The sequence below is a fragment of the Protomyctophum parallelum genome (genome assembly GCF_964188405.1).
Source record: "Protomyctophum parallelum genome assembly, chromosome: 8".
In the NCBI taxonomy this organism is placed as follows: domain Eukaryota; kingdom Metazoa; phylum Chordata; class Actinopteri; order Myctophiformes; family Myctophidae; genus Protomyctophum; species Protomyctophum parallelum.
The window spans coordinates 3,692,944-3,837,122 of NC_139703.1; the positions used below are offsets into that span (position 1 = coordinate 3,692,944).

Below are 144,179 nucleotides of genomic sequence, written 5' to 3' on the forward strand. Positions count from 1 at the left end.
CGCCACTCGGTGGCGCGCTATGAGCTTGTAGATCTGCTATTTTTCAATAGCTAACACCAAAAGGGGTTCCCGCCCAAAATGGCTTAAGTATCTAGCCTACCAATACTACAATGTAGAAATACTAAATAAAAGTCTGGTATTCAAAAGTATGTACTTGAGTACATACTTTTGAATACCAGACGTATTCATGTTAAAAAGTACTGAAAGCAAAAGTACTCATTTTGCAGAATGTCCCATTCCAAATGTATAAAAAGCCCAGCTTTACAAGCTCACGAATCAACTTGTGAGCTTGTACAAAGTGTATAATAGGTCTGAAGTGGTCAATGTATGTTTGTATTAATATTTGATATAAGTACTGCGACCGGCTGGGTATGTACTGTATGTATGTCGGTGTACTCCACCGGCCAATAAGGGATCGGCTGGGTAGGTATGTATGTCGGTGTACTGCCAATAGGGGGCCACCATTCTTGGTGACATAACTAATGTATGTTTCAAGGTTGTATATACTGTAAATGGTGTAAAAATACGCCATGTGGCCTACTTGTGCACAAGAACGCTCAAGTACGTGTGTGTGCGTGTGCGTGCGTCCGTCCTCCAACAGCCAATAAGAGACCACCATTCTTGCTGACGTTTCAAGGTTGGTATAAGGTCAATAATGGCTCTAAAGGATTTAGAATAGCAGAGAGAGAGCTCTAGGACTCGGAGCAGCAGTCGTACCCAGACAGACAGCAGAGAGCTTTAGGACTCGGAGCAGCAGTCGTACCCAGACAGACGGCAGAGAGCTCTAGGACTCGGAGCAGCAGTCGTACCCAGACTGACAGCAGAGAGCTTTAGGACTCAGAGCAGCAGTCGTACCCAGACAGACGGCAGAGAGCTCTAGGACTCGGAGCAGCAGTCGTACCCAGACTGACAGCAGAGAGCTTTAGGACTCAGAGCAGCAGTCGTACCCAGACAGACGGCAGAGAGCTCTAGGACTCGGAGCAGCAGTCGTACCCAGACTGACAGCAGAGAGCTTTAGGACTCAGAGCAGCAGTCGTACCCAGACTGACAGCAGAGAGCTTTAGGACTCAGAGCAGCAGTCGTACCCAGACAGACAGCAGAGAGCTTTAGGACTCAGAGCAGCAGTCGTACCCAGACAGACAGCAGAGAGCTTTAGGACTCAGAGCAGCAGTCGTACCCAGACAGACAGCAGAGAGCTTTAGGACTCAGAGCAGCAGTCGTACCCAGACAGACAGTAGAGAGCTTTAGGACTCAGAGCAGCAGTCGTACCCAGACAGACAGCAGAGAGCTTTAGGACTCAGAGCAGCAGTCGTACCCAGACAGACAGCAGAGAGCTTTAGGACTCAGAGCAGCAGTCGTACCCAGACAGACAGCAGAGAGCTTTAGGACTCAGAGCAGCAGTCGTACCCAGACAGAGAGGTCTATAGGGACTCAGAGAAGCAGTCGTACCCAGACAGCAGCAGAGAGCTTTACAGTCGTACCAGCAGTGGTGAGCACACCTTTTTAGTTTTTGAGTGGTGCAACCACTCCCTTACGGAGCTATGTGTGTGTCTGGGTGGCTGGCTGGGTGTCTGGGTATGAGCACGAAACGCCATTCACGCTCACTTCACACGTGTGTGATTTTTAAGTGGTGCAACCACTTCTACATCCAGCAATGTCCGTGTACCTGTGTACCTGTTTGTGATGTGTGTACCTGTGTGAGCACGAGTGGTGTGCGCATGCGTGAAATTGGAACGAGAGAAGTATGTGACATGGCTGCCACCTGCTGGACGCAAACGATACAGAGAAGAAATTGGAACGATACAGAGAAGAAATTGGAACGATACAGAGAAGAAATTGGAACGATACAAATTGGAACGATACAGAGAACCAATAGACGGGAGTTGCACCACTTGGTTCACACTGGTGTGATTCAAATGACAATATTAATATTTAAAATCTACAAATTAACTAGTAACTAAAGTTTTCAAGTAATTGTAGTGGAGTAAATGTAGTACAATATTTTTGAGTAGAAAGTATACAATTGGAGATATTCCAGTACAGTAGAAGTACCTCAAAATTCTACTACTTCTACTCTAACCAACCCTAAACAGAGGGACGGCTAAATCGATTTCACCCGACCACCCGGTCGGTCGGTACCCTTACTGCCTAAACACATTCACAACTGTGAGTTGTCAATTGTATAGGGTACAGGTTAGTGGCACCTCAAAGATACAGTATCGAATCAATTATAAGTCCATTGGAAACAACCTTTTGATTAGACGCCCACTCCTAAAATGTTCAAGCTATACCGTTGCTAAAAGAGAGCTGAAAGAGATATAAACATTTGCACAGGCAATAATTAATGACATGTATCTTGCAGTCTAAACACGTAATGTACAAGTGAACAGACTACAGATAATTGTTTTCCACCACTAGATTCCTTTTGATGAATGTCTCATTATAATCTGAAGATGATGGATGTGAATTGAATAAAGGCACATGGCCTGTGTATTTGTGTCTGTCTTTGAGAGAATGAAAGTAGTGTGGTCCTCTCAATCCTCTTTGCACAGCGAGGTGTGCCGCTTTGGAGTGAAAGGTTTTAATGGGCTCTAGTTGGTATTATTTTCTCTGTTATGACAGCTTGATTGGGCTCACAGTCTGCGTTCATTGCCGTGCCGTTTGAGTGCATCTCTTTTTGCGTCTTTTCCAGACACAGTGCTTGTGTTGTTATGGTAATTCCTATGCTGTTGATTGCATCTAGCTGGCTGCTCCATTTGGGCCATGTCTGTGAAAGGTGCGAAACATAATAATCATAATGAACACATCAGAGATCAATAAATGAGATAGCATGAGATGAGATGAGATAAGATAAACCTTTGATCCAGAGGACAATTCACGTGTCATTAACCGCAGTAAGAATGAAACACAGTAATGGTCGGTAAGAGTACAAGTCAAGAACCAAACCAGAGATCGATGAACTAGAAAAGTTCTAGAAAAATCTCATTGCAATTTTAATTTATATTTTATGAATCTTAGCGCATCAAAGCTCATCTTCCTGAAGCCTAATTCATGCTTCATACGGACTGCTCAGTGACACTCTAACCACGGCATGACATTTGTGGAGACATGAGTGCGGCCCACAACGCCAAGACGGCACAGACCGCAAGAAGCATGAATAACCAGGCTTAAGGTTTTCCATTCCTCAACTCAACTTTATTTATATAGCACATTTTACATGACCAGGTCAACCAAAGTGCCGTACAGGTTCAGAAACAAAAACGATACAATATAAACCGGCATTTAAAACATGAAAGCAAAGATTTAACAGTTATGATGGACTGGGCAGCTCTGATGTGAAAAGGCAAAGTGTTCCAGAGCCTTGGATCTTTTGTTGGTCACTATCACATCTAGTTTGAGCTGGTCGGCCCGACCTCAAAGCCCTTAAGTGGGTTGTAATTTGAAATAACTGATTACAGTATGTCGTTGTGACCTCGACCTTGACCGCTGACCATTGCTGATCATTCCTCCAGGTTTCAAGAAACTCCGGCCATCTGTTCATTCATCCGGTTATTTTACAAACGTACAACCAGACAGACAAACAAATGGTGCAAAAAACGTTACGCCAGTCCAACACCATTGACATGCGTACCGTGACGGTATTTTTCTTTCAATCAGTAGGTAGCGCAAAAGGTAATTCAGTAGAATGAAGATAACCAACCTTTTAACCCATTCTGAACGGGCACCCATTTTGGTGTCGGCATCATATTATGCTTTAGCTATTGAAAAATAGCAGATCTACAAGCTCATAGCGCGCCACCGAGTGGCGCGCTACGAGCTTGTAGGTCTGCTATTTTTGAAAAATCGAAGAGCGACTGACATTTCTAGAATCTGATCTCAGGTCAGAATGGGTTAATCAGACCAGTGTGTGTCCAGTGGAAACCTCGTGTGAATCTGATCTCAGGTCAGAATGGGTTAAACTCTGACTGACCCTTCTATGTATATTTCTGTACATCATGACCACAGCTGGAGCTCTGGGCTCAACCATGTGATCCAGGTCACTGCACCATTTCCATGCTCTGTCATCCATGTACAAGTATTAACATGGTTAACCACTTGAACCCCAGCGTGCCTATTCTGGGGAGAATCTTGTGAGCTTGAAGAGTGGATATTTTAGGCAAAGACAGACGGAAAAGCGGCCAAAGTAGGGTACAGTTCAAGTCCATGCAGTTCAAGAGGGTTTAAGTGGTTAATAGTGTGGTGCTGCTATCACTTTGTGTAAACTCACACCTTACGACATACAACAGGCTGCTTCACTAAATTAATAGGGATCTTTTTCGTAAAGAGTAATTTGCCGCCTTTGTGGTCAGAACTTGCTGACAACAAGACAAATAGAGCTACAGAAATGCAGAACATTTGACAATTTACGCTGACAAGTTGAGTGTTTGCCGGTTTAACCCAGGACAAGGGCGAGTGCTCAATGTGATTTTATTGCCAGTGGGCAATGAAAATCTAGCCTGGGTAAACCCACTCCCCCTGCTAATGAAAATCACTGCAAGGTCCAAGTTGCTTCCTCTTTGGATTGCTTGCCTTAGTGTAAGAAACACAAGTCATGCAACATGCTTGCCAGCTGACTTTTCCATTCTTTTGAATTTGAAGCAGATCGAGCAGCCTGCAGTTCAGGGATTGTTTAACCCATTCTGACCTGAGATCAGATTCATACGAGGTTTTTCAAAAATAGCAGACCTACAAGCTCGTATCGCGCCACTCGGTGGCGCGATATGAGCTTGTAGATCTGCTATTTTTCAATAGCTAAAGCATGACATGATGCCAACACCAAAATGGGTGCCCGTTCAGAATGGGTTAAATCCCTATTTATACTTCAAATCAATATACCTATCGACACGCTCACAATGTCGTGAGCTAATTAATAGATATTTTTTGAAACGTTTTGATTTATTTTCTTTTTCCTTTTTAAATGTCAACAATTATGACGGCATGCACCAAATGGGGAAGCCTGGTTGACACAAGTTAATTGAAAAAATGTAGCTGTTGTAAGTGGACCTCTTATTGCTACCCACCTTGTTCAAATTAATTTGTCCTCAAACAGCAATAGTCTAATAGTGGGCACCCTTGCCACCATATTCTGTAAAGGTAAACCGTCTTTGTGGGTGCTTTTATGAATGAAGCCCCTTGCCCTTGTGTGATTGTGCAGCGCATACCAATCTATCATCTGTGTGACGCTGCCTGCTGTACAGTACCTGCATGCACGTATACTGTATATCTCTCAGAATCCCATGGCTATATGCATTTCTGTGTGTAATTGGGGCTCATGACCACATCACCTCAGGTACCGACGGGGAGTATAGTTACCATCTGGTCAACACAGGGGGACTGTTGGCCACCCAGAGCAACTCGGACCCAACAGGTCGTCCGTCTGACATCTCCAACTCACCAAACGGTGGATAATGAGGCGCAGACAGCTGGCCTGTGGACCCCGTGTGGTCACATGCTCCCCCCGGGAAAACTGTCAAAAACCAAGCTTTTAACGCATTCTGACCTGAGATCAGATTCATACGAGGTTTCCACTGGACACACACTGGTCTGATTAACCCATTCTGACCTGAGATCAGATTAAAAAAATGTCAGTCGTTCTTCGATTTTTCAAAAATAGCAGACCTACAAGCTCGTATCGCGCCACTCGGTGGCGCGATATGAGCTTGTAGATCTGCTATTTTTCAATAGCTAAAGCATAACATGATGCCGACACCAAAATGGGTGCCCGGCCAGAATGGGTTAACCCAGCGCAAGCAGTTCTAGGGTAGTATATAAACTTTGACTGGCCCATGTCCAAATATGCATTTTAAAGCGTTATTTTAAAAGCTTACTTAGCAGTCTTTTTTTTTCTTATAATTTTTATCCCACGATTTTGCATTTGCAACCCATTTTTTCACCCAGTGTCAATTATCTAATGTAATCCTGGGCACTACACTTCCTCTGCCAACCTGGGGGGTTGGCAGCGGACTGGGGAGAGTTTCCCCCGGCCAGACGTAGCGTGTGGAAGGAACACGTTATTCCGACCAGTTCCTTTCCCCTCCTGGCCAGGGGGGAGGTAGTTTAGAGACCAGGATTACTGCATGTTTTTTTTTAGGGTACCTACCCTAGCAGTCTTGTGGCATTTATTTTACGCATCTACCGGCCTATTGGAGTTCATTTGTCTAATACAGTGGTTTTCAACCCATTTCAAATCAAGGCCCATTATTTAATTGGCATTTGAGCCACGCCACGGACCACCGTTTGATGAGATTTAGCCTCTCAGACCAAAGACTAAGCATATTTGTTGTCGTTGAATGAGATTTTGTCCACAACTCCATGCTGTATTGATGTTGGTACTAGTACCATAGGAGAGAACAGGCAGGCGTTGATGAAAATAACAATTATTCTACATTCTCTAATTTTGTAGACTTCTTGTCAATTAAGTACCTAATGCAGATGTTTAACAATTTAACTATTGAGAGTGTACTTGGGTCCATTTGGTTTCATTTTACACTCAAGAGATAAAGATCTATAAGCGTCCATTTGGTTACCAACTCTCCATTTTACTGGGGACCACTGGTTGAAAACCACTGGTCTAATACGATACTATGCACCAATAATGATGCTTCTAAAAAGCTATTGTAGGGTTACTTTGCCATCTCTCATCAATTTGGTTAATAAAAATAAATAAATAATAATAATAACAAAATATATAAACAAATAAACAAACAAAAAGGAAATAATAATAAATGAATGATACAAATAAATACATAAACAAATACATTTTAATTGAGAGATTAGCTCTCATCTGCACTGCAAAGATATTCAAAAAGGATCTGTGCCATTGCAATGAGTTACCTACAGATGTCAGTGTTTCTGTTTCTAAGGGGAATCGTAGACATTCTGGTCATGATTCTGCTGTGCAGTGTACGTGCGTGCATGCCTGCATGGCATGATGGCTACATGGGTAGGCTACTCTGCAAAACTCTCTGGTGCATATAAGTATTCCTGAAATGTGTGTTTCAGTGTTTGCTGGAAGCCAACAATCAAGTACTGTGTGTGACCTGATTGATTCTGGCCATATAATTGGGCAGCGAGCACTATGGCTTTAGACAAAATGACAATGCTAGTTTAAATTGTGTCTATAATTCTATTCAAAAAGACCTATTACTTGAAACATGGTAACACAAAACAAGTATGCGTGTAAACAGTGTTGCTTTCTGACTTCGATCCACGTATAGGCTATTCATCTGTCCAACAAATAGCCTAAATCAAATGGATCTCAATGCGCTCGTGCCAAAGGATGACGCGAAGAGGCTGGGTCTATAACCGCACACTGTACGTGAGATGCAAGTGAACTGCTGAGTGACTTCATGTATGTACCACCGGCACTCGCCGAGTAGCCTACAGTCGTAGACGGGAGACTGTGTGGGAGGCTAGGAGCCTGTTGGCAATGCATTGGTGATGATAGAAAAATGATCGACCCTCAGCCAGCTGCAGAGTCACTTAATTAGGGAAGTCCGAATTTGAGCCAAAAGAAGAGACTGTCTACTGGACCACTGCCCCGTGCATACATGTGCGTAAAGCTGCGACTCATCTGCTTCTATCCTGGCATCTCACTCACACACGCCGCTCAGCTGATCGCACCCTTTTATCTGGAGTCAGACGCGGGACACATCATTTCCAAGGGAGACAACAGGATCTGCGCTTGCCCAGCTGCAGCTGCAGCATCCCTTGAACTCACTCGCGAATGAGTCTGCTCTTATTTCAAGGTGAGTTAGTCTATTTTTAACGTTGGAAATGAAGACCACGGTCCCACCTTGCCTGCTTGCCAATGCAAAACGGCAAAAGTTGTATAAGGACTTTGCGCGCTACGGGCATACAGAGGGCAACGTGTGCGACGTGCATCTGTGCATGTATATTAGTAGCTACCTACTACCACTACCAGTGGAGCACTTCTTCCTCTATTGCAGTTACAGTCAGAGTAATGGAACATATTTGTTATTTCTCAACCAATGAATAATTAATCGGCGTTGGTTTATTGTTGTGTTGTACCGTTGTGTGGCTTTGACTAGGGGGACAGCAATCAACTGATTGTGCACTGCCGTGCAATAGAGGGCGTTTAATTAGCTTGAATGTCAGCAGGACGATCTCCTAGACTCTAGAGGTATCCCCGAGGAGGAGGCAGCCAAATGAAAGCACAGGTTTTAATATTAATCAGAATAATATACACATATAGGCTATACACCAGCAAACCTGAGATATTCTGTTGTGCGTTATGAGCCTGTTCAAAATTGTCCACTGATCCCAAATTCCCAATGGACATAACTTATAATAGGGGCCGGTGTGATAGAGAATAGCCTATACAGTATAGGCCATATCGGCTACCTGACGCTTTATCAGTGAGATCCATAAGACAGTAGGCAGAGAGAGTATAACGGAGATAGGAGGAAGAGGCTATAGTATATAGAGCATCCTTGTGCACTTTAGACTCCAACTCTTGAAACAAGATAGTGAAGATCCACTGATAAATCTCACAGAGCATTCGCAGCAATATCAACAATTCCACATTTTTGTTTTATTTGTATTTGTATTTTTTACCAAACTCCTGTTGCCAGGATATTAATCCCTCACTTACTGATTCTCTGCTCCCATGTCTCCGGCATAACCCAGGCTTATCCAGTACAGCCTATAGTAGGACCCCCGAGGCCAGGAGCCACTGGGTTGGTGATAAGACTGGGTATAAGCTGAGATGGAGTTTGAGCCTAAAACAACTAAAGCAAACACAACCATAGCTCAACGCTGTTGGCCAAGCGCATCTTTGTGTTTGGGTTGAGTTGTTTTGTGTTTGGTGGGGTGGGTGGTGGACGGTGTACTGTGTATGGAACAGTGTAGTGTGTGTGTGTGTGTGTGTGGGGGGGGGGAATTGCATTGCAGTCTCTCTGACTCTCACCCCCATCATGCAAACCAGATGAACCCTCTCCCTCTGTATGCTCCCTGCATTCCCGCTTATCTTGCTGGCCAGTTGGACTCGCTTTTATTCTCCTGGACCCTCTGGAGTGGGTAAAGCCTCCCAGAGAGAGGGAGGGAGATTGGGTTCTCTCTGTACCAGTCAGTCGGACGGATCAGCTGCCTGCTAATTTTCAAATTTAAATTAGTCTCTATATTAGTTAATTCTCCTCTCTTTTGACTGAACTTGATATGATTTAATGAATTTCACATTTCATGGGGTTCACCGTAACCTTTGAGAAATAGACTTTTATTATCCTGATATAAAAGTTCAGTGGATTAGGGGAAGGGGTGTCAGACTGATGAAGGTCATCAACAAAACATTGAAACACAATTCAAAATGAGTTAATATATTGAACGTGTGTGGTTTTTTTTAAATAATTTGTTGAAATGGTTTATGTCTTATGATAGCCTCGGTACCCAGGCTTCTATTTTCGTTGGAATATGATGACCACCAACAGTTTATAACCTAATGAGGGTCAGATCCCTGGCACGGTGGCACCTCCTGCATGGCTGCGTGTCAAAGTGTCCTTGAGCAAGACACTGAACTCCTAACTGCTCCTGTTGAGTGGGTTGGTGCCTTGCATGGTTTCGTCTGTGATCGATGTGTGTGTGTGTGTGTGTGTGTGAAGGGGGAATTAATGCGGGTTGTAAAGCGATTTAGAGAATATATTATAAATGTACCCTTTAGCTGTCAGACTTTTATCACTGGTGATGTTGTGAATGGGTTGTGAATCTGCTAGATGTACAGTAGTTATGACCCTGAAGGCACTACAAAGAAAACACAGGTGCAGTAATTTAGAACATCAGTCTCTCCGTGACATTTACACCCTGTAAGCCATGAGTCAAGCGTTACAATCTCCGTCTGCTGCTCAGACAGACAACTAAACCCTATATACCTATACAATAGAAACTATTTTAGATGAATTGTGCTGACTTTCTTTTAGGGGTGCTAGCCCCTCCTATATTCAGCTATGAGTGAAGATTTCCGTCCTACACAAACATTAAATTCCCATTGACAATGAATGGAGAAAGTTACGTCATAGTGTCTTACGCAAATCGGCCGGGCGTTAACTGTACTTGGATGCCTCTTTTTTTTCTTTTTTTTTTAAGATATTTTTTGCGGCTTACGCCTTTTATTGGTTTTTGAAGGGACAGACAGTAGGCTGACAGGAAACGGGAGAGAGATGGGGGGATGACATGCAGTAAAGGCCGTGTCGGGCTCGGGAGTCGAACCCGCGGCACACTGCGACTGGATTACCAGTCGGGTGCCCAGACGGTTACACCACCGCCTGGGCCGGATGCCTCTTTTTCGTCTGCGCCAAATCTCCCTCGCTAAAAAGCCATTGTGAGATTGTAGATCTGCTATTTCTGGCCAATGTTCCCCCAGAATATGGAGGCTGGGGCGGGGGGGGGGGGGGTTCAAGCTGGAGGAAGGAAATGAACACATCACATGGGCACACGCACACCACATTATCCACCAAACACCTCAGTTGTCGTCTGAATGACGACCAATTCATCGCGGACACTTGACGTTTTTCGCGTGATGCAGATGTCGCTGGGAGGAGTGTGACGTGGGGCCGGAGCGGTACCATGCCCGCTATCCCATTCTGAACGGGCACCCATTTTGGTGTCGGCATCATGTTATGCTTTAGCTATTGAAAAATTGCAGATCTACAAGCTCATATCGCGCCACCGAGTGGCGCGATACGAGCTTGTAGGTCTGCTATTTTTGAAAAATCGAAAGAGCGACTGACATTTCTAGAATCTGATCTCAGGTCCGAATGGGTTCATCAGACCAGTGTGTGTCCGGCGGAAACCTCGTATGAATCTGATCTCGGGTCAGAATGGGCTATAGTTGCAGAAGTAAATCGGGGCAAATTAGTGTGTGTAAGACAATTACACGGTGTGTGGGTGCACAGCAGCTCACTACTACCCCAGTACCACTGCTACAGACTCCCCCACCCCGTTGCCCACGGAGACACTGATTAAACACGACTGTTCAGATGCTACAGCCTGAGGAAGAAGGGGAGGAGGGGGGCCCCCTGTGTGTGTATTGTGTGTGTGTGTGTGTGTGTGTGTGTGTGTGTGTGTGTGTGTGTGTGTGTGTGTGTGTGTGTGTGTGTCTCTGTGTTTCATATGTGTATATCCGTGTGTGTGTGTGTGTGTGACTCTTTGTGTATCATATGTGTATATCCGTGTGTGTGTGTGTGACTCTTTGTGTATCATATGTGTATATCCGTGTGTGTGTGTGTGAAAGAGAGGGTGAGAAACTATGAAAAAAAATCCTCCAAATGAATCGCCTCCTCTGGCCCTCCCCTGCCGATCGTCCCTCACCTTCTTGTCTCACAGTGTGAGCCCAGCCTGTAGGGAGGCACTACAGAGTAGAGGAGAGAGAGGAAATCAGAGAGAGAGTCAGCTGGAAACAGGTAGAGCACGGGGGTGGGATTGAGTGAAAGACAGCAAAGCTGATTTATACTTTTATAGCAAAAATAGCCAATCTACAAGCTCACAAAGCTCGTAGATTGGCTCTTTTCGATTGCGCGACACCGGGCACACGACCACGTTTAAATTAGGCATAAGAGGTATAGGCAGCATGAGATACAGAGCTGTGCCGACCACATAATCACCACCTGAAGAATGAGTGATTGAGAGAATAGAAAGAAAGGGGTGGTGGTAGAGGAGGAGAGACGGAGGCACAGCTGCAGCCATTCAAGCTTTGATTTATACTTCATCGCAAAGGCGCACAGCTTTTCTACGACAAAGCATAAATTAGGCTTTAGTTCATTGCGCGAACAAAGATCCGCGGGTGACATTGAGTGTAAGTGTACAACGGGACTGTAGAATGGAGAGACGGGAGTGAGTGTGGGACATACTGTACATACAGGTGGAAGCGTGCAGCTCAACCGGCCAGATGGCTGCTTTGGCGATGCTCAGCGGGCAGTGATTGCTGCCTTGCAAACATGGCACGTCGCCTTCAGATTGTCAACGCTGTTGTTGATACAAACACAGCAATCATTTGCTGCTGTGTGTGTTCTGTGTGACGCAGTGTGTGTGCCGCTGACCTGTGTTGGTGGTAGGGATGGCTCGATCACAGTTTTGCTTGCTCCCGATTCCTAGACTTCCTTCCTGTAGTCTAGGAAGGAAGTGAGACCATTGTCTGACGGCGCATCATCATATATTTGAAATACTTAAAATATCCGTTCCACCCATCTGTCTGTGTCCCTTTCATGCCCATATGGAGATTTCGGTATTTGTTCTGTGAGTTGTTCTTTGAGTTCTGTGTCAGGCGTGCCCAAATATGGAGTGTTACTTGTGATGTCAGAACGGGCTAGCTTATATGGAGTTCTGTGTCAGGCGTGTCCAAATATGGAGTGTTGTGATGTCAGAACAGGCCAGCTCCATATATGGACCCTGGGCAGGGGCCCTGTCCAGAGCCCGGACAGAGGCCTTTTGTGACGGTTCTGGACAACCGTGGGTCCGACCGAATCGACACCGGGAACTGCACTCCCCGCGGGGGTGTGGAGCACGTGTGTCGAATTTGAAGTTGGTGGGGCGTATGGTTGCCGAGTTACGCGGATTACACACGTACGTACAGAGACTTGGTGCATTTAGATAGATACAGTAGATGAAACAATAACGTGGACCAACGAAATGGTAGTTAACTCTATTGGTCAAATGTGGCTCGTGGAGTTTGATGTAGCACCGCGGTGCATTTAAAGTAGATGCAACAACTTGGTACATTCAAATTAGCTGTTATAGCTGATAGCAGCTTATCAGCTTAACTGTTATCGGCTTGCCTGGGGTTGTCGGGGGTTATTGCGCTAATGACGCGTCAATCAGCGTGTTCAGGTTCCGGTGCCTATAGCATTGGCCGGGTTATTGCGTTGGTGAAATAGGCTCTCTCCCTCCCTCCCACTCCTCTCCTCCTCACACTCTCCCACTTTCTCACTTCCCTTGCTTGTCACAGGGGACCTCCATCCATATACAGTACTACTATGTATAACAACTCCCTCCCTCACTCGCTCTCACCCTCCCTGAATCACACTCTGTCACCGGGGAATAGATCTCCATTTATCACAACAGAAACCACTGCCTGTGTACACACACACACACACACACACACACGCACACACACACGCGCACGTGCACGCGCACGCGCACGCGCGCGCGTATACATTTTTTGAATCAAGACAAGGTAATGGATTTCGATTACTGCTTTGGAAACCGGATGAATGAATGTCTTGTAAAATTGGATGACATGGATTTCATCAATATGAAAGCCATGCACAGTTCAAAGGTCCACGGAAGGAAATATAACCGAGCAAGCCAGCACGGTAGCAGTTCTGCCATGAATGTGTTGAATGTGGTACCTCAGCAGCATTAGCCCGCAAGATGGTCATCATCACCTAACCAACTACATGTCCCATAAGGCCGCAGCACCTGGGCCACGAGGCTGCTGCAGTAATCAGCGGCTTGGCAGCTGCACAGCTGCTGGAGCTGGACACGCTCAGTAGACTAGATGGATTCGAGAATCAAGTCCTGGCAAGAGGAGATTATAAACAGGAGGCATGTTTGCCTCCCCTGTGTATTTGTTTATAATTTCTCATTGTTTACCCTACATGCGCTATTTTGGAGAGTGCTTTCATGTGAGGATGGAGAAAATGGGATGGTTTGCTTTGTGCCTTTTTCTATTTGAGGGAAATTCACAATCTTTTGCATGTCTTCGTGTATAGGCTAGGCCTCTCGTCCACTGGGGCTATTACCATTTCAAACTATTGTGGACATTTCTAGCCATTTGTCCCCAAATCAAACATTTCAAAATAGGCATATAATGTGGGGTCAAGCAAGGCCAGCCCAGGGCTGTTGAAAGAGATTGTAATAATCTGGGCAGATGCTTATATTTGTACAAGCTTTGGTTGAATCTCCACTGGGCCTAATTTGCACAGGGGATTAAACCTTAAATCAGGGTGCTGGAGCAAGCAGATATTTCAAGTTGTAGAATAGAGGAGGGACAATCATTGCTATATCTCTCTTCCGTTCTTCCGTCTGTCTTGTCCGACTGCCTCTCTCCATCTCTGCTAAACTACTACTCATGATTTGTCAGCGGTGGAGGTAGCAGCTGTTCCATCTGCATTGTAATTTCTTTGATCGTAATCACTCGTGCCAGCTACCTCCAATCTTGGCATCCTCTGCCCCACCATGCCATATGGGCAAAGAGAAGGGTAAAGGAACACTGAAGAAACACACAGGCTCTCTTTGGAATCACTTATGGTTGGATTTGAGTGCATTTCTCCCCTGTAAAGGCCACGTGAGATCATGTGAGACTTATTATACGTCCGGTCGTCCGTACTTCGCAGCTTCGTATTGTCGCTGTCGGGGCAGAAACCTTGTATGTGCAAAACCTTTGCTTTTCAAGAAAATGTGTTCCAATGCATCTGAAGTAGTTATTTAATCACAAGCTCTTATACTTTTAATTGGTTAAATGTTATAAAGCCCACAGACAGACTTAACCATTTAAGGGCATAGCATGTCGTTATAGGTGGAAAGGTTCTTAAGCTGTAAAGAATACCGGAAATAGTAGCTCTTACAAGCTCAGAATGCGCATGATGCAATTGTAAGCTTGTATATCAGTTATTTTCACTACTTGTATGCGACAGCGATACCCCACCGCCCCCGCTCTCCACTGGCAGTGTGTATAGAGTCTCTTATTCGCCATGTGGACTGGGCTGGAGATGTAATGCTTTTTTTAAACTGTGAAGTTCTGAATGATTGATGCAGACGAGGCATCCCAGGCCAGCTGTAACTGGATCAGGCTTGTGTGAGCCGGAGCTCCTGGATGCCGGGAGTGATTTTCGAAGAGCCCCCCTGCAGCCCCCCACTGAAGACGGGTATCAGCCAGTAACATCACACGGGCCTGAGTAGCACACTGGAGCGAGTATAAGTGAGCGCGAGTGCTCTTTATACGGTAGCCCAAAACACAACGGGGGAGATGTTCTGTCAGTGTCGGGTCTCTCTCTTGGTTCGATATGTGCCAACAACACAGTCCATGTCTCGCCGGCCCGTACTCCCTTCAGATGTACTTCAGAGGTGCTGTCGTGTCCACAGATAACATGCTATGCCAGGCCTTGCCCTCTCCTTCTTATTCTTCTCGACTCATAGTCATTTAAGCGACATAAAGGAGGGAGGAGAGAGGCAGGCGCTGATCTGCAGCTCGTGTGTGTGTGCTCCGCGGCTTTTGAGCACACACAAGCCACAGCAACCCGCTGTCGTCTTCTTCTCTCTTTCTCCTACGATGGTCCGTGAATTATAGAAGACCTGCTATTGCGCTCGGGCTGCATGGGTTTTCATCAGAGCGCTGGAGGTCACTTTGACTTTATACCCTCCATGCTCATCGTATATGCAACACAAGGGATGTGAGGAAGACTTGAGAGGTAGCCTGCTTCAGGTCGCCATTAGCTCAGGAAGACCGGCTATGAGATTTATGGAAGAGGAGACGAAGGCCGACGGGACCAGGGAGGGGAGGCCAAGCGTGGCTGAGTGAGTCTGTGTGCAGCCGTGCCCTTCATTTGGTTCCTGCATTCTTCTTAATGGCAATTTCACTGTATCTTGCATGCATTATGCATGCGCTCTGAGATAACGCCAAGCGTTTGCAGGAGAAGCCCGCTGATTGTGTTGTGTGGCAAAGTGTTTGAATTGGTCCCTCACCTCACATCTGCCCGAGTCTCTCGTATAGCATCCTGTGGCCGATGATGTAGTGCCGCTTTTAAGCTTCAGCTATACTTAACTGCGCATGGGTGTCGTGCACCGAAAATAGCTGATCCACAAGACCATAACGTGCGCTTCACAACGTGTGGAGTGCACATTGGGAGCTTGTAGATCTGTTTTTTGGTGCACAACACCCACAGGCGTCTGAAGAATAGAGCTGGTTTTTACTGTTCCCCCTGGACACCTTCTGTGACTCTACCGTCATGATTAGCGGTCGCCTTGAGAGTGCTAAAGTCTGCAATGGCTGAATTGACCAATAAATGAAACGTGTGGGGGAGGATTAGGAAGGTTGGATTTTCTTGCGGTTTACAATAAATCTTGTGTTAATGCTTGCAAGCCAGACAAAGCTGTCATCCAGCCTACAATTATTTCATTTTAGGCCTATTATATTTTCGATAGAGAATTTTTTTGTATCTCAAACATTTATTATCACAAGTTGTCTTCAGAGGCCCTCATGCTGAGAAACGAGGCCGGGCAGAAACACATACCGTTGCGTGCATTTAAAATGTGGAACATGATGAAGATCTTGCACAACTGTCGCAAACAGTGACTTTATTGTGTGGCGTCAGAGAGAAGATGTCCTGTGGGTATGTGCAATATCAACATTCGCCTCATGAATTTGCCATTTGGGGCCTGAATGTTTGTTCCTGTGAGGGAGGGCCCTGACACAACTCGGGACCCATAGCCATGGGCTGACCCCTCTGTGTTGTTCGCCGCAAATGAAGCAATGGCAGACTGATCATAAAACATTGCTTTCATAATAAAAAACCCCACGGGTCCCTTGTGATTCAACATGACATTCATTTAAAAGTCATCCTTGATAAAGACGGCATTTTCATGTCCTAATTCCCCTTACCCATCACAGGGAAGGTACCAGTGTCAGCCTCCGGGCTCTGGCTCCACCCCCCCCCCCCCCCCTCCCCACCCTCCCGTGTCTCTGACACATTTGACCTACTTCTGTCTCCACAACATTGTAAACAGATCTACTAATTGCCTTCATTTATTCATTTGGAAGTCAAGTTCTGTTGCGGCTGGCGCCCTCACAACTCATTCATGTGTAATGTGTACAATGCTCTCCCTCCCCCAATGACTCCTAAGTGTGGGTTTCCTCCAGTCCCCCAGACAAAAGTATCCCATTGCAGGCCATGCAGTTTCATCCATGGTTAGATACTGTAAATTGGAACGTCGAAGTCCTGTGGTGGAGTCTATGATTAGTACTATGAAATGCAATAGTAGAAAATATAGCCCCAAAGCAATTCTTAAATAAAGTTACATTCAACTCAGTTTCAGAACTTTTTGCTGCAGACCAGAGACAAAGATATATTTTATCATCATGTTTTCACTCCTGCGAGTGCGAACATCAAAGCCAAAGTGAGGATTTTCTTTGCCGTTCTTCCACCCCTGCAGCCCTACACTGTTATTGCTTTTGTCCAACCTCGTGAAACTAGGCCTTCAGATTAGGCCTTTGATTTACAATCAAATCTGAAATCTGACTATAGGCCTTTGATTTACAATCAAATCTGAAATCTGAAAATGACATGGCTCCTATTATTGACTCAGTGGGTGAACTGAGATTTTCTAGTATATAATTGTGACCATAGGGCGCATTTCCCTGTGACACGCCTCCATACAGTACATGGTCACGCCTTGTGACACATCACACCACCATATGGCCATCTCCATATATGAAGATCACAACACTGATCACTCATCTAACCCTGGATAACCATACATGGAGAAGACTGGATCATCACGTAGATCTGCATATGGAGCCGGCCAGCAAGGGTGAGGGATTTAAAAAAAACTGACATGGATTCACCCCGGGGGTGACACCCCCCCCAATCCCCCCCAAGCAAATACAACCCTGGTGTCACAGACTATTGACTATTCCCAATTCCAATCACTCAACCCAACACTGTGCTATTCTCCGTAGTAAACCTGTCTATGTTACAAAAGACGTTATTGTGCTGCACGACTGACATCAATTCGCTTGATTTAGTGTTTTGTTTGTAACATCATTCTGCATCAAGCCAAGCTTTTAAAATTGACTATACAAGCAGAGTGAGCACAACACGTCTCCTGGCAGTGCTTCACTGAGCTAAAGCAAATACAACACCAAGTTTCATACAAAGGCAAAGCTGGCAACATAACAAATGATGTGCAAAGACACTATCACAGATGCTGTATTCCCTGTGAACATTTTACTTCATCTGTGCTGGCAGACACAGGGTCAAAGCAACCAGAAAATAAACCCAAGCATCTCTGCTGCCCCACGGATCATGCCATATACGTAGGACACTGCGAGTAGCTGTGACAGCAAGTCACCCCAATAAAAAGATGAACCGAGTGTTCTGTGATCTGGATTCAGGTCAAAGGGTCGTGTTTGTAGAGTGTGAGAGACTGGCTTTTTTCCCCTCTCTTTTGTATACATTGTGATTGGTGCTGCTCGGGTCCCCATGCAGTGCAGAAACCCCCCCCCCTCCCCAGCCAACTGTGTGTGTGTGTGTGTGTGTGTGTGTGTGCGCGCCTCTGCTGGGGCAGGAGTGTGTCTGAGTGGCGAGTATTCAGCGGGGAGGGCACTGCGCGAGGTGAAGCGCTGTCTCCATAATCCAGGGTAAACACTGAGCAGCATGACTGCACGCCTCAGACGTGACCAAAGCCAGCAGAGCAGAAATGGATGGAACGACGAGACTTTCTGCTTAGTCTGCCCAGCCTTGCCTGTCTGGCCTGGTTTGCTCTTCTGCGAGAACTTTGTGTTTCTCCAGAGAGCTCGGCTTGAGGTTTTCAACAGCGAGTTAACCTCTGTGCAGCACAATTGTTGTCTGTGTGTAAAGTCCAGCTGGGCATGAGCTGGCATATATTATGATTATGAGCATATATTTAGATTGTTTCTATTTTCTCTGTGCCCCTAGGTTTGTTTGTTTGTTTGTTTTTTTCCCCAATGTGGATGGAAGTATTCATCTCACATCCCACTGACGAGGGAAACTGCTTGATCGGATTAAAATCCAAATTACACCGACACCAGCACAGCTGAAAGCTTGTGGGATTTAAAGCAGAACAAGCGAAACAAACAAAAACTAGACATATTGCATTGTGGTTGTATTCCTTTGCCAACCATTTGCCATTTACATCCGCATCTGTCCAGACTGTTATGAATTTGTTTTGTCGGGTCGCAGTGACCTTGACCTTTAACCGGGCGTATGGCCGTCGGACGGACAGACAGACGGACGGACTGACCACCTGAAAACAAACCTGACCTTTGACTTTACCTGACAAAATAACAAAAAACTACTAAAGGCTACAGTGCAGGCAGTTAGCAGTACACATATCAAGTACACTGTATCTCAAGTTCAAGTACACAGACTTGGATGTACATGGACAGCTCAAAACAAACAGTTTGTAGAATTACAGTACATTTCAAGCACAACTCAATACAAAAACCGTTAACTGTGAGTGGACGACAGAGAGAGACTTTAAGAGATGTTTAAGTCAAGCCACTTTGATGTTGTCATTTTAAAGCCACAGTAGTTGGCTCCATGTTCAGCAACTACAGTCTACAGACATGTAGTTGTCTACAGACATATTTGAGCAAGAATCGTGCAGCACTATAGGTCCATTTTGCATTGTACTGTCCAGCAAATCCACCGGATTTCACCTAATATAATATGTATGTATTAACACAAGGAACTGGCAACTGTAGCTTGGACCTTGGTGGTCGTTAACAGGGAGGCCGGCTTACACTAAAGCCTGCCAAACTTGACCGTGGAGGCTGAGACACTCCAGTGACTCCTTGTGCCCCTGCCGAGAGCATAGCATGAGGCACAGATGGACAGGAGATGCAAGAGAGAGAGAACCTGGACCTCACCCAGCCTGCTCAGTGTCTGTCCATCCGCCCCGCTCTCTCTCTGCTGGCTCATACCCAACTCTGCCGGACGTCCCCGTTAGTTATGTAGCCAATGGTGAGCACCCACCGCATCCCCCCCCCCCCCCCCCCCCCACCCACCCCACGTTAAGATGTGACACGGCTGTCTTCATTTAACCTTTACTTATACTCGGAAGTCTCAGGGAGAAATCCAGCCTGTTTGTGCTTGAGCCAAAAAAGAATAATAATAAACACACCCCCCAAAAAAGTGTCATTTGTCTCAGTGTACATTTTGCCTCCTAGCTTGGCACATACAGTACATTACTGTAGCTTGGTAGGGTGCAAAATATGGATTTAACTGCTTAAGCCCTATTTTATACTCGCACATATGTCATGGCATTCTTTTCTGCCTATACTGGTATGACCAAAATAGGGATTCGATGTGGTTAAAAGCCCTTCTTATTTTGCAGAGGACTGACTTTTTGACACTTCAGGGGTTTTGCCAATGATGCACATTTACACATTTGCTGTACTTGGACTGCAATGTAGGCCTACAGTAAGATGTAAATCTGTAAACTGCCAATGACCAACACAGTAATTTGTTTTGATCTAATTAGTGTAGACGCACACTATTAGCATAATACAGAGTTACTTACTTACTTACTGCCCTTTATGCCGGCTGGCATGTAGGGCAGCAACAAAGGATCTCCACTTCAGTCTGTCCTGGGCCAGCGTCTTTATGGATCCCCAGGTGTGATGCAGGGTCTTCAACTCTCCCTCCACTGTCCTACGCCATGTGTTCTTGGGTCGGCCTCTTTTTGCATTTGCCCTCTGGTGTCCAGTGAAGTGCAGTTTTGGTGATGTTGTCTTGGTCTCTCTACGTATTACATGCCCAATCCATTTCCACCGCCAAGGATGGTATCCATGTTTTCTTGTTTGCACAGATCAAGAAGGTGTTGGTTGGAGATGGTTTTGGGCCAGGATATTCGTTGGACTTTCCTTAAGCTTTTGGTGTGGAAGGTTGACAGTTTGTGGAGATCATTTCCTGTCGTTCTCCAACATTCACAACCGTATAGCAGGGTAGACAGGAGGACACAGCTCTGGTACAGTCTAAGTTTGGTGTTGGTGCTGTACTGGGCCGACTTCCAGACGTTGTTATGCCTGTAAGGTGTTTCTGGCCTTGCTGAGCCTGCTTGTGATGTCGCTACCTGCGCCTCCATCATGACTTACTACGCTGCCTAAGTATGTGAAATGTTCCGTTGTGGGTAGGTTTATTCCTTCTATGTGTACAACTGGTGTGGGGTGTGGGATGTTGAGCACCATCAGTTCTGTCTTCTTCTGGTTGATCTTCAGACCTACCGGTACTTGCTTTGCAAAAGTGTTCAGACGACTTGTTTTCTCTTGCAAACTGTCAGTGTGTGTGGGAGAACAGAGCCAAGTCATCTGCAAAGTCGAGATCTCCCAATTGTGAGTCCACCTGATGCCTCTTGGTATGTCTTTGGTGGTTCTTCTCGTAGATATATATAAAGTCTAGATGGCTCAAGGCGGAATCACTGACGTAGTTCACCCGGCGGCCATCTTACTTCGGTGCTACAGTATGTTCTATGAAGTGAAGTTGTTATAGAGGCTTTTGATGAGAAGGACAAGTTGGTTCGGTATCCCATATGAACGTAGTATTCTCCACAAGCTGTCTCTGTGAATACTATCGAAAGCCTTCTCGAAGTCCTCAAAGTTGATATAGATAGATAGTATGATAATACAGAGTTAAGACACAATATTCATTAATGATTTTCTATCTGTTTCAGCCCACCCGTTTCTAAACCATTTTCAAAGTGTTTCAAGTGTGCAGAAGTATCCCTTTTTGTATGTAGTTGTTGATACTGATTTCTTTCTCTTTTTAAAATCTGTTTATTAGGATTTTTTGTTTATAAGGCATTTCAAAAATGTTTATCATATAATGAATATAGCAAAAACAAAAACAGTACAAAAGACAAACTAACATACAACTTGCAGTAAAGTGAGGCATAAGGCTGTACAGCACTTAAAGGACAACTTTAGTTTTTTTCAACCAAGGTTCATGTTTTAGGTTGTTATTAGAGAAACTAAAAGGTGAGTGTTAATTTTCTTTCATTTGCTGCTTTCTTTTGTTTTGGGTATTTTAGCAGTTTTTGACAGGGGGGCGGGGGCATTCGAGCATGGGGCTAAGTATGTATTTTTTTACAAAATATTATGGCGATTTATTTTTTTATTATTTACTATAGTCCTAATAAACCCCAAGAAATTACATCTGACCACATTAGATAACAGGATCTATTGAATGTGACAAACTGACATATTGAGCCTATACACACAGTATAAGCCTTCCCCCAGTAGGTAGATCACATTCAGTAGATCCTGTGATCTTCTGTGGCCAGATGTAATTTCCTGGGGTATATTAGGACTATAGTAAATAATACAAAAATAAATCACCATAAAATGTTGTAAAGAAATACATATTTAGCACCATGCTCGAATGCCCCCGCCCCCCTGTCAAAAACAGCTGAAATCCCTAAAACGAAAGAAAGCAACAAATGAAAGAAAATTAACACTCATCTTTTACTTTCTCTAATAACAACCTAAAACATGAACCTTGGTTGAAAAAAACCAAAGTTGTCCTTTAATGCTTTGAAAAGTTCAAAGCAATCACTTACTTCAATATAGAAAGTGAAGAAGTAGAAAGTGGACAAAAGTACAGAGATGGCCATGGAAATAGTAACAATAAATAATACGCTTGACTTTTAAAGTAATTAGTTACAAATTGCTCTATCTACGCCTTCCCTCTCAGGGTTGAGGACACCGCGACATGCTTCTTTTAAAACCATTTCACGAGTTCACGTTGATTGAATGTCAAACCCCTCTCCCACAGCGTTAAAGGACAACTTTAGTTTTTTTCAACCAAGGTTCATGTTTTAGGTTTAGGTTGTTACTAGAGAAACTAAAAGGTGAGTGTTAATTTTCTTTCATTTGCTGCTTTCTTTCGTTTTAGGGATTTTAGCTCTTTTTGACAGGGGGGCGGGGGCATTCGAGCATGGGGCTAAATATGTATTTTTTTACCAAATTTGATGGTGATTTATTTATTTATTATTCACCATAGTCCTAATAAACCCCAGGAAATTACATCTGGCCACAGAAGATCACAGGATCTACTGAATGTGAAGGTAGCCTACTGGGGGAAGGCTTATACTGTGTGTATAGGCTCAATATGTCAGTTTGTCACATTCAGTAGATCCTGTGATCTTTTGTGGCCAGATGTAATTTCTTGGGTTTATTAGAACTATAGTAAATAATAAAATAATAAATCGCCATAATATTTTGCAAAAAAATACATATTTGGCCCCATGCTCGAATGCCCCCGCCCCCCTGTCAAAAACTGCTAAAATCCCCAAAACGAAAGAAAGCAGCAAATGAAAGAAAATTAACACTCACCTTTTAGTTTCTCTAATAACAACCTAAAACATGAACCTTGGTTGAAAAAAACTAAAGTTGTCCTTTAAATGGCTGGGTGTAGTCAGACAGGCATGCTCGAGAGCTAGAGTGTCCGGAAGGTCCCTGCGGTTTGTGTTGGAAGTTAGCCTGGTTTGGCCAAAATACTATCACTGCGTTGGGCACTTTTTTGCACTAGCAGATTTGTCTGGTTTCCAGGCTAGTTGTCCTTGAGCAAGACACTGAACCCTAAGTTCTGCTCCTGATGAGGCTGGTACAGAACCTTGCATGGTTGCGTCCTCGTGTGTGGGTGAATGTAGCGCACATAGTGTATAGCACTTTGGTTATATAGAAGTACAGACCATTTAATTTACTATCCTCTCCCCTCCCGCCTGGCAGCTTTATTACTCCAGTAATGGGCCCAGATGAAGCCACCTCATCTCTTAAAGGGGCATTCCACTCATTTTCAATATTTTACTATGTCATTAATATACCTTAGAGCTGTTGTGTGGAAATAATAACAAAAAGTCCCCCCCATTCTGTGTTTCCTAGAACTGGAGGTCTGAAAAACAATCATTAACATGGTGAATCACATCTTGATGATGACATCAAGATGTGATTCACCATGTTAATGCCACACAACACAACCACACAACAGCTCTAAGGTATATTAATGACATAGTAAAATGTTGAAAATGAGTGGTATTCCCCTTTAACACTATTTTGAGTGTGTGTCTAATTACACACTGCTACTATTTCATTTACCTGAGACCAAACGCAGATTTGGTGTCAAATTGGGCTATTTTATCTGCTCTGTATGAGAATCACACTACATATTACAGTTGTGTATGAGAATCACACTACATATTACAGTTGTGAAACTAAGAAAAAAGCTACCTGCGTTTTATTACAGTACATTCTCAAACATAATTATGCATTCTAAGCATATTGGGCATATTCTATGAATACTTCCACTTTAATGACATTAACCCATTTTGACCTGAGATCAGATTCTAAAAATGTCTGACAGTTTTCTGAAAAAGCTATGTTTCTATGTCAGTGGTTCTTTGATTTTTCAAAAATAGCAGACCTACAAGCTCGTAGCGCTATGAGCTTGTAGATCTGCTATTTTTGAGTGGTACAACCACTCCAAGGAACAGCAATGTCTGTGTCCGCCTATGTGTTGTAGGGTTGGGTGACGATACGAATTCATCGTCAATCGCGAATATACGAATCCAATCGCCGAATATTTTTATTAGGCGATTTTTCGGGACGATTTTTAACCTGTAAAGTGTGCGCAACATGTGAATCAATTTGGGCCAGCAAAGTAGTAACAGCGGCCGGGTGGAAATCCCCTCCTCCCGTTATAATGGTATGGTCCCGACTCCCTGCAGTCCCCGCAGCCGTGATGCTCAGTTGCTCACTGTGAGCCGAGCCGAGGAAGGCTACTGTTACTGTCTGTACTGTAGGCTACATGTTGTTTACGCTCCGGAGTCCAGACCCATGCAGTTTAATAATATACAGTCACAACAGAATGCACACTGCTGTCTCGTGTCTCATCACAATCCCAATGCGCCACCCGTGAAGTCGGGGGGAAAACATTTAAAACAGGCTGGTAGTGTTAGTATAGATGAAGTTCAGTGTGTTGAATCAGTAGCTACACGCTAAGCCAACGCTAAGCTAAGCTAACGATCCCCGAGCCTATACTTTATAGGCTCGGGGATCGTTAGCTTAGTGTTAGCTTAGCGTGTAGCTACGGATTCAACCCACTGATATCATATCATATCATATCAGCCTGTAATCCAAGTTATTTTTTTATTGACAACGTGAACGAACTCCGACACCAGCGCTGCAAAATAGACAGATCTACAAGCTCTCAACGCGTAGCGAACAGTGCTGCAGAAACAGGCAGGACGCAGCGCCTTCAGAGCCTGTGAATCAGCAGCAGCATGTGGGCGCCCCTCTGAGCCTCCGACGCCGGTGCGGGGAGGCAAGACTTCTCCAGGAGAAGTTACTAGGGCAGGCAGGCTACATGTTTAACACTGTCACCAGCCAGTGGTTGTGATGTTAGCTTAGCTTGCAGCTTTTTTGCGACCTGCAGTGAGCTGTTCTCACTTTACTTTAATAACACAAATACATCGTCAATCGCCGATTTTTAGACAGACGATTGAAAGAAATTGGCATATCGCCCAACCTTAATGTGTTGTTCACCTATGTATGTGTTGGTTAATGAGCACCAGTATGAGTACCAGTAGGGGCGCTGTTGTGCCAGAAACAGAGAGAGAGAGAGGGGGGGGGGGGGGGAGAGAGAGAGGGGAGTTGCACCACTCGGTTCACACGGGTGTGATTTTTCAATAGCTAAAGCATAACATAATGCCAAACACCAAAAGGGGTTCCCGCCCAAAATGGGTTCAAACTGTATGCATTGTAATACAAGATGAATTTAGAATGATTGAATGAATGATGCATTATTGTCCAGTTGCCACACAAGAACACAACAGACATTCAATTATATGTTGTGTATAATAAACGTTACATGCTTATTCTGAATTTTCTGATGGCCAATGTTTCTTTTGAGAACACTGAAGTCAGCAACAACGTGACACCTTAATTGGAACCTTGTCCTCTGTACTTATATATGACTACAAATGTCAGCCCAATCCGACCCCCAATTGACTTAAATTATATTAATATGAAATTTACATTCTTCAGAAAAGGATGTGAAGCGATAGGTCCAGAGTCTCCAGACTATCACCAAAAAGGACCACAGGCTCATCTGTACGACATTTACAGTATAATTACAAAGTACATCTTCATGCGAAGCTTGTATTAAATTCAAATCTGTGTTGAGTGCGTTGGGACTCACTCGTGGACCTGAACAGAATATATATTATTATATATATAATACAACATGTCAGCCACCGTTGGCCTCTCTCGAATCCAACCATCCATCCATCCATCCATACGTTGTCCCTTTCCGTTCAGTCGCCAGGGGACATTGTTTGTCCCTGGCTCGAAACATCTACATAAAATATGCTAATGAAATTAAATGTGGAAGTGTGAGGGGTTGATGCTGCCTCATTCTGAGTCTCTAATGACTCCCTGCCATCCCTTGAAGAAAAAAATCCTGATTAATTTTGAAATGTCGGCCACTGTGGAGAGTGATTAATTCCTTGTGGATCCAACCATTTAGCAGAACATGAGGGAGGGGGAAAAGGAAAACAGAGAGAGGCCCCGAAAATATGGAGGCATAATTAATACATTTGGATCAAATTTAATTAGCCGCCTAAACAAGAGGTTAGGCACAGGAACCGTTTGTCATCGCTTTGTTCGAGTAATGGGTCTCTCTCACACAGAAATGGATATAATGAGCACCCATGTAGACAGGGGGAACATCCAAACAACTCTCAAGGCAACTAAAGATGTGAAGACTGCTCTTATGAACACTTTCTTATTTCTCTGATGTCTAAATACGGAAAAACAAGCGCATTTACTTATTGAACGCTGAATCTTTTAATGCAGCTGCTACACACAAAAACAGTTTGTCACTGTCATTTTTAGAGAACAGGTTGGTCTGACATTGAAACTATTTCTGTTTTTCTTTTCTCTCTTTCAGAATGATGTGGAGGTCACCAGAGAGGGAATAAAACTACACTTCTGCCCACCTTTCCTTCCTCACACAATCTTGTATTATTACTCATTCACAATCCCAGGCATTCGTTGCCTGACCTCAGTGTTTCCTTATACCCCATGGGGATGGGATCGGGCCTGGATAAAGGATGGACTTACTGTGGCCTCACCAAAGGTTGCGTCCCCCTAAAGGCCATGCTGTTGCCTCTGGCTTTGTGCTTATTGACTATAATCCACGTGGGTCAAAATGCGGCCAGCGGCCATCCCGTCCTCGGCGTCTTCCAGCCTGAGAGGAGGGAGTGGTCCCTAAACCACCTGACCGTCCACCAGTCCACAGGGGCCGTGTACATTGGGGCCGTCAACCGCATCTATAAGCTGTCGGCCAACCTCACCCTCCTCGTGTCCCATGACACGGGGCCAGAGTACGACAATAAGGCCTGCTACCCTCCCCTGATAGTCCAGCCCTGCTCGGAGCCGCTGGCCTCCACCGACAACGTCAATAAACTCCTCCTCGTCGACTATTCCCACAACAGGCTGCTCGCTTGTGGCAGCCTCTACCAGGGAGTGTGCAAGCTGATGAGACTGGACGACCTGTTCATACTGGTGGAACCCACGCATAAGAAAGAGCACTACCTGTCCAGTGACAGCCAGACGGGGACCATGTTCGGGGTGGTCGTGCCCTCGCACGGCCAGGACGCCACGCTTTTCATCGGCACGGCCGTGGGAGGCAAGCAGGACTACTTCCCCACGATCTCCAGCCGCAAACTGCCCCGTGACCCGGAGTCCTCATCCATGCTGGACTATGAGCTCCACACGGACTTTGTCTCCTCCCTCATCAAGATCCCCTCGGACACGCTGGCCCTGGTCCCACAATTCGACATCTACTACGTGTACGGCTTTGCCAGTGGGGACTTCGTCTACTTCATGACCGTTCAGCCGGAGACGCCGGAGAACGGCATGCCCGCCGGCAGCTCCCCCGGCGACCTTTTCTACACCTCTCGCATCATCCGCCTCTGCAAGGGCGACAAGAAGTTCCACTCCTACGTGTCGCTGCCAGTGGGGTGCGTTCACAGGGGGGAGGAGTACCGTCTCCTCCAGGCGGCCCATTTATCCAAGGCCGGCGGGGTGCTGGCCGGCTCCCTCAACATCAGTGCCCAGGAGGACGTGCTCTTTGCCGTGTTCTCCAAGGGACAGAAGCAGTTCAGCGACCCGCCGGACAACTCCGCCCTGTGCGTCTTCACCATCCAAGACATCAACGCCCGCATCAAGGAGCGCCTGCAGTCCTGCTACCAGGGAGAAGGAAACCTGGAACTGCACTGGCTGCTGGGGAAGGATGTGCAGTGCACCAAGGCGGTATGGTTCACTTGTACTTGATATGTTTGTATGAAAAATAGCAGATCTACGAGCTCATAGCGTGTCGCATTGTGTGACGCATTGTGAACTCGCAGATCGGCTATTTTCAAAGTATAAATAAGGCTGCCTGTAGGTGTATCGATGAAAGAGAGGGAGAAAGACAAGCTGACATGCAGGTGGACAGAGAGAAGCATGGTCCAGCATAACAGAGCAGTAGGTAGAGTGATAGAGACTGACACCCATGAAACCCACACAGCAAAATCCTGAGTGGTCATTTTGACTGAGTGTAAACTCAGGACTGGACTGGATTTTGCTGTGCATGATGAAAATGATTAAACCCACCACGGGCTGGGATGGGGAATTCACACTTGACTCTTTGATTGACCTGCATTCGCATTAGCACAAGCCTCGCTCGAGAGACCATTCAGGTTTCTTTTTGTAGGATCCCGCGAGAGAAGTCGAGCGGGAGGAGATTAATTCTACAATGCTAATCAGAGTGGGTTTGTGTGCAGCTTTGATTTCAGTCAGGGAAAAGCTTTTGCCATGAGGTCTCCCTCCCTCCCTCGTTCTGTCCATCACACCCAACTCTCTTTTCTTTTTTTTCACGTCTTTCCTTCGTCACCCACTCCTTACCCACACCTTTTCTTTACCATCTTTGTCTTTCTCTTTCTCTCTCCATTTGTTTCTTTCTCACGCTGTTTCTCTCTCCCCCCTTCTATTGTTCTACACCCCCCCCCTTTCTGTTTCCCCTTCTCCTTTTCTCTCTCCATCACTTTCTACATCTCTCTCTCTCTCCCTCTCTCTCTTATTGTGGCTGTCAGCAGTATTTGATCCCTATGAGACTCATTCTTAATGTTGAGAGCAGGGTGTTCTCGCTGTGCCCCTGTGACAGACATCATTCAGCATAATGAGGGGGACTGTCATGTCATGAAAACAAGATTAATTATATTCGTTTATATTGTGGGACTTACTAACATCCTCATACCTCATACCATACATTGAATGATGTGAATAAAACTGAATGTCATTAATAATAGTAATAATAATATTATGGGCCCAGGCCGTAGCGTAACGGTCTGGGCACCGGACTGGTAATCCAGTCGCAGTGTGCCGCGGGTTCGACTCCCGGACCCGACACGGCCTTTACTGCATGTCACCCCCCCATCTCTCTCCCGTTTCCTGTCAGCCTACTGCCTGTCCCTTCAAAAATCAATAAAAGGCGTAAGCCGCAAAAAAAAAAAAAAAAAAATATATATTATGAATAATATTATTAATAATAATATAAACTTGACATTTAATAAACACAATATACTCCCCTTGACCCCTTGTCATGAGGTTATGGAATTGGGTTTAGTTTGGCAATATTAGTGTTTCCATTGACCGAATGTCATGTAAGCTTTCTTACGGTTTTATTATTTGATTGTACATTTGACTGATGCACAATTAGTACGACAGTAAAATACGCTTAATATTGCTACTTTACATTTCACACAGTATGAACAACAAGCCCCATGCTCAATCACATTGTATTCTTATTCCTCTTATAGCATAATAAATGATATGAATATATATAATAATGAATTGGGGAAAAAAGCTACAGGCTACCATTCATTTTCAATACTCTGTACTCCAGGGACGTGCAGAGAGCGTTGGAGAGGCAGGGGGCTGAAATTAAATCCTATAAGAGGGCACTTTTGGACAAGAATAGCGAAAATAGCAGATCTACATGCTTATCTACAAGCTCTCAGCGCGTCACGCCGCGACACGTTGAGAGCTTGTAGATAAGCTATTTTCGGGGCGCCAGCCGAGCACTCTTTATCTAGTGGATATGCCACGTACGACATGGATTTCTAAAGACATTTGTTCGACGCCAAATACTGTGTTCAAGTTCAGGAGACTTCGGGGAAAAAAAGCAATTCTCCTGAATGCTGCCTTCCAGTATGTCATGGAAAGGAAATGTCTTATATCTACAAGCTCAGTTGATCAGCTATTTTTGGTTAATGTTGCCCCCAGAATATGGGTTGTGGGGTACAAATTGGGGCTATAAACATGATACAGTATTGCAGGGCATGCTATATGTTATCTGTTTGATATGGCGTCGGCCAGACAGGGACAGGGGTATTTCTGACACTGAAGCATTATGTAAAAGCCAAGGTACAGTTATTTAAAATTAAACTGAATTTGAGAGAAACGGATTAATGACTGTAAAAATAATATATGTTTGCACTCGGTGTGACAAGCAATTTGCAGAGGCTTGAGGTGGGTAATTGTAGATGTGGTGTACAGGCACATGCTGCTTTGATGCTTATGATCAAAACCTGACATCTTTTGGGCTGTGTGTTTGTATGATGTCAGATCAAGCTTTCTAACCCATTCTGACCGGGCACCCATTTTGGTGTTGGCATCATGTTATGCTTTAGCTATTGAAAAATAGCAGATCTACAAGCTCGTATCGCGCCACCGAGTGGCGCGATACGAGCTTGTAGGTCTGCTATTTTTTGAAAAATGGAAGAACGACTGACATTTTTAGAATCTGATCTCAAGTCAGAATGGGTTAATCAGACCAGTGTGTGTCCAGTGGAAAACTCGTATGAATCTGATCTCGGGTCAGAATAGGTTAAAGAATCACAGGAACTGGCATGAAAACGCACGACGCGCTCTTGTTTGCCACGACGAGCGGCACAAACACGAGCCCCGGCGAGCCGTTTTTGATAAACAGAATGGCTGCGAAGTCCTTTGAAGATGCCGTCGTCTCTAACCTAAAGATATGGTGTGCGACGTGCGTAAAGGCTGTACAGTAGTCAGTAGTTTGTGTTTTCTCCCTTATCTCCCGCTAGTCTCTGTGTCCACAGTGATCTCATTCATTTTTATCTTCCCTGCCGACCCCCTTTCCAACTCCTCCTCTCTCCTCCCATCTATCTACCCCCCACTGTATCCTTCATGCTACATCTTTACCCCCCCCCCCCCCCGCGCCCCCAGCCCCTCCTCTTCTTACCCTTTGCTGCCCACTCTTAAAACCTCACTCCCTTCTCGTCCTCCATCCATCCATCCATCCATCCATCCATCCATCCATCCATCCTCCTTTCCCATGATCCTCTCTTGGTCACTCTGGACATACTGTACAGAACTGTACATAAATGTATCCCCCCTCATTGTCTTCTCCAGTTCGAAGGCGTGGCCGAGACTACACAGTATGTTTTGCCAAATGTCTGTCAGTCCGTGTGTCCTTCGGTTCGTCTGTGAACAGCTAACCTCCTGCCCGATCGCCGAGATCTGTCCAATTTGTCATATTCCATCGCGATTGGCTAACATTGGCTTCCCAAGTTGTGTCCGTTTTGAACAAAATGGCTCGAATCATGAACACAGCGTGGAATTTTGCACACACATTCCCACTTGGCCGTGGAAGAAATGCCACCCATTAATTATTTTACTCGGTGTCATGGTGGCGCTATAACAGGCCGATTCACATTTTTACCTATAAGGCCAAGGAAAAACCTCTGCCCTTTTTCACATCGTCCTTTTATAGCGCCACCAGGTGGCATTTTCTTTATATTACTCTTTCAGATATAAATTCTCAAAATGTTGTCCAAACGTCACGCAAATCAGTGCACATTAACCTCTATGATGAAGACGGATCTGTCCGATGTTTTCATATTCCATCGTGATTGGCAAATTCCGAACATTGCTGGCCCCACAATAACCTCACCTCCTTTTCATGCTCACTCTCACCCACCCTCCTTTGCATCTCCCCCTATCTTGCAGCCTGTCCCCATCGATGACCACTTCTGTGGCTTGGACATAAACCAACCCCTGGGGGGCTCCCAGCTTGTGTCAGGCCAGACCGTGTACACGGAGACCAGGGACAGACTGACCTCCGTCACCTCGTACGTCTACAACGGACACAGCGTGGTCTTCCTGGGCACACGCAGCGGCCAGCTGAAGAAGGTGAGGGCATTCTGACCTGAGATCAGATTCATACGAGGTTTCCGCCGGACACATACTGGTCTGATGATTACCCATTCTGACCTGAGATCAGATTCTAAAAATGTCAGTCGCTCTTCGATTTTTCAAAAATAGCAGACCTACAAGCTCGTATCGCGCCACTCGGTGGCGCGATATAAGCTTGTAGATCTGCTATTTTTCAATAGCTAAAGCATAACATGATGCCAACACCAAAATGGGTGCCCGGTCAGAATGGGTTAAATAGGCCCCTCTCGCAAACTTTGCAAGACGATCATTTCCAGTCAGAATTGTGTATGAAAAATCTGAATCCATGTTTATCGCATGACTCCAGCGATAGTGTGTACGGATTTTGAGTGACAAAATCTGTGGGAGTAGTAGCAAAAACTGTGTTTTGAAGAATATTACTATTACTATTATTTAGATTAGGGAGTTACATATGCTTTTTTAATGCATTGAATTTAATGCATTGCATTTTATTTATGTTTTTGTTTTTGTTTTGTACAATCACTTGACTCATCTGTCAAGTGATAACCAAATGCACATTTCATTGTGGTAGTAAACATGTCAGCTTGGTTAAAAATAGCAAATGGATGCATTGTGGTTTTGCACAATCAATCATTCTTCAATAGCTTATTTGGATGAGAATCTGTGTGTTATTTATCTATCTTCTAATCACATTTCCGTAGCCTTCCGTGTCCATAGGGGACTGATATTGCTTTCTAACATTCCAGACATACAATGACCTCCTTTTACGAGGTTCATGAAGCTGAATTATACACATGTCTAGCATGTTCTATTTCAATGTTTGTCCTATGATATAATCATGCGTTTTCTATAAGGCCCTTTGATGTAGCTGGATTGACTGGGCACCACCGCAGGCCTGATTACTGCACAGTCTAACAGTATGAATGTATGACAGGACTGTTGTGACACTAGCCTGGGGGAAACGGTTTTATGAGCAGACACACATACGCACAGAGAGGGAGAGAGAGTGAGATATAGAGAGAGAGAGAGAGAGAGAGAGAGAGAGAACGTTGTAGTCAGTACATTTTCACTAGAGAAAGTGGGAGAGACAGGAAGACAAATTGACAAAGAAACAACTCCTAAAGCCCAAATCACAAAGACCCAAGAAAACAGAGAGAGAGAGAGAGAGAGAGAGAAAACCGAATCACATGCTTTGTGTCAGTATGTGTGAGTTTAAATGAGTGCAGTATAAAATCCTCCATCATTCCTGGTGGTAAGTGGCGTCCAAGCAAAGGGCAGCTTGTCATTACCTCACTAGAATGTGCAGCCATGATTCAGACCACGGGGTGCCCCCAGAGGGGCCCCTGGGTCACGTCAGCAATGCTTTTCCATCTTCCCAAATGGACGGGCTGAGTGGAAATGGGGCATGACAATAAATGGCATCAGCAGATCACCGGGCCAGGGAGGTGACCGCGTAGGTCAAGCCTGCGACGGGATGGTTACAGCTGAGGGCGGAAGGTCAGATGGATTACCAACAACAAGTCTCACGGAGCGAGGCTGCGTGAGGATCGGCCTCGCATACGGACAGCAACATAATGGACGCGTCCTTCGACGTCTTTCTATTAGGTCACTATCGTTCCCCACAATACGACGGGACACTTCCATCGTCATCTGTCACAGTTTGGTTGTCAAAGGTGGTTGATTTTAATTGAGTAATGTGACCCCCGGGGTTTCCCTCCGGACTACCTCATATCCCATTTCAGGATCTGCGGCTCAGTGTTGTAAGAAAATGTCCACAGTGAATGCGTGACCATATTTTAATAAGACTAGACCATCTAAGCCAGGCATCAGGGAGTCAGCTTGCCTTCCACCTCTCTTATCTCTCCAATATCTATCTGTCTGTCTGTCTGTCTGTCTGTCTGTCTGTCTGTCTGTCTGTCTGTCTGTCTGTCTGTCTGTCTGTCTGTCTGTCTGTCTGTCTGTCTGTCCTCCCTCATATCACATCTCTCTCTCTTCTCTTTTTCCCTCCTCTTCCTCTGTTTCTCTTCCTCTGTTTCTCTTACTGTCTCTTACGCACGCACGCACGCACGCATGCATGCATGCACGCACACACACAAGAAAACACAATGACCAGCATGAGAGCATTTGCGGTCAGCAAAATGAAGACCATATGAGTGCCATCTACTGTTCTACTGTCCCACTCCCACTGTACTGCCATGGGAAACCCACCAGAACAATGGGAGTGGATGTAGGGGAAGTGGGATGGGGGGTGGAGGAGGAGGAGGGCAGCGTAGAGGGGGACAAGGGACCGCAGACCACAGGAAACCGGCTGATGGAGGAGAAGGTAACAGTTGAACACAAAGAGACGCGGTGTTGTGGAAACGATGAAGGTCTGGCAGCACGCCACACAGCCTAGCCAGCGCTACACAGTGCAGTCCTCAGTGTTCATTTAACTCTGAGTGTCGGTGTACATGATAGAACCAAATGGACCCGCTCCATCTGTACCTTTCTCAGCGTTAAATTATCCCTGAAGATTTGACGGTGTACGATACGTTCAGCTTTGCTCTGTTGCTAGTTATTGAAGAGATGAGGCAGTGGTTTTAACATTGATGTTTTTTTTAGGAGCTATCCCGGTCCACGCACTCGCACGCACGCACGCACGCACGCACGCACGCACGCATGCATACACGCACGCACACATTAGCTCTTTCAGCCTAGCATGTAATCACGTTATCATGTTTAGTTAATGGCAGTCGCTACCCTACAGCTTGACCAGCGGTCGTGGTCGATACGGCTCTCTTTGTGACTGTATCTAATGTGATGGCTGAATGATTAGTCACGTCATGCTGACCGGCATGCATGCAGCCCTCTGAGCTCGCCCTCCTGAAACACTGTTTCCTTTTCATTAGGCAGATCGGTCTCCCCGCCAGCCGTCTGTTGTATATGTGATCTCGGATACGATCACCGGAAACCGGGTCTAATCGCTGCTCCCTCTGACCTTCCGTGGCCATTAGCTGCTCGTTACGTTGCAGTGGTAGAAATGTAAGCTTATTCTGCGCTTGTTGCGATTGAATAAGAGCATCAGCTTGCTTTTAAACCCACCGAGCTTGTCCCTCCTCCTCGCCTCATTAGCATTCACACAGCCGTGATGGATATGTGGGCTAATCAATGTCCACTGTCCGAGGCTGTCAGCCACCATCTGACCATGTGCGTGGTCACTCAGCCCTGAAGGTGGCCAGTTGTCAGGCCCTTATGTCACCGCATTTCCCCTGTCATAATAATATTGACTCTGTTGCACCTTGGTCGGGCGTCCGTTTAGAATTCATTGACCGTGTGTGTGTGTGTGTGTGTGTGTGTGTGTGTGTGTGTGTGTGTGTGTGTGTGTGTGTCTGTGTGTGTGTGTGCGTGTGTCTGCTCGCTCATTGCGGATACACACAGAGTAACATTTGTTTTTTATTATGTTTTCTGGGAAATGTTTGTGGAAAAAGATGTTTTTTGTTTTACTGTGTTCCTTCATCTCTGCCAAATTGTTAGTTCCCTATTTTTGGTGGTTTAACCCAAAAAAAGGAAGAAAATTAGGTTATATCAGATTGTGTGTGAGTTTGTGTGCGTGTGTGTAAATGCATGTGCGTGCGTGCGTGCGTTGTGTGTGCGTGCGTGCGCCTGCATACTGGAAAGCTCTTTTGGTTCCAGTAAAAGGAGTGAACGAAGTCATCTTTAGGAAGTTATTTTGCTGAAGTGCAGTTTCAGAGTGTCACAGCCTCGCAGCCTCCCTGTGTCTGCGGGACTGGGTCAAGGGGAAACTGGGCAGACAGGTCCCCAGGGACAGGCAGACCCCCTGTCCGGCTGAGTGGCAGATTGGAAATTATTGGTTGAAGGGAGTAGCAGTAGTGCCTTGTCTCCTGGGGCACCATCCATATGTTTATGTTAGTTGAACATGATTTCAGAGGCCACAGTCAGACTGGCCAACATATGGACACACTTTCTGAATGACTAGAAGGCCATTTAAACACAAACCGCTGTCCGAGACATCCTCGTCTACCGAAAAGAGGCATATTTTATGGTAATGTAGGTTGAGATGGTTGCTCTCTCAAGACCCCTCGAAGTTTGTATAGAATATGAATGCGCAAATCTGCTCCGTATATAAATGCTCGAGGGAGGGACATTTTTGGGAGAAATAATTGCTCATGTAACGTCTGGCATCCTTACAACTGAGCTCATTCTGCCCGAGCAGACGGGGCATCTTAGAAGTTGAGTTTTTTTGTTTTGCTTGGCTCTCACAGGATGGGAGCGCAGAGAGCATATCCAGGATGCCAACAAGGGCTATGAGAGTGGTAGGTTGTTTTCATTAAGAATTCACAGGGTCACATTACATATCGCTGGCTGTTTGTGTAGCCATTTTGAACGTTGCTGTTCCTTTGCCAGGTTCTGGGGGATGTAGTCGTTGACATCAGGAAGGATGTCGCTCCCTTTATTGGTCTGAAATCTAAATACTGTCCCGGGGTTAAATAGATTATCTCATAAAACGTGAGGTCTGCTGGGAACTGGGAAGACAGACTGAGAAAGGGGGACCTGAAGTCATAAGAACATGTGGTGATTGCGCCAAATGGGTTTTATTTTACAGCACGGACCACACAGGAGACCGGGTGGAATGTCACATTTAAGTTGTTCTGTGGCTTTGTGGCAGCTAGGTTTGTGGTACCTAGAAACCCTCCTGCTCTTTTCGATCATGTTTTGATTGAAGCGAGATGCAAACAATTCCACATCCTGACCAGGTGACTGCATCCCCAATCATCCACGCCATGCAAATAAATAAATGTATATGTCTATTTATATCCACATTAAAGGCAATCGAGTTTAATCGTGCAGAAATGATTAGAACAAAAACTGTTACAAAATATTCAAGAGATCAAGGATAATTATGTTCAGGTACAGAAGCAAATAGGTCCATTGTGAATACAATTCTGTCATATTTTCAGCCGCAAAATTGGGTCAATTGCCTCAATTACTGTTACACGTAACCATGCATGTGGTCATAACATATTGGTCACGGAAATTACACCGGTAATTTGAATCAAATTGCAATAAAATTACACCATCCGCCATGTACAGTAAAGACCAAAAACACAATGACATAATAAACTCAGAAACTGATAACATGGACAAATAGAGGATCTATTTGCATATTCTCAAGTGCAGTACTATAGTGGCTTACCCTGAGAGAGTTAGAGAGAGAGAGATATGTACTGTATACTTACTGTATAAGTCGTTCCTTATGACCTTCACCTCGTCATCTTATAATAAAGATTTGTGCAAGTTCACCTAGACAGTGTGTGGGATCTTTCTCATTATGTTTTTATCTTCTGAAAAGTCCCACTTAATTATAATTACATTGTAACGTAATTTGTAATGATGTAATTATTACCACCATGACATTTTTTTCCTCTTGTGCACCCCCTAGAAACGCCCTGGGGGGGAGCGCACAACACACGTTAGGAGTCATTATCCTATTATATAGAACATGTAAGAAGATAAGATAAAACAAGATATTGTCCTGCAAGGGAAATTTGTCTCAGGCTAATCTAGACAGAGGTTCTCAACCTGTGGGTCGGGACCCCCAGGGGGTCGCCCACAAGGTTTTTTTTGGGGGACAGAAGACAGATGACAGTAAAATGAAAAGTGGGACAATTGAAGGAATTTTAAGTCCAACAAAATGGAGTGGCTCAATTCCTACAATTCCTACACATGCTTGTCAGGGTGGTGGGTCCGAAGTTCACATTATGATTATTTTGGGGGGTTGCGGCCTGAAAAGGTTGAGAACAGTGTTGTTTTTGGCAGCACATTTAGATTTTAGTTTTAGTCATAGTCTCTTGAATAGATTTCATTTAGTTTTAGTCACATTTTAGTCACCTGGAATGTTTTAGTGTTAGTCTAGTTTTAGTCGACTAAATATAATATTTTAGTCGTCTTATATTCTGGACAATACGTAATATGTACTGCTATATTAAAGGAGAATTCCATGCTAGACGGCTTTCTTACCTTTATTTGTAGTTGTTACGTCCCCACCAAAGAGGTCCAGGTGTTATTTTGTGCAAAAGTGCATTATTGGCTATTTCCCCTAATATAAATCCTCAATGGGGGTTGAGTTTTTGTGTTAATTTGTTTATTTCCGTAGTAAAGTGTGCCGCTTGGGATACTATTTACATTATGAAGAGAGGATATATACAGCGATGGAAATAAGCGAATTAGCACAACACCCCAATGCCCCATTCAATTCAATGCAATTTAATTCAATTCATTGAGGTCTTATGGTAGGGGAAATAGCCAATAATGTGATTTTGCACAAAATAACACCTGGACCTCTTTGGTGGGGACGTAACAACTACAAATATAGGTAAGAAAGCCTTCTAGCATGGAATTCTCCTTTAAAACCCTGCAAAAACTCACATACACATAATTATAACCTACACAACCTAAAGTTAACGGGACAGACCAAGAAACTATACACTACAGTATATGTGCCTGTGTGTCAGTTGGCTCATTTTAAAACCAATTAAACTTGCCTCACTTTCGGGGAAGATATAGGAGCTGTTATTCTCTCAAAGGACCGATGCCTGGCCGCCGTGGCCGGTCCCGTTTTAGATCGTGATTCTCAACCGTTTTACATTCAAGGACGCCAGTTTGATATAAAAATAATGTTTTATTAGGTCATGGACCTCTATTTGGTAAGTTCTTCTTATCTCAGAGTGCACAAATGGAACCGAATACGGAACCGTCAGAGTCCATTTGCTTCACAACTGATTTAGCAGGAGAGCCCACAATAAATCCACTGAATTCAACCACCGTAGACCGGGTCAGAGGGGGTCAGTACCTTCTCTGAGCTCATCACCGGACCCTCTGCCCCTCGGTCACCCTCATCATACCCAGCTAAATGCTGTCAGCTCCATACTTTTCTCAGCTGGTCATTTTCTTTTCATAGCCGGCTAGTGGTGGTGGTGGGAAGGGGGGTGGGAGGGTGCTAGTGGTCCCATATTTGTCTTAAAGCTCTGGTTTCTATCTATTCTATTTATGAAACAAGGGGTGTGGGAAATACAATCCACCTTATTCACATGGCAGCCATTTTGCACTTATATCATACTCGGGGAAACCCACTCCACTCGGGGGAGCTGATTCCCTCTACTGTGTGGGACTGTGGTAAAGAAGAGGGAGAGAGAGAGTCATGACACAATACACACCAGTTTGCAAGCATTTGACCATTGTCATATGTGGGATGATTAAACACGTCAAGTTTTCCAGTTTGAGGAAATAATCTCAGAGAGAGAGAGAGTGAGAGAGAGAGCACATAAGTACTTACCTACCTACTTAAAGCAGTGGTTCTCCATCGGACCTCCATCTGAAAATATTTTGTGCCAGCTAGGAACAAAATTTATACAAGATTTGTGTTTCCTTTTTTTAAGGTTGTTTTGACAATGGCCGATCTACACATAACCCACACAACCACAACAATGCGATGCGTTGTGCACTTGTAGATTGGCTATTTTCAAATAGCCCATGTTACACAGATTTTGATAAACTAAATATGGACACCCCCTGTACATTTTGGACGTGGCTGCCATGGAGCAGCCTCTGGCTGCACACTGCACAGTATGATCAAATTGTGTTCATAAAAAAGAAAAGTACCTAAATTGGACTTCTGAAGAACACAAATTAGTCCCGTACAGGTGAAATATTTAACTTGTGGCCCTATCTTGGAGAAATGCCATATAACACAGTCGATGGTGGGTAGTGAACAGCAGAAGGGAGTCGCCTACCTGCAGGCCAGTGGGAGATGGGTTGGACAGCTGAATATGTGAAGACTGACCTTGAGCAGATGTCTGCCTGGCAGGTCCATGCAGCGTTGTACGTTTTTTTTTAATCAAAACTCATAATAATTAGATAGATGTAATACGTATACAGTATATACAGTATATGGGAAGATTCATGTTATGTCTATTTCCTGTTCGATGAGTATTGAACGAAAATGAAACATAATGATAACAAGGGAATATATTTGTTAAAATATGGTTGAATATTTAACCCCGAAATGTAGTGTAGGCTACGTAAATAAAAATCACACCTGTGTGAACCGAGTGGTGCAACTCCCCCCCCCCCCCCCCCCCCCCCCCCCCTCTCTCTCTCTCTCTCTCTCTCTCTCTCTCTCTCTCTCTCTCTCTCTCTCATATATATTAGCAGGCAACAGTGAAGCACTGTCTCTCTCTTTCTGCATGGCACAACAGCGCCCCTACTGGTACTCTTACTGGTACACATACATAGGTGTACACGGACATTGCTGGTTGTAGGAGTGGTTGCACCACTCAAAAAAAGTTTTGTGTAGTTTCTGCTGTGGGGATAAAGCAGAACAATGAGGCGGCCGGGGGTTCCATTTTAGGTATCAAAAAGAGTGTTTGGTGGTGGTTTGTGAAAGAGACTCTTTTAAGGCCAATTCTAAAGCTTAATCAGAAATTGATAAACCACAGAGTAGTGAGGCCGGGAAGCTTTGAGATCTGAAGAAGAAAAGTTTGGCCAAGGAACATTTCTGGGGGTTTAGCTCTGAATCCCTGAGCTTTTGGACAAAGCGGAACCCAAACTTGACGGTTGGGTGAGGAATATTATTTTTTCCCTTTTTGAGCAATGCATTGCCTTTTTATTTGATGAGTTTATGGTTTACTTGATTTTTGGAAAATAGAATACAATACAATTTTTGCATGAAAGAAGAGGATCCAAGGCACAAAAAAAAAGCCTTTTTTATTTAAGAGTTTAAGCCTTAAGGCATGGCAAAGAACATTACAAAAAGGACCTTTTTGTAATGTTCTTTGCCATGCCTTAAACTCTTAAATAAAAAAGGGATCATATTGCTGTCGCAATTAAACCCATATATGGAGATCCCTGATCAATATTAGTATGGTTATATCATGTCAGAACCTGTCGACATTATTATGTTGATCCTTCCCCATCCGTCCTTCCTCTTCAATGTCTCCCTTTTGACTGATACCTGTCCATTCAAAGACTCTAGAGTTTAAACTCCAAAGATATTTGTGCAGCCGTGCCCGGCACCTGGCAAGAACTAGAGTTCTCAACAGGCCTGAAAATTAACGCCCTACCTGGCCCCTACCTGGGCCCTCATCAAACCCTGTCCACTCAAGACACTGCCACCGCTGCCACCCTTAGATCTCCATAATATGGAGATCTAAGGGTCAGCACCATATATTATATGGTGCTGACCTGTTCTGGCAATCCATATGTTGATCTGACCTCATCACACCCTGTACACTGAAGACTCCATATACAGTATGGCCAGTGCTTCTCGCCCTCAGGCGTCTTACTGGTAATATAGGATAATCTGTCAAAAAGACAAAAATGATCTCCTGCTCAGTAAAGTATGTCTACCAACATAACGGCAGATTGGATCAATTCTGCACTTCCACAGTCTTTCACAGCTCTCAATGTGGCACCCAGCACATTGTTTTTCCTTTATTTACCCAGGGTAGTAGCTGAGCACAAGTGCTCATTTTCAGCAACGCCCTGCACATTTTTAGAAACACACAGACACACACACACACATTAAAACCTGGGAGCTGACCAGTACAACCACAGTCTTATACTGTTGGCCACTAAGCAGCTCCACTGGAGCAGTTGGGGGTTCAGTGCCTTGCTCAAGGGCACTTCAGCGGTATTGGGGTGAGTGATGACAAATCACTTCCCGACCCAGATCTTTCCTGCACGTCTGGGGAATCGAACTGGCAAGCTTTCGGCAACAAGGGCGCTCCTCTAACCCTTAGGCCGCTGCTGCCCCCAAAATACCTGGGAGAGAATTCAAAGTCATTGCAAAGCCATCCCCTTTATACAAACGCTAACTTTTGGGAGTAATCCAAAAGTCTTAGGGCATTGCCAGAGAACATATACAAATAATGTACCCTCTGAATCGTGACATTTCAAGTAGTCTGCTGCATTTGTACGGCTTGATCGATGTAATCTACTTTGTAGATGGTGTCGACTAGAAGCTTCACTTTTAAATTGAATGAGTCTTATATTTTTTATCCCCTGACAGCTTTCTTTGATTTTGGGATATCTTCTTCCATTCCGCTCATTCTCCCGATCCACTCCTTAATGCTGCATAGTGTATACGGTAGACAAAGGTATCTTGATTATAAAATGGGATTGTATGCCTTGAGGATGCTTTGAATTCACTGGACAATGACAGGTAAAAGTCCATGGAAAGTCAGCCTGACATGTGCTGTCCCTCTGATGTACTCATTCCTGATCCTATCCACCCTCATGAGGAAAATCATGAGTAAATTATAAAGCGGAAGTGGAGCCTCCTCCCCACTTCCGTTTCCTCTTCACAGTCGCGCAAATTTATCTCATAATTTAAATAGAAAACTCTTGCTTAGCAGAAAAGGAATTAAATTTTTTTTTTGATGTAAAGATATTTTAAAATATCTATTTCGTGAATGGAAATTGCATAGCTTCCTTACACGAATTTCAGGAGGCGTAGTTCCAGACTCTATATAGCATTCGGAGATAGTGGAATAGTTGTCTGGCTACGCAAGACTACTCCCAGAGAGAACCTCAACATTTTAGTCTCTGCATAGCTGGTCTCACCACCGTCTTGTACACCTTCCCTTTCGTTGTTGCTGATACTTTCATCACACATCACACACCCGACACTTTTCTCCACCCATTCCAACCTGCTTACACTCGTTTCTTCACCTCTTTTTGAACACACATTACTTACTTACTTATTTAGTCCTCTTGCACTTTGGTCCTCTTGCACTTACTTATTTAGTCCTCTTGCAGCCATCTGGGTCTGTCGTGGGTAAGGTGTTGAGCTTGTGCCAATGTCACGCTACATGCTCTAAGGTCCTGGGCTATTACATCCAGCCAGCGGGTGCAGGGGGCGCCTCTTGGTCGTCTCAAACCGGCTTGCTGGGAATTGAAGTCCAGGATCTTTTTTTGTGGCTTTCCCTTTATTTTATTTTTTATTTTATTTTTAGTGTTCACCTATGTGACGTTAATGTGACGTTAATGAGCGCCAGTATGACTATCAGTAGGGGCACTGTTGTGCCAGAAACAGAGAGAGAGAGATAGTGCTGCACTGTTGCCTGCTAATGAGAGAGAGAGAGAGAGAGAGAGGAGAGACGGATAGAATCACAGTAGGCTAACAGGAAATGGGTAGAGAGATGGGGGGGGGGTGACATTTAGTAAAGGCCGTCAGGATCGGGAGTTGAACCCACGGCACACAGCCAGACTGGATTACCAGCCAAGGTGCCTGGACCGCTGAGCGTTAAAAGTGAAGATTTTATTTTATGGGGTTTAGCACCAACAGTCTGTGGGGGCCGTCTGTAGGGTTTCTCTCTCTCTCTCTCTCTCTCTCTCTCTCTCTCGTGCACACTGTTCTCATGAGAGCGCTCTCTCTCTCTCTCTCGTACGTATTTTCGTAGTTCTGCCCTCCTCTTCCCGTCATTCCGTCTTATCTCTTCTTTCATCCTGTCTGTCTGTCTTTCTTTGTGTCCCCCGTGTCTGGCTGGCAGTGCTCTGTGCTGACTGAGAGGCGTGCATGATTGATTGATGCACTTTTGGTGCCCAGGGGATCCAATCATGTAATCAGTTCGTATTGATCGGGCCGTCTCTATTGAGAGTGCAAGTGCCACCGCTTGCAAGAGTGAGCCTGCATGGCATCCAGACAAACTCTGCTGCAGTCGGTCGGGTCTGCGAGGTCGCTTACTGTACGTCCGTCTGCATGTCAGAATGTGTGGCAGGGAGAGAGAACCCTGTCATTATTACACGATTCCACATCTCTCCTCACTACCCAACTCCCCTCCTCTTATTCATCATGATGTTATTTAAAGCTCACGATTTAGAAATGAATTCCACTTTGCTTTAATTGCATGTATAATGAGACAATCTCCAAGAATTTTAAATAAGGTGTTCAACCAGGTCTAGCGTGACTAATGTGCATCTTTTACTCCTTGCTGTCAGGCTTAATTCTAGGGCTGCAACTATTGATTTATTTCTATTTTAGTTTTTGCAATTACCTTTCGTAGAATAATCGAGAATTGCCCTTGATTATCACATGGTGTTCTCTCAGTGTGAGTGCACATAGTGTAACAATGACATACTGTATCTGGTTTTGTAGTCCAATATGCAGAGCTCAAGGCTCCACCAGTGGGCATCCAGTCTCTATGCTTTTTTAATGAGCCACAAAAAGTTTGCTGCCTCAAAGTCATTCCAAAGTCAAATTGATCTTTTGACGCTGAGCTAAGTGAATACATTACACAGAGTGAACTGAGCCAACCCCACGGGTTGTTTGGTTTTGGGCACACACAGCTACTACTGCACTAAATCTGCCTGGCATGCATCTGTCATGGCATGTTCCTGTTGTGGAGAATCTAAATCACATCATATCAACGGGTGCATGACATGTGCAGTAACACTGCTGGACAGACACATCAGCAGCTGACACAGGAACTAAAGCACATACAGTACTGATGCCTGTCCACTGTGTCCAGTGGCACAAGGACAGCTGGATGTCACATACTGCACGACACGTTGCACAGGCCAGGGGGAAAGAAGGGATACACAGTAGTTGACAGGAGACCATGTAGACCAGTGATTCCCAAACCTTTTAGCCTGTGGCCCAAAACTCTTCCCGGGACGCAAACTAGTGAAAATAGCAGATCTACAAGCTCACGTCTTCTTTATTAAATTATATTCCATATATTTTTGTCTCCACCAGCCGAAGGCATGGGGAGAGTATGTTTTGCACTCCGTCCGTCCGTCCGTGTGTCCGTCCGTCCGTGACCAGCTAATCTCAGCCACCGTTAACCCGGTCGATGCCAAATTTTGCACACACACTCCCTGGATGCCAACCATGAACCTCTGCCCCAAACTTTCCAGAACGGCCTGTTATAGCGCCACCAGGAGGCCGCTTTGTGCAAAACAAGTTTTTTCACAGTACACCTACAGATTTTGTCCAAACATCACGCAAATTAGTACACAGTCTCTCTAGTGCCATTCAACGAAACGGGTCTTTCAGATTTCTCACACTCCATCCTGATTGGTTAAGATTGGCTTCCAAAGTTCACAGGAGTGCTCAGTTTCAAACAAAATGCTGCAAATCATGAACACATCGCGTGATTTCCCTGAAATTGTGCACGCACATTCCCACTAGGCCGAGGACGAAATGCCACATGAACAATTTCAACTCAGCCTCAAGGTGGCGCTATAACTGGCCCAAAAGTGTTTTTACCTCTAACTGCACGGATCTGTGGATAACCTGGTGGAGACCTGTGCCCAGAAGGGCACTTTTTCTAGTTTTAAATGCTTTGAAAGGATAATAATTCAAAACTAAATGTAGGCCAAAACCTAAAGCCATCCATACAAATGTGTCCACGACCCACAAATGGGTCCGACCCACTGTTTGGTAAACAGTGATATAGAATAAGTGTCCCACAACTAACTAGCCAATTACATTGCTCTGTCCTGTCCCACTGGCTTATGCGATGTACCATAACGAGCTAATCGCAGACTGTACAAGTGTGCCAGTGCAAGCCGACACATATATATACATATATTTTGTGAACAAAACATTGCTCAATTATTAATGTGTGTGTACTAAACTTAATCCAACCTGTCCTAATCCAGTTTTTAGAGTGCAGCCGTGCAGGTGACCTTCAAATAGACAGAAAGAGCATGGGCATGCTGTCTGATCTGACAGACCACCACCATGTGCCGTGCGCCACAGAAAGCATTCACCAATGTTGCAGTTTGCCTTGTTATTAATTCCTACTGAAACTGTCAAATCAAGTGTTTGATAGTTCCCCTCACACCTTACCTTTAGCATGAGCTGCGTGTTCTCTTCAGTTATGGACATGTGGTGGAGTTTGTAGTACTGTAGTAGGCTATCAGTGGTAGACCGTCTAAATGCCCAGGCGTGCAACGTAAATGCAGGGCAGCAGGCACAGACACGAAGGCACGGGAGGTCCAACCTATAGGTCCTACGAGAAATGTACTGGACTTCTTCTTGTGTTTTATAACTTTTACTACTGTTCATTCATTACTGTTAATTGAGTGTTGATGTATGTGTGTCAGACGGTCGATGTTTATGAAAATTCGCATCCCATATTGCTTCAAAATGGGACATGATAGTGTATTTAATTGGCAATTTAAGGACAATTCCGTATTTTACGTGACGGGTGGTAAGCTGTTCGGTAACGCAGAAAGTAACTTGGTTGTTATACTTATTACTGAATTGCTTTTTGGTAACGCGTTACTGCCCACCAGTGGGCCCTGGCCCACCGCTTGGGAATCGCTGACTAGATGACACATTTCTATGAGAGAGAGGGAGGAAGACAGCCGAGATAAATTAACTGGTACTCGCATGCTGTGCTATTCCTTGGCTCTATGTAGAAATTTCACTGCATACATATTGGGGAATGCCTGCTGGCCAGCCACGTTACGGAACAAAAACTAGTATTTCTGTTCATAAAATATTCATAATACACACAGCTTTTTCATTATAATATTTGTAACCTTCGGGATATGGACTGGATGGCATGGAAGCTCCTGTGGAGAAAACACAAAAATGGTAAAACTATTGTAGGACAAGAGAGAGAAAACTTGTAGGTTGGAGTGAAACTAGTAAACAAGGATGGAACTGTGGGCAAACTTTTAAAGTGAACCCGTATGCTGGCACTGGGAACTGGGGTTTATGCTAACAGCTAGCGGTAGAGATAGAGTTAAAAATGAAGTTCATTAATCATGAAAAATCTCACGATGCATTGGCGACACGTTGTGAGCTTGTAGATCAGCATGCCGAAGAGATTTGGTGTGTACACGCACTACACGGAATAAAGTTATCCGTTCCTCCGCCCCTATTGCACATGCATTATGCCCACGCAGCCCAGCGCAGTGGTATATTAGTATCGCAACGCGAGGCTAGAATAAAGTGGTCCAAGGTTTTTCTTTTTATAGAGAATAGAGGGCCTTGCATTCACCATCATGTGTGTGTGTCTGACTGTGTTCCGCTGCAGATCAGAGTGGACGGGCCTGGGGAGGGAGGGCTGCTGTATGAGACGGTGACGGTGATGAAGGACAGCGGCGGCATCCTGCGTGACATGGCCTTCTCCCTGGACCACTACACTCTCTACGTCATGTCCTTCAACCAGGTGAGACCACTACTCTCTCTACGTCATATAATGGGCAACTGGCGGCCTGGGGGACACATGCAGCCCCCCCCGGAGTTAGTGTCGAAGTGTCCTTGAGCAAGACTCTGAACCCCAAATTGCTCCTGATGTGCTGGTTTGGTGGCTTGCATGGTTTCCGCCGCCATCGGTGTATGAATGGGTGAATGTAATGCACAATCTATGTAAAGCACCTTGGATAAAGGCGCTATATAAATGCACCATTTACCATTTACTTAATGCGGCCTACAGGTTAATATCACAATACTGATATATTATTGATTTCAGCTGTTGCCAATGTAAATATGACCCGCTTTAATTTACTTCTAAATTAGTAGCTTAATGAGTCGTATTAAACTGTTATAGTCCTTTTTTATGTCCAATGTATAGCTTGTATTTAGTTCATAAAGTTAACATAACTATAATTTAAGGTTTTGAAAGGTATTTGAAATTAAATAAACATTTCAGGATTTCAATTCAAAAGTAGCAAAACATTATTCAGGATTTCAATTCAAATATAGCAAAAATTGCAGTTTTGAGCTTGTAGATCGGCTATTTGTGCTATGACAGTAATATGCAATGTGGCCCTCTGGAGTGTGTGTGGAAATATAGTGGCCCTCGCCATCGTCAAAGTTGCCCACCCCTGCTCTACGTCATGTCCGTCAACCAGGTGCGACCAATGTTGCCCCTTTTGCTCTAGTTGGGAACTTGGGATAAAACGTCATTAATTGCACTTCTTTGTCTTACTTTGTCACATTTCATCACATTGTCGTTTATTATAATTATCATCTTTATTATATTTACCCTTATTATTGTTTTAATTACAGCAAAAACACACAGAGAGAGGGAGATAACTTGGCTACCACACGGCACACGCACATGCACGCACAAATGTTTGCACACGTGTACACAGCCACACGCACACACATAAACATACATAACCCATTCTGACCGGGCACCCATTTTGGTGTCAGCATCACGTTATGCTTTAGCTATTTAAAAATAGCAGATCTACAAGCTCATATCGCGCCACCGAGTGGCGCGATACGAGCTTGTAGGTCTGCTATTTTTAGAAAAATCGAAGAACGACTGACATTTTTAGAATCTGATCTCAGGTCAGAATGGGTTGATCAGACCAATGTGTGTCCTAGTGGAAACCTTGTATGAATCTGATCTCAGGTCAGAATGGGATAAACATTCTAGCATTCTCTCTTGGGAGACAAAATGAAGAAACCTTGAACCTTGCACAAAGCCATAGGTTTGTGTACACTTCAGGAATGGCTAGACAGTATATAGACAGTGAATTCTTTCACTAAACATTTTATTGATGATTAGGTACATGGAATTTAGAAGCAGTACAGTTTCCATTGAGGATAGTGCAAGTACAGAATGTTTCCCATGTGCTACTTGAAGACGTACTGACTTAGAAATAATATAATTAAGCTATTTATTTACTTTGTTTTGATAGATGTTGGTGCGGATTTCTATAACATGAGACTCTAGCCAACATAGAGTAGAGCAGACCATGTGTGAAGCAGTGAGTGACGAGAGCTTGAAGCTATACATGTGTGGATTGTATTTAATTTTTTGGCAGAATTATAAATAATTTAATTTATTATAAAGAAAGAAAAGTTCTGTTAGTGACAAGCAATTATGCAGTACTTGACCTTATAAATCATTCATAATTGTCGGAATTCTTGATTCTGATCGTCTCGTTTCCGTGATGAAGCACATTGTAATGATCTACTCCTTGGATCAGCTTAATCAGTCACAGGTGTTATTTGTTTCTACTGTGATTCAGCACATCCGTAGCAGAATGATCGAGGTACTGTAAGGGGAGTGTTTGTTTTCAATACACATCCTGTGCTGCAAAAACAGCAGAATCAGGAAGCAAAAGAAGGCTCGCTACTCACTTTCAGAGAACTCCAAATGTAACTGCAACAAAGAACCATGCTTTGACCTTGCAGTCTTTCTCACTTCGCTCCATGCTGCTGCTGTCAATTCAATTTGACCTCTCTGTGTGAGTGAGTTGAGCCCTCTATTGCTTTATAGTGCATTGTGATTCATAGAAAGTGTTACTGCTATGGGTGTCCACAGATCTTCCTCCCAATGTATCTATGTTGTACTGATTGTTCATTTCAATCATTCAATCTTCTTACAGCTCTTCCTAAATGTTTTCTTATTACCACTGAACATTATTGAATAATTATTATACTAATTCCATTTAAATTCCTCTCCATTTGGGATTTTCTTGTGTCACTCATCCACATCATTAAGTACTTAATCTGAGCAGCAAAGAATTAGCTACTCAGATCTGGCATTTCCAGCCCTCCACAGCGTTGCAATAGCATTAAGTTGTTAATTTCACTCTCCTTGTTTTGTCATCGCATACGGATTTCCTGCGGGTTTTTCAAAGGTCAACACTATTTCAGTCACTATGCAAAAAATGCTGAATTGTGTGTGCAGTCAATATTCTAAGTCCATTTTACTCCCTTCAGAACGGATGCATTCTGTATGTGCATGCACATATCCCTGCAGGGGTCCTTGAGGGAGTTCCAGGGGGTCCATTTGGTTCCATTTGTACACTCTCAGAGTTAAATTAACATTGATTTTACAATATAAAGTGCGGTCCCAGAGATAGACATGTCAAACTGGGGGTCCTTGAAATGAAAACGGGTTGAGAATCACTGCTAGAGCCGTAAACTCTTCTCTTATGGCGGTCCCTAGCTGGCATATGTTTTTCAAATGGGCGTCCGTGGGCTAATGAGTATCACCACTGCTGTAGATGGCAGAAAACGGTCCTAGCACACATCTCTGGTCCAGTTTACTCCAGTATGTATAGAGGGTTTAAGTGGTTAATTCTCCCCAGACACAACACAATAACGCTCTAGTCTACGCAAAGTGTCCCAGGCGTCTAAAATATGCAGGGGAGTGTGCACGGGGATGGAATGTTGGTCTAATTACTTATCCATGCATGCCGGCTTACGGTACATGCATCTTCCTTTATAAACGGCACAGACAGCCATGCCATAGAAAACCATTAGCGATGCGGCTTAGCTTTGCTCTGCGGATGTGTCCCCCGTCTCTCAGTGTGCTGTTCGTCAGCTGAAATGGCATCACAGAGGTAGCGCTAGCGGCAGAGTTTGTTGCTGTTGTTTTTGGCCGTTATATCCCCTGGACCCATTGCGAGATAATCACGTTATAACTCCCATCAAGTGATTGTTCTGTCATGGCTGAGTGAAATGGGATTAGGTTTCACTGCGGTCATAAAAAGCTCTCCTATCTCTCCACTCTCTCTCTCTCTTTCTTGTGAGAGTGCTGGAATGTATTTTTAGACCCAAAATCGAACGACGGGGAGACAAGAGAACTATTCCAGCTGTGTCATTCTCTTTTATGAGAATTATGATTTTTCATTTTTTTTTTTATTCTAGTTTTGTTTTGGCTTGGGGTGCATGGAAAACGGGCTGCAGGAAGTGTTATGAGAACAAAGGGATGCCATTTGAGGACAGAGGCAGAACGGAGGTGGTATCGTATAGGGTAGAGCCTTCTAAAACATATCAAGGCCAGCTTTTCTTTTTTCCTTGAGTGTGATACGACTGAAAGCTGACAAGCCATCACTTATTGATGAGCACCGGTTGTTCAAGGACAGACACATGCTTCCTTCAAGGAGATATAGCTGCAGTAGATGCGTGCCTTCAGTGCTGCCTGCAGCGAGCCTCCACTGACATCTGAGCTAGACCATGTGGTTCTCAACCTTCTTCATGCCATGGACCCCCAAACTGATACATGTATTTTGCAACGGACGCCCATCTGAAAAGGTTCTGTGCCAGGGACCCTTGGAAGAGAACATTTGTGTAAAATAAAAAATTATAATAATTTGAATAGTTTACATATAAATGGATATTAAGTGGTTAAAATGATTGTGATACTATATAACTACTTTTGATGGGGACCCCCATCTAGCTCCCCAAGGAGCTAGAGTCTAGCTCCGTATGCAATGGACACATTGGTTCCCAACCTTTTTATACTGAAGTACCACCTCAGAAAATATTTGGTTCTCCAAGTACCAACATAATAACTGATGTTAAAGGGATTGTGTCATTAAAAAAAAGGTTTTGGAATTGTTCTTATTTTTTTTAGGTTTTGCACCCAAAAAACATGAACTTTTAACATTCAGTAGATTTTCTGTGATCTGGGGTTTTCTGGCTCAAACAGGTGCTCTGATTTGCCGGCGGTAAGTGATGTACAGTAAGACCCTGCAAATCCCATATATGTCAATGGGATTTGCCAGCAGATGTCACTGTTTTCACTGTGTTGCCTGTTTTCATTGTAGTTTAAAAGGCTTCCAAACCCCAAAGAAAACTTCAGACCACAGAAAATCCACTGAATGTTCAAAGTTCAGGTTTTTTGGGTGTAATTGAGGTCATAAAACCTAAAAGAAAAAAGAAAAAGAAAAATATATGAATGTCATAAAACCTTTAAAATACATGAGCGTATACCTGCCCTTTTTGTTCCATTCCTAAGCCAACAATGCTGCTGCTCTGACAAAACGCTAATCACTAATTGTTGAGGAATCATAAATCAGCACAACTTTTGTGATTTCTTTAATCTGTTCTCAAATCTTCTATTAACGGCTAGGTGTGATGTCATGCTCATTTCAGCACGGCTCTCTCTCTCTCTCTCTCTCTCTCTCTCTCTCTCTCTCCACCTCTTTTTCGTTGGTGCCCTGCCCTCACACCTTCCCTAATTTTCACGAGGAATTCCACTTACAGGTTTCTCCACTGCATTTCTAGTGGATTTCTATGCAATTATTATTACTATTACTATTCTTCACCTTCACCTATCCCGTAACCCCGGAGGGTCGTTGGGGCACCACAGACGATCTGTTGACCAGCTATAATAATAGTAATAATACTATTACTATTATTAATATTAATATTATCATTATTATTACTATTATTAGTATTATTATTATTATTCCAGGGAGCCAAACAATGGAGAAATGATGTGGAATGAGGAGAGGAGCACAGACAGACAGCCGACACTCACAGAATAACAATGAGCATCTCTGTCTCCTGCTGAGTGCAGCACGCAGGGCTAGCATGATGATGAAGTGTGAGCAGGAAGACAGGAAAGCAAGAGATCCCTGTGTGTGTGTGTGTGTGTGTGTGTGTGTGTGTGTGTGTGTGTGTGTGTGTGTGTGTGTGTGTGTGTGTGTGTGTGTGTGTGTGTGTGTGTGTGTGTGTGTGTGTGTGTGTGTGTGTGTGTGTGTGTGTGTGTGTGTGTGTGTGTGTGTGTGCACGCGCTTACAATGTATAGATTGGCTATGTGGAGCTGGAGACCGTTGTATGATAAAGTATAAAATCAGGCATAACCACTTAAACTCTCTTAGCCTTGGCAAAACAGAATTGAGTTGCACTGTCTGTGCAGTACTTGGTGCACAGTTTTTTCCCCATCTCCAGCAAATCTCTTCACCAAAAATAGCAGATCTACAAGTATTGCGTTAGGACACGTTGGAAAAACTTTATTTATTAAAAAATTGCAACAACAATATATGTTGCCATATACTGTACATAGCCGTCATGAAAGGTAAAAACCCCAAAAGGAGTTCCTGCAAATGGGTTAGTAGTTTATGCAGCGAGCAAGAGTTTTTCTAAAATGAAAAGGAGACATGCACTGTAGGGCTTTTCCACAACAATCTCCTAGTGCTGTAGGGTAGAATGTAAATACTACCGCCCACATCCCATGTCTTTTTCTTCCTCTCTTTCTTAATCCCCATGAGGCTGTGTCTGTGTGCACGTGCGGTCGTGCGTGTGTGCGTGCATGCATGCGTGACGTGTGTGTATCTATGTGTGAATAAATGTATGCAGTACATGTGTGTTTCTCTGACCTCAATGTAACCCCTCATACTGACAGTATGGCCTATATGCTGAGCTGCTATATGGTGCAGAGAGTACCGGTATAGGCATAATCTATGATCACCATACTTCTTGCAAAGTAAGACCTCCAAACAAATGCATATCGAGGCTCAGATAGTGGCCTAATACTTTATAAAATATATACGCCCATATTTGAGGACAGAAATCACAGTTTTTATTTATAGTATATAATTTCATTGAACTTTGTTCAAGAATGTATAAATAGCATTCTGGAATTAATCCCTGTACTGTACATACAATGTAGGGGGGGCGACTGTGGCTCAGGAGGTAGAGCAGGTCGTCCAATGATCCCTGGGTCAGCGGTTCGAATCCCGGCTCCTCCTGCTCCTCCTGGCGTCAACTGCACCTCCCAATGTATGAATGAATGAACCATTGTAAAGAGCTTTGAGCACTTGGAAAAGCGCAAAATTGTGTATACTACATTCAAAGTATGTAGTATCTAGGGCTAGGCTGACAGCTGTAGACATCAAATACGCTGTACGTGTGCTCATCTCACAGCAAGCTTTTAAGTTCCAGCAAATCCGGATGAAAGCTTTGAAGTGCCACTGGTCTGGTTGTGATCATGACACGGCCTATATATTATACGTGGCACTGTTTGGAAATGAGGTATTATTTATGACTGCATAATGCCTCGAGTGGATGTCCACCGTTTGGTCAGAAACCTTGTTCAAAACCGTTCCTTTTTCATAATGATTTCAAAACATTTTAATATAGTGACAATGGCCGATGTACGTACATGTTCACAACGTATCGCATCGCAACGCATTGTGAACTTGTAGATCGCCTTTTGTGTAGGACCAAATTAACCTACGAAATAATACGTTTCAATGTGGAGGTAGGTGGTTTCTGACAGACGGCAACGATTTGCTCCTTTCTGCTCAATTAATGATGTGGGAGAAGGCCAGTTCAATGAAAGCTTAATGGAAAAGACTAGTAAGTACTGCATCTACCTTTGAATTATGTATGGTGCGTCGAAGACGTGTAAACAGATTATGAAGGCTTATTGTCAAAATGATCTTAAGTCCTCTTGAGTCTCGAATGCATGTGACAGCTTCATAGAAAGAGGCTAGCATTTGTACTTATTTACTGCAGTATGAGTGAATACACGATAATAATTCATAGAAATTAAACTTGTACTTGTGTCTGAGATTGTAATAAAATGTAGTAGTAGGTAGTAGGTCTGGACCAATATAACTTCCATTTGGGTAAATTTTTACACTCTGAAGAGTTAAGTACATGAATCCCAGCATCATGTACTTATGGGGGAACATTCTGATGAAATAGCTGATCTTTTCTGATCTCAAGTATGGACTCCTGGGGAACCTGATGCACTAAAGTATAGCGTTTAAATGGTTAAACGAATACTGAAGATTTGACTGTAGACGGAGAGGAGAGATTCTGCTCTGCGAATAGCATTCGAGGACACGGTGTGTAGACATCAAACAAAAGGACTTGCCTTTCAGTCAGAACTTATTTGGATTCAAGGCCTCGCCTCCTGGCTCGGGTCAAATCGACTGAACAAACCTCTCACGGCTGTGGTGTGATGTGTGATCCGCACATTTGATTCTGGGAAGCATGGCAGACACACAGGATCCGCTCGGAAAGGTCACACCGCCCCAAATCGGTTGACTACCCAATTTTCCCCAGTAGGAGCACCTGCAGATCAGAAGGGTTCTCAAATTATTCTGATCATATCGGAAATTGAGTCAAATGCCCTGTATTCTACACTCCAAAATCATTTTTGCAAATGTGATGCACTGAATACGCTCTAAACCCTAGCACAGTAATAAAAAAGGAGAAAAAGGGAAAAATGAGTGAGAGAGAGAAAAAGTAATTTTGTCAGGTGCGGCAGATAATCCTTTTTGCCAACACAGACCTGAGAGAGAAGCCACTTACGCTGCATGGACTATGGAGAGCACCGGAGACACTCTAAGCCATAATCCACTCTACATTTGTTATTGCATACATCAGGAAATTGCATGCATCACATCACGTCAAGGCCAAGAATAATAACAATGTATAAAATAGCCTGGCGGAGAGTGGTTTTGGTTTTGTATGCAGGGACTGACCCTGGCCCGTGCTACTGTGATGTCTGTCACATGGATGGAGCTAATGGACAGTTTACTGTGTGTATCACGTGTGCGCGTGTGTGCGTGTGCGCACTGCATTGGTGGTACAGAGACTTCTGCAGAAAATGCACCCTTAATTGTGGTACAGTACATAATAAAAAGACTGGGTCATTCTTAGTGCTTTCTGACAGAAAAGATGAGTACATGGTTTATTTTCCTCCAACCAATTCCTCATGGGGTAAGGCGTCAGTGTTTTTGACTTCTTACACATGTCACATAATACTCTGTGTAATGCAAATGTAAACCTGTGTAAAATATGGAGATATGCTCCCTAAACTCTACCGAGTTGGTAAGTCACAGCTTGTTACTGCACAATACTTTAAAACAGTTGTCATGTTGCACACGTCTCCAGCTTGTCTCTGTTCAGGCTGCATGAACAGCGCTCGGTTCCGCCCCCTCCATATCGTAACTCTTCTATTCGATGGCTCTGCTCTGACCCTGGGACGCTGACGTCACAAGTACTGATGTCATATAGACATACAGGGGTTCCCAAAGTTCGGGTGGCGGGACACTGACTGTGGGGTCGCGAAATTATTTGTGGTCATCAAAAATATTTTACACACCTGAATTGAATACAACAGAATGAGTAATTGCAATGTAAAAAGTATTACAAATACATTTTAACCATATTTTTTTTTTTACAAAAGCCTTCATAGCCCTAGGCTTAAAACATTACATGTGTGGACAAATGCGCACCGAACGTGCACATTTATGTGCATAAAATTCCGGAGTTGGTTTTTGGGGCCACGAGTCAAAGGCAGCATTATTTTGGGGTTGGGGGACTGAAAGGTTGAGAAGCCATGATATTATAGACTGTCCTCAACTACTTTGTGCATATATCCCTGACGAACAACAGAAAACAAATCACAGACATCTTGTTATTTCCTTGATGCCGTTTTCACTTTGAGAAACTGAATAACACGTCACCCTGTTTTTGTCATTCCATGTCGTATAGGTGGCGCAGGTGTCTGTGGAGGCCTGTGAACAGTACCGTACATGTGGGGCATGTCTGAGTGCAGGAGACCCGCACTGTGGCTGGTGTGTGCTGTTCAACACGTGAGTCCATCTGTCACTGTTCCCTTTGTAATCCTAGTATATCCAGTGGTGGAAAGAAAAGTACTCAATACTGCAATATAGAAGTACTCTGTTACAAGTAAAAGTCCAGAATTCAAAATGTACTTAAAAAAGTAAAAGTCAAAAGTATTGACATCAAAATGTTCTTAAAAAAGTAAAAGTCAAAAGTATTGACATCAAAATGTTCTTAAAGGAGAATTCCATACTAAAAGGCTTTCTTACCCTTCTTTGTAGTTGTTACGTCCCTATCAAAGAGGTCCAGGTGTTATTTTGTGCAAAAGCTCCTTATTGGCTATTTCCCCTACCATAAGCCCTAAATGAATTGCATTGAATTGAATGGGATGTATGGGGTGTTGTGCTAATTCGCTTATTTCCATCGCTCAAAATTATATATTTTTTGTATATATCCTCTCTTCATAATGTAAATAATAACCCAAGCGGCACACTTTACTACTTATTTTGATGGAAATAAGCAAATTAGCACAACACCCCATACATCCCATTCAATTCAATGCAATTCATTTAGGGCTTATGGTAGGGGAAATAGCCAATAAGGAGCTTTTGCACAAAATAACACCTGGACCTGTTTGATGGGGACGTAACAACTACAAAGAAAGGTAAGAAAGCCTTTTAGTATGGAATTCTCCTTTAAAGTAGGAAGAGTAAAAGTACTCATTGTGCAGAGTGTCCTTTTTCTTCTTTTTTTTTTAATACTGTTTTTATTAGGCATTTTTTGTATATGACAACTTATATGACAATTTTTGACAATAATAATGAGTTATTCAGTTATAAAATGAAAGATAAAGACAGGTAATGTAAATTCCACATACAATACATAATAAAAAAGATATATAAATGTGATAAAAACGAAAAAACAAAAAAACAGTTAAACGACAAACGTGAACAGACAAACAAAACAAAGACCACAGGACAGACACTCTTGCTCTCAAAACTTTCCCAACACGTTGTTGTAAATTAACAGAATTACAGACATTTCTTTTTAAATGAGAATAAATAAAATAAAATAAAATCCTCGGTTCCTTTTTTTTCTTTACTTTTCTTTCCAATTTTCTAATATGTTATCTATTGTGTAGGAGGGGTTAGCGTGCACCTATTGAAATGGTCAATGAAGGGTTGCCATGTCTGGTAAAATCTATCTTCACTCCCTCTCAATTCAAACTTTATCTTTTCCAATTGCAAGTAGTGCATAACATCTTTCATAAGTGAAGTGTGAGTGGGAACCTGTGCTTGTTTCCAATTCAACAGTATCAGTCTGCGAGCCAGTAGAGTCACATATTTTACCATGTTATATTGGAAAGTAGATAGTTTGACCCCGGGCCCCCCGACCCCCAGAACTGCTGTCAGTGGATCCGGGTCAAAAGGTCTTCCAACAATGTCTGACAGTGATTTAAATATACTTTGCCAAAATGATGTTAGTTTAGTGCAGTGCCAGAACATATGAGCTAGGGTGGCCGGCGACTGGCCACATCTGTCGCAGGCTGGATTCACATTTGGAAACATTCTGTTGAGTTTTTCCTTTGACAAATGTAACCTGTGTAATATTTTAAACTGTATAAGACCGTGCCTGGCACATACTGAAGAAGAGTGCACAAACTTTTGAGATGTAGACCATTGCTCGTCAGTGATAGATATTCCTAAGTCGTTTTCCCAAGCAGTTTTTAAATACTCCAATGAGGCATTATTATCTAAACATGAGAGAGAATTATAAATAATAGAAACACCTCCTTTGAGCAATGGGTCAGGTAGAAATATAGATTCCATTGATGAGTTGGGAGGTATGTTTGGAAATGAAGCAGTGTGTTGTGTTAAAAAATGTCGTATCTGTAGAAATCTAAAGAAATGTGATTGGGGTAAATTGAATTTGCGTCGTATTTGTTCAAAGGTCGGAAATAACCCATCAATATAAAGATCTTTGAAGGAGTGAATACCATTTCTTTGCCACACTTTAAACAATGCGTCAGAAAGGGACGGTAAAAAAGCATGGTTAGCGACCAGAGGAGCGCGCACAGAACCCGGGTGCCAACCGAAATGCCTTCGTATTGAGAGCCAAATTTTGAGAGAATGCCAGACTATGGAATTCTTTGGCAACTTAGTATATCTTGAGGCCACTGGGGAAAAGATTAAAGCTGACAACGATGTTGGGGGACAACATTGACCTTCAATAAATGCCCATGTAGGCAATTGATCTTGTAGCCAAAATGAGAGCGCACGTAAATTACACGCCCAGTAATAGTGTTTGAAGTTAGGTAATCCCATTCCGCCATCTGATTTAGGCCTCTGCAAAAAATCCTTCCTTATTCGGGGGTGTTTCTTATCCCAAATGAACTTGGAGAAGAGTGTCCTTTTTCAACATATAACAACGTATAACAACTTTTTAAAACGGCAGATCTACAAGCTCACAGTGCGCCGCGATGCATTGTGAGCTTGTAGATCGGCTATTTTCAAATGGCTGTAATGTATATATAGGGCTTTGTAATAATCATCAAAATCTACAAAGTCTAGTTACTTTGTAGATTTTGATTATTGTTAACTAAAGTTTTTGAATTGACATGGCAGTCCGCTGCCCCCTGTCTACTCTCACTGTCAACATGAACTCACATCATTATCCACCGAGATAAAAGCCACACATGCAACTCGCCACACAGTTGGACATGAGGATTATACGCCATACTAAACAAATATAACGGATCTCTCCATCACCCCCGGCCCCGAGCCAGCCATTATCAACAGCTGGCGAATGAAATGAAAACAAGGAATGAGTCATCTTGGGATGTTGTCTATTCTATTCGGTACCAGACACCCTGCATTGCCCACCAGAAGCTTTTACGTGTTTTGTTACCAAGAGCTTGGATTTTAATGGCTATACAGAAGATATTAAGCACAGTGGGCACTTTCACTTAGACCGCAGCAGGCATTTTGTCAGTGCAAGGTAGGAGACAATGCACTGGCAAAATGTCTGCAGCAGTCCTATGTTTATTTTCTGACCTCCATGGTTAGCTTTAAGTCCCAAAATGGGGGTTCTTGAGCGGTTCCAGGGGGTCCCCAGCCAAATTTGTTAACATATAGCATCAAAATCAGTCGAATCACATGCTTATGTTATATCTACCACTATTTTGAAGCCTGCCTCATTCATACCACTTTCTGTCTTATGATTTGCACAACTCATCTACAAAATATATCCCGCCGGCAATTAGCAGGATTTCAGTAGCACTTACTGAACCCAACGGAGGACTGAAAATAAATTATAAATAATGTCTTTCTTGTTAATTACTTTATTTATTTATTTGTTTTCCTTCAATGCGGGTCTTTGTCGGTTGGGAGCCCCATTTCTCAGGGAGAATAAATGTCTTTGTACGTCTGCGAACACAGATAGGGCTCTGTTCCTTCATGTAAACCAAAGTGAATCATGAGTACCCATACGGCGGAATGAGTCCTTTATTTTCCACTCTATTCAATTCCAGACAGGAGTTGTGGGGGGGGGGGGGGGTTCTCTTGCCTCTGAAAGCCTACTAAATGTCAGGTGGAGCCCTTTTGAGATCCAGGTTTCCCACCCATGGGCACAACAGCTCAAGCCCTATTGCTGACACCATGATGCATAGGTACAATATATAATGAACATGTAAAAAGACCCCCCGGGAGGTGGAGAAGAGAAGAAAAGCCCCACTCACGTCCTCCCTCCCTCCCTCCCTCCCTCCCTCTACCTCTCCTCATCTGGCAAACCACGGCAAAGAATAGGCGATGAAAGACTGTCTGAGTTGAAACGGGGTTTCTCTGCAGCAGAGGCACTTCAGTTTGATGAGCGGTCAGGAGGTGACCGTCTATCCTCCGGTGGCCTCAGATGTGCCTCAAGCGGCCGTTGGTCAGTAACAGATGTCACCGCCTCTCCATTCGCACCTCATATTGTCGTGTAATATTTGGCGGAGACCTCTTTAGACAAGTGTTCTCTGGAGGGGCTGACTCCTCAGCGGGATATCTGACAGGTTTTCTTTATGGTTCATCTTTTTTTTTAATTAAATGAATGTAATTTTTTTGAGTGGTGTCCTAACCGCTCCAATGAACATCTATGTGTGTCTGTCCGTATGTCTATTTGAGTACGGACAGCTGCAATACCGCGGGTTGACCTAAAGTGTTGCACTGTTGCACTGGTCAGTTCACACGGTGTGATTTCTTTGTGTGAGTTTATGGTTTATGGTTGGCAGAAGTGTGGAATATATGGAATCATGAACAAAAATTATTTAACAGTAGCTTTTCTCAACTTACAACGGCAATGTTCTATTACAGAGAAACATTTATATGCATTTAATTCAAATGAATACATTTTGAGTAAATTAATTTCAGGTCATTTCAGATTGGTATGAATAGTACTCTTTCAAATTGCGTGAATGTTCTTCAACCGTTTTTCAACCCCTAACAGGACAGGTCCATTTGGATACTCTCAGAGTTTAATTAACACTGAGGATTGTACAGTGTGCATAGATATAGAGTGGGGTCCCATAGACAAAAACCATGGTATCAAATGCGGGTCTGGGGCCTAATGTACATCAAACTGGGGGTCCTTGAAATTCAAAAAGGTTGGGAATCACTGCTTTAAGTGGTGAAAGTCCAACAATTCCTCTCTTGCACCTCAGGTGTTCCAGGAGGGACCGGTGTCAGAGGGCAGAGGAGCCGTTCCGTTTCGCCACTGACATTGACCGCTGTGTGAAGGTCATCGCCCATCCCGACAGCATTGCTGTGTCGGCACACAGCGTGCCCGTGAGTGCACTTGTCATTCCTACTGTTCCTTTTGTCGTCACCGTGCTTGCACACTGCCGCTTGGTTCATGGAAAGTCACTGTACAGTTACATATACTGTAGCCTATACCACCTTACAACTACATACACATCTGGAAAAGTGCACTTCTCGGAGTGCAGATCTCTGCTAGGCTGGGTTTGCTAATCATGAACTTTAGAAGTCAATTTTAGCCATGGCTATTTCTGCTATTTCTGAAAATTCGGGACCAAGTAATAAATAGAGCTTTATTAAAGTGATTAAAACCAGGAAATGAAATGCAAAAATCCCACACGATTTCGTTTCGTGTGGGATCTCATATCACAATTGCCCAGCCCTAACTGGCACACATTTGCATTTCTTCAGAAAGAATCAATTTGTTGGGAGCAGCGTGCCTTGCTCAAGGTCATATGGAGCGATGTGTACATGATGCACTGTAACTTACTGTAGCTACCCTCCAGTCTTTAGCTCTCTGCAACAGGAACAGACCTTTTTGCCAGCACCACAAGTCACAACTGCTTAATGAATGAACTCTTCTGTAGATACCTACCCTGGTACTAGAACCCTCTCTGTTACTGGTAGTTCCAGGCAGCTACAAATGAAATCTTTCTGACCTTTTTAGCAGAGATGGAGTACTTGTAGAGAGGCTGGGGAATTGGGAATTGTCTTGAAGGGCCATGTTTTGCACAACAACAGTCTTCTTAATATGTCTGCCCACGATCTCTGTGATTTATACAGTACGTTTGTTTACCCCACAGTCACTGATACTAAAATCAAATGTTTTAATTTAAATTTTTCTATGAATCTGTGACTTGACACGCATACTGTTATAAAACGAAAAGAAAAAGATTTTTTTAAAGAAAATAAATCTTTCTGAGCTTTAATATATAAATAAAAGAAGACAATAGGATTTACTGAAAATGTATCTGATGAAATATATATTCCCCCCCCCCCACTGTATAGCTTCTACTGGAGGTCAGTAACATACCAGACCTTTCCGCGGGGATCACCTGTTCCTTTGGCCAGCAAGCCGAAGTGGACGGCCACGTCAACGGGAACAGGGTTATGTGTCTGTCCCCAGCTGGCAAGGAGGTCCCACGGATACCAGAGGGACAAGGTGAGCACAGCCAGTGTGGATCAACAAGATTATTAATTACTGCAGTGGTTCCAAACCCTTCCTGGATCAGGGCCCACTGGAACATTTGAAAGTGTTCGCACGCAGCACACCCATCTGGCCACTTAACATGTTAAGTGGCAGCTTGCGTTTTTTCAGATGTTTATTTTAATTAAACAATCGATCAATTGTGTTCTGGCTTGAACCTAACATAGTATACTTTTAAGTTCCTATTCATTAGAAAATAACATTTTCAAGGTGTTAAATAAAAAAATATAAAAAATAAAACATTTCTCAATATTGATGTTATATAATCATTAAAATCACATTGTTTGGCCAATTTTGTGGGGGGGGGGGGGACTTGCAGTACCCTCGTGGCCCACAGGTTGGGAATCACTGATCTATATGTGTGTATGTATTTGAGGGTATGCCGTTGTAGAATTCCATAGTATTGATTTTATGGAGAAATTCATAATATGGCGACAACTGGAGATATTATTTCCATTAGTGGCTTCCAGTAGTGGAACTTATGAAAGCGTAATGGATGGCTTTCACTAATTCACCTTGAAGGAACCCTTTTTCTGTGTTTTTTTTTAAATTTTATTTAGAAAAGCAATCGTAATACAACATTATAATCAGCGATTCAAGGATTACACAGTAAAGTCCAAAGACTTATTTCCACTGGGGTCCTCTCACACTGAACTGAACAATACTTTAAAATACATCACAAATACATAACGGTACATATACATTACATACACAACACACAACAAGTACATCCCTATCCATCCCTCTAAGATGACCCTTTATAGGGGAACCTTTTCCAGTAGCCATTTTTTTGTCTTCTGTTTAAAGGTATATTCAGTGATTTCACTTAATTCAAATATCACTTATTTTTTTGTTTTGTTGTGATAATCCTCCCTACTATAGTGTGTGCTGGCCATATAAGGAGTTCCTCCCTTTCCCCAGTTAACCCCTGGGGGTCAAAAAACCTTAGGTTTCGTTTTTGACTCTCTATCCTGATTGGACGAAAGGCTGGGTCCCACAGCCAAAAACGAAACCTAAGGTTTTTTTTGTTAAATCACTGAATATACCTTTAAATGTCCTCAAATTGGAGGTCAGTTTAACACTGGATTCCAGGCTGTTACACTGTGTGGCTCCTATATAAATGAATGAGCCTTTGCCCACTTTACTTTTAAAAGCAGGGAGCACCACATCTGCAATACTGGCTCTGGTGAAATGGTTGTGTACCTCGTTTACCTGCCTGAAACATGTTCTTAAAACGTCTGGGACCTCTCCGTATTTCATTTTATGGACCATGTTTAGTCTGAGTGTCACACTCTCTCTTTATTTTCTCTCTCACCCTGTCTTGTCTAAACCTTCCGTTTCCTTCCCGCCTCTCACTCTCTTCCACGTCTCTCTCTCTCTCCTATTCTCTGTTATCTCTCTCATCGCTATTATCTCTACCAATCTCTTAACTCATCATCTCACTGTGGAGCATGTCTCGTCCTCCTCCCCTCTCCTTCTTCTCTCCCTCTCCTCCTTGATCTGCTGCCTTTCCCTCTCTTTCTCCCTCTGTCGCTCTCTGTCGTCATCCCTCTATGGTTTTTTTTAACCTTTATTTAGCCAGGCAGGAAAGATTATCCACTTAAACACGCTAGTCTTAGTGAAACGGATTTGAGTTACAACTGCACTCGCACCACGTTTTCCTGTCTACACCAAATATCTTCACCATTTATTTTGCTTATAGTATATCTGCTTTTTTTTTTGTAAAATGTAATGTTCGCCCCAGAATAGGCTTTTTGGGGTTCAGGTGATTATAAGAACTTATTTTACGAGTACTGCAGCCTGGCAAAAAAGGCTCTTGAGGGAGTGGGGAAAGGGGGCTAAAATAAATCAATAATCAATTAAAAAAAAAAAAAAAAAAAACAATACAAACTACACAATATAAAAACAACACAATGTAATCATGTATTTATTTTTATCTCTATTTTTCCATCTATCTTTCACTCTCTGCCTCCCTCCCAGACTGGTCGGGTGTCGAGCTTCGTCTCAACTCGAAGGAAACGGGTCAAATGGTGGCCAGCACTGAGGTCAAGTTCTATAACTGCAGCATACATCACACGTGAGTGTCCCGTTCCCCCCCCCCCCCCTCCCTCCCTGTATTCGGTCAATAGATAGCAGAGCGCAACCTCATTTAAAGCAATGATGTACCGGGCCGCTCACAACCCTACTTAAGATCAGCCTGTAAGATAGTTCTCCCAACCGAGTTCAAATGATCTGTCTGATATGATTCAGATCAACGGGAGATCATTAGCCGTGGCTTTGCTTGTTTTTATTTATTTATTTGCGTAAGACTTCAGCTAGCACACTATAATCGCTGAAGGCAAGATTATTATAAGATGTATTTTCTTTTAACCTTTATTTACCTCGGCAAACGTTTACACTGCAGCATGCAATGTTGTGACAAAGCCCTCCGCCATGTGGTAAGCATTTCCATCTGAAAGTGTGCACAGTGCACCCTACAGTATATTATAAGACATGAGCGATGATAACACAAAGCCTGACTGTCAACGTCTCTACAGCGGCAAGGCTTTGATTGATGGACAATTCATAAACACTGGGGGTTAGCCCGCAGATCATATTAAAGCCATCTATTACGGCCTCTCAGATTGTGCCGCTGGGGTGTCCGCGGACCCATATTAAAGAGAAAAAAGTCATAACCTCATCACACCCCTCCGCTTTCCCCAGCATGGCATCCATTAGCTGCAGATTGACCCTGTGAGCGCTGTGATTAATAATTCAGAACCAAAATGCAGCCCCTCGCCAAACTGCCCCGCCTCCATGCAACCCCCCGCCCACCGCAGCCTCCCGGACCCCCAGTTCGCGCCTCAATGTCTCGGTACCATCACCTCGGCATCACATCTGCCTCTATAATTAATTATCCAGCAGCTGCAGTGGTGCCCGGCTGCCAGGCTATTTCTATAAATACCGTATACTCTACACTTGTGCACTCCCACACGCACATGAGGACGCTCAAACATGCACGCCGCAAACCTGCACATACTGTACGTGTGGTGTCTGCACGCACGCGCACACACACACACATGCGCACACACACACACACACACACACACACACACACACACACGCACACACGTAATGTTATGCAAACATGCAGATGCAGTAGCATACTGTATGTGCACACAACAGTACGTGGCCCATCACAGCTATGCAATATTCAAATTTGATGCTTTTGTAAATCTATTGCCATTGCTGTGAGCCACAGTATTATTTCACGAGGAAAGTTCAGGAGGAGGGCTTTTCACAACCATATATTGATGCTCGGTTGCACGCAGTGCTGCCCACTGAAAATAGCTGATCTACAAGCTCATGACATGTCGCTGTGAAACACACTGTGAGCTTGTCGATAGGCTATTTTCAGGGCCCGACACTGGCACTGGCTAAGTATAAAACAGGCTTAACTGATGCACTGATCCACTTTGCCCGCAGCGGCGTGTCATTTAACCCATTCTGAACTGAGATCAGATTCATACGAGGGTTTCCACCGGACACACACTGGTCTGATGAGCCCATTCTGACCTGAGATCAGATTCTAGAAATGTCAGTCGTTCTTCGATTTTTCAAGAAATAGCAGACCTACAAGCTCGTATCGCGCCACTCGGTGGCGCGATATGAGCTTGTAGATCTGCTATTTTTCAATAGCTAAAGCATAACATGATGCCGACACCAAAATGGGTGCCCGGTCAGAATGGGTTATTACTCGCCGCTCCCCAAAGCCTATTTCTTTCCCAGCGGGAACATTGGGCACATCCAATTTACAGCTGTCCAATCACTAAGCTCCCTGTTTAGTGCATCGGCCGCTGTGCATCTGATCGCCTCGATTCCATCGCTCACATACAGTATGTAGCTACTTCTCCATTCTTCTCCTAAAGTTACAGTATACTGTACAACCGCCCGTCTCCGCAATCTTTCCCTCAGAGTTATATTCAAAACTGCTGCATTGGACCTGTGCATGCACAATGTCACTGCTGCGACAAAACGGATACCAAATATGTTGCACAAGCATCTTAAGCCAGTTTCATAGCTGAAACTTGTATATGAAGCGTTCTCGACACCATTCTCCAGGGGTTGTGATTGCATTGCATTCTCGGTCCTCAGTGTTGCAATAATGAGAAGTTTATGCAGAAATAAAGACTGTACAAAACATGAAACACGGTGCTCTTTACGTGAAACAAACTGATCAGACGAATCTGCTTGAAAGCCACTGTACAAGCCCCCCCCCCCCCCCCCGTAGTGTGCACCCCATTGAACACACTTCTGTCATGAAGGGAAGATGCAGATAAAAGCGAGCGGAACAAGTTTAAATCAGGCTTTTTCCATCCCTTATGGCGACTGAGACACAAAGGCGATACGAGCGAGAGATCTTTCAACATTTTGCACGCTCAACATATCCTCCTCCTCCAGGTGTCTGTCCTGTGTGAACAGTACGTTCCGCTGTCACTGGTGTAAATACCGCAACCTGTGTACACACGACCCCAGCAGCTGTTCCTTCCAGGAGGGCAGGGTCAACGCTTCGGAGGTACGTTTACATGAAGCCACACAGGCACGTTTACACTCTGCCAAGGTCAGACGCAGCTCAAACTGTTCTGCAGTACATCTTAACCCATTAAGAACCCAAGGCCCATTCTCAAAATACCTTCTAAATCCTAACGTTTTTTTTTTTTTAACTAATGTTGATATATCAGCGGTTCTCAAACATTTTCATGTCAAGGACCCCCACAATTATATGTATTTGGCCACGGACCCCCCATCTCAAGATATGTTGTTAAAGGAGAATTCCATACTAAAAGGCTTTCTTACCTTTCTTTGTAGTTGTTACGTCCCCATCAAAGAGGTCCAGGTGTTATTTTGTGCAAAAGCTCCTTATTGGCTATTTCCCCTACCATAAGACCTAAATGAATTGCATTGAATTGAATGGGGCTAGCCGCTATGGGGTGTTGTGCTAATTTGCTTATTTCCATGGCTCAATTTGTTTTTGTGGTATATATCCTCTCTTCATAATGTAAATAATATCCCAAGCGGCACACTTTAATACTTATTTCGATGGAAATAAGCGAATTAGCACAACACCCCATAGCCCCATTCAATTCCCATTCAATTCAATGCAATTCATTGAGGGCTTATGGTAGGGGACGTAACGACTACAAAGAAAGGTAAGAAAGCCTTCTAGCATGGAATTCTCCTTTAAGGGACCCCTAGAAACCACCACAGAAATTTTAAGATTTGTCACAAATGGTCCCGATTTTTCAAAAATAGATCTACAAGCTGATGAATCTAACATGGTTAAAATGGAGTTTGAAGTTTGGATTTGTATAGGAAGGGGGCCACAGCAGCTAAAATGAATATCAAATATCTAAATACAAAATCAAGCAACTGTCTGCGATGCTTACATAAGCCTGAGTAGACGATGAAATGACCAAAACATTTTTTTGAAAGTGAAATATCCTCTTAACTTTACTGTGTAAACCATCCTCCCTCAAAGAGTCTTTAGCATGCATGCTGAAAACATTGAGCAGAAATTAGGTCAGAAAATAGCGTTTAACTTTTATTCCCAGTAATAATGGGCACTAAACATTCCACTTGTACATCATGTATATGTTGTCTCAAACACTAGACTTTATTATTTATTTGTGCTAAAAAGCCATTGTTAAAGTTGTTAGCAGATTATAGGCAGATGGCAAGCATCAGAGGACTTATTAAGTTTTATTTCTTAATTTGTGAGAAGTAATGGCCATATGCTGATGAACTGATTGTGGAGTCATGGTAACCTTTCATAAGGCACACAATTTAATGGTTAATTACTGAATGTAATTACCATTATGTTAATCTTTAAAGGGAGATTTCACTTTCGCATGTTTGGGGTCATTTTAACGTTTACTCAGGCTATTGTGAGCACCCCAGACATTTTTTAAGTTACTTGATTCAAAATGTAGCCCCAAACACGTTTGAAAGTGAAATCTCCCTTTAAAGATTAACATAATGGTATAATTCAATTCATTAATTAACCATTAAATTGTGTCCCTTATGAAAGGTTACCATGACTCCACAATCAGTTCATCAGCATGGGCATTACTTCTCACAACTAGTTGTAAGCTAATTTTTTGTATTATTGTGCATATTACTATTATACATATTATGGTATTTTAGATGAATTAATAATAACAACCCAAAACATTGCTTAGTAAATGTTTCATAGATTGTTAAATGTTAGGCATGTTAATGGTTAAATGGTGGTATTTTAATACATTATCTAACATTTATTCTGCCAGGTAGTCATGCAATAGAAAGCAAAGATCTCCAAAATCGCAGAGAGGAGAGGAAACATTACCTCTAGTGTTACAATAAAATGCAGTGTTTTCAAATGAAACCACTGAACTGACATCAGTGTATAGAAAGAAAGACACAAAATGTGTGTTCATTTGGTGTTTGTGTTTGCGTTGCATCATGTCTGCTTTGGCCGTGTCAGGACTGCCCTCAGCTGCTCCCGTCCGGGGAGATCCTGATCCCAGCGGGCGAGGTGCGACCCATCACCCTGAGGGCCCGCAACCTCCCCCAGCCCCAGTCGGGTCAGCGGGGCTATGAGTGCGTGGTGCACGTCCACGGCGTCAGCCACCGTGTCACGGCACTGCGCTTCAACAGCACCAGCGTGCAGTGCCAGAACAGCTCGGTATGACCCCCTCCAACGCTCCCACAGGGAGCTCTAGCATCTGTCACAGCAGACCTACAGTAGTACAGAACCTATACTAGGAAAGGCATATACATACAGTATACTGCACATCAGTGGAGAAGGAGAAAAAAAAGGAAAACGCCTGAGCTCTGTCATATATACATGGGAGAGGAGAGGAGAGGAGAGGATGCTTTAACCCATTCTGACCTGAGATCAGATTCTAAAAATGTCAGTCGTTCTTCGATTTTTTAAAAAATAGCAGACCTACAAGCTCGTATCGCGCCACTCGGTGGCGCGATATGAGCTTGTAGATCTGCTATTTTTCAATAGCTAAAGCATAACATGATGCCGACACCAAAATGGGTGCCCGGTCAGAATGGGTTAAGTGAAATGTTAAACGCTGAAGATGAAAAACGGGTCTTATATGCCTTTGTCTCATGTTCAGAGGAACATGATAATGTCACACAGGGCGACATCTGCTGTGCTGTAGGTCTTGCCGGCCGCAGCAGTAGAATGTGACGTATGCCCAAGGAGAGGTTCAGATGTGGAGCGGTTATGGTAAACACACTGTAGCGCATTCCCAGCGACTATAGAGGACAGCCACAAAGACTATACAGTATGACATGTCTCACGCAGCTAGTTTTTAATGCAGTCCGCACCTCGCTCACTCCACAATACCACTGAGAGGACTAGCCACTTTTCCCCAGACACGCATGATGGGGCACTCCAGCCCACTTAGACCTGCTTGTTCCCCACATGTCAGCCAGGATAGCGGGGGAGCAGAGCAGACGTCCATGTTAGAAATGACAGGTGGTTAAAAGTCCTTCTGCTGCCCTCTCCTTCCTTCCTCTTTCTCTCCCACTCTTTCTCCATCTTTCTCCACCAAACTGTATTGTCCCACTCTCTTACTGTGTGTGTGTGTGTGTGTGTGTGTGTGTGTGTGTGTGTGTGTGTGTGTGTGTGTGTGTGTGTGTGTGTGTGTGTGTGTGTGTGTGAGGGTGTGTGTGTGTGTGTGTGTGTGTGTGTGTGTGTGTGTGTGTGTGTGTGTGTGTGTGTGTGTGTGTGTGTGTGTGTGTGTGCGCGCGCGCGTGCGTCACTCAAGGTTATGGTAGTTTGGGATTTTTCTTTTTTGTTATCATTTCAGTTTGTTTTAAAGGTATATTCAGTGATTTCACTTAATTCAAATATCACTTATTTTTTTGTTTTGTTGTGATAATCCTCCCTACTATAGAGTGTGCTGGCCATATAAGGAGTTCCTCCCTGTCCCCAGTTAACCCCTGGGGGTCAAAAAACCTTAGGTTTCGTTTTTGACTCTCTATCCTGATTGGACGAAAGGCTGGGTCCCACAGCCAAAAACGAAACCTAAGGTTTTTTGAGTGAAATCACTGAATATATCTTTAATTCATTTTTAGAGTGTATTCGCTAGTTTTAGTTAGTTTTGTATGCACAGTTGCACACAATACAGTTTCAGTTAGTTCTCGTTCTATATTTCTATATTGTAGTTTTTATTTAGTTTAGTTAACGAAAAAGTCTTGTGTTCGTTATTTCGTTTTCGCTTTTGTTAACTATAATAACATCCTCTCTCTCTCTCTCTCTCTCTCTCTCTCTCTCTCTCTCTGGACAACTTTTCTCTCTCTCCTCTGAACCCCAACCCATTCTTCTCCTCTCCCCTCCCAGTACATCTACGAGGGCGCGAAGGTCAGCGACCTGGCGGTGGACCTCTCCATCGTATGGAACGGCAATTTCATCATCGACAACCCAGAGAAGATTAAAGGTACAGTACTGCTGCCGTCCATCACGGCCTGGGCCAGTGAGCTGTCACTTTACAGAGATGAGGCACTTCAAGGCTCCCACAGGGACTGGACAGAAAGTTCACAACAGCAGGTGCAACTGATTGAAACGATATTTAAAGACTTAATGTTGCTCATGCAAGCTACTTTTTATTATGATTATATATCAACAAATCGACGTGAAAAGGTTTCAATCGATTTTTTTATTATAATTATCTTTTTATTATGCCTGAAGAAAGAAACATTGCCAGTTCGTAAAGTAGACGGTGTGCGGGTCTTTGTGCACTTTATGTGCATTATTTCTGAATACATTGAGCCCTGCCTACGCACCCGCCTCAGAGCATACAGGTGTGCATAAGACTTTGTTGCCTATTATAATATAATTTGAAATATCAATTTCACAATATAATACCGTAAGCCTTTACTATAATGGACTGCCCTGGGTTATACTTTAGTGTAATGGTGATGTGCAAAAAATAGCAAAGATAGCTATTGTTATACAAGCTCACGACGTGTCACATCACGACGCACTGTGAGCTTGTAGATCGGCTATTTACTTGTGTATGGGAAGACATTAATGTATTAAATCATAAAAGGATGAAATAAGGAGATATGAGGTTTCTGCCCCACAGCGACAATATTCTTGTTCAAGGGTTCCTCCACAGTACTTGCTCCAGGGCGGGGGGGGGGGGGGGGTATTTCTCTTTGATGATGGGCTGTTGTGCTCCCAAATATACAGTATATTCAACAACAGTGGTTCTCAAATCGGGTCCTTGGATGGGGTAAAAAAAATAAAAATAAATGGCAGATATACAAGCTCACAGCATGACACTTTGTGCTGCACTGCACTATCTGCTATATTATTTATGTTTTGAAAGAATCTTGAAAGTGTTTAAAAAAACATTTCTTTTCTTCTGGGGGTCCCAACATTTTCAGATGGGGGGGTCCTTTGAGAACCACTGCCTGTTCAATAACACCAATGGCGCGTGTGTGTGTGTCAAATGAATCAGATTGTCAATAGAATGCGGGTTTGACTCGGTTGCAGTGCACCTCTACAAGTGCAGCGCTCAGAGGGACAGCTGTGGCATGTGCCTGCGTGCAGAGAGGAAGTTCCAGTGTGGCTGGTGCGGCGGCGAGGGCCGTTGCACCATGAAGCAGCACTGCCCGCCCATCTCCCCCTACGCCAGCCGCTGGCTGGACCTGTCTGTCAGCAACGTCAAGTGCACCAATCCACGCATCAACGAGGTTAGTTTGGTTCCTCAGTCCAGTCCGGGGTTTATCAAACTGACGATATAGAGATCTATAGAGCCAGTCGGTCTGTAGTTAGTCAATCAGCCACTGTCAGCAAAGCGAGCACTTAGACGTACAGTGAAAGCTAATTAAGCACACTTTATGTATAGCAAATATGAGAGTGTAAAAATAATGTCATTGTCATTCATTTGCCTGGTGGCTACTCGCCTTTCGCGTCTACACGAATCCTTTCTCATTTAGAACACGTGGGTGTGTAGAGAGGACAAAAATATTCTAGTGATTATGCCAAAAATAATTAGTGAAATGTAAAATAAAATATGAGGCCTAAGTGTCTGCTTATATTAGCAGCAGCCCACTAGTAAACCCAGCATTATTCATCAGCACATTTCACATGCACACAGTGTGCTGTGTGGGCCTGGCTGTAAACAAGTTCTTGAGCTTAGTCCAGTTACCCTGGGTAAACATAGTACCTTTCCTTTCCTTTTTGCTGCTACACTCCATACGTTTCACACAACAAATACCATCACGTCGAAATTTGTGTTCTTTTACCAGAGACTGCCAGTCGCAAGTTCTTCACAAACCACTTGAACCTCCCCAAAAGCAGCTAAAACAAATTCAACCTGTTTAAGGGGAAGGTGGCTGTGTATCTCTTATACATGTCACAAAGTACCCGCTCGTCCTCTTGAAGGAGGCACAGCGGGTCAGACACAGGGGAGGCGAGGCTTCCTCACTTCAAAGAGCCGCAAGCCTTTGAAGTTCCCTGTCACATTAGTAGCATTTGTGAAGACACCGCGGCAGCAGTAGAAGGAAGAAGGGTGCCTGGAGCTCCAGGGATATAGAGGACCAGTGTTGGTCTGGGATATCGCTCTGGCAGGTTGAACCTTTTAAGCCCTACACTATGAACTTTGACGTTCAATGAATAGTGGAAATGGCCGACTCACGTGTGTTGTGAGCTTCATAATTATATTGACTCTGCCTATAATTACGTGCCAAAAATGAGCACACCGTGTTGAAAGTGGTTAATTATAAAGTGGTATAATTCAGTAAAGTGAATCACTGTTGGGTGATCAGGGCAGTTTTCTTTCTTTCTTTCTTTCTTTCTTTCTTTCCTTAAGCAGCAATTATATACAATTATATACACCCTCCCCCCACCCCACAAACACACAGTTGTGGCATGCACACTCATGCATACATAACGCAACTCTCATGCACGCATGCACATTCATAGGATCACAAAAGGAAATAAGCTCTCGAGGTTTATATTGTATCCTTTTGACAGATATGTACAATTAATTTGTATGCATATGCATTTTGCCAATCAATCAATCAATCAATCTTCGTATGGCTGCCAATACCAATGCACTAGAAGAGTTTAGCTGTGGCACATGTTGAAATTACTTTCACCTGTGCAACATCCGATTCTCATGTACATAATTCAGTAAAGTGAATTCAAAACATTCGTAAATTATATGAATGGAACGGTGGTTCTCAAAGTGGGGTCCAGAGAGAGACCCTCATTGGTCATTGAGGGGGTTCCAAATGGATCCTTTACAGGCCTGCAACTCTGAGAGTGTACAAATGGTTCCAATTGGTTACATTTCTACACTCGGAGCGTTATGGGGCTCCTTGAAATTAAATGGTTTGAGAAGCACATTCAGAAATGCCCATTCAGATCAGAAATGAGTGTATATAAGTGTTTAAAGTTACATGATCTCATTATATCTCCGTCCTCTCCGTCCAACCCTCCAGGTCAGCCCGGTGTCAGGGCCCCCAGAAGAGGACGCTGGTCACCATCCAGGGTCTGAACTTGGGGCTGTCGTTCTCTGAGCTGGAAGGCAACGTGGAGGTGGCGGGGGTGCAGTGCACCCCGCAGGAGGAAGGATACATCACTGCAGAACGGTAAGAGAGCCACCCCGCATCCATACTCTAGCCCATTCTGACCTGAGATCAGATTCTAAAAATGTCTTCTACATCCTGACAGTTTTCTGAAAAAGCTATGTTTCTATGTCAGTCGTTCTTCGATTTTTCAAAAATAGCAGACCTACAAGCTCGTATCGCGCCACTCGGTGGCGCGATATGAGCTTGTAGATCTGCTATTTTTCAATAGCTAAAGCATAACATGATGCCAACACCAAAATGGGTTCCCGTCCTGAATGGGCTAGTCTATACCAGTGGTTCCCAAAGTGGGGTCCGGGGACCCCCAGGGGTCCTTGAGGGAGTTCCAGGGGGTCCCCAGCTAAATGATAGTTTGGAACCAAATGAACCCTTATGGGTCTGTAACTCTGAGTGTACAAATGGAAAGAGTTCAAATTAGCATTGGTTTTACAATATAAATTGGGGTCTCAGAGATAGAAATGCCATTAAATGGGGGTCCGTATAGACTAATCCATGTCAAACTGGGGGTCCTTGAAATTAAACGGGTTGAGAATCACTGCTAGAGCAGTACAAATCTTCTCTTATGGGCTTATTGGGGTCCCTGGCATATCTTTTCAAATGGGGGTCCGCGGGCTAACTAGTGTCAATTTGGGGGTCCTTGACATGAACAAGTTTGGGAACCACTGCTCTATACTCCATGCAGACACAGTCACTCAGTGGTGAAAATCAACTAAGTACATTTACTCAAATATGGTACTTTTACTCCACTACAATTATTTGAAACCTTTGGTTACCGGCAGTTACCCGTATTGTCCCGAATATAAGACGACTCTAATTATAAGACGACCCCCATTTTTCAAGATTTATTTGTGGAAAATTAACATTGAATGTCAAATAGTCTAGACTCTAGGCCCCCGATTATAAAACTATAATAATTATAATAGGATATTTCCATTGGAGATCTTATATTCAGGCCAATAAGGTACTTTGTCGATTTTGATAATAACGACGACTAAGATTAGCAAGTAAGAAAGAGATAAAAGCAATAAACACTAAAAACAAGAGTTGATGCGGTTTACGTGGGGTAATAAAACATACATTACCCACATACATTATTTCCACATTGCAGCATCGATTTAAGTAAAACATTTGAGTACTTTTTTCACCACTGTCGGGTGGAAACCATTTATGGAAAAACTAAATCCAATATATTTATTAGTCACAAGCTCTTTTCAGTGTTCAATATGTATAAAGCCCACAGATACACTTAAATTACACAACATTGTGCGATGCACCGCCTTGTGAGCTTGTCAATCAGGGTATTTTTGCTACTTTTGTACAGAATTCATTTACGAAACAACATTAAAAGAGTATGGTTATACTGTATACAAGGTTTCTGCCTGGCAGCAACCAATATGCTGTTTGCAAAAAATAATAATAAAAAGGCAAGCACCCACTGGCATGGACGTAGACATGCACAAGATTTTACTCTACTTACTTTCTTTTCTTTTTCATTCTCTCTGTCTCTCTCTTTAGACATAGTATGCGCACGCACGCACAAACACACACACCTGCACGCTCTTTCATAAATAAGCCTAGTCCAATAATGCCTTAGGATTATGCATGAAGGCGTATAGTTTGTGCCGCTGTATGTTATAGCAGGGCAGCACTAAGGGAAGCGCCAGTCTTTGTGTTGTCATCCTTTCTCTGCATGCGACTGCACAGCTGTAATTGAAATGCGCCTCGTGTCGCTGACTTGGGGGACAATCTGTTAGCCATGTGTTTTACTCACAGCCATGTAATGTGATTGGGTGCCCGTTGGCCGCAGGGACTTTATTTATATCCTCGTATAAGGAAGGCAAGAGAAGGGGGAACATGCCAGCGCGGAAAATTGGAAAACTCTCACGATGAAGAAAGAGGCAGGGGTAAGCAAGTGGAGCGGGATGCTCCCATTGTATGAGCAGGAGGTGAAGAGGTGCGCGTGGCGAGCGTCGCGTCGCTGCGGAGGCCATTCATTTGGGTTGCACAGCGAGGGCTTTAAAACATGGCATTACAGCTGTTTCCACCATTAATTTCGTAGCAGGGTCAGTTGCTATAATGACTTATTCATGGGCCACTTTATCTTATTGACCTGACAGGCAATACTGATTTATTGAAGGAGCCGCGCAGTTGTCATGGCAACGGGAGGTAATGGTGGGTGGCAACCGTGCCGCCGTTGGGGAGGAGAGCAGTTTATCATTTGTGTTATATTGCTGTTATAGGTTTTCCATTTGGAAGAAAGATGGCCCTCCGTATTGACCCGCAACTTCTATGAAAGTCTGCCTCAATCACATTGGGTGCCGGGAGAGACCAGCCTCCCTGATATTGATAAGAAAATGTGATACAGTATAGTGATTATTCTGGGGATCACTGTGTCTGTGTGTGTGTGTGTGCGTGCGTGCGCGTGCGTGCGTTTTTCTGCATGTATGTGTGTCAGGATTGTATGTGAGATGGCTGCTGCGCCACTGGAGAGCCCCCCAGGGCCCGTCCAGCTGTGTGTTGGAGAATGCCGACCAGAACTACGCACTCAGTCCTCCCAGCTCTACTCCTTTGTGGTAAAGACAACTCTCTTTTCAATTGTGTATTTATTCTAAAAAATGACACTGAATCACCTGTTAACTGGAGCTGGAGATGAAGGTTCAAGCTTTATTTCTCGGTTTAAACGAATTATCAGTAAGCTTGTTTCTTTATTATAAATCGAATTTAAATATATATTTTTTACTTTGATTAATCTTATTAACCCATTCTGACCGGGCACCCATTTTGGTGTTGGCATCATGTTATGCTTTAGCTATTGAAAAATAGCAGATCTACAAGCTCATATCGCGCCACCGAGTGGCGCGATACGAGCTTGTAGGTCTGCTATTTTTTTTAAATCGAAGAGCGACTGACATTTTTTAAATCTGATCTCAGGTCAGAATGGGTTCATCAGACCAGTGTGTGTCCGGCGGAAACCTCGTATGAATCTGATCTCGGGTCAGAATGGGTTAAAGACTATGTCTAAAAGAAACATCTAAAAGAAGAACCATGTGCTCCACTGCTTTTGACAGACAGACAGACAGACAGACAGCTTTGTTTTAAATCACTGTAGAATAAGGCTGTATAAGTTGAAGTAGACATACTTTGTACTGTATGGGACTGTGTTGAAAGAAACATTGATGAGTGTTGGATCCCCCTCTCCAGACCCCGTCCATGCTGGCACTCACCCCAGGCAGAGGGCCTGAGTCTGGCGGCACCAAGGTCACCATTGTGGGGGAGAACCTGGGCGCGGGGAGCACTGTCAATGTTCTCTTTGGCAATCAGACTTGTGAACTCTACAGGTGAGTCGTTACCTTAACCCATTCTGACCCGAGATCAGATTCATACGAGGTTTCCGCCGGACACACACTGGTCTGATGAACCCATTCTGACCTGAGATCAGATTCTAAAAATGTCAGTCGTTCTTCGATTTTTCAAAAATAGCAGACCTACAAGCTCGTATCGCGCCACTCGGTGGCGCGATATGAGCTTGTAGATCTGCTATTTTTCAATAGCTAAAGCATAACATGATGCCGACACCAAAATGGGTGCCCGGTCAGAATGGGTTAATGGTTGAAGACGGTGGTACACTGTGTAAAGTTATGCTGCAACATGATGTGTTATGAGCTTGTATCTATTGCATTTTAAAATAAATCTTGAAAATATTTTGAACATAATCATTTTAACAATGCAAATCTTCTAAGCAGAAAATATTTTCAGATTGGGGGTCTGTGGCCAAATACATGTGGGGGTCCTTAATTGACATGAAAACGTTTGAGAACCATGAACTATTTCCTACAATGGCATATTCAAATATTCACATGCCCAGTGTAGACGGCAGCACAGTGTTGCTGTGGTATTTGTGATCTTTTCAGGCGACTTGTTTTCCTTTTTGAACATTGCAGAGAACTGTTCACTTCACTGAGCAGGACGTTTTGCACCACTAGCCCCAGAATTTTGATCGTATCACTTGGGGCGGCGGTGGCTCAGGGGTAGAGTGCCTGGATGGTAACCGTAAGGTTGCCAGTTCGAACCCGGGCTCCCCCAGAGTTACTGTCGAAGTGTCCTTGAGCAAGACACTGAACCCCTAATTGCTCCCGATGTGCTAGTTGGTGCCTTGCATGGTTTCCGCTGCCATCGGTGTATGAATGTGTGTGTGAATGGGTGAATGTAATGCACAATCTCTGTAAAGCGCCTTGGATAAAGGCGCTATATAAATGCACCATTTACCATTTTACAGCGTTTATATCACAGACCTCTATTTGAAAATATGATGTGTGCCAGGCAGGGACCTGCATAAGAAAAGATTAGTCTTGATTAGTCAAAATGTTTTGATAATAGCAGATCTACAAGCTAAAATAAATACTTAGGCGTGACTTTAAACTGTTCCTCGTTTTGCTGGGGACCCCCTGGAAATCCATCAAGAACCACTGGGGGTCCCCAGACCCCACTCTGAGAACCTATGAAGATCCTGTCCCTCAAAGTAGTAGGCACAGGTGGCTTCCTTTTGAAATGAAAGTAGTGGGCATTTTATACCATTAACCATATAACCTTCTATACTTGAATCTGATCTGGGTTCAGTTGGCAATGTACCTGGTCTGCTCTCGTTTTCCTTCTACATCAAATCTCTTCACCAGAATAGCCAATCTACAGGGTCACGACGCGTCACAGCGCTGTGAGCTTGTAGATTGGCTATTTGTGGCGAATATTCCCTCAAGACATAATTGGGGGCTTCAACAGGTTAACTTAACCCATTCTGACCGGGCACCCATTTTGGTGTTGGCATCATGTTATGCTTTAGCTATTTTTGAAAAAAAATCGAAGAACGACTGACATTTTTTTAATCTGATCTCAGGTCAGAATGGGTTAAATCAGACCAGTGTGTGTCCAGTGGAAACCTTGTATGAATCTGATCTCAGGTCAGAATGGGGGGCATCTTACTTGTCTGGACTCCCTTATCAAAAAGCCACTGAGCACGTCTCACGGGGAGGCTTTGTATTGGTTATTGACTTGGCGGGCGGGAATGGCCCAAGTTCAGATCGTTGGCGTAATTATTTCCATCTCTTGTCATTATCTCTAGCAGTGCTGTCAATGATGGCAGAGAAAATAAAGGGGCCGAGCAGGGTGCCACCACGCCCCCCCCCCCTGAAAATTGCTCACGGTCTGATAATGTGTCCTGATAACCCTGCAGCCCCTCTCCCCGCAGTAGATCACAAAGAGCCGGTCTTAACCATTCAAACATCCTGTGAAAATGGCTGATCCACAGAGCTCAGAGCTTTTATATCGACCATTTTTTCAGCGAAGAGATTTGGTGGAGAGGGGGGAAAAAGGAGGAGGGCCAAGTAGACCCCCGGGGACTCCGTTCGACAAAGTATAGAGGCTTGAAAGTGGTTATGCCCGGTTAAGTTCGGTCATTTTTATAATCGAATGTGTGATTGTAATGTCAGGCTTAAACTTGACACGGCATTATAGCCTCGTCGTCGATATGAGCTGCACAAAGACGTCTCTATTCATAGGAGCATTCATTTCATGCAATTAACCATAGATGAAGGAAACTATCACGATAGCAAGTAGTGATTGAGGGGGTGAAACCTCTGGGGGCCGGTATTGTTCTGGCCGTATTTATAGAAATCTATTTAAGGATCAAAAAAACGGTTGACATCATAGTCAGGAGGGTGATGTGAAGAAGCCATTAGCTCCATAGAGGACTCTCTAATTACACTGTTCCATCCCTATAATGGTGTCTGAGGTGAGCATGACTCAGGACTAGCCTGTAATAATATTAATGAATGCTCAGCCCTTATGGTAATGTGCTGCACGTATTGTAGCTCATAGTCGTGCATAAATGCCTCCGCGGTATAGAGTGGGCCGCCGGGCCGGGCCGACAGAATCGGAATCTAAATGACAGAGTTGGTATTTCTGACAGGAGGAGGAGAGTAGTGGACAACGTACTCAACCCACGTACTTGAAGTATTGACCAGTATTGAAGTATTGACCAGATCAGACTATTCAAAGTGGGTTTGTAAGCGGCCTTTGGAAATGAATATTCCACACCGAAGTTCCAGACTGCATTAATCTGACCATGTCAGGCTAGACACTCGACATAGTCGAGTCAGAAGTACAATATTTGTGGAGTGAAAATCATTAGCTCCCCAAAACACTGATACTTAAGTATACTTAAAAGAATCACACCCGTGTGAAGTGAGGCTCTCGTATCATCGTACATCATCATGCAGACACATTCCAGCCAATCAGATTTTGCGTTCTCACCTTCGTCATCAATGTTTGTGTTACGCAAATGTTTGTGTTTACACAAACACTAAAAATGTTCCATTCATTGTCAATGGCATTTAATGTTTGTTGTTATTTGGGTTACATACACCAAAAGCTGGACATAGGAGGGGCTATCGCCCCTCAAAAATCACACTGGGGGGGGGGGGGGGGGGGGCGCTCTTATCATCATACATCACATTCCGTTCTCACTTCTCAGCCAATCAAATCTTAAGTAAATGTTCTTTGTTACTGTCCACCACTGCAGGAGGACCATGTCGGAGATTGTGTGTTTCTCTGCGCCATCCGTGATGGGTGCCGGGGTGGTGCCGGTCACACTCAGTGTTGACCGGGCCACACTGCCAGGGAGTCTGACCTTTGAGTACATCGAAGACCCCACAGTCCAGCGCATTGAACCCCAGTGGAGCATCACCAGGTATAACCATGTATACACAATTACAATTTACAATTGAATTTAGGCATTTAGCAGACGCTCTTAATCCAGAGCGACTTACATTAAGCAAGAACAAAAAAAGCATGGCAATACATCGCATGCATTAAAAAGTGGTTTTCATGAAACATGCATAAGCTAAGAACGTAACAGTGGAATATCTATATAATAACTATGCATATATACTGTGCTAAGTGCTATGTCTTTTTTTTTAATGTCGCCTTTATTTTTTATGGAGGGACAGACAGTAGGCTGACAGGAAATGGGGAGAGAGATAGGGGGGGGTGACATGCAGTAAAGGCCGTCGGGATCGGGAGTCGAACCCGCGGCACACTGCCTAAAGCGCTATGTCTACATAAAATGCTATTCTAGTGTTGTTTACATAGAATGCTATGAGTCTGCATAAAATGCTATCTAAGTCAATATAACTCCAATATATAAATTATTTTTTATTATGTTTGGGAGAGTGGTGCTAGCCACTCCTATAGTCTGTCCCTGTGTCCGTCCGAGTACAGTCTGTAAGTCTGAGTACAGCCACACACACACACACACAGAGGCCAGGGAGGAGAGCTTGTACAGTACAGTACAGTACAGTACAGTACAGTACAGTACAGTACAGTACAGTACAGTACAGTACAGTACAGTACAGTACAGTACAGTACAGTACAGTACAGTACAGTACAGTACAGTACAGTACAGTACAGTACAGTGCAACCTTGGGTATGGGTGCCAACACTGGCACAGGGGAGGGTGATCACTGGCACACTGGCATAAGTGTGAGAGAGAAGGTTTTTCCTTTAAAATTAAATATTACAAAAAAGTCCAGTCAGTTGTACATTCACATGTACAAATCACATCTTGCACATAATTGTACATTCATTCAAACTCCTAACTCATGACTGGGGAGGGATTAGGTGGGTTATTATTAATGATCATTCATCCTGAAAATATTTCTAAGCTATGTGTATCCTACAGCATATGGACAATCAAAATCAGTTGGGAATATTTAATTTTGATGTGATGTCATTCTGTATGGGAACCCCTTTTGGTGTTTTAACTAAGCATTATGTTATACTTTAGCTGAAAGAAATAGCAGACCTACAAGCTCGTAGCGCGCCACTCGATGGCACGCTACGAGCTTGTAGGTCTGCTATTTCTTTTTAATCGTAAAAATGCGGCACAACTCTTTGAATATATATTCTTTCAGAGCGAACGTTTTTTTTATTTTGAGGTCAGGCCTAAATGGGTTATATATGGCACACTGACTATCACGAAAATGAAAACATGGCACTTCATGAGAAAGAGTTTACAGACCCCTGCAGTCACTCAGCTCAGACGGGATCTGATTTTCAGCTTTTAGTGGTAGTCAATGAGAGAGAGAGAGAGAGATGGGAAACAGGGAGAGAGTATAGGAGTGACTTTTAGTGGTAGTCAATGAGAGAGAGAGAGAGAGAGATGGGAAACAGGGAGAGAGTATAGGAGTGACTTTTAGTGGTAGTCAATGAGAGAGAGAGAGAGATGGGAAACAGGGGGAGAGTATAGGAGTGACTTGCAACAAATAGTCCAACCTGGCCCGGAGCCAAAGCGGAGACTCGCTTGTCAGGCAATAATGTGGCATCCGACCTAACCATACGGCTATCAGGTCACCGCCAGGTACTCCATTGGATCCCGGAGGCGTGTTTGCACATATGGCCACATTGATTAGTGCCACAGCGGTCCGACCCAGGAGAGTGTCTGAAAATCTATTGAATTTACTCCACTTTTCAGTGCCTGAAGCTATAGTTTGGGATAACACCACCCATCTGGTAGTCCAAACAAACATCAAGCATGATACTTTGTTTGCAAATACTCTTTGACCCTGCAGGCCTGGAGCCAGCGATTTAGCATATCTCTGGCCACGTGGTGCAGTGTCTCATGGGAAGCACTTCAGATAGACGGCATTACAGCAACATTAACATAAGCGGATTGTGGGTTTCTCAAATGGAAGACTTCTTTTCACAGGCATATAAGCTGATAAAGCTGTATATTTATTATTTTTGAGGGGCGCTAGCCCCTCCTATATACACAGGTTTAATGTCTGTCTTTAGTTCAAAGTTTGTTTAGTAAACGCATTGACAATGAAGGGAAAATGTACATCATAATGTGTCGTTTATGTCATATTCTCTCATTATTAATGGCGTTTAATGTTTGTGTTGGCACCGTTTGTTTCACTTCACCATTACGTCACCTGTTAGACTTTAATATATTAGCGCCCCTCACTTTTTACGTTGGCTCAGTTTCCACTTAATTTTGTGTGCAGTGGGTGCATAGTCTGTCTTCTCTCTGGAGACAGGTCTGCCTATGAGAGCCTTTCTCGATCGCAAGACTGCCTTACCTACTACCTAGTTAAGATTTGTCTTTGATTTGGGTCAGCCACGGTGCTCAGGTATTCTGCTGTTTAGGGCCAGATAGCATTCTAGTTTACTCTGCTTTTGTGTTGCCTCTTTCCAATGTGCCCCTGTCGCACAACAGTGTCCTATACAGGAAATAGCAGATCTACAAGCTCACAGATCGCTGCAATGCAATGTAAGCTTGTACACTGGTCAGTCTTTTTCCTCTTTCTGGAGGTGCAATCACAGCTCTCATCATACTGTACATGTGTATGGACTATGGAGGATCCCATTTGGCCCCTTCAGCACAGCTCTCATCATACATGTGTATGGAGGATCCCATTTGGCCCCTTCAGTTTAAAGGCAGCCTTTGAAGTATGAGAAGGGAAGGATTGGAGCTCTGTCAAGCCTGCTACTGTAGACAGACCAGCTTTCTCTCTGCTTGCCCAATATCTCTCTCTCTCTCTCTCTCTCTCTCTCTCTCTCTCTCTCTCTCTCTCTCTCTCTCTCTTCCATATCAATCTTTATCTGCTTTGTTTCTCTCCCTCTCCCTCTCCTCTCCCTCTCCTCTCCCTCTCCCTCTCCCTCTCCCCTCTCCCTCTCCCTCTCCTCCCTCTCCCTCTCCTCTCTCCTCTCTCTCTCTCCTCTCCCTCTCTCTCTCTCCTCTCCCTCTCTCCCTCTCCCTCTCCCTCTCCCTCTCCTCTCCTCCCTCTCCCTCTCCTCTCTCTCTCTCTCTCTCTCCTCTCCCTCTCCCTCTCCCTCTCCCTCTCTCTCTCTCTCTCTCTCTCTCTCTCTCTCTCTCTCTCTCTCTCTCTCTCTCTCTCTCTCTCTCTCTCTCTCTCTCTCTCCCTCTCCCTCTCCCTCTCCCTCTCCCTCCCTCTGTCTGTCTGTCTGTCTCTCTCTTCAATCCCTCATTAAGACCTTTCTCTGGGCTTCCCGCTGCAACACAGGTGATTTGAGGACCAGAGAGAGAGGGCTGTTTATTTGAATCACATCTAACAGTGATATGTAAACAAGCAGCACCTGTATTCATGCTATGCCAGCCTTGCAATGCTTTGCGGCTGAATATATAACAGCAACCAGCTGGTATAGCCGTTTGATCTGGTTCCTCTTACACAATAACAAAGAGTTACAGTAACAGTCCTGCCAGCTCTGGACGCCCCAAACGCACGCAGCTCCTAGGGAAATTGTTTGAATTTCTGCAGCTAAAATGCACTGATTTCTCTGTGGTCATAATTCTAATGCAATTACAGAGGAACAGCGGTTAGTTTTGTGTGTGTGTGTGTGTGTATGTGTGCGTGCGTGCGTGCGTGCGTGCGTGCGTGCGTGCGTGCGCGAAGGCATGCACATGCATACTTGTATGCGTGCAAGTGCAACTAATGTACCTGTATATTGATCATTTGCCGCTTCCTTGGCCACACCACTCTTGAATAATGCACATGATTATATCCACAGTGTGCTAACACACATTCTCCAGTAGTTCTTGCCATTAGTGTGACAACATAATCCGTTACAACCCCTCCCCCAGTGGACACACCACTCTGACAGTGACGGGCACCAACCTGGACGTGGTACAGGAGCCTCGGGTCAGAGTCAAGTACGCCGGCCACGAATCTGTCAACGTGAGTATCAAGCGCGTTTCTGCCCACAGACTTTTGCTCAAGCTGAATCACAGTGACAGCTATATTAGTAAATGTGTTCTTAGTCGCATACAGTATAAGTGCTTGTGAGTGTGCACAGTCATCTGTGAAATGCCGAATTGAATTGGATTGTGTGAATGCATTTCTGTTTAAGTGTTTTGGTGTGGATATGGAAGGCTTCTTGAGTGCATCACTCAATGACTTATTGCCTTATTATTCCTCATGTTTTGAACACACATTTGCTATTTACATGTACAGTAAGAGAGTTCACTTACTGTTCATATTGTTCTTCCTGTAGTCTTTGTGAGTATTACATTTTCAATAGCTCCTTTGTCACATTGCCGTACTTAATTAAAACAACTTCATTTGATTGATTTCTCCTCAGGTATGCAAGGTGCTGAATACCACGACCATCAGTTGCTTTGCCCCCTCGCTGAAGGCAGACTACACGCCAGACCAGGACACGGTGAAGCACGTGGATGAGTTTGGATTCGTCTTCAACAACGTCCAAGCCCTGCTAACCTATAACAACACGAGCTTCATCTATTACCCCAACCCCCACCTGGAGCCTCTCAGCCTTACTGGAGTCCTGGAGCAGAAACCCGGCTCGCCCATCATACTCAAGGTATAAGTTAAAGAAGACTAAAGACACTTGACTTGCTGTTCCTTTTTTAATGGTGCTAATAATAGGTTTTTTTTGTATCTCTAGTGGCAGGAATAATGTGGCAGGAATAATGTATGTCCATCTGTCTATGTACAACAATGGAGGTCTCCTTAGAATATTCAACGTATCTTTACTTAACCCGTTAACCGTGTATGTATTTGTGTTTTGTTGCTCTGTGAAGCACCTTGACCTGTTGGTTGAGCGCTCGCTTAATTAAAAAAAACATGACCTCACTGCAGGGACGTAACTTGGTGCCATCAGCGTCCGGCGGAGCTCGGCTGAATTACACCGTATGGATTGGAGACACACCCTGTACCCTCACCGTCTCTGACACCCAGCTGCTCTGTGAGCCACCCAACCTCACCGGACAACACAAAGTCCTGGTCAGTCCGTCCTGTCTGTCATTGCCCTGCTTTCTGTCTGACCATAGCCTGATTTTGGGGCCGTGTACACCACAACGTTTTTTAAACACAAACAGAAGACACAGTGCAACACATGCACCAAAAAAAGACACTTGATTCTGAACCATATTGTCTATTGTCTCTATTTCCGCCTGTTTGTGCGTCACCAGGTATACCAACAAGCTGTCAGTTTGTCATTGTCATGCCGTCATTGTTAGCCTGTCACTCCTTGTCTTGCCTTCTTCTGATGACATTTATGTTGCCCTCTAAAATTGTTGGCAATTTTCTGTGGTAACGCTGAGCCAAAAGACAAAAAGGAGATAGCGTTGTCACATTGCGCTTGCAAGTTTTACATTATAACATAATAATTACAATATTTTATTCAGAGGCTCTGGAAAATACATTATTTTTTTTTTTTTTTAGAGCTTTCATTATGAAAAAGCTGGTTGTCACAATTACTACTACTATAAATACACTTTCAATAAAATGTAGCTTAGAGTGACTATGGCAACAAATCCTTTTGAAATTATGAAGTGTAAATTGACCTTTCTCTCTCTGTGAACCTGATTGTAGCTGTGACTGTGCAGCTAGTATAATCCATTCTTTCAGTTGGCGGGGTGACATGTTTTGTTCATTTTCAATATTATATTCAACAAAAGATTGATTTTATAGATTTATAGGATGTTCACCATAAAGACAAGCGGACAAGTAGTTCAACTTCATATGGATTTGTTATTGGCATGAAACTGGCATCACTGTCAAATAGATAGCAACATCTGCCTGGCTAAAATCACCTATGAGTCAGTTGGTCCGTACGTATGCATGCGTGTGTGTTGTGTAAATATGAAGCTCCTTTTCTACATGTTGGTGGAGCTTGCGTAAAAACAAAATTCACCCACCTCTTTATACAATAAAGTTGATTCTTCAAGTAATTTTACACGTGGTTGCAAAAGAGCCAAGAGCTTGTAGATCGGCTATTTTCGGGTGCAGTACTTAGTTTAGACAGTTTTTGGTTTAGACTAGTCATTGGTTAGACCAGTCATTAGTCCTACAACTACAGCCTATCTCAAACCCTCACCCTAACCCTAACCTCCCACGGGGCAGCACACCTAAACCTAACCTTAACCCATGTCTAACCAATGACTAGTCTAAACTAAGTATGCACCCCCTATTTTCAGCAAGTGTAAAAACTGTCATTTGGCCCACCAAAATAACGAATGACTAAAATCTTATGATATTTAGTCGACTAAAATCGTATGATATTTAGTCGACTAAAACTAAACTAACACTAAAACATTCCAGGTGACTAAAATGTGACTGAAACTAAATGAAAACTATTGAAGAGACTGTGACTAAAACTAAAATCTAAATTTGCTGCCAAAAACAACACTTGTGTGCAGGTCCAGGTGGGCGGTCTCCACATCTCTCCAGGAGCAGTGCACATCCGCTCAGACAGCCTGCTGACCCTGCCGGGCATCCTCAGCATCGCGGCCGGGGGAGGCCTCCTCCTCATCGTCGTCTTCATCGTCCTGCTGGCCTATCGGCGCAAGTCGCACGAGAACGACCTCACTCTCAAGCGCCTGCAGATGCAGATGGACAACCTGGAGTCGCGCGTGGCCCTCGAGTGCAAGGAGGGTGAGTCAGGGTGAAACATGTTGGTATTAAATGACACGGTAAACATCCATCAGATTCAGATGGAGCAATATTCTGGAATTAAAATATGATGTATTGTTTGTTATCTACAATGTCATTTGTAATTGTTTTTGTAATTTAAAAAACGACAATCTAAATACCAAATACCAATACCAAACTAGCTTGTAGATCAGCTATTTTCTGTATTTTTGCGCAAAATCGCTGTACGACAAAATCAGGTCAATCAGTTATAACTTTTGCCTAGATTTGTTGCTTTACAATATATATTATTATATATCATATATAAAATATTATATTTTTGAATCATCAAAAAAATACAAAAAATGTATGCTTCTCTGTTATTCAATAAATTATAAAAGTAATTGATAGAATAACTGATAAAAGAAAAGAATGGATTGCAGCCCTGATTGATTGATTGATTGATTGAGAGGGAGGGCAGAATCCATTTCTTGCGACCGACGTCCGTCGCGACGGACCTGTCCGTCGGGGGGTCCGCCGGTCCGTCGGGGGGTCCGTCGGTCCGTCGGGGGGTCCGTCGGTCCGTCGGGGGGTCCGTCGGTCCGTCGGGGGGTCCGTCGGTCCGTCGGGAGGTCCGTCGGTCCGTCGGGGGGTCCGTCGGTCGGTCGGTCCGTTTTTGCGTCGCGACCGTCGGTCGCAGGGTTAGGGTGGATGGATTCTGCCCTTGCTGCCCAAATGGTAACTCTGTCATTTCTCTACCGTTTTGGACGGGGGTGGTCTCTTTGGAATCGTGTGGCCCCCCTGGAGGTTTCTATGGGGGTCTCGAGGTTCGGGGACCCCTGGGGACCCCCACGGACCCCCAAATGGTAACTCTGTCATTTCTCTACCGTTTTGGAGGGGGTGGGCTCATTTGAATCGTGTCGCCCCCCTGGAGGTTTCTATGGGGGTCTCGAGGTTCGGGGACCCCTGGGGACCCCCAGGGACCCCCAAATGGTAATGTCACCTGTGGACACTAACTGTAATTGTCTCGCTGTCTCGCTGCTGCGCTGCGCCGCACAGACAGCAGCTTGTGTGTAACATGTGCGTTCGTGCCGTGTTGCTGGTATATTATTATTATTATATTTTTTGCGCCGCCGCGTTGTCTCGCTGCTGCGCTGCACAGACAGCAGCTTGTCCTTCCCAGCCTCCCCGTCCTGGACGGCGCAGAACAGCGTTGGATCGCCGGCCGCCTATCGTTGATCGCCCGCCGTCTCCTCGAGGACCGCCGACGCAGATGGTTTACTGCTATATGCCATAGTGTTTATTATAGCTACTATTATTATTGGGCATTTGCTAACTTAACGGTGTGGCACGTATTATTGTAGTGTACAGTACATTGGGTACAGCGGTCATTCAGGCTTCAGAGGGCTGCTTACAGGGGTGGAATATTCTCAGGGTTGGCTTCACCTGTCTCTTAGCGCCCCTATATTGGTGAACACGCATGTTTGTATTTTACTGCTGTGATTTTCGATAGAAGTGTTATCCTATTTTGATATAGGCTTATTGCAGTGATCGTTGGTGTGCACTTGATTTGCCGTGGCATCTTTTGTGGTCGTGTGTACTAATGTGTATACGATAATCGATAATATATGTGCACTAATCAATCTTTGGGCTGCTTAGGAGATTGGGTGGGAACAAACACTGTGCTATTATCCAGATTCCTGAGGTGGACATTTCAAGAGGAGCTTGTGATTATTGCTTGCCTAGGAATAGGATACAGTGTGTTAAGTTATGAGAAGTTCTGCAGCTTACACGTTGCATTCGGAGAAAAGATTAGATCCATTTAGCCAAGCATGGCATATTTATTATTATATTAAGGGCTCCCTGTCACGCATCATTCTCACGGTGACAGACCCAATACAATACAATCACTGAATGAAAAAACACCGGTCCGCTCCACACACAGGCAGTGGTCATGTGACCCGAGTTACCTGATCACGCCATAGGAGACAAACATGCATCCCATACCTTGCGCCTTGGCGCCTCACAGTGGCACAAGCACAACACTGCATATCACACAGAACAGCAGTACAGAATTACACACAATACACAAGTGAGGACATACATCCCGTCAAATCTCAACACAGTGCCTATTTATATTGCTATTTGCTACGTTTTAATAATTGCCAGTCATACAGTATAAATTGCCACATTGTTATACCTATACATTTACGTATTTTACTTGTATAGTGTTATATTTGATATCCTGCTACATGATTTTATACTTACCTGTTTTATCTCCGAGCTTATAATAAACTTTGTTACTTTTCTATACGACCTGCCTGCTGCTGAATATATTCAGAGTATACTCTTCATTAGCAAACTGTAAATAAAGTACTAAACGAAGGAAAAACCCCCGCGGGGATAACTGACGTTATAAGAAGATAACGCCCCTGCATGACACCTCCCTGGCCACCGTATAGCGCATTGACAGGTCTGTCTGTCTGTCTGTCGTAGCATGCAGATAGACAGATAGGGGGGGGGGGGGCAGTTTGACAACAGCGGCTGACACATGTTCATTGATGATGATTAATAGGCCTACTGTATATGCTACTGTGCTGCTGGATCGTCGATAAATGGACTATAGGCCTACTGGACTTTGATGTTATACTGCACGGATATAAGCGAACCAGTTTATCAATGTTGGATAGTTGGATACCTGCATGCGCTCTTTGCATGTGCACGGCAGATGGAGAGAAAGAGAGAGAGAGAGAGAGAGAGAGAGAGAAATGAGCTCCGTTCATTGGCTTTATAGGCAAGTGCAGAAGGTTTATAACGACAGGTGCCCACCTTAGAGTAGCCTATATATATTAACTTATTATTATTTTGCCAGCGAGTGCTTTGGCTCTTGCGCGGAGTTGACGCCGTTGTCTATAGGCCTACGTGCCAGGATGATTTTAAATAAATATGTCTCTGTCTCTGCGTCTCTAGAGCTATAAAATATATAGCACACATCATGTGTGACACATGTGTGCACATACACACACACACACACACACACACACACACACACACACACACACACACACACACACACACACACACACGCACACACACACACACACACACACACACACACACACACACACACGAGATTCTGACAGAATGCAGCGGCGCATTCTTAAAATAAACAGATATACAAGCTTATAGTGTACCATAGCGTACATACCAGCATACTTACCGTTCAATAATAATTAGCATGTATTATTATTAACGAAAAACAAACAGTTTTTTCAAACAGTTGTTTGAAACAACTTCTGATTAGTTACTAACTTTACTAGACCAATTTAAAATAGTATTAGATGTTTTTCGTTAATAATAACTTATGCTAATTATTACTGAACCATTTTAGATGTTTATATTTCACCAACAGGCATGATATGAATTTATAGGAATAATAGGCCATCAGTGGCCACCGGTCGACTCCATTTTGCGCATTACGGCGCCTAGATTGAAATGACCACATTAATCAACAATAGACCATACTGTTCATTGAAAATAGCTGCAAAATCACTATAGTTGTGATGGGATAAAGTAGACCTTTTAAGTATAGTTACCAAGTAGGCCTACCATTAACCCCGCGATACTGAGCGTGTGTTCCAGCTAAAACTAAGGGTAGGTCTATAGATTTTTAGGGTTAATTATTAGGACCCGATTTTTAATTTCATTCAGAGGGAGAGTCAAGGTATATATTTTATATATAGTGAAACATACATTTCATCGATATCCTTCATCGTCTTCATTTCTTTCATAGTTAAAGCAATTGCTAAGTGGTCTATTGTCTAAAAAAAACACACACAAGCATGAACAGTAGACATCTATTCATCATTATTTATTTCAAATCAAAATACAAACCACTGTCACCAACTCGTCTCGAAGTTCGCGCACACACACACACACACACACACACACACACACACACACACACACACACACACACACACACACACACACAACGAACGGTGTGGTCACGGTACCGCTGGCTGGCCTCTGTTTTAACGTTAACGTCAAAGTCCAGTAGGCCTATAGTCCATTTATCGACGATCCAGCAGCACAGTAGCTGTATACAGTAGGCCTATTAATCATAATCAATGAACATGTGTCAGCCGCTGTTGTCAAACTGCCCCCCCCCCCCCTATCTGTCTATCTGCATGCTACGACAGACAGACAGACAGACCTGTCAATGCGCTATACGGTGGCCAGGGAGGTGTCATGCAGGGGCGTTATCTTCTTATAACGTCAGTTATCCCCGCGGGGGTTTTTCCTTCGTTTGGTACAGTTTGCTAATGAAGAGTATACTCTGAATATATTCTTTCAAATGAGGTTTGGCCTTATATCAAACATACATGCTCAGTATTTTTATTAATACATTTGCAACTATTTGAATAAAGGTTGTATATCAGTGAAGCCACCACAGCTCATGAAACATAATAGGCTGCATGGCTAACAGGGCTTAGTGCTTCCCTATACCATATCTCTCCTTTCTCTGGCTCTATGACTTATACGCCCATGAAAAATGGAAAATATAAATTTCATTGAGTGTATACCATTTGGAATTATACCAATCGGTTGAGATTTGGCAGATTATAGCCAATGTTAAATATCAACTTTTTGCGCACGGGCCATTGGGACTGTGGCGGCGGTGTTTTACCTATAGGACCTCTGCTTGGATTCATGGTGAGTGCGCACCGAAAAGTAATTGGAATATATTTTTCTTGCCACATTATAAACAAGTTTACTTTACCTCCTCACTGTCCTCAGTGTTTGGGACGGGATGTAGGCCTGTATCATGTGCTGTCTGCGTGCATATAGCGCTGCGCTCCAGTGAAATTGTCATTGCTTGAGAAAAACGGATAAGGGCAGCAGGCAGGTCGTATATAGAAAAGTAACAAAGTTTATTATAAGCTCGGAGATAAAACAGGTAAGTATAAAATCATGTAGCAGGATATCAAATATAACACTATACAAGTAAAATACGTAAATGTATAGGTATAACAATGTGGCAATTTATACTGTATGACTGGCAATTATTAAAACGTAGCAAATAGCAATATAAATAGGCACTGTATCTATAGGCAAGCAATAATCACAAGCTCCTCTTGAAATGTCCACCTCAGGAATCTGGATAATAGCACAGTGTGTAATAATAGTAGCTATAATAAACACTATGGCATATAGCAGTAAACCATCTGCGTCGGCGGTCCTCGAGGAGACGGCGGGCGATCAACGATAGGCGGCCGGCGATCCAACGCTGTTCTGCGCCGTCCAGGACGGGGAGGCTGGGAAGGACAAGCTGCTGTCTGTGCAGCGCAGCAGCGAGACAACGCGGCGGCGCAAAAAATATAATAATAATAATATACCAGCAACACGGCACGAACGCACATGTTACACACAAGCTGCTGTCTGTGCGGCGCAGCGCAGCAGCGAGACAGCGAGACAATTACAGTTAGTGTCCACAGGTGACATTACCATTTGGGGGTCCCTGGGGGTCCCCAGGGGTCCCCGAACCTCGAGACCCCCATAGAAACCTCCAGGGGGGCCACACGATTCCAAAGAGACCACCCCCGTCCAAAACGGTAGAGAAATGACAGAGTTACCATTTGGGCAGCAAGGGCAGAATCCATCCACCCTAACCCTGCGACCGACGGTCGCGACGCAAAAACGGACCGACCGACCGACGGACCCCCCGACGGACCGACGGACCTCCCGACGGACCGACGGACCCCCCGACGGACCGACGGACCCCCCGACGGACCGACGGACCCCCCGACGGACCGACGGACCCCCCGACGGACCGGCGGACCCCCCGACGGACAGGTCCGTCGCGACGGCCGTCGGTCGCAAGAAAATGGATTCTGCCCTTGCTGTTGATTGATCAGTATGTAGAATAGGTACATTTAACCCATTCTGACCTGAGATCAGATTCATACAAGGTTTCCGCCGGACACACACTGGTCTGATGAACCCATTCTGACCCGAGATCAGATTATAAAAATGTCAGTCGTTCTTCGATTATTCAAAAAAATTGCAGACCTACAAGCTCGTATCGCGCCACTCGGTGGCGCGATATGAGCTTGGAGATCTGCTATTTTTAAATAGCTAAAGCATAACATGATGCTAACACCAAAATGGGTGCCCGGTCAGAATGGGTTAAAACGAAAGCACAAGTCAATACAAAAACTGCTACTTTTGAGGACGAAACCATGAAAAGCACAAGACTTGTTTACATCAGTGTCCTCCATTTTTCACTTTCCTAATCCCTCACTGCCACTCCTGTCATTCCCCAGCCTTTGCGGAGCTGCAGACAGACATCAATGAGTTGACCAGTGACCTGGACAGAGCAGGAATCCCCTACCTGGACTACCGCACGTACACCATGAGGGTCCTGTTCCCTGGCATCGACGACCACCCTGTGCTCCGGGAGCTGGAGGTCAAATGAGACACGACATATCTTTATTTACGAGGGCCCCTCCTATATTCAGCTCTAGCCCATTCTGACCTGAGATCAGATTCTAAAAATGTCTATTACATCCTGACAGTTTCATTATTATTAACCCATTCTGACCTGAGATCAGATTTAAAAAAAATCTGTCGTTCTTCGATTTTTCAAAAATAGCAGACCTACAAGCTCGTATCGCGACACTCGGTGGCGCGATATGAGCTTGTAGATCTGCTATTTTTCAATAGCTAAAGCATAACATGATGCCGACACCAAAATGGGTGCCCGGTCAGAATGGGCTAGTGTAGAGGGGTGAGGGGCGCTAGCCCCTCCTATATTCAGCTCTAGTGTAGAGGGGTGAGGGGCGCTAGCCCCTCCTATATTCAGCTCTAGTGTAGAGGGGTGAGGGGCACTAGCCCCTCCTATATTCAGCTCTAGTGTAGAGGGGTGAGGGGCTCTAGCCCCTCCTATATTCAGCTCTAGTGTAGAGGGGTGAGGGGCTCTAGCCCCTCCTATATTCAGCTCTAGTGTAGAGGGGTGAGGGGCTCTAGCCCCTCCTATATTCAGCTCTAGTGTAGAGGGGTGAGGGGCGCTAGCCCCTCCTATATTCAGCTCTAGTGTAGAGGGGTGAGGGGCACTAGCCCCTCCTATATTCAGCTCTAGTGTAGAGGGGTGAGGGGCTCTAGCCCCTCCTATATTCAGCTCTAGTGTAGAGGGGTGAGGGGCTCTAGCCCCTCCTATATTCAGCTCTAGTGTAGAGGGGTGAGGGGCACTAGCCCCTCCTATATTCAGCTCTAGTGTAGAGGGGTGAGGGGCTCTAGCCCCTCCTATATTCAGCTCTAGTGTAGAGGGGTGAGGGGCTCTAGCCCCTCCTATATTCAGCTCTAGTGTAGAGGGGTGAGGGGCTCTAGCCCCTCCTATATTCAGCTATAGTGTAGAGGGGTGAGGGGCTCTAGCCCCTCCTATATTCAGCTCTAGTGTAGAGGGGTGAGGGGCTCTAGCCCCTCCTATATTCAGCTATAGTGTAGAGGGGTGAGGGGCTCTAGCCCCTCCTGTATTCAGCTCTAGTGTAGAGGGGTGAGGGGCGCTAGCCCCTCCTGTATTCAGCTCTAGTGTAGAGGGGTGAGGGGCTCTAGCCCCTCCTATATTCAGCTCTAGTGTAGAGGGGTGAGGGGCTCTAGCCCCTCCTGTATTCAGCTCTAGTGTAGAGGGGTGAGGGGCACTAGCCCCTCCTGTATTCAGCTCTAGTGTAGAGGGGTGAGGGGCTCTAGCCCCTCCTGTATTCAGCTCTAGTGTAGAGGGGTGAGGGGCGCTAGCCCTCCTATATTCAGCTCTAGTGTAGAGGGGTGAGGGGCTCTAGCCCCTCCTATATTCAGCTCTAGCGTAGAGGGGTGAGGGGCTCTAGCCCCTCCTATATTCAGCTCTAGCGTAGAGGGGTGAGGGGCTCTAGCCCCTCCTATATTCAGCTATAGCGTAGAGGGGTGAGGGGCTCTAGCCCCTCCTATATTCAGCTATAGCGTAGAGGGGTGAGGGGCTCTAGCCCCTCCTATATTCAGCTATAGCGTAGAGGGGTGAGGGGCTCTAGCCCCTCCTATATTCAGCTATAGCGTAGAGGGGTGAGGGGCTCTAGCCCCTCCTATATTCAGCTCTAGTGTAGAGGGGTGAGGGGCGCTAGCCCCTCCTATATTCAGCTATAGCGTAGATGTCCGTCTCACACAAACATAAAATTCCCATTGACAATGAATGGAGAATTTACGTCATAATGTGGACGAGGAAATCGGCTATTTCTGTCATACACAAATTCCCACTGACAATGAATGAATGGATGGATGATGTATGATAAGAGCGCCCCTCACTTCACACGTGCGTGATTTTTACCACTGTCATGTTCTGCTTTAAGCTTAGGATTGAAATGGCCAGAATTGAACAAATGCCATTCATAAAATGTCTGTCCTAAAACATTGATGTTCTCTCTCTCTCTCTGTGTGTGTGTGTGTGTGCGTGTGTGTGCGTGTGTGTGTGCGTGTGTGCGTGTGCGTGCGTGTGTGCGTGTGCGTGCGTGCGTGCGTGCGTGCGCGTGCTAATGACATATCCAGGTACCCGGCAGCGGGCAGGCGAATGTGGAGAAGGCTTTAAAGCAGTTGGCTCAGCTGGTGAACAACAAGGTCTTCCTGCTGACGTTCATCCGCACCCTGGAGCTGCAGCGCTCCTTCTCCATGCGGGACCGCGGCTACCTGGCCTCGCTCATCATGACGGCACTGCAGGGACGCCTCGAGTACGCCACTGACGTCCTCAAGCACCTGCTGTCGGACCTCATAGAGCGCAACCTGGAGAGCAAGAACCACCCCAAACTGCTGCTGCGCAGGTAGTCCCTTTGAGATATTAATATGTTTATTAGGGATGCGACATTCTAAATCCCACACGGGCTGTGCTTTTAACCACGCCCCGCTTCTGTGGCCAACATGGAAGTGCCTCTCGACCTACAACAACTGCGGACTAGACCTTTTATATAACTCTGGACTAAACCACGGCGGAGGCCTGCCTTCTCAAGCGAACTTGAGGCACGTGAGACACCTCCGACAAGCCAAAGCGAGCGAGTCGCCGTGTCGAACGTTGCGAATTTGCCACTCAGGGCCGCTCTAGTTGTGAATAGTAAAATATGTTCTATTTGTAACTCTGGGTGTACAAATGTAACCAAGTGGACCAAATGGATAAATTACAATTTGTACACTCTCAGAGTTAAATGAACACTGAGGATATTACTCTGTATTCATTCACTTTCTCCCCCATGTATGGGGATTCGAAACAACGACCTCCCGGTAAGCCAAGCTGGAGATACTGCTGAACAGCCACTTCTAATACTTTGACACAGAAATGTCTCTTTGCACGTTGTCCTTTCAGCCCAGTTTCTGGTTGAGTAACTAGGTCATGTGAGGGAAGAGCCCAGGCTCGTCTGTTTTAGTTGGGTTTGCTGTGCAGCGATGTGAAATACACATCAGTTGAAACTGAGATAGCACAGGTGAAACACAGGCATGCATGGAGGGAGAGAGAGAGAGAGAGAGAGAGGGAGAGGGAGAGGGGGAGGGGGAGGGAGAGAGAGAGAGGACACGTAGTGGTTAGTTGCCGGGGGGAATATGTGTGCAGCGGCAGGCAGAGTCATTGCCAGTCTGGCTTATCTTCCTCATGCCACTCATGAAACATTCAGCTTTGGTTCATGTCTCCTCTCCTCTCCCCTCCTCCTTCACCTCTGCTTATCTGCTGATTGTTTTTACACTGCTGGGACTGGCCTGTTGAATCTTTCATGAGGTTTTGTCTTTCCTTTGCTTTCTTTTTAGCAGACGCCGTATGGATGAGTTAACATGGGAGCTAGTTAGACTTGTTAGCCCAGAAAGCACTGCTGCTCTCACCCAGACGGGTCTAAAGTTTAATGGCATGCAGTCAGCAGAGCACAGGTGAAGGTTATCACAAGTTATGATAAAGAGAGTTGGAGGTGACAGGCGAGGAAGAATCTACACTGGATTTTGCTCAGATTCTATACCCTCCCCTTTAATTTGATTGATTGATTGAATGAATACTGGTGCGACTACAATGGTGCTAAAAGGTAATCCCACAAATAAACCCAGAGGGTTTATTTCCATTGTGGTCCCGTGTATTCAATTCATAGAGTAATAATCAGGAGTATTTAATCACTGAAGCCCTATATACAGTAGGCTACTCTGTTGTATGACGACAAGATCAAAAAGGGAAAGAATAAATCCATTTGAAAACCTTCAATCTATGAGCATATACAGTAGATGGCTATTTCACTGGTCTTTAAACGAAATTGCCTATAAGGGCATGCCCAAAACAGGGACGTCAAAGTAAATCAACATCTACTAATGGTGTATATAAATGAATATAACATCTAAGAACAATTATGAAATCTTGCCCATCTGGTTTGCGTCAGACGGTTAACTGCTGACACACTGAAGAGGAAAGTGAAAGGGTCAGAAAGTGAACATGAAAGATCCTCCTTATGCAGTTACATCCTGACCCACATTCACGTCTCTCTCTCTCTCTCTCTCTCTCTCTCTCTCTCTCTCTCTCTCTCTCTCTCTCCCCGTCTTAAGTCATAAAATAATCATCAGAGAGCTCTCTGCGGGATGTCTCCACCTAACAAATGAGCACGCTCTCCCTCTTGTCTTGCAGAACAGAATCGGTGGCAGAGAAGATGCTGACAAATTGGTTCGCGTTCTTGCTCCACAAATTTCTCAAGGTAACAGAAGCCACCCGGGGACCTCGTGAAACGCAGATGTCACTGTGATGCATTACTGCACCCTTTAAAAAAAAAAAAAGGACTGTTATCGATTTGACAACAAATTGCTTTCTGTGTACTTTGTGAGCACGGCTGTCAATTCTCTGTCTCCTGGCCATTTCATGGGTTTTATCAACAGGTTTTTGGGGCGGGTAGTATGGGGTCAGTGCTCAGCATTTTCAGTGTATCAATGTGACAATGCATCTCTCTTCTCTTCTTCCCACACTGTCTCTTCCTCTCTCTCTCCGATTTCCATAATCCCCGGATTCCGTGCCAAAACAAAGGAGTGTGCTGGTGAGCCTCTCTTCATGTTGTTCTGTGCCATCAAACAGCAAATGGAGAAGGGACCCATAGACTCCATCACTGGCGAGGCGCGCTACTCGCTCAGCGAGGACAAGCTCATCCGCCAGCAGATTGAATACAAGACCCTGGTGAGTCGCCAGCACATTCAACAGGAAGTCAGAGTCACGCTGTAATCATTCTTTTTCTACCTGCCTTGTATACACTGAGGGGAGAAGCGGGGCGTCTCTCTTTTCCTTGGTACTACATCCTATGTGCTTTTATATGCAATGCCGGTCTGATATGTTTACATCATTGAAGCAGACATGAGTTGACGGCAGAATCAATGCACGGAGGTTTACGAAGCTACTCGTAATCATGCAGCGACGAGTCATGATTCCCTTGATTAACCTCTTTCTTTTTAACCCATTCTGACCTGAGATCAGATTCATACGAGGTTTCCGCTGGACACACACTGGTCTGATTAACTCATTCTGACCTGAGATCAGATTTTAAAAAATAGCAGACCTACAAGCTCGTATCGCGCCACTCGGTGGCGCGATATGAGCTTGTAGATCTGCTATTTTTCAATAGCTAAAGCACGACATGATGCCAACACCAAAATGGGTGCCCGTTCAGAATGGGTTAAACACGAGATGGGGTTACATTGTTTTCGAGTTACGCAGAGCCAAAACATGTGGAACTGTAAAATGTGCCTTAATTCAACCTAATCTGTAATGTATACAGATTTCTATGAGAGAGGGCATAACACATGATTATAGCACTGCACCGGCAACCCACACATAATTGTTGCGTGCAGTGCTTTTGGGGGCTGTTGGACACACGTCATACTGTATGTGCCGTCTTGCAGTCCCAATGCAGGATTACACCATCCTGACTGCACAGAGGAGGAGAAAACCAGCAACCGTCTAAGTTATTAGTCACTCGTTTCTACCAAGCCCCCAGTAAGGTTGGGACGGACGTCCATGGCGTCATGTGTGTAACATGCGTCATCCCAGGATCCGGGCTTAACTTCTGCTCACTCGAGCCATTGAGCCACTGAGCAAACTTCCATCGAAATGAATGTTCCGGTTCGGTCTCTCTATCCTTTTATTACTCTATGGTTGCTACCCTCCAAGCCAAACCTGTCAGCCTCCTTCTTTTTTTTTTTTTTTCTTTTTTTTTTTTTTTTTTTGCGGCTTACGCCTTTTATTGATTTTTTTGAAGGGACAGACAGTAGGCTGACAGGAAACGGGAGAGAGATGGGGGGATGACATGCAGTAAAGGCCGTGTCGGGTCCGGGAGTCGAACCCGCGGCACACTGCGACTGGATTACCAGTCCGGTGCCCAGACCGTTACGCTACGGCCTGGGCAGCCTCCTTCTTTAGAATGAGGGTGACTGGTTTGGCTTGGAGGGACACAACAACAACAACAACAAAAACAACCTAAAAACTAAAAAAAGTTATTACACTGGCCCTGGGGAAGAAGACATGAGAAAACATGAGTCAGTCAGACACAACAGGATAGAGAATGATCCCCATGTCTGAGAGTGTGTGTCTCATTACTCCTCTAATGCTCCCTGCTCCAGCAAAAGCACAACCTGGACTCTGGACGTGTGAAATTGCATTTCTGGCCAAGCTCCTGGAGGTAGTGAGGATATTTGGAGCGTGCAGTTGCCTCTTCCTCCCTTTACCTAGCTCTCTCCCGCTGTCTCCGTTCCTCTTTTATTCCACTGTTTCGTCAACCGGTGGTCCACGGACCACTAATGATCCATAGCATCATTTCAGGTGGTCCATTGGAAAACGTTAGAAAAAAAAAAAAGTGAAAATACATATTGTATCCTAAAATATTAGAAAATGTTTGGCATAGTGTCACAAAAAATAGGCATTCTACCAGTGTCGTCATGTGGTGCGTTGTGAGCTTGTTTGTACATTGGCTCATTCTGGTGTGCGACACCAAGGTGCAACTAAATCCAGTATCAATCCAGCTTCAAGCTCATATTAACTCATATTGACATTTGTTTTTTAATTCCTTCTTACTGTAGGCCTATAGCTATATTGTTGTGTGGAGGTGGGCTGGGATCACTCATAGAAGGTTGAGAAGCACTGTTTTACGCCATCTCTTCTTCTGTTTCCTTCCCTCTCCCGGCCACCACCCTTCTCTCTCTCCCTCTCTGCATCATTATCCTTGGCTCCCCAGACGCTGAGCTGTGTGAACCCAGACAACGAGAACAGCCCTGAAATCCCCGTCAAGGTTCTGAACTGTGACACCATTTCCCAGGTGAAGGAGAAGATCCTAGATGCTGTTTATAAGAACATGCCCTATTCCCAGCGGCCCCGGGCCACAGACATGGACCTAGGTGAGACACTGCTCCCCAGCATACAATAATGCTATGCTTCTCAAACATGTTCATGTCTAGGATCATGGGTGTGCTATTTTCAAATAGCCATAAATTGAAGAAGGTCTAACGACCGAAAGCTTGCTGTCTTGAAAATATATAAAAAATATTTTGCACATATTGTGTGCAGCCTCCCTTTTTTCATAAATAGCCATAAACTAAAATATACTAAAATAGTGTTTCATTAAAATGTTCCTGCTTTAGCTTGGGACCCCCCGGAATCACCCTGGGGATGCCCTGAAACGTGATGTATTGTGAGCTTGTAGATCTTAAGTACAATATAACACTTAAGTGGCTAATTGATTCGATAAAGAATCAACTAATAATACATTAAACACAAATAAAAACACGCTGCGTAATTATTTGATGCATCGAAAAAGTAATCTCTAATAAGATAATAAAATAGTTGCAGCCCTACATCCTAGACCTAGAACCATCACTGACTGTAGATTTACCCTCACCAGAAACTGACATTGCACATGAAGATACACCTGTCACTCTGTTTCTGGAGACATAAGGAAGTGATTCTTCTCGCAGTAGCTGGCATTACATCACCTCTCTATACCTTATTGGTTAGAGATCTGGGAGTACTGCACACCTCCTATCTTTCTTTAGGTAACCACTTGCACCTTAGCATCCCTATTCTGTGGGGAACATGAAGTAATGCAAATCAATTATTTTAGTCTCGCTAGTCACGCCACGAGTTAGAGAAAAGGATGGACATACCAATGAAACAAAACGATTATACCAAACTAAACACATTTTAAACTGGAATTGTTTTGGAGGTGCACGGCACCAGAGGTTATAGTCGTTGGTTGTGGCTACCTGATGACATATCTGGTTGTGGATGCCTTGATCACAGTTATTTCCGCTCCGACTGCATCAGAAATCCGAAAATGGTATTGATCCCAGGCTAATCCGTAGCAAACAATGTGGTTTGTGTATACATATAATGCCTTCAACACTGTACCAAATTAAATGGTTTGTGTATTCACATTATGCCTTCAACACTGTACCAAATTAAATGGTTTGTGTATTCACATTATGCCTTCAACACTGTACCAAATGAATTGGTTTGTGTTGTGCAGAGTGGCGGCAGGGGAGGACAGCACGGGTGGTTCTGCAGGATGAGGACATCACCACCAAGATCGAGTGTGACTGGAAGAGACTCAACACACTCATGCACTACCAGGTCTGCTCAGTACTCCTCTTACAAAACGAAACCGAACAGAAGAAAAGAAACGCCACCCGCAGGCCAAATGCGGCTCGCAGACGCTTGTTCATTTAAATTTTGCGTGTGCGAAACAGTTAACTTCTACAGTTAACTTCTACAGTTAACTTGTGGCCCCCGGCCTAATTTAGTTGAATTACCATGTTTCACATTTTTAGTCTTAGTTAGTGGCAGAAGGGCTGTGTCAGTCGGTCTCTTGGTCGGTTTGTTTGTCCATTGATACAACACTTCATGAATATCTTAACCACTTGAACCCCCCAGACATTACCTCCCCCTCTCCCTGCATCTATATGTGCACTTGGACACATGATGTCTCCAAATGTATGAATAAATTAGTAACTAAAGATATACATTTCTGCAACAGAATGCTGAGTAAGTTAAGTAATCAAAGTATACAGTACACATTGCAAATACGTTTATGTGGGGAACTATGACTGAGCAAAATACTATCCAAAAGGTGCAATTTGTACAAAGACATGTGCAAAGAGCTTGTCCCCAAAACATAATAGTGCACACTGTGCACTCTCTTGGCGAGCAGGTACAGTATATAAAGGTCATATAAAGACATTTTTGTCAGAGCTTGAGGGCTTGTGTGTGTGTGTGTGTGTGTGTGTGTGTGTGTGTGTGTGTGTGTGTGTGTGTGTGTGTGTGTGTGTGTGTGTGTGTGTGTGTGTGCGCATGCATCCACACGTGAATGTGAGTATGAGAGAGACAGAAAGACAGAGAGAGAAAGTGCTTCCTCTAGGCACTTCACGAATGCCTAGTCTATGGAATGCACTCCTTTAAAAGCCCTCCAGCGTTTGATACACTGCACAGACATATATTAGGTTTTGACCTAGTCTTGTTTAATCTCCCTGGGAGGCGATGAAGTGTTTGTTCTGCCACTGAGCTTAGTTTCATAGTTTCATCTATGGCTCATAGGGCACCTGCCTTAATCTGCTCATGCTGAGGACCTTCCTGTTCTTTGTGCCAGCTGCAGAGAAGCACAGCACTAGTGCTGCAACCGTTAATTAAACTCATTGATGAATTGAAAGTTGATAGTTGACAATTTTATAAAATAATAGATTAGTAATTGATCCCTATTTTGGTCATGTCATTATAGGTGAAAGTTAAAAGAAAATAGAAATTGGTGAAAATAACTGATCTATGAGCTTGCATATCAGCAATTCTTGCACAAAATCATTGTGCGCGAAAATATGAAATACCCCTTGAGTGGTTAATCGATTCGTACACGCACAGATGCACGCACTCACGCACGCACGCACGCACGCACGCACGCACGCACGCACGCACGCACACACACACACACACACACACACACACACACACACACACACACACACACACACACACACACACACACACACACACACAGCCCTACACAACACTGCACAGCAGCCTGGAGCAACTGCATAACGTAAGACTGGGACACTGGGCTAAGTGGGCTAACAGAGAGCTCCTGCTTTTACATTTCTTTCACAATTCAACCAAGAACAAAATGTGTTTACATTCTGTCATGATACATTTCCATTGCAAGACAAAATGAGACTTTACCGGGTTTGTGTTATCGCGTATAAGCTTGGAATAATGTAAATAATACAACTGCTTACTTCCCCTATTGTTCTGAATATAAGACCAAGTTATTTTCCAATGGGAATATCCTAAAAACAGGGTCGTATTATAATCGGGGACTAGACTATTTGACATTCAATGGTCTTTTACCACAAATGAGTCTTGAAAAATGGGAGTTGACTTATAATCAGAGTCGTCTTATATTCGGCACAATACGTTAATTTAAGTATTTAAATATAGTTTAAAGGTATATTCAGTGATTTCACTTAATTCAAATATCACTTATTTTTTTGTTTTGTTGTGATAATCCTCTCTACTATAGTGTGCTGACCATATAAGGAGTTCCTCCCTGTCCCCAGTTAACCCCTGGGGGTCAAAAAACCTTAGGTTTCGTTTTTGACTCTCTATCCTGATTGGACGAAAGGCTGGGTCCCACAGCCAAAAACGAAACCTAAGGTTTTTTGAGTGAAATCACTGAATATACCTTTAATGTGACATTATTACATGGATAAGGTTTATTACTTATCCATGGGCTACTCCAAGGCTTGGGTGCTACAGTTTTTAGTAGCTATCACAGGAGGTCTTTGTAATCTTCAGTTAGTTTTCGTGTAGTTTGAGGCTGTACACAGTACTTCGTTTGTATTCATGTAGTTTGAGGCAGTACACAGAACTTAATTTGCAGCTTTGGCAAGTATCATGACCCTAATCAATGCCTTCCTTGGAACACATTCAAAACATCCTATTGATATTCAGAAACGCATGGATGTCCGTTTGATTTAAAGCTGTTTTGCTTTTTCTAAATGCCTGAGATGTTTGTTTTGGGGAGTTGCAAATTCTGTTTCAACAGGAATAATTTGTAGTATGATTACAATAAGAATGTTTTGAAGTGTTTAATAATTCCGTCAACAAAAACTAAAATCGTTCGTCAACTACCTTTTTTCACTGAGGAAACTATTCAATAAAAAAAAAAATCAATAAAAACTATAAGCTATACTGTATGAGGACGTCAACAATAAAAAGCTATACTAGACTAGTGGAGAAGAGATCCAGTAGAACTAAAAAGACAAGTCATTTTACGTCTGAAAATAGCAGATGTACAAGCTCTACGAGCATGCAATCAAGTGGAATTCATCATCATTACGATGCCACCCAATTTCATTTTTGTCGAATTATTTTTAATTAAATCTTATTCAAAACACTATGACTAAATGCTCTGTTGACTGTGCCCACCAGGTGTCTGACCGCTGTGTGGTGGCTCTGGTGCCCAAGCAGATGTCCTCTTTCAACATCCCTTCCTCTGCCAGCTTTCCACGCAGCATCAGCAGATATGGTCAGTAATGCTTCAGAGGTAACTTTCATGGCGTTGCTGCCATGAAACTTGCCATCCACCACATTCACACAGCAGCCATCTTGCCATTAAGTTAATGAAATGCCACCCTGTTGGCACTGTGCTTTTTCAATGCAAAATGTCAACATGTGAATATGATCTGTTGTTATGAAAGGTAGGATAATAAATAGACTTTCATATTAAACCACGTTAAAAAAGGGACTCATCATTATGCCTTCGTTCATGCCCTTTCTCCATAATGTGGGTCCCAACTCAATATGCTTACATTTCTGTCTACATGTGTCTCACATCGAAAAGGTGCCTACCATATATCATGGGTGCATGTTCATTTTAAACATTTAAAACATTGTATTCATTGGCTTCTATTGCAGTGTGCTAATTTCCAGGAAGAGAACAGCTGGAGTTTTCAATAGCTTGGAAGCTCCATGCACCGATGATGATGTTGGTAGTCAGGTCAGGTTTTTTAACTGTCCACAGCCCGTCTCTGAGACACAGTGCGAGTAGACGGAAATGAGCATTAGTGAGGACCAATTATTCAAAGATAAGGTGAAAAATGTGTTCCTTGAATTCCTTTGTTCCTTTAATAGTATTCACAAAGGGGAAGGTCACCCAAATTTCCCTTGTGTTCAATAAAGTTTACTGTAACCTTGACTTGACCATGTGTGTACACAGTATCCAGCTAGATATATTTGGTGTGTTTTGCCAAGGTTTCATAGAGCTAACTGCCGTCACCCTAAAGCCCAAACCACACCAGTTGCAACTCCTTGAAACAAAACCGTGTTAAGGTCAACCACACCAATGAGTTGCATTGGTGTGGTTGACCTTAACACGATTTTGTTGCAAGGAGTTGCAACTGGTGTGGTTTGGGCTTGATACGATGAAGGTGAATGGCGTTTGGTTTGTGACATCCAAAATCTATTGGCTTGTGTCCATCTGTGTGGAGAGAGACACTCGTAACACTGTAAATAAATCCATGCCTGCCTGTAAATGACGTGCTCACCAACAGCCTGAGCTTCCAGAGTGGCCACAAATCACAGAATGCCTCCTGTTGTAAGGACAATAAGACCTCGATAAAGATACTACATCATCCCCTCCAGGTGTGGACATGCACTTCCGCTCCACCCCCACCAGCCCAGACAGCCCTCACTCCCGCGTGCCCATGCTGACCCCTGACCTGGAGAGCGGCGTCAAGGTGTGGCACCTGGTCAAGAACCACGACCACGGTGACCAGAAGGAGGGCGAGCGAGGCAGCAAGATGGTGTCTGAGATCTATCTGACCAGGCTACTGGCCACTAAGGTACTTACTGTCCGTTTCATGTTCCGTTCATAGATGCATAGGTTCTGTGTTTCTAATGCACCCCCGTCCAGCTGTTACACTGGCTGGCCCAGGGCCGCTGCCCGAGGAAACAGAAAAACCAACAACTTGAAAAAAAGAAAACAGTCAATCTGAGAGTCAGTCGCTGCAGCAGGAGAGGGAGTCACAATTTAACTCACAATTCACCTTCATTCTTACCAGATTAATCTATCAATGAGCGTATTTTCTTTATTTCTGTAGGGCACACTACAGAAGTTTGTGGACGATCTCTTTGAGACGCTGTTCAGCACGGTGTGTCGGGGTACCGCGCTGCCTCTCGCCATCAAATACATGTTTGACTTCCTGGATGAGCAGGCTGACAAGCATGGCATCCACGACATGGATGTTCGCCACACCTGGAAGAGCAACTGGTGAGCAAGCGGGGTGCAGAGAGCTATAGTAGAAGGATGGATCGCTTTGCATAACAGTACCCATGATGCATTGCACAAACAGCTTGGAGTTTCAGGCATGGGTTTGGTGTGGTTCAAGTCAGTGGTTTCGTCAAAGTGGGGTCCGGGGACCCCCATGGGTCCTTGGTGGCCTTCCAAGGGGGTCACCAGCAAAATGTGTTAACATAGTGTCAAAATCTACGCTACGTCCAACCAGGGAAACTCCCCCCTGTCAGGTGTAAAGGAGCAACTTGGACACTCAGGCATGAAGGAAGCATGAGTTCAAGTCCTAGTCCCCCATATATGGGGACTAGGTTGGTCTCCCCTTGTCCCCCATATATGGGGACTAGGTTGGTGGAGGGTGTGTAGAGCCCAGGATCACATTAGATGATTGACACAGGGGTGAAAAATGGGTTACAAAATCGTGGGATGAAAAAATATTTAAAAAAAATAGTGTCAAAATCTGTTTATCTGTTTATCTGTTTAGTCCCTGGCACAAAATATTTCCAGATCGGATTTATGACAGCCTCGATACAATCGATTATTAACGATGCAATACGGTATGAAGTCAGACGATACGATATTTTGCTGTTTGCATATTGATGTATTATACCCCTCTAATGCTCGCTGGGTATCGATCTGCTAAGCTAACCTATGAATTCTAATGCCTACCAAGGCAGATATCTTGGTTTTTCACCACAGTGGTTACAAAGCTGACCTATCTGACTGTGATAAACTATATAACCACATTCCATCTGGTCAGATTATTTCATGGGACATACTGTCAAATCTCTCTCTCTCTCTCCGTCTCTCTCTCTTGTGTGTTTCACCTTAGCTTGCCACTGCGCTTCTGGGTGAACGTGATCAAGAATCCACAGTTTGTGTTTGACATCCATAAAAGCAGCATAACAGACGCCTGTCTGTCTGTGGTGGCCCAGACCTTCATGGACTCCTGTTCAACGTCTGAACACCGTCTGGGCAAGGACTCACCTTCCACCAAGTTGCTCTATGCTAAGGACATACCACACTACAAAAGCTGGGTGGAGAGGTACACTTTATTATAATTATAAGCCAGAGGTTTCAAGATGTTTGTGTTTCTGAAAATACATTTTCTGTTTAATAAAAATCTGGAGAGACATGGAGACTACTCCTGTTACTGAACAAACACTCTATAGCAGTGGTTCCCAAAGTGGGGTCCGGGGACCCCCAGGGGTCCTTGAGGGAGTTCTAGGGGGTCCCCAGCTAAATGATAGTTTGGAACCCTAACGGGTCCATTTGGTTGTTAAAGGAGAATTCCATACTAAAAGGCTTTCTTACCTTTCTTTGTAGTTGTTACGTCCCCACCAAAGAGGTCCAGGTGTTATTTTGTGCAAAAGCTTCTCATTGGCTATTTCCCCTAACATAAGCCCTAAATGAATTGCATTGAATTGAATGGGAATTGAATGGGGCTATGGGGTGTTGTGCTAATTCGCTTATTTCCATTGCTCAAAATTATAATTTCTTTGTATATATCCTCTCTTCATAATGTAAATAATATCCCAAGCGGCTCACTTTACTACTTCTTTCGATGGAAATAAGCGAACTAGCATAACACCCCATAGCCCCATTCAATTCCCATTCAATGCAATGCAATTCATTGAGGGCTTATGGTAGGGAAAATGGCCAATAAGGAGTTTTTGCACTAAAAAACACCTGGACCTCTTTGGTGGGGACGTAACAACTACAAAGAAAGGTAAGAAAGATAAGAAAGCATTCTAGCATGGAATTCTCCTTTAAACACTACCTTTAAAAACAAAATTGTCCTCACAATCTCTATTTCTCAAATCCTACTATACTTGGCTCTCTAAACTAAGTAGTAATACAAATCAATGCACACAAACACACACACACACACACACACACACACACACACACACACACACACACACACACATGCGCGCACACGCGCACACACACTGATGCTGACCACTGACCATGCATGTCTCCCTCTAGGTACTATGCTGACATCAACCGCTTGCCTGCCATCAGCGATCAGGACATGAATGCCTATCTGGCAGAGCAGGCCCGCCTTCACTCCAACGAGTTCAACGTACTCAGTGCCCTCCATGAGATCTATGCCTACGTCAGCAAGTACAGCCAAGAGGTGAGACTACAAAGTGGTTCCCTTTTGAATTACAGAGAGCCTTGCAGTTTGATATACAGTTGCTGTTGGGCAGAAACCTTGTATCTCTTCTCCAATGTTAGGGATGTCACTTTTTTCGTTCCCGATCCGATCCCGATGACACAATTTCTGTGTTAGCCGATACCGATGCTGAATACCAATACCAGTGATCTCGTGTTGTGTTTATAGCTATCTAGCTATATATCCTGTGTTGTGTTTATACCGGACTCCTCACTCATACAGTATGTGCACTTGTAATTTGGGCAACTCAAAAGCAAACTCCACATGCCCTAACGTGTGTGTGTGTGTGTGTGTGTGTGTGTGTGTGTTTTCATGTGTTGACAAATGTTGGGCAAATACATATTTTATTTGAGGTTTGGTACTATTAAAACAGTTTAAGGGCCCATGACGTAGATGTCCGTCATGGTACTTAGTACGGTCATGTGCCCGAGACGGAGATAGATTAATCTCGACTGGCATATTCACCGGCAGTCCGGCACGATATGCGTGTTGCGCAATCCTCGTGTTGTACAACGAAAATGTTCCCTGCCTGTTTAGCCGACGACAACGAAAATCTTAAAACGTTAATAACTCGCGATCTAAATCATCCCGTCCAATTCTAAGAAAAGAATATGTGTTTGACGGGCCCCCGCATCGATAGTGTTGTGGCTATTGTTAGCTGCTAACAATAGCCACACATTCACAACAACATCCGGTCCGTCGGTAAAAGTGCTCCGGGCGCTATAAACGATGGGCACATTTTATGAACTGATTCAGCATGAACATTGAACACTAAAGCATTCTACATACATACAGGATATGCAAGCTTTGACCCCTGGCAAGTCACCCTCAGAGTAAAACAAGAACTTATGACTTATGAACTTATGAATATGAACTCAACATCACATCAACATAGGAGATGGGCCTCATGGCTCGGCAAGGCTTACTGACTACATCAGCACATAGAATGGGCAGACCAGGGAACACCTAATGGTTCCCAGTCAACCTCTCTCTACCCAATACCCTTTCACTATAGTTCTAGTGAATCTTTTGTTTAGTGAGTCTTTTGTTTGGCGAGAGTCAAGTTTCGCAATATGTGTCTGTTTGCTATTGTTTTGTTTACATCGTTTATGTAAATGTTATTGAAGCAGGTATAGGTCGATTAAGAATCCATTATGTATAATCACAGCCGGGTGAAGCTGGCTGTAGGGGATTCAGAGAAAACTAACACTGAAACTAATCTAAAACGATGTCAACCGCGGAGAACAAACACTCATTTATATGTATTGCAGACAGTATCTCTATCATTTGAATTTAACATAGACATTTATAGCACACTTCAAGGCCATACGTTCATGCCTTTGGCACTGCAGCTGGGTGGAGAGGTACAGTATGCGAGAGAGCAGGTGTGTGTGTGTGTGTGTGTGTGTGTATGTGTGTGTGTGTGTGTGTGTGTGTGTGTGCGTGTGTGCGTGTGTGCGTGTGTGCGTGTGTGCGTGTGTGCGCGTGCGTGCGCGTGTGCGTGCGAACCATTTTCTTCTCGCGTGAGAAATTGTCGTTTTATCGTTAAAAACGATGTGTTGAGTTAGGCTTACAATTAGGAAGAGGTCCAGGCTGAGGTTAAGGATTAGGTATTTGAGGTTAGATCTAGGGTTGGCGTCATGCCGATCTACAAGACGGCTATTGTTAGGCTTTAGGCATACGGTTGACGGCATTCATATAATCACTGTCATAAAATGTTGATGTCCTCACATATATAGTAGTAATGCATGTGTGTGTGTGTGTGTGTGTGTGTGTGTGTGTGCGCGTGTTAGATCACAGAAGCCCTGGAACAGGACGAGCAGGCCCGGAAGCAGAAGCTGGCCTACAAGCTGGAGCAGCTCATCTCAGCTATCTCTGCAGAGAGCTGAGACACTCTGTTTATTAGTCTTTATTTACACAGGGCAGGAGCTGAGCACGAGCAACACCCTGGACACGTACACACACACACACACACACACACACACTATAAACTATACATATCATCATGTCGGGCAGATACATTGTATCTACATAATCTATATATACAGTATATATAATTTAGTGTGACCCTATAAGGGTCTCACTAAATTAGTGATAATAGCAGATCTACACGCTTATGACACGACTCACAAAACCATGCGCTGTGAGCTTGTAGATCTGTATATTTCCACAATTTTGGGATTTGACATAATATTGAAACAATGAAAAGTACACTTAAGTATTAAGAACTTGTGACTCAACAATAACTACATTGGATCCATTAGAACAGTAACGGTTTCCATCCGACTGCGATGATACTGTATGCAACATGCGGGTGCGCACACAGGTGCACAGCACACATGCACGTACTGTGCATACATGTGCGTGCGCACACACACACACACACACACACACACACACACACACACACACACACACACACACACACACAGAGAGAGAGAGAGATGGGTAGGTAGTACAAAAAGTGGTTATGGACCCATAAATCCAACTCCAAAAGGCAAACACCCAACCTCTAAAATGCGCCTATAGCGAGAGGTTTTGGACCTTTGTATTTTGTTACTGTTAAGCAGCCAACTCGTCCAAGGTTTGTCTCTGTAGTTGTTGGCAGTGGTGATCTGTAACAAAGTACATTTACTTGAGTGCTGTACTTAGTTTTTTGTTAAAAGGTTAAAGAAATATTTTCTGATAGTAATCATTGCTATTGAGTGTTTGTTCAGCAACTGGGTTCTCCATAGGTTGGTGGAAAAATGTCAGCCAGTCAGGAAATAGTACCGATTTAGCAGCTTCAATTTAGTGTTCCGGTTCAAATTGTGTCTGCTGCTCAGTTCAAAGTGCCATCACTCTCAATTTCACTTGTTTAATCTGTATTCTGTGCAAGTTCTTTCTCCTGATTGGATCAATGGATACGCCGACCTTTCTGTTTTCCAAAACGCAGGGGAGACGGGGAGACTCCTGTTACTGAACAAACACTATATCAATGACAATGTGTACTATAAGAATATACAGCTATTTTGCAATTTTCTTTGTCAGCTTGCTATTTCACTATATTGAAATAAGGCTTAAGTGCCATGGTTTTATCATAATGCACATTTTCCCTTTCCCTAGAAATGCAGTGAGTCAACAGTACAATATGCTACGCTTTGAAATGTATCCAACAATACAAATACTCAAAGAATGTACCTAAGTACAGTACTGAAGTAAATGTACTTTGTTACCGTCCACCGCTGGTTTTGGGCTATGCTAAACGGTGTAAATCGATAGGAGGATAGCACTTGTCACAGAATGGCTCAAGACGAAGAGTCTTCAATGGGAACTTGCTGAAGAGGGGAGGTAATAACCTGGATTTTGCACTTGAAACAAAATAAAGACCAAGAGAACCTTCATTATGAGAAAGATGAAGGACGTCGACTGGGACCTATTGGGAATGCAGTACATATCAATAGATTTGGCCTTGGACTGGCATTGCCATTGGTGCAGACATTGCAGAGACATGTAATCTTGTGTAATAAAGCCTTTTCCTTGCGCCTTCTGAAGGCCTATGTAAAGAGAACATTAAAGACTCTGTATGTGGTCGCTAAATATCTCCGTTCCATCTGAAGCTCTGTATCGGGAGTACATCCACCCATTTCCTGAAGACTTGGAATTTCTCGTCTCACTCTGTGAATTCCTGCATTAGGCTTCACTAGTAATAATGCATTATCTTGGAATTCATTTTGTAGTATTTGTACAAATAGTTCCAACAGGTCCCAAACCCAGGCTTTCTGCTGCCAAATGTAATATTTCTCATGTTTCATTCATGTATATGCCCCTGCAGAAGCTATTAATAATAGATGCCATTGGAAGTATTCCGTTGGGATTGGGAATTCTGTACAATAATGATCTATACACCACTAATTCGGACATGCAAAGATAAGTGGGAGACCAAATTGAACTGTATGCGAAAGCATGATTAATGACGCTATAACCCTGAAATCTTTGCCATGGATCAGATGCTGGCTTTTTCACAATCCCATTCCCTCTCTCCGCTCCTTCCCTACCATCCTCTTGCATCAGTCATTGTTTACATTGAACATGAATTACTTGAATTACACTGGGTGTGTGACCTATTTGGAACACCCGTTTCATTTATTTTCTGTGAGGATTGGATTGTGACCAAATTAATCCAGGTGGAAGCTTTGAGATCATATAATTAGATCCACTGTGGAAGACAAAATAGGTTGAACAAAGAGGTCTCTTAAGCCTGGACACAGATGAGATTGGGATCAATGGTAGGGGGTTCCGCTCAGTATTAGCACCGTGTTCCTCATTATTCCGTCCACCAAGTGTGTGCTTGATTTACATTTAATTTTTTAAATGTCCAGTTTGATCCTAAGAGTACTTTTAACTTTTGTTTTATATTGTTCACGACTCTACAGCAAGGTCTTGCGAAAAGACCTCTTCAATAACTTTCACATTTCACTGTTATTTTTAGTCAACTGGACCTGAGTTGGCTCCGTACTTGGACCACTTTGTTTGTTTTTTACGTCTACACTAAATCTCTTTTCCGAGAATAGCCGTTCAAGTGACCGGTTAATCAAAGCAAAAAATGTTTTGTGTATTTTTATTGCTGCTGTATTTATTGAGTGCCATATTCAAACTGGATGATTTACAAGAAAAAAAAATCGTTATATTGCCATGGAATTACCTTTGATTTGTTCACTTCTTTTGTCACTTGATTCATTTACTGCCATGAAAAGCGAATTCCATCCAATGCTTGAGGATATTTCACATTTCACACTCTTTCCCAAGAATCCTGATTCATTATGTCGATAAAAGAAAAAAATATAAATATATTTCCTGTTAAAGGGTCAGATTATGACAAAGTTATACACTGTTTCATTGTGTGTTTTGACGATGATAATTTATAAATGTGTTGTGCAATATGCTGTCAGACATTTAAACTTTGAATCTTTTTTTAAGCTATATATTATAAATATTGTACATACAAAACACTACTATTTTGCAAGCAAATGGTTCACTTTGTACGGTTGTTATACATTAAATGCTCAGCCAATAGAAATGGTGTCGTCTGGATTCTTTTGTAGCTAAAAAAATTAACTCGACTATAAACCAAATAATGACGCTTTATATAGGTCCTATGAAATATCTTGATAGTCAATATGTCCTCTAAATATGAAACATTTCCACAATAGATTATTAACATCTCTTAGCTGGTCAGGCAGAAACCAGCTAACTCCAAAAAACCCAACCGTATATTTTTAAAACAAAGCAATACTGCCTCATCAAAGTTGGTATTGTGACTTTATATATTGGCACAAGAGGGGGAGAGTCGGTGGAGTTGGCTGCTTTAGCAGACTGAGGGTCCAATGAAGTTAGCTCAACATAGCTGTTTTGTCAGAAGCACTTTTTAATACCATTCAATATTTTTTTAAGTACAGATGTAGAAGGTGCTCCCCTTGATTTATGGGGGGAAAAGCCTGAAAAATGGAGTTGGCTCGTTTCTTCCTTACAGCCATGATGTGCAAAATTGTTTTCAAACCATATCTCTGAAAACAAAGCTGTGACGTTCTTTGCCCATCTCCTAAAACACACGTACAGCATTATTATAGTAGGGTTGATTATCAAAAGAAGCATCGCATAATTCTTGGTCATTCCATTAGCATTTCCCCTTAGGCCTATTTCAGCCAAATATCTGATGTTCTAGGTGAGGCCATTTGTCAGCCATACTCAGAAGTACATTCTTTGTTTATCACGTTAGTGCACCATGCTGATTAAATTGAGGTCTAAATTGGTATTGGTTCTGTCTGGAGTGACTCTAAGAGCAGCACTCCCACAGTCTGATGTCACAAGTGGATGTTTATCTCGGAAATATCTTCCAGCCTTTAGCCTCCACTCTGGAATAACAGACATCATTGATTTGGCACACTATGCAAAGGTGATGTCATCGCTGCGGTTTGCAATTTTTGCAAAAACAATTGACAGTTGATGTTCAAAGTGCTATACCTACCAATCAATTTTAGGTGCAAATCAGTTGCACATTCAGTTCAGTATAATGGCTACAGCCAGGCGCCTTGGAATGATTTAGTCAAACGATGTCTTGACTCTTGAGTACTGATTTTTTTATGTGCTATTGTCAGACTTTTTGTGCCCATTTTGTTTTCCATCATTTGCTTCTAATTATTTTCTTTTGCTCCTGAGCTGCAAACGTGAAACCTGGCATAAACAAGAGTTTCACCTCAGTGTTTTATGTTGTGACAATGATGTTGGTTGATTGACAGATTGATTGATGGTTAGTATCATAACACGGTCAGTATCACGGTCAGTATCATGTCAGTGAGAAGAAATAGAGCTCCATCCATGGACAAGATCAACTTTATTGGTAGTCCATGTCGATCCTCCAAGGATCTTCTGCAGGTCCTTTTGTATCAAGATTATTAGTCATGGTCAGTATCATGTCCTTATCATGGTCAGTATCATGTCATTATCATGGTCAGTATCATGTCATTATCATGGTCAGTATCATGTCATTATCATGGTCAGTATCATGTCATTATCATGGTCAGTGCCATGTCAGTCAGCATGGTCACTAACATGTCATTAATGATGACCGTGATACTGACATGATGACTCGTCAGTATCATGTCAGTATGATGGTCAGTATCATGTCCGTCCGTATCACGGTCAGTATCATGCCATGGTCCAGATACCATGCTGTGCTGTAAAATGTATTTTGCAGCTTGCAGTTTTTTTAATAACCAAAACAATACATAATATAACTTCACAGGTTCTGGAAAGTTCCAGGTTATGGAATATTGTGGGTTGCCCTCCGTTGACAAGAGCATAGCAGCGTATTTGCTATGGCATGAAGGTAAGCAGTGTCTTCTGGGTACTCGCTATGAGCGAGCCAGGATTCATTATTCATGTGTAACCCTCAGGGCTGTGGGCAAGTGAAATAGGAATAAGTAGGAGGAGGTGGTGGGCTTTCTAACCTCCTGTCTGTCAGATCCACACTGGAGTGTCATCAGTGCATGGAAGGATCCTCTGTACACCTGCCAGGCTCTCACTCCTCTCTGCTCTCCTTCCCTCTGTGCCTGACAGCATGCTGACAATCAGTAGCTAGCTAGTCCACCCATTGCTCAGCTAGTATGCATATGCATGCACACGATACTATATGCGAGGACATCGATATTTAAGTCAATTTTAGCCTACGATCTTTTTTTGTTTTGTTTGTTTAAGACGAAATCTAGCTTGTAGTTCAGCTATTTTCTGTGCACGACACCTGCTCACAACTCCCTCACAATATGCATACAATGACACACATTCACTCTCTTACTTGGTGGGAATTCATTAGAATTCTCTCCTGGCTGTAGCCTACTGACAAGTAAGTGGGCCGCAAGATTGTATTGTTTGATAGAATATGTCAGTGCTTCTCCAACTGTATCTGCCCTGACTTACAAAAATGTCTCTTGGAGTCATTTTTCTGCTACGTTTTAGTGCATTTTATGATATTTTCAAGCAAACCGGCCACCGCCAACTCTACGGGCTCTTCTTCTTAAGGTTTGCAATCTGGTCCTTGCGTACAATCTCACCAACAGTTAACCATATTACTAACCCTATAAAACATCCACTAACTGCAACACATCGATTATGTTTTTTCAAGAGCTGATTTTCCAACGTCTCAGAAGTCTGTTTCAGCTTCATGAGCAAGTCATCTCTCTGGGTCCCCGTGATTATGGCGGCTATAACCATAAGGATGCATACAGTGAGAAGGATGTAGGCTACTTGATGTATTTGTGGCTGATTCTGACATGCTGTTGCATTGGTAGAGAAGGGGTGGATAACTCAATAATCTGTTCCTGATTGGAACACATTGTGTTCCTCAGGTGCCGACACAGTGCAGGTATTCCTCAACCTTGGTCTCTGCAGGACCTCAGTGGAGCTACCTGCTGTCTCATCCTCACTGCCAAAGTTTGCCACTGCCGCTGCTGAACTGGAAAAACAGTCTCTACTGCAGTGAAGGTGTACTGGCTGCTAAAGGATGTTCCAATTTGGAAGTCCTCATTGGCTGCTTTCTCCTCTGGCTCCAATACTGCATGTTCATCCTCTCTCACGTCTCCTAAAGTCACAATGTTCAAATGGTCACTGGTGGGGAACAGAGTCACATGCTCTGTCCCTCCTGCTTGCTGGCAGCTTGGACTGTTATCTAGGGTGTTGCCATCAAGTGAACCAGCCTTCTCTTCCACATGACCAACAGAAGAGGCTGGTGGGTTCCGTAGCTCTGGCTTTATCGATCACTTGAGCACTAGTTGTCTCTAGGTCAGTCCAATATTTCTCTGGCCCCAGAGTCTCCTCCTCATTTAGTATTGTCCATCCACAGGATACCTCTGTGTCACTCGACAACTCAGACATTTTTGTTTCTTTGCAAAGCATCTGCATGCTTTGGCACAAAGGTAGGCCTATGTGGAAGGACCCGGAGATTCAGGCACATGAAAGCGGAAACTTCCCAACTGAAGAATCCCAATGTAGTACAAGCAGTGATTCACTCGGTAAACTAGCACACCAAGAGACTGAAAATGATCACACATTCAACAAATGCTCCAAATTTCTGTTTCTGACAGGGCCCCAGACACTATACTCAGACATATTGGTCGGATCGACGGTGCAAAGTAGGCGTGAGAGGGCTGCATATAGCAGCCCGAACCTCTATTTCTTTATAAAAGTCTTCTAACTTTCTAATTTATTTTTGCTGGTTTAATGGGCTGTCTGTGAAAGACAAGAATAGCCTAAATTGTATTGTGAAAGTCTGCTTTAAGTCCAGCAAAGAGACTTGTGCTCCCTTTGGGAAAATCAGGTGGCCCAGAAAGCAAAAGGAATTATTAGCCAAATCTGACCACGATCTGTCCAGTGAATTCACGGCAATGCCTTTAGGCTGGCATTATTAAGCCATTCTGAACGGGCACCCGTTTTGGTGTCGGCATCATGTCATGCTTTAGCTATTTAAAAATAGCAGATCTACAAGCTCATATCGCGCCACCGAGTGGCGCGATACGAGCTTGTAGGTCTGCTATTTTTGAAAAATCGAAGAACGACTGACATTTTTAGAATCTGATCTCAGGTCAGAATGGGTTCATCAGACCAGTGTGTGTCCGGCGGAAACCTCGTATGAATCTGATCTCAGGTCAGAATGGGTTAAGTGTCTCTTTAGGAGAACAAATTGCTACATTAAGTCCTTCATTGCTTCCACTATCAGGCTATTAAATCCCGACAGTATAGGTCTAGCCATTTAAAATGAATGTTACATTTCTTAAACTTGGTTACAGTATTTATATGAACTATAATACAAATGTGTGTGATTTATCTGATATAATGTACCTTATGTGTTCTTGTCTTGCTCCCTCTTGTCTGTGTATTAGGACTTGGAGGTGGTGATGACTTGGTTCTACTTGGTTGGTAACATTCTTTACACCTTGTTGTACCAAGTACAACTAGTTACCGAATGGGCTCACATTGGTGTTCAGTTGAGGCTGAGTTTTGGGTTTTGGCTCTCGGGTGTAACGCTGTGAGGTCAAGTCTGGCGCGAGTGGCGTCGACATGTTGGTGAGGCGCTGTCACGCTGTTGGGGCTGTGGTTATTTGTCTTCTTGACACAGGGTCAGTCTTGGTGGCGGTCGAGGTCCTACACAGAGTTTATTATTTTCTCATCACTCTTCTTCTTCCTTCCCCAGTTCTATGTCCTTCTCTCCGAGTGCTCCTATAGGTCATAGGGCTGACGTTGCTGAGGTGGGAGATGGAGGGACAGGCTGGAGGGCATATGGACCAGTCATGTGGAGGCAGGAGCTGTATTGCTGTAAGTGTAATATATTGTATTTTAGCGTGCCTAGTTGGCCTCCGCTCTTATGGAGGGGGTGTGATGTCCTCTCAGGGCTGGTTCTAATCTAGGGGGAGGCAGGGGTGGGCTCAGACGTGTGTCCTTGCCCACCCAAATGTGCATCCTGCCCACCCAATCAAGTTATAGGGAATGTATATATTTTTTGCCAATACCAAATACCACAAAATATCTGTATCATATATTGGGTGGGCAGCATTTTTAGACCCACCTTCATGAACACATACCGCAACAAGTGTGTCTCTGTAGCGACTAGCGAGGTGGAGGGAGACGCGGCTGGGAAAATGTACACGACAGAGAAGTGTTCAGACTACAACACAGAGGGAATAGCCATAGATAGATAAACTGATATGATGATAGAATAGTTTTCTATGCATTTTGGGGGGGGGGCTATATTCTTCTGCCCACCCTATAGTGGGCCAGGCTAGAACCGCCCCTGTGACCTCTAGGTTGTGGTCGTCTGTCCTCCCAGTTGGTTTGTGTTTGTTCTAATTTTGTTTCCTGTTCCTGTTAGGAACTGGAGTGTGTGCTGTCTTGGGGATGAGGCACACCTGAACCCAATCATCCATTTGGGAATTTATAAGCAGGCAAGCCAAGGCCATTCCTTCTCTCCTACACAGGCAAGGCGACACTGTTTGCTTTTGTTTGTCTTTTGATTTACTTTCTGCGCTTGCACAATGTACATACTGTATGCAATAACTTTCTATTAAGATTCCTTTGTGAGTTTCCCATCTTTTTTGCTGTGATTTTGAGCTGGTTCATGCGCTAGACGGCTAGACAATCACAACATAATTGAAAGGATTCTTATCTTTTTTCTTCTGCTGCCCAGCATGTCAGATGGAAGACAATTAAATTGATGAAATTCAGCCTGTAGACACTGAATAATCATTCAAACGTGGATGTATTCTACATGTAGAATGAAAACTGAATAGGAAAGACCTTGGAACTTCTTGCCGCCCTTTAACACATTCTATTGGGAGTATATGGCTTCACAATTATGGTACAAAGTGTGAATTGTGTTCAGTGTGCTGAAGCTCAGAGGGTTTAACATGACTTAATATTTCATGATTATTATTATTATTTATTATTATTATTTATTTGAAAAGCAACTTAACCACATGGTTACAGCAGTTTGAGGATGACACAAGGAAGTCCTGAGACATATTTCCATCCAGGTCCTCTCACAGTTTACAGTTAAAAATAAATACATAAATACATACAATTGCAGATGTGCCCATGCCATGTTGTCCTATGCTATGTTGTCACGTGTCTGTTGTTGTGTTGTACTGGTTTACGTTTCAAACCTCTACGACCTGCTGTAAACCAAATTGCACCCCGGGGACACTAATAAAGAACTTGAACTTGAACATAAAAACAAGCGCTTCCTTATCTTTCCTAGATAAGGAAGGAATGATAAGGATGAAAACAAATATTGTGCGTACGTGCATGCGTGCGTAAAGAACACACATAGTAGGCTGCTAACGTGTTAAATGTCTCTCAAATGCTTATAGGCCTATACAGTATGAAGGTGCTATCTCATATAAATGGTGCATTTATATATAGCGCCTTTATCCAAGGTGCTTTACATAGATTGTGCATTGCATTCACCCACCGATGGATGGTGGAGGAAACCATGCATGTCACTGACCTGCACATCGGGAGCAATTAGGGGTTCGGTGTCTTGCTCAAGGACACTTCGACACTAACTCTGAGGAGCCCGGGATCAAACTGGGAACCTCACGGTTTTTCCCATCCAACCCCCTGAGCCACTGCTGCCCGTCATATGGCATTGTACATAGAGACTTACAGTCGCTCTACTCTGCGTATACATTGCATACTAAACCTTTTCTGTAACACATTGTGGAGGAATGTTTAGCATAAATACACAAACGCTGATGGCAGTTCAAGTGTGAGCTTCCTTTTGGGTCCACTGACGAGATGACGATATAGAATGCAGCACTGAGGTTACTGATCAATGGGATGAGACCACTCCACTATAGAGTTAATCTGCCATCACGTATAGCCAATTGCTTTAATGAAATACCTGGGGCATTATCAGAGAGATCACTGCATGAAAAAGGTCATTGATCCATAATTTCCATGTACGTGAATGTATATATACTCAATGCTTTGAATGTATACATGTATACAGTATAGAGCAATTCATACTGGAACATTGTTTTTCCTGGAAGATTCATGTAACATTTAATTGTTTTGGCTATATCTTTGGACGCCACCATTGTAGAATGAAGTAGCCTACCGGTATATAACACAGGCTTAAGTGGTTAATCAGACTAATTAATTTAGGTGATTTTTGTTAGGAGTGCATGCAAATGACTAGTTAAGTGATTAGTGTATGTTTATGCACAGTGTTGTGCTGCTCCATGGACCCCTGGGCCTGAGACTGCCTCAGGGCCCCCCTGGGTCTCTCTCCAACCACTCCTCCTATAACACACAAATATATGCTGCTGTCACAGCCAGAACCGTGCAGCCTACACATACATTGAATGTACACACTCCACACGACTGCCCGTCTATTCACATACCAGGAAACCATAAACACATGTAATTCATGCGTATAGTATGCATTTATAGATGCTCAGTCGTTGCCGTATTTATGGATTCATTGGATGAAATATGTGATGATGGGATTCTATTTCCCAAAATCCCCCATTGTATGCATCTTTCCCACTACTAGCAATGACATTATCAGTTGAGGACATGATGGTCCAAATATTGATATTGATTATCTGTATAAAAAAAAAACATTTCTCACCAGAAACAGATGGAGGCATTGCAGTGTTTGATGATATCACACTGAGAACAGATGCTGTATACAGACATGTCCCAAGATCTTGATATGGACAAGTGGCAAGTGTAATGGTGCCATCTTCTGGTCAAAGTTACTATCACAGCCATGACTTTTAAATTGACTGACAAAGATGGCATGACAATTGCTTACATATCCACTGTCTGTATATTGGCTTGAGCACATGTGGGGTCTGTGCAAGAGGAGGGAATTTAAGAGGGAATAGGATTAGAGTCTGTTTCAATGCTGTAGCCTGAGGGTATGTGCTGTGCATGGATAGGGGGGTACAGGGGACAAATGATGTTGTTCATGGTCACTGAGTCACACTGAGGTGCTGGAGGTCAGCGGTCAGCGCCCAGATTTTAAAGCCAGAACAAGAAGCATCCTGGATGCTTTGTGTGTGTGTGTGTGTGTGTGTGTGTGTGTGTGTGTGTGTGTGTGTGTGTGTGCGTGTGCGTGTGCATGTGTGTGCGTGCATGCGTGCGTGGCTGCGTGCATGGCACGTGAGGGGTTACCTCACGAGTATTTCTCTTTTTTTCATTTTCCATTCCATTCTTTTAACAGCCCTTTTTTCTCCTTGCTCAATCTTTGGTCATTTGATTAGGGGACTCTGGGACTTCTAACGGTCAGCGTATGGCTATATTTAAAATGAATCCCCCCCTCTCTCCCCTTTCCCGTCCTTCCTTGAGGCCCCCCTACCTTTTTTCTTGGCCCAGGCCAAGATATACCTTCTCAACATAAGCATGCATGGTGTAATCAAAAAGAACAAACAAAGAACATATACTTACACACGTTTCGGGGCGCAGGCCTCAGAATTTCCAAAATTAGCCTACTAATGAGTGCGGATTTTATTCTCTTTCTATATTATGTTCGCTTTGAATCTGCACCCAGAGCACACGCCTGAACCTTAAAGACTTAAAGAGTTGAGCGTGCCTTACAATTTACAATTTAGGCATTTAGCAGACGCTCTTAATCCAGAGCGACTTACATTTAAGCAAGAACAAAGCATGGGAATACATCACATAAAAAGCATTTATCATGAAACATGCGTAAGCTAAGAAAGTAACAGTGGAATATTTATATAGTGAAACTATACATACACTATACATATAAACTATACATCTTTACTACTATGCTATATATGTGTACTATGGCGTGCTATGACTACATACAATACAATTACAGTGCTGTCTACATAACATGCTATAAGTCTGTATCAAATGCTATATAATCCAACAGAAATGCTATCTAAGGGTTTAGGGTAAGTGCTAAGGGCCATGATGGAGTCTGAAAAGGTGGGTTTTCAGGCTACGGCGGAAGATTGGGAGTGATGCTGCAGTTCTGACTGCAATGGGAAGTGCATTCCACAGTTTTGGAGCCAGAAGGGAGAAGAGTTTGGGACGTGTGGAGCGTTGTCCCGGCGTTTTTAGTGAGGGTACTTCCAGCTTCCCTGCGTTGGCTGATCTGAGTGCGCGGGAGGGTTTGTAGGGTTCAATCATACTTGTAAGATATGGGGGAGCCATACCTTTGGTTGCTTTGAATGCCAGCATCAGAGTTTTGTATTCTGTGCGGGCAGCGACCGGGAGCCAGTGGAGGGAGCGGAGCAGGGGGGAGACATGTGAGAATTTTGGCTGGTTGAAGACCAAGCGAGCTGCTGCATTTTGGATCAGCTGGAGAGGCTTAAGTGCACATGCTGGTAGGCCAGTAAGGAGGGAGTTACAGTAGTCGAGTTTTGATAAGACTGTTGTCTGGATTAGGAGCTGGGCTGATTCCTGGGTGAGGAACGGTCTAATTCGTCGTATGTTATAGAGTGTGAACCTACAGGATCGAGTGACAGCTGTGATGTGAGGTTTGAACGAGAGCTGACTGTCCAGGACAACACCAAGATTCCTGGCTGTTGGGACAGACGTTACCAGGGCGTTGTCTACGGAAATAGTTAGCTCCCGCATAGGGCAGGACTTAGCTGGGAAGAAGAGAAGCTCAGTCTTGTCTGGGTTCAGCTTGAGATGGTTGGAGGACATCCACTGTGAGATGTCAGCCAGGCATGCAGTGATGCGCTCTTCCACCTGAGTGGTAGAGGGGGGGAAGGATAGGAACAGTTGTGTGTCATCGGCGTAGCAGTGATAGGATATATTGTGGGCAGAGATGATAGTGCCAAGGGATTTAGTGTACAGTGAGAAAAGGAGGGGACCAAGTACAGATCCCTGTGGGACCCCAGTTTGGAGGGTTCGGGGGGATGATAACAGACCTTTCCAGGAAACCTGGTAGGTCCGGTCGGTGAGGTAGGAGGAGAACCACTTTAGTGCCGTTCCACCGATGCCTAGCTCCGCTAGGGTGTCTAGGAGCAGCTGGTGGTTCACTGTGTCAAATGCTGCTGATAGGTCTAGGAGAATCAGTACTGCAGAGTGGGAAGCAGCTTGGGCAGCATGTAGTGCTTCTGTGACTGCCAGCAGGGCAGTTTCTGTGGAGTGGGCCTTCTTGAATCCGGACTGGTTGGGATCCAGCAGGTTGTTCTGTGAGAACACTGAAGTGAACACTTATTCTGACCTGAGATCAGATTCATACGAGGTTTCCACTGGACACACACTGGTCTGATGAACCCATTCTGACCTGAGATCAGATTCTAAAAATGTCAGTCGTTCTTCGATTTTTTTTCAAAAATAGCAGACCTACAAGCTCGTAGCGCGCTATGAGCTTGTAGATCTGCTATTTTTCAATAGCTAAAGCATAACATGATGCCAACACCAAAATGGGTGCCCGGTCAGAATGGGTTAAGTGTGACGTACGTAGTCGTACTATGTACATTGAATTGTTTTATGCTACTGACTTTGGCAGTGATGGAAAGTAATGTTTTCATTTATTTTAATTAGTTGACAGCGTTTGTTACTAGTTACTTTGGAGATTTATACAAAACATATATTATTTTATATTTTTGCTATTTCAAATTTGTGTTGCATTGCAAAAAGGTGTGACAAATGTAAAAAAAATCCTTTGGTACTTTAATAATTACATTTTGATGGCAATACTTTTGTAGGCTACTTTTACTCAAGTAAAGTGTTAAATGCAGGACTTTTACATTGTGGTTCTACTTTTAAAGAAATCTTCTTCAACCACTAGACTTCAGTCCCTACAAAACAAAAAATATGCTGCCCTATTTATGAAGGGGTTACTGAGAATTCCTCTCCTTACAAAGGGACGTCACATTAGGAGGGTCGCCGTTTTATGACTTCCTGTTCAGGGCTGTGCCTGGGGCTATTCCACATACAAATCATTAGTTAGCTGTGTATATTAGCAGTATATGCTTGCTGGCACTGTATCACAATGTACCAGAAAAAAAGATCATTATACTTTTGAACAAGAGAGTAATACAGCGGAAGCTCATGGCATTGAAGTTCACACATGTAGTGGTCGACTATGTATGTAGTCAACTTTCATAAGATCCCCAAACTCACTGCTGGTATCAAAATAGGTTTAATGATCTACATTTTGTTGACTTTCATAGCCAAATTAGCTGTTGGAAAATATCTGAATGTATACATTTGTGTACAGCGAAATACAACAGATGCCATCATAAGCTCTTTTGATTAAAGTAAACAGTTCATGACTGACTGTTACAATTTACATTTTGCTATCCGAGTGAAATCAGAAAAACAAATCGAGTCAGGGAATTTTGGCATGTAATGCATTGTGAGCTTGTTGATCAACAATTTTCGATTTATTTTAATGTAAAATCTTCTATACATTTTTGAAAATGTGAGCAAAATAAGTATTCCCATGGTTAATTTGTTTAATAAGCCCTGTTCATAGCATTGATGATTTGATCTGCCATTTGATCACCAAAATTACAAACTGGACTGACTGGAGTGTCACCATTGACCCTTTACCTAACACCTGGTATTAAGCAGTATTTATAGTGAACAATGATGAGTAATATAATAATCAAAATGCTTATTTTCATTATAAATGAAACACTATATGGATCTGAGCCTGTGATAAATAAATGAAACATTATATTGATCTGAGCCTGTGTGTGGACTTCCCTCTAAATGAAACACTATATGGATCTGAGCCTGTGTGCAGACTTCCCTCTTTTTAACTTTGTTTGAAATGTATCCATTCTACAAACTGAATAAAAATGTCAATCAATCAAACCCAACATACATTATAATTTGATTTGACGACTGGATGACAGTGTATCTCCTTTTCAGACTCATGAAATGATGGAAACTGACGCCATGTTTCGTATATTGTGTATATTTTATTTGAATCATTTACATATTTTGCAAGTGTGAAGCATGACTGGGATGACCCCCATTATAAATCCTCAAATTTGAAAGCACTATATTTCTAAAACTATGGAACATTTCAAAGATTCGTTTTCAGGCAAACATGCAGTCCACCGTAAGTTGAACCTATTAGAGTTTGAATGGGGTTTCTAGGTGTAAGTATGTAGGACTAGTAGCGTGCCAAAGTTTGTGCTATTGCTATTGACAAATATAATTTGGCGTTTAAGTTAAATAGCTCAAAAACTACAAAACATTTCAAAGTAAAAGGTGACCATTTATTCAAATAATTATGAATAATAATCCGAAATGAGTTTTCTTCGACGGGTGGCTGGTATCTTAGAGATAGGGTGAGAAGTTCAGTCACATGAGAGAGACTCGGAGTAGAGCCGCTGCTCCTTCACCTGGAAAGGAGCCAGCTTAGGTGGTTCGGGCATCTGGTTAGGATGCCTCTCGGGCGCCTCCCTAGGGAGGTCCTCGACGCACGTCCCACTGGGAGGAGACCCCGGGGCAGACCAAGGCGCAGGTGGAGGAAATACATCGACTCACTGGCCTTGGAACGTCTCCGAATCCCCCAGGATGAAGTCACTAATGTTGCTCTGGAGAGGGAAGTCTGGAGCACTCTGGTGGAGCTGTTGCCCCCGCAACCCGCCTACGGATAAGCGGTTGAAGATGGATGGATGGATGGATTATGAATAAATAAATAAAAAATGCATGAAACATAAAATTGCTATAAAGAACAATCACATATATCATTAATTTGCTGTATTATTATTATATGTCCAAACCATTCTAGATCTATCTGTCTGTCTGTCTGTCTGTCTGTCTGTCTGTCTATTTATTTATTACTTCCTATACTTTACAACATAGTAGGCTATGTTTATAAATCTCTTCTTTCAGGGTTCTTTAATCAATAAACCGTTTATAATTCCTTCACGATATCAATTTAATTTAATATAAAAAGTTTTTGAGCGCATGCAGGCCACTCGTGTAAAAGGAAAGGAAAGGTACTAGGTTTACCCAGGGTAACTGGACTAAGCATCAGATACTTGTTTACAGCCAGGCCCTGCTTATTTCATAGAACATTTCATGGTAGTGGTTCAATGCCTTGTCCAAGGGCACTTCAGCGGTGGTAATTTTTTAAGTGGTGCAACCACTTCTACATCCAGCATGCAATGTCCGTGTACCTGTGTACCTGTTTGTGATGTGTGTACCTGTGTGAGCACGAGTGGTGTGCGCATGCGTGAAATTGGAACGAGAGAAGTATGTGACATGGCTGCCACCTGCTGGACGCAAACGATACAGAGAAGAAATTGGAACGATACAGAGAAGAAATTGGAACGATACAAATTGGAACGATACAGAGAACCAATAGACGGGAGTTGCACCACTTGGTTCACACTGGTGTGATTTTTTTTTAAACGTGTCGGACCGCTGATTCGAACAGGCGACCTCAAGACCGCACAGCAATCCGTTCGGCCACCGTGTGTGTGTGTGTGTGCGCGCGCGTGTCTGTGTGGGTGTGCGTGTGCGTCTGTGCGTGCGTGCGTATGCGTGCGGCTTGTAAAATCCACACACACAGCTGCAGCGGATGAGATTCACTCTGACGGACCAACTAATGACCGAACAGACCCGGATACAGTAGGCGGGGCTTTAGGTTTAAAATGGAGTCACATGCGGTGCGGCGGCAGAGTGTTTGGGGCGCGCTGCTGAAATGGTAAGCTTTTTAATCCACCATTAACTCTGTTATAATTATTGTTTAAACATTGGAGTTGTTAGGACTGTTGCTTGTTTATTGTGACACTAAATGTACAACACTATGTAATGTGTTGGTCCTTTTTGAGAAGCAAACACATAAGCTAAACTAAACAGGTGGGAAGTTAATCACTACATTTACTGAAGCACTGTGGACAATATATTGTATTTTTATACTACACTATTATTTGGAAACTTAATTACTAGTTACTTTGTAGATTTAGATTATTATTAAAATAAACGGCTTGGCTACATTGCAATTTACCACTAGGCTACAACCACATTTTGGCCATTTGAAAGTAGCTGAATAAATGTCTATCTCTGCTGGGTGGAAAACTCCAATGTACAAACTTACTTCTCAGAATTTTAATTAGAAAGTTCAATGCTCAATGTGTTTATTTGTTTTGATTTAAGTCTGGAGACCACACATTAAATAAAAAATGAATCCACAGCACTATATAGTCATTTGTATTGTTGACCCATTTCTACCATACAGAGCAACTTGATTTCAACTTTAAAGGGCCACTTCACCCCTTTTGCAACCAGATCTTATTTTAATGATTGGGAGACACTCACTTTTCTGGGGGTTTGTTTTTTGTTTTTATATATTTTAGTATTTCAAAGTGTCCATGGACTCCATGATGTTCATGGACACTGGGCTCTCTTCCTTCCTGGACTACAATTCCCATAATGTTTTGGTGCACTGCTCCTCCTTGTGGATAGGGGGCAGGGCTGTCTTACTGAGACAACATGTAGTCCAGGAAGGAAGTGAGCCCAGTGTCCATGACATCATGGACACTTTGAAATACTGAAATATCTAAACACAACATATTACCCCCATTAAAAACCCCAGGAAAGTGTTTATTGTCTCCCAAACATTAAAATAAGATCTGGTTGCAAAAGGGCTGAACAAAAACAATAGTCCACAAAAGAGAAAAAATAGTCCAATGTCACTGACAGGTTAAAGGGCCCTTTAACCTCTGTTAGTGACATGGGACTTTTTTCTTTTAATGTGTTGCCCCGCCTTCCTACACACACACCCACCCACACCACACTACACCACCATGACAAAATTACCGCAACTAGCTTTAAGTTAACAAAAATCTGAACTAAACCTGTGTGGGAAATATAATGTAGATTTTCTTTAACAATGTTTTTTCTACAATTTATAAAATCTGGATCAAGTGTAATGTTGGCGTATGTTTGTGTCTTACAGGTTGATCATGTGACCTTGGTGTCATGCGATGACCTTGGATGCAGTCTTCAGGAGATGGCTGGTAATAGAGTGTCTACTCGGCTGGGCTGAAACGTATAACGGTGTCAATGAACGCTCTCCCTGAGATTACGAGGTGAACGTTGTCGGGACGTTTGTGCCATACAACCTTCACGGCTCTATTAATACCATCTTATCTTCAACCGAGCGACGGAAGGCCCCCCACGGTACGTACCTGGATTACATGTGGCTGTAGTAGAAACTAGGGCTGTGTCACCATTACAACATGTTAAGTTGACCATTCATTGTAATACAAATGATTGCAATTAACAATTATGATTGATGTTGAACATATTTGACTGAGGGACTGCCATTGGATTTGTTTTGAATTTTAGCAGGGAATCCTAGCTTCAAATTGACATTGGTTGTTCAGTTTGACCCACCAGTTGTGGAGATGTGGCTTATAGAGTAATGTCTTGCAGAAAACAGCGAGTTGAGAAAACAGACTTGACAGGTTCACTTCTGTGGTCTCTAACATTACGCTTAAGCATTTATTTCATATTTACATGTCGATTTCAGACATGCTCTAGTATGTGAGGAGTCAGCCTGTGCTATTAACTCATTTTGCGATGGACAAAAAGTTATACTCGGGTGAAAAGCTCTCTCTCTCTTCGGGCAAAGGCACTCGGAATGATAGCTGGATTTAATTTATCAAAACTTCCTTTGACCATCACAAACGTCATCAGGGAAATGCAAGTTTGGGGCACAATTGGCAGGTGGTGTGATTAATTACCCAGCACCTATCGCAACACACCTGCCGATTGTGTGCTTCCCTGGTCAATTGATGATGGGGTGGGGGTGTGGACAATATCTCACTCACGGAATTGGGTGAAGTGGCCTTTTAATGGGTTGACTCGTTAATCACAATTTTGACTATATAGTGAAATAATGGTGACACAGCCCTGTCAGTGACTGTTATGACTTCCAAAATGTCATCCTGTAGGCCGACAACTAATTTTCTTCTCTTCTGCCCTGACATTTCAGAACATGAAGCTGACAGGAGTTACGAACTCTATGCTGTTGCCACTGCTGGGTGAACTCTATGCTGTTGCCACTGCTGGGTGAACTCTATTCTGTTGCTACTGCTGGGTGCTGTTGGCAGTGAAGGTTAGTTAACCTTTTGACTCCTGCAGCTGCTTGTTTAAGTGGGCTACATGCTACCATACCGTAGGTTGTCTTTCACGTCATGTATCGTTTCACTTAATTTGTGTGTGTATAATGCCAGTCCACATCACATGCCATTATGTGATGTTTGTGGAGGCATGTGATTTATTTATCGTTTCAGAGCATACTTTTTTACATGCACCTCGACAGTGGGTGCAGGGGCAATTTTGGAAGGAGGTATAGGGCCCGCACACTTCTTTTGGTAAATGATTACTTTATTGAGTTAAACGACAACGTTTTGATCTTGATAGATCTTTGTCAGGTCAGGATGTACTGACCTGATGAAGATCTATCAAGATCAAAATGTCGTTTAACTCAATAAGTAATTCTTTACCAAAATGGTGTGCGGGCCCTACCTCCCATTTTATGGTTTAACATAATTTACGGGTAAATTCTGTCCACATCACATATGTATGTTTTCTTCTAGTGTCTCTTCTCTATTCTTTGGTTTTAATAAAGTTATTTATTTTTTGTTCGAGTTTTTTATCGCATTTTGCTTTATTTTTATACGTAATTTCTTATTTATTTCCTCTTGCCTATCTATTGCCCTAGTTTTTCACTAGTGGTTTTTGTGCATACAAATGTGATGTGGAGGTGTGTCATTATGGTAGCATGTAGCCCCTTAACACTGTGTTTACAGCCTATGCTGTAAGTCTAACAGGAAGCAAATGATGGCCGTTGTGTCATTTGCTTCCTTGGTTAGTGTGTGTGTGTGTTTTGATTTAAGTGGCTGATATTGAAGGTAAGTGGTCGTAGTTATTATCTTTGGCTGTCGGGCAGAAACCATGTATCTCCATAGTTCTTTTCTCCTTTCTCTTCTCTATTCTTTGCTTTAATAAAGTTGTTTTTTGTGGTCAGAGTTTTTAATCGCATTTTGCTTTATTTTTTTAAAGTAATTTCTTATTTCTTTCTTGCCTATCTATGACACTAGTTCTTCACGTTTGTGTGTATCGTTTCACGTAATTTGCCAGTAAAGCGTCATCACGTCAGTTCACATCAGATATGAACACAGGCCGGTATGTGATGTGCATTTATGTGATTCTTTTTTTTAAAGTGATTATTTCACAGCAATTGCGGCTAGCTTGTCATTCACGCCATACATTTTGTTTATTGCTGTTGTGTTCTAATGTCATCCATAGTGTTTGTGTACTGTGTTGCTGTATTGCTGACAAATACTGGGGTGCAAATAATGCTGCTGCCATTGCATGATTTGCACCTCATATAATGTATGTCAATTGTCCACAAATGGCATAAATTGTCTTTCTCTATTTTTAATGTATGCAATTCTTTTGAAAACATTTTTAACTCGCGCCACAAACTTAAGGCCAACTGCTTGGGCAGAGACCAAGAATCTATTTTATTTTGTTCATGTTCATAAAGCGCTCTTAAGTGCTTATAGTGAAAAGTGCAGCAGCAAACCTCTAGGTCATAAGACTATTGTTGGTGCTATATTATCAGATCTAATTTATGAGTGAAGCGTAATCCCACTCTATGAACACAGGCCCGGTATGTGGTGTGTGTTTATGTCTCGTATCATTTCACATTTGTGAGTAAGGCTTCATCATGTCATCCTACGTCACATAATGAACATGGGGTTAGGTTAGGGTAGGTATGTGATGTTGGTTGCTGTGATGCATGTCTTTTATAATGTGTGAGTGAAGCTTCATCACGTCAGTTCACATCACATTATGTGGTTTGTATTGATGTGATTTATTTATGCTGCCATTTGCAGCTAAAACGTCTTCATCCATGCCGGTCACTATGGCGAGGCATTGACGATGGGCCTATGACTCAAATGTTTTCTGCTGCACTTTTCACTTGGCACTTTGCAGCACTTTATGAGCATGGAAAATACAAATATTTTCTTGGTTTATGTCTGAGGAGTTTTCCATAAGGTATTTGTGGAGTGAGTCTTCTTCCGGTTTTCAATTGTATAAAGACATAATCATGGCTATTTTTTAATCATCAAATTATCTTGCTGCAGGAGGTCGGCAAGAGTAAGTTTAAATAAGCAAATTTGAAACTAATGACTGATTTTGGACCTGTAAATTATAAAACTAAGGCACTGGTGTGGTACTCCTGGTTTACCAGAACGGGGTTCAACTCCCTGCGGTGCCCTCAATTTGTTGTATTTACATGGTTCATTTTCTGATCATTGTGTTGCCTTTTCATAGATAACCCCCAGCTTCTTTGCTGTGTTTGTACTCCCTACAGTTGGATTAAAAGACTACTTAGGAATTAGTACTTAGACTGTTAAAAAAAATCAATTATAAATTACAAAAGTATACTTGGGGACCAAGCCCGAAGGGACTCTTGGTCCGTTATTTCTCTCTCCTTCCACCAAAAATGGCAGTTTAATGGCAGTTTTGGCTGAACTGTGCTCTCGGGTTTTTGTGAAACTTGGCAATATGGTAGCCCTCTACCAAACTCATTATTATTTTTTGGCTCCCAATTCCAATCATTTGAAAATGACGCTTGACCCTGATTTCTGATCGGGACGACCTAGAGGGCAATGCCAAACGGTGAGGACAAGAAGCCCACAATTGGCCAATTGTAGCACTCAACTGAAAATGCAAACTTTCAACGGGTATAGCTCAAGAACCGTTTGACCGTGAGCAATACAACATACCCATGTGTCTCATGCATCACGTTCGTGTTTTGACCTGACGGGGTCTGATAGATCACCTGCCATTTTTAATTGTATTTCTCTTCTTTGCTAAAAATGTCAACATTTCTACACTAACCTTGGACCTATACCGATAAAACAAAATCAACATTTTCTAAGTCTAAAAAAATGACTACTATAAACTGTAGTCATATCAGAACCTGGAAGGACCACAGACGAGGGTTTTAAATATATAACGGCAATCTTTTTTAAAGTAAATATTTAGAATGACAAGACAATTCATATGCAAGGCACTTAAACACAATTAAAGTCCCTTCACATAACCATTCTCTATAAAACACAAGCCTATATGTGTACACAATATACAACAGTTTGGTTGTGTACTTAATTTGCCTTGGCGTCTTGACCCCCCCAGTCTGAGCTGTGACGCCGTCAAACTCCGCAGGGATTGCTTGACAGACCGATGTGCCGCGCTGACAATATTTAAGTTAAAGAGTCTTGGTCAGCTGTCACCGTAGGTCGGCGGAGCGAGGCAGACGATCACACTGCTAACTCCCCAGCCCTGTCTGTCTATCCAGGAGACCACATGGGTAGTCTCCCCTCCTGCTATATTAACGGCTAACTCCCCACACCTGTCTGTCTACAGGAGGCGATCTGATGCTGCTCACCCACTACACAGAGTACATCCTTCTCCCATCCGGCACAAACATTCCTTTGTCCCCGTCTATTTGCACACTAAATGCTGCTGTGGGTAGATCTAGGAGATAACCTTATGATAAGCACTTTTTACTGTATTTGCAATGCGTAATGTCTATGCACATGCACTTTATGACCTAACGCATAGCACTTTATGCCTGCACTTTAATGGATATGTGCACCTTTGTGCTTTGGTATCTGCTGTGATTTTTTTTTTTTTTATAACTTTTTATTGAATTTTTACATTTTCACATACAGTAGATGAATCATGAAAGATATACACAACACAGGTACGCACAATACAATAAAACAGACAAGAAAAACAAAGCACAAACAAACAAAAGAAAATGGCGAGCAGCACATACCGTACACGATACAATCAGTATTCATTAGGAAAAATATATAAATACAAATATATACATACACAAGATAACACAACACACATGGGCAATCCAATGAATCACTTCCTTTATAAATCACAGTAGATAGATCCCTGGGCAAGTAATCTATCAGCGGCTGCCATACCCAGCTAACATGTCCATCTGGGCCCAATTGGGTTTTGACATGGGCTATGGACATGGGTTCCAAGTGGGCCGTGCACCCAGTTTTCACAAAGGGCCCACCCGTGTTAGCCCATATGGGCTTACGTGGGTTTCTAACTGGATCTTAGGTGGTATCCAAATGGGCCATTTTATTTCAGAACCAAGTGTGCGCCACCTGTGTTTGCCTATATGGGTTTGAACTGGGATCTGATTGGGCCTTAACACATCGTTTGCGGGGTCAGTATCTATACGTCATTTGTCAGCTGATCGCCATGTGAGTATCACGTATCTATACGCATTTATAGCTTTTTTATTGAATACTTTAGTTCATCTTTCTATGTGCCCGGACAACATATAATGTTATAATGTTAATGCCTAAGAAGTGCATCGATTTGCCCGCAGCCCGTATATGCCAATCACCATAAAACCCCACGGCGAATACGAATAATCTGCAACGGATCACATGGAGTCATGGACAGATGCATGTTTCCTTCTTCATATTATGAACTAACAAACGAATCACTTAATCGAGGGACCGCCATGAAAACAGTGGCCGCTGACATGTCTTCCGTTGGGGGTCTGCACATAGCCGTCTTCGCCAGCAATCACTATAGCTCGTGTGATTGTAACACCTTTTTATTCATTATAATTCCAGTGATAAGACCGCAATGAACGCGTCGGGGACGTCATCGACCCGGTTGTAATGTATAACGAATACACATTTCCTCATCCTAAACCGTTGTGTTCTGTGGTGGAAGCCATTTCCCCTTCCTCGTCGAGTTGTCATCTTGACATCACAGCTTAGCTCCTTTTTAGACGTTTTTTATCCCATTTTTAGACGGCTATTGTTTAGTGGGATGGTCAAAAATGATGAAAAACGAGATTTAAAAAAAAATAAAAAAAACGATGGGCTATAACCCATGTTTTTTTTTTTTTTCATTTCTTTCAAATCCTCAAAAATTATGAAAAACGACGTGCTATAGTATGCCGTACGGTATGGGCTATAGCCCATGGTCAAAAATGATGAAAAACGAGGATTAAAAAAAATATCAATAATTCAAAAAACGATGGGCTATAACCAATCATTCTTTTTTTTTTCATTCTTTTCAAATCCTCAAAAATGATGAAAAACTGCGTGCTAGAGTATGCCGTATGATGGGCTATTAGACGAGCGTCTAAAAATGGGATAAAAAACGTCTAAAAATAGACCTCTAAAACACGTCTAAAAATAGACGTGTTTTAGACGTCTATTTTTAGATGTTTTTATCCTATTTTTAGACGCACGTCTAATAGCCAGCTATTGCTCAGTGAGATGGTCAAAAATGATGAAAAACGAGGATTAATTCTTTTGGGCCAAAACGATGGGCTATAACCCATCGGTTTTTTTTCTTCATTTTTTTCAAATCCTCAAAAATGTTGAAAAACGGCGTGCTATAGTATGCCGTACGATATGGGCTATAGCCCATGGTCCAAAATGATGAAAAACGAGGATAAAAAAAAAATCAAAAATTCAAAAAACGATGGGCTATAACCCATCGTTTTCTTCATTTTTTCATTTTTTTCAAATCCTCAAAAATGATGAAAAACGGCGTGCTATTGTATGCCGTACGATATGGGCTATAGCCCATGGTCCAAAATTATGAAAAACGAGGATAAAAAAAAGAAATTCAAAAATTCAAAAGACGATGGGCTATAACCCATCGTTTTTTAGCATTAAGCTATAGGAGAACAGGGATTTGAACATTTAGAGGTGTATTAACTGAAGGCTCACAGTCTCAGCCTGATAACCTCAAAAGTCTCATATCTCCCCTGAGCCATAGGCAGTTGCTTTGGCTTAGTGGTTAAGATGTTGGCCTTCAGTGCAGGGGACCTGTGTTCGATTCCTGGGTGTTACACTCTGATGAACGTGAGTCTATGTTCAACTCTTGATTCTTTCAACTTTACTATCTGAAGGCTAACATACAAAAGATCGCTTCAACAGTACAAAGAGGCAGATGTTACTGAGTGATGGTGTAGTAGGGGCTATTCAGCACAGAGAGTTCATGTTCAAATCCCACTCTTCCTAAAGTTTAATGCTAGTTATTGAGCTTCATTTACTGCTATTCTAGCAGTGGCTCACAGCCTCAGCCTCAGCCTGACTACCTCAAAACTCTAATTGTCGTAGTTGTTAAGATGTTGGCTTTCCACGTGGGAGACCAGGGTTCGATTCCCGGCTGTTACACTATCATACAAAAGAAGACCTCAACAGCGCTAAGAAACATCTGATTAATATGATTCTGTGTTATTTAAACTTTACTGAAGGCTAACGCACAAAAGATCACTTCAAAATTACCAGGAGACTTTGCCTGAGAGTGTCTGACTGATGGTGCAGTGGTCTAATCATCAGGCTTTCAGTACAGACATTCCATGTTCAAGTCCTGTTCCTCCTACAGCTCAATGCTGCAGTAATGTGAACTTTTCAAGGCTTGAATAAAAAATAAAAACTCAAAAGCACCAGGAGACATGTGCTGAATGCCCAAAGGTGCGTTGGCGTAATGGTGTGGAGCGCTTGGCCCGTTGCCTCTGCTACAGGCAGTTGGCAGGTTCAAGTCCCATGTCATGACATCAAGGTGCTGGAGGACCATCGGGAGACGGTGCTCTCTCCCCCTGTTTCCTGAGATGTAACGGTTGGGGCTTATGTCTGAAAGAACCCTGTCCAGCTAACCTTTTACCATGAAAATGTCCAATTTAACATACTCTTACCACCTCTCAGTGTGCCCTTTTCCAACTGGCCTGGAAGCCAGACATAAAAGAGGGACAAGTATTGGGACACCAATCAGGGCCCAGTATGCAAATACACAGCCTATTCTGTCAGATGATGGGCCAAAACCATGAACTATAGTATGTCGTTTTTTCATCATTTTCATATTGGTTTTTGAAATCGTTGCGAAAATCATGAACTATAGTTCATGGTTTTTGCGACGATTATTAAACAAATATACTATAGTGTAGTTTTTTCATTGTCAAAAGTCAAGAAAAATGACATTGCCATTGTCGACGATTATAATCGGGGCCCAGTATGCAAATACACAGACTATTCTGTCAGATGGGCCAAAATGCATTGCAATTTTATTTGTAAACGTTTGACCTAATTCTTATCTGTAAAATGTTAGGTGGACAGGGTTCTTTCAAACATAACCCCCAACTGTTACTTTTCAGGAAACAGGGGGAGAGAGCACCGTCTCCCGATGGTCCTCCAGCACCTTGATGTCATGACATGGGACTTGAACCTGCCAACTGCCTGTAGCAGAGGCAACGGGTCAAGCACTCCACACCATTACGCCAACGCACCTTTGGGCATTCAGCACATGTCTCCTGGTGCTTTTGAGTTTTTATTTTTTATTCAAGCCTTGAAAAGTTCAAATTACTGCAGCATTGGTTGAGTATTAGTTTTGATGGAGTTTTGAACCAGTAACCTTTGGATTACGAACCTCAGATTTATCTTTTGAGCCACACTGGCATGTAAGGTATAATCGGGAACTTATATTTAACCAGCCATTTGGAATATTAGACGTGCGTCTAAAAATGGGATAAAAAACGTCTAAAAATAGACATTAAGAAACGTCTAAAAATAGACGTCTAAACACGTCTATTTTTAGACGTGTTTTAGACGTCTATTTTTAGACGTTTTTTATCCCCTTTTTAGACGCTCGTCTAATAGCCCATACCGTACGGCATACTATAGCACGCCGTTTTTCATCATTTTTGAGGATTTGAAAAAACAAATGAAAAAAAACAAAACATGGGTTATAGCCCATCGTTTTTTGATTTTTTTTATTGTATAGCAGTGGCTCACAGCCTCAGCCTCAGCCTGATGACCTCAAAACTCTAATTGTCGCAGTGGTTAAGATGTTGGCTTTCCACGTGGGAGACCAGGGTTCGATTCCCGGCTGTTACACTATCATATAAAAGAAGACCTCAACAGCGCTAAGAAACATCTGATTAATATCATTCTGTGTTATTTAAACTTTACTAACTGAAGGCTAACGCACAAAAGATCACTTCAAAATTACCAGGAGACTTTGCCTGAGAGTGTCTGACTGATGGTGCAGTGGTCTAATCATCAGGCTTTCAGTACAGACATTCCATGTTCAAGTCCTGTTCCTCCTACAGCTCAATGCTGCAGTAATGTGAACTTTTCAAGGCTTGAATAAAAAATAAAAACTCAAAAGCACCAGGAGACATGTGCTGAATGCCCAAAGGTGCGTTGGCGTAATGGTGTGGAGCGCTTGGCCCGTTGCCTCTGCTACAGGCAGTTGGCAGGTTCAAGTCCCATGTCATGACATCAAGGTGCTGGAGGACCATCGGGAGACGGTGCTCTCTCCCCCTGTTTCCTGAGATGTAACGGTTGGGGCTTATGTCTGAAAGAACCCTGTCCAGCTAACCTTTTACCATGAAAATGTCCAATTTAACATACTCTTACCACCTCTCAGTGTGCCCTTTTCCAACTGGCCTGGAAGCCAGACATAAAAGAGGGACTTTCCAACCAAGTTTTGGGCCACCAATCAGGGCCCAGTATGCAAATACACAGCCTATTCTGTCAGATGATGGGCCAAAACCATGAACTATAGTATGTCGTTTTTTCATCATTTTCATATTGGTTTTTGAAATCGTTGCGAAAATCATGAACTATAGTTCATGGTTTTTGCGACGATTATTAAACAAATATACTATAGTGTAGTTTTTTCATTGTCAAAAGTCAAGAAAAATGACATTGCCATTGTCGACGATTATAATCGGGGCCCAGTATGCAAATACACAGACTATTCTGTCAGATGGGCCAAAATGCATTGCAATTTTATTTGTAAACGTTTGACCTAATTCTTATCTGTAAAATGTTAGGTGGACAGGGTTCTTTCAAACATAACCCCCGACTGTTACTTTTCAGGAAACAGGGGGAGAGAGCACCGTCTCCCGATGGTCCTCCAGCACCTTGATGTCATGACATGGGACTTGAACCTGCCAACTGCCTGTAGCAGAGGTAACGGGTCAAGCGCTCCACACCATTACACCAACGCACCTTTGGGCATTCAGCACATGTCTCCTGGTGCTTTTGAGTTTTTATTTTTTATTCAAGCCTTGAAAAGTTCAAATTACTGCAGCATTGGTTGAGTATTAGTTTTGATGGAGTTTTGAACCAGTAACCTTTGGATTACGAACCTCAGATTTATCTTTTGAGCCACACTGGCATGTAAGGTATAATCGGGAACTTATATTTAACCAGCCATTTGGAATATTAGACGTGCGTCTAAAAATGGGATAAAAAACGTCTAAAAATAGACATCTAAGAAACGTCTAAAAATAGACGTCTAAAACACGTCTATTTTTAGACGTTTTTATCCCCTTTTTAGACGCTCGTCTAATAGCCCATACCGTACGGCATACTATAGCACGCCGTTTTTCATCATTTTTGAGGATTTGAAAAAAAAAAGAAAAAAAACAAAACATGGGTTATAGCCCATCGTTTTTTGATTTTTTTTATTGTATAGCAGTGGCTCACAGCCTCAGCCTCAGCCTCAGCCTGATGACCTCAAAACTCTAATTGTCGCAGTGGTTAAGATGTTGGCTTTCCACGTGGGAGACCAGGGTTCGATTCCCGGCTGTTACACTATCATATAAAAGAAGACCTCAACAGCGCTAAGAAACATCTGATTAATATCATTCTGTGTTATTTAAACTTTACTAACTGAAGGCTAACAAACAAAAGATCACTTCAAAATTACCAGGAGACTTTGCCTGAGAGTGTCTGACTGATGGTGCAGTGGTCTAATCATCAGGCTTTCAGTACAGACATTCCATGTTCAAGTCCTGTTCATCCTACAGCTCAATGCTGCAGTAATTTGAACTTTTCAAGGCTTGAATAAAAAATTAAAACTCAAAAGCACCAGGAGACATGTGCTGAATGCCCAAAGGTGTGTTGGCGTAATGGTGTGGAGCGCTTGGCCCGTTGCCTCTGCTACAGGCAGTTGGCAGGTTCAAGTCCCATGTCATGACATCAAGGTGCTGGAGGACCATCGGGAGACGGTGCTCTCTCCCCCTGTTTCCTGAGATGTAACGGTTGGGGCTTATGTCTGAAAGAACCCTGTCCAGCTAACCTTTTACCATGAAAATGTCCAATTTAACATACTCTTACCACCTCTCAGTGTGCCCTTTTCCAACTGGCCTGGAAGCCAGACATAAAAGAGGGACTTTCCAACCAAGTTTTGGGCCACCAATCAGGGCCCAGTATGCAAATACACAGCCTATTCTGTCAGATGATGGGCCAAAACCATGAACTATAGTATGTCGTTTTTTCATCATTTTCATAATGGTTTTTGAAATCGTTGCGAAAATCATGAACTATAGTTCATGGTTTTTGCGACGATTATTAAACAAATATACTATAGTGTAGTTTTTTCATTGTCAAAAGTCAAGAAAAATGACATTGCCATTGTCGACGATTATAATCGGGGCCCAGTATGCAAATACACAGACTATTCTGTCAGATGGGCCAAAATGCATTGCAATTTTATTTGTAAACGTTTGACCTAATTCTTATCTGTAAAATGTTAGGTGGACAGGGTTCTTTCAAACATAACGCCCGACTGTTACTTTTCAGGAAACAGGGGGAGAGAGCACCGTCTCCCGATGGTCCTCCAGCACCTTGATGTCATGACATGGGACTTGAACCTGCCAACTGTCTGTAGCAGAGGTAACGGGTCAAGCGCTCCACACCATTACACCAACACACCTTTGGGCATTCAGCACATGTCTCCTGGTGCTTTTGAGTTTTAATTTTTTATTCAAGCCTTGAAAAGTTCAAATTACTGCAGCATTGGTTGAGTATTAGTTTTGATGGAGTTTTGAACCAGTAACCTTTGGATTACGAACCTCAGATTTATCTTTTGAGCCACACTAGCATGTAAGGTATAATCGGGAACTTATATTTAACCAGCCATTTGGAATATTAGACGTGCGTCTAAAAATGGGATAAAAAACGTCTAAAAATAGACATCTAAGAAACGTCTAAAAATAGACGTCTAAAACACGTCTATTTTTAGACGTGTTTTAGACGTCTATTTTTACACGTTTTTATCCCCTTTTTAGACGCTCGTCTAATAGCCCATACCGTACGGCATACTATAGCACGCCGTTTTTCATCATTTTTGAGGATTTGAAAAAAAAAATGAAAAAAACAAAACATGGGTTATAGCCCATCGTTTTTTGAATTTTTGAATTATTTTTTTAACCTCGTTTTTCATCATTTTTGACCATGGGCTTTAGCCCATACCGTACGGCATACTATAGCACGCCGTTTTTCATCATTTTTGAGGATTTGAAAAAAATGAAGAAAAAAAAAAACATGGGTTATAGCCCATCGTTTTTTGAATTTTTGAAAAAAAAGTTATCCTCGTTTTTCATAATTTTTGACCATGGGCTATAGCCCATACCGTACGGCATACTATAGCACGCCATTTTTCATAATTTTTGAGGATTTGAAAAAAATGAAGAAAAAAAAAAACATGGGTTATAGCCCATCGTTTTTTAAATTTTTGAAAAAAAAGTTATCCTCGTTTTTCATCATTTTTGACCATGGGCTATAGCCCATACCGTACGGCATACTATAGCACGCCGTTTTTCATCATTTTTGAGGATTCGAAAAAAATGAAAACAAAACATGGGTTATAGCCCATCGTTTTTTGATTTTTTTTATTGTATAGCAGTGGCTCACAGCCTCAGCCTCAGCCCGATGACCTCAAAACTCTAATTGTCGCAGTGGTTAAGATGTTGGCTTTCCACGTGGGAGACCAGGGTTCGATTCCCGGCTGTTACACTATCATATAAAAGAAGACCTCAACAGCGCTAAGAAACATCTGATTAATATGATTCTGTGTTATTTAAACTTTACTAACTGAAGGCTAACAAACAAAAGATCACTTCAAAATTACCAGGAGACTTTGCCTGAGAGTGTCTGACTGATGGTGCAGTGGTCTAATCATCAGGCTTTCAGTACAGACATTCCATGTTCAAGTCCTGTTCATCCTACAGCTCAATGCTGCAGTAATTTGAACTTTTCAAGGCTTGAATAAAAAATTAAAACTCAAAAGCACCAGGAGACATGTGCTGAATGCCCAAAGGTGCGTTGGCGTAATGGTGTGGAGCGCTTGGCCCGTTGCCTCTGCTACAGGCAGTTGGCAGGTTCAAGTCCCATGTCATGACATCAAGGTGCTGGAGGACCATCGGGAGACGGTGCTCTCTCCCCCTGTTTCCTGAGATGTAACGGGTGGGGCTTATGTCTGAAAGAACCCTGTCCAGCTAACCTTTTACCATGAAAATGTCCAATTTAACATACTCTTACCACCTCTCAGTGTGCCCTTTTCCAACTGGCCTGGAAGCCAGACATAAAAGAGGGACTTTCCAACCAAGTTTTGGGCCACCAATCAGGGCCCAGTATGCAAATACACAGCCTATTCTGTCAGATGATGGGCCAAAACCATGAACTATAGTATGTCGTTTTTTCATCATTTTCATATTGGTTTTTGAAATCGTTGCGAAAATCATGAACTATAGTTCATGGTTTTTGCGACGATTATTAAACAAATATACTATAGTGTAGTTTTTTCATTGTCAAAAGTCAAGAAAAATGACATTGCCATTGTCGACGATTATAATCGGGGCCCAGTATGCAAATACACAGACTATTCTGTCAGATGGGCCAAAATGCATTGCAATTTTATTTGTAAACGTTTGACCTAATTCTTATCTGTAAAATGTTAGGTGGACAGGGTTCTTTCAAACATAACCCCCGACTGTTACTTTTCAGGAAACAGGGGGAGAGAGCACCGTCTCCCGATGGTCCTCCAGCACCTTGATGTCATGACATGGGACTTGAACCTGCCAACTGCCTGTAGCAGAGGTAACGGGTCAAGCGCTCCACACCATTACACCAACACACCTTTGGGCATTCAGCACATGTCTCCTGGTGCTTTTGAGTTTTTATTTTTTAATCAAGCCTTGAAAAGTTCAAATTACTGCAGCATTGGTTGAGTATTAGTTTTGATGGAGTTTTGAACCAGTAACCTTTGGATTACGAACCTCAGATTTATCTTTTGAGCCACACTGGCATGTAAGGTATAATCGGGAACTTATATTTAACCAGCCATTTGGAATATTAGACGTGCGTCTAAAAATGGGATAAAAAACGTCTAAAAATAGACATCTAAGAAACGTCTAAAAATAGACGTCTAAAACACGTCTATTTTTAGACGTGTTTTAGACGTCTATTTTTAGACGTTTTTATCCCCTTTTTAGACGCTCGTCTAATAGCCCATACCGTACGGCATACTATATAGCACGCCGTTTTTCATCATTTTTGAGGATTTGAAAAAAAAATAAAAAAAACAAAACATGGGTTATAGCCCATCGTTTTTTGAATTTTTGAATTATTTTTTTAACCTCGTTTTTCATCATTTTTGACCATGGGCTTTAGCCCATACCGTACGGCATACTATAGCACGCCGTTTTTCATCATTTTTGAGGATTTGAAAAAAATGAAGAAAAAAAAAACATGGGTTATAGCCCATCGTTTTTTGAATTTTTGAAAAAAAAGTTATCCTCGTTTTTCATAATTTTTGACCATGGGCTATAGCCCATACCGTACGGCATACTATAGCACGCCATTTTTCATAATTTTTGAGGATTTGAAAAAAATGAAGAAAAAAAAAAACATGGGTTATAGCCCATCGTTTTTTTAATTTTTGAAAAAAAAGTTATCCTCGTTTTTCATCATTTTTGACCATGGGCTATAGCCCATACCGTACGGCATACTATAGCACGCCGTTTTTCATCATTTTTGAGGATTCGAAAAAAATGAAAACAAAACATGGGTTATAGCCCATCGTTTTTTGATTTTTTTTATTGTATAGCAGTGGCTCACAGCCTCAGCCTCAGCCCGATGACCTCAAAACTCTAATTGTCGCAGTGGTTAAGATGTTGGCTTTCCACGTGGGAGACCAGGGTTCGATTCCCGGCTGTTACACTATCATATAAAAGAAGACCTCAACAGCGCTAAGAAACATCTGATTAATATGATTCTGTGTTATTTAAACTTTACTAACTGAAGGCTAACAAACAAAAGATCACTTCAAAATTACCAGGAGACTTTGCCTGAGAGTGTCTGAC

At 43.3% G+C, this 144,179-nt stretch overlaps 1 protein-coding gene across 1 annotated transcript; it reads left to right on the forward strand.

Annotated features, from left to right (window-relative positions):
- Positions 1-7,650: 7,650 nt before the first annotated feature.
- LOC310863236 (plexin-A2-like) lies at positions 7,651-110,925 on the forward strand. The gene is given in 33 exon segments (XM_083771431.1): positions 7,651-7,787; positions 26,733-28,099; positions 31,862-32,044; positions 47,098-47,232; positions 56,271-56,371; positions 61,039-61,162; positions 62,141-62,294; positions 64,320-64,416; positions 66,780-66,894; positions 68,842-69,042; positions 70,720-70,816; positions 71,878-72,077; positions 73,833-73,858; positions 73,860-73,982; positions 76,435-76,552; positions 77,181-77,317; positions 80,554-80,721; positions 84,634-84,727; positions 85,131-85,370; positions 85,649-85,792; positions 87,211-87,445; positions 93,748-93,890; positions 95,996-96,264; positions 98,088-98,154; positions 98,478-98,624; positions 100,672-100,831; positions 101,959-102,062; positions 104,907-105,003; positions 106,119-106,318; positions 106,577-106,746; positions 107,600-107,812; positions 108,757-108,907; positions 110,740-110,925. Coding segments are annotated over 32 exon segments (5,742 nt in total). The 5' UTR covers positions 7,651-7,787; positions 26,733-26,866; the 3' UTR covers positions 110,836-110,925.
- The last annotated feature ends 33,254 nt before the right edge of the window (positions 110,926-144,179 follow it).